We start from the raw sequence: 144179 nt of genomic DNA, 5'->3' as shown, positions 1-144179 counted from the left end.
CAAGCCTTGCTGGACATTAACAACACGACGAGGGAAATACACTGCCTAAATTACGTAAACGAACCGGGTAGGTAACCGGAATCTTAACCGACTTGAAAACACACACGTTGTTGCTCGCGGAAATGTCCCAAAAGCGACAAGCAGGATCAAACGAAGAAATGTAAACAGCTGAGGCTCGATATTAGATTAAGTGAGGACTCAACTCTCATGACCATGATCAATGGGCGACGAACTTCATCGCAAGCACCTCACACTCCAACCGCACACGCAAGCCGTGAGCGGCTCCAGCCACACTGCGCGCGACGGGGACTTCCTTGCTGCTCTACACCAACCGACCAACTGCCCAGGCCGGAAACGGTGAAAGGACCAAGTATGCGTCCGCCGATGACGCGAAGAACTGAACTGCCAACCAACGGTCGTCCCGCTCCAATCTAGGACAGTTCATGTGTGACGCAGCGGTCGGCGAACACTATCTGTCGGCGCCTCACCGGCGCCCCGTCCCCTACATCACTGCTGCTGCGTCCCGACTGCACTGCTGGTCCGTCTCCAACTGACTGGAAATACTATCGGTAGCTCCAGAGATGGTACGACAATGCACTTATCGATACGTGCTGATGATGCCGCTCACAGGCAAGTAAGGCTGGAAGTTAGTGACGCCAGCAAAATGGAATAAGGAAACGAGGCGGCAGTATCGTAATAGAAGGTGACCAACAATAAATGCCATGAACACGAACTGTGCACGGCTCATTGGTGTGTTCGCCGATGTTCAGGTACTTATCCATCGTTACTCCTATATATTTTGCTTGGTCGGTCAATTTGAGTTGGCTTCCCCATAATGTGCAAGTGATTTCGTTAAGATGTTGTCTGTCTTCCTTTGGGACGTCCCTGTGTCTGAAAATTACGGGTTGGGTCTCTGTGAGGTTCGGTTTAGTGCGCCATTTGCGCATCCAGTCCTGTAGTCTGGTCAAGTAGTCGTCGTTTGTCTACTGATGGTAATTGTGGTTGGTCTGTAGTTCCCATATGCAGTGTCGCCAGCGTATAATTCGAGTTCTTCCGTCAGCCTGGTTGTCGATCGGATATCAGCAGTGTAGATGGAGCATAGCAGAGGGAAAACGATTTCTCCCAGCGCTAATTCGGTTGTGGGGAGAAGGGGATAGAGATTTCGTCATTGAAATGTACTTTTCACTGTCTGTCTTTCAGTTACTGTCTTTATTAGTACGACTGTTTTAGGGGGGAATCTTGTCTTGAGTAGCTCAGTGACTTGGAAGATCCTGACCGTGCACTGTCTTAAGTACAGGTGTCTAGTAAGGTCAGAGGTGTGTCTTAGATGGGATCGTTAGTCGAATTGTTCTTGCGGAAGTCTGATTGAAACTAGGTGGTTATATATAGTTTGTTTGTGTAGTGTGTTAGTCTGTCGGTAATTATTCGTTCGAATGTATTTCTCAGTACGTTTACTAGGGAGATAGTACGGAAGGATTGTGTGTATGTTTTGGGCTTTCCTTGTTTTGGGATCATTATGATTTTGGCTGTGATTCACACTGTGAAGTCAGTGTTGTTCCTTAAGCAGTGGTCGAATTGCGTGGAAAAAATGGGTGTTTGTGGAGGGGGGGGGGGGGGCATTTCCTGGTGTGGAATCTTTGAATACCTTTCTCGTCAGCGTCAGAGTTTTTGCCACCCTTAATAGCACATTCTACGTTGTCATAGGCGATCCGCTTTGTTAAGTCGTGGTCGTCTGCGGTTGGAGCTGTGGGAATGTCCTGGAGCAGGGAGAGCTCGTCTGTGACTGTCTGTCGGAAGCGATCGTTGAACAAGTTTTTCTTGAGGGAATCTGTGGCTGCTGATTAGAAAGTCTCTGAAGGCTTCAGCAATTTCTGTCTGATATATGGTAGGTGTTGTGTCTAGACAAGACAGCCTAGACACAATGATAGGAAGCCGAAAGGCACGCACTTAAACTCACGCAGGCTAGCGTGAGGTCTGAAACAAGATACGTAATGAATGCTACAAAGAAAAGTTCGTAGTTTCTGGAATACTTAACTTTAATCCACATTTGTAGAACATCGCTCTTGATGATACATTAATAGAATATCAATATCAATTGAATACGGCGCCTTGCTAGGTCGTAGCAAATGTAGCTGAAGGCTATGCTAACTATCGTCTCGGCAAATGAGAGCGTAGTTGTCAGTGAACAGTTCCTTGCAAAGTCGGCTATACAACTGGGGCGAGTGCTAGTACGTCTCTCTAGACCTGCCGTGTGGCGGCGCTCGGTCTGCCATCACTGACAGTGGCGACACGCGGGTCAATCGTATACTAGCGGACCGCGGCCGATTTAAAAGCTACCACCTAGCAAGTGTGGTGTCTGGTGGTGACACCACAGGTAGGTATGTTTTCTATTGTTAGTTTGTAAGTCCTCTCCTTGGTTTGTCCCGTTAATGTTTTGAATTTTGTCCAGAACATGCGTACTTGAATGTGGTAGAGTTGGGCACAAGTTTAGTCCCATTGTCTTTAGTGGTATTCTGAGACGAGTTGGTTTATTCTGTTAGTCTGTCCCAGAGGCGTTTAGTTCGGGGTTGTTTACCCTATTTATCTCGGTATGTAGTCGTGGTCTTTCTCTGATGAGACGTAATACGTCTGCGGTCTCCAGTTTTGTACTGTTTTGGCCGGTATGGTCGTGTCGATAGCTATTTTGATGGAGTCGATTATTCTGCAGCTTATCGTATTAAGTTCGTTGTCGGCGGTTATCGTCAGTGCAGGTGGTTATCATCTCCTCATACACTTCTGGAAATTGAAATAAGAACACCGTGAATTCATTGTCCCAGGAAGGGGAAACTTTATTGACACATTCCTGGGGTCAGATACATCACAAGATCACACTGACAGAACCACAGGCACATAGACACAGGCAACAGAGCATGCACAATGTCGGCACTAGTACAGTGCATATCCACCTTTCGCAGCAATGCAGGCTGCTATTCTCCCATGGAGACGATCGTAGAGATGCTGGATGTAGTCCTGTGGAACGGCTTGCCATGCCATTTCCACCTGGCGCCTCAGTTGGACCAGTGTTCGTGCTGGACATGCTGACTGCGTGAGACGACGCTTCATCCAGTCCCAAACATGCTCAATGGGGGACAGATCCGGAGATCTTGCTGGCCAGGGTAGTTGACTTACACCTTCTAGAGCACGTTGGGTGGCACGGGGTACATGCGGACGTGCATTGTCCTGTTGGAACAGCAAGTTCCCTTGCCGGTCTAGGAATGGTAGAACGATGGGTTCGATGACGGTTTGGATGTACCGTGCACTATTCAGTGTCCCCTCGACGATCACCAGTGGTGTACGGCCAGTGTAGGAGATCGCTCCCCACACCATGATGCCGGGTGTTGGCCCTGTGTGCCTCGGTCGTATGCAGTCCTGATTGTGGCGCTCACCTGCACGGCGCCAAACACGCATACGACCATCATTGGCACCAAGGCAGAAGCGACTCTCATCGCTGAAGACGACACCTCTCCATTCGTCCCTCCATTCACGCCTGTCGCGACACCGCTGGAGGCGGGCTGCACGATGTTGGGGCGTGAGCGGAAGACGGCCTAACGGTGTGCGGGACCGTAGCCCAGCTTCATGGAGACGGTTGCGATTGGTCCTCGCCGATACCCCAGGAGCAACAGTGTCCCTAATTTGCTGGGAAGTAGCGTTGCGGTCCCCTACGGCACTGCGTAGGATCCTACGGTCTTGGCGTGCATCCGTGCGTCGCTGCGGTCCGGTCCCAGGTCGACGGGCACGTGCACCTTCCGCCGACCACTGGCGACAACATCAATGTACTGTGGAGACCTCACGCCCCACGTGTTGAGCAATTCGGCGGTACGTCCACCCGGCCTCCCGCATGCCCACTATACGCCCTCGCTCAAAGTCCGTCAACTGCACATACGCTTCACGTCCACGCTGTCGCGGCATACTACCAGTGTTAAAGACTGCGATGGAGCTCCGTACGCCACGGCAAACTGGCTGACACTGACGGCGGCGGTGCACAAATGCTGCGCAGCTAGCGCCATTCGACGGCCAACACCGCGGTTCCTGGTGTGTCCGCTGTGCCGTGCGTGTGATCATTGCTTGTACAGCCCTCTCGCAGTGTCCGGAGCAAGTATGGTGGGTCTGACACATCGGTGTCAATGTGTTCTTTTTTCCATATCCAGGAGTGTATTTGGTCTAGTCAGCATGGAGTAAGGTCTTCCTGGTAGGGGAGGGGTGGGTTGTTACTGCAGTGGTGCCAAAGAGACTGAGGAGGTGTGCACTGGTGACGATATCGCCTACCGTCGCCGGTGTCATGGGGACTGTCAGGCTAGGACTGTGGAGGATGCGGTGGAGAAGAGAACTGCTCGTGCGTCCCAAGAAGGTGTAGGTGTTCGTGGGGACTCTAGTCATGTTTTAGGGCGTCAGGATGTCTAATAGGGCCGTTCCGTCGCGGTTGTGATAGGTGTCACCTAGTGGTTCATGCAGAACGTTTAGATCTCCCATGACGATGCATTCCCGGAACGTTGTGATGTATCGGAAAAACGGCAGTGGAATTTCAGAATCGGTTGTGGTGTATGGATAGAATATGGTTCTTTCAGTTGTTTCTCAAATTGTTTCAGGCGAAGATGTTGCCAGATAATAAAAAAGACAAAACAAGAAGACATCGCTCCAAAACTGATGCTTACAGCAGTGAGAAATGTAAAAAAGAAGGTCATATCAAATTCCATTTATGTTGAAATGCTCTTGCCTTCCTTCGGTCCTTAAACGAATTTCCAGAGTTCTAGGAGGAAGTACAGGTTAACGTGTTGTACCTTGACATTTTTCATGTTAACAGACTATTAACCGAATTTAACTAAGCTGTATCATGTTTGGCTTTTACACTCGGAGCCACCAATGCACACAACTAACATCAGTACTGAAAACAACAGTAGAGAAATATCTAAGTAAACTATGATTATAGCCCGAAAACATTGCACTCCACAGTAAACACAGTTAGTGGCCTTCTGTGTGCCGTCGCTCTCTCCGTCTGAAAGTAAGCAGATAAATGGAATTATAGTACAATGTGTTTTCAAATGAACAAATAACTATAAAGCATTGTGTTTCTTACTATGCTTCTTCTTGCTGTTATTATTATGATTTCAATTATTATCTTTTTTATTTATCAGCTATAAGCTTTATTTAACATACAATAAGGTGTCCGCTTGAGACAACCAGGTTAATTCGACTGAAATATGTACTAAAAGAAGACGTTACTCGTGAATCCCATACGCCAGAAGTGTTTTTGAAATTACTTTTGCACTGATTTTATACTTTCACATCCGGAAATCAATTCCAGTTTTCATGTAAAAATCGTGTTCGAGCGCATGTTCCCAGATTAACCTATAGAATTTTAGCAGATGCACAATAATAAAGAGAAAAAGCTCTAAAATTGATTTAATGTTAGTAGTGTAAACTGAAAATTTGCAGGCCCATTTCCGTAGTTCCGATGTAAAAAAATCGTTGTGTTTCAGCACCGTATAACTGACGAGACATGTCAGACAATACACTCTAACTACAAATACATGAAACCAATCCTTATGCAATTTCATTTACGTGGTCTATCATCAAATAATTCAAGTGGTACTAAATGTGCACTATGCATGAACATGGAGATCGCTGTGAGTTATAGTGCTTCGCTGTGATCCGCAAGTGCACCAAAGTACGAAAATACAGTTATTTCCACAAATACGAACATATTGCAAACAAATGAACTCAAGGGCAAAACACACGCACGACAGCTACTGAAACTACATATACATTCTACTACTGCAGTCACCTGGCAGTATTGCGACAACCATCATTGTGGCGCAAGGTAACGTTATCCAACATGGCGGCGATGACGTCACCCAACCCCAAGTCGGTTTCTGGCGCAAAGTACCGTTATCCAAGATGGCGGCGATGACGCCATCCAAGATGGTGGCGACGACGTTATCCAAGATGGTGGATTTTGGAGGGCAGAGACGACATTTGGGCTACCTCCAATAGCCTAAGCCCCCTCCCCCCAGAAAATGGTGTTAAGTTTAAATTACCATATAATAATGCGTCACACGTAAGAAAAATGGCAGGAAAAAGGGACTTGTCTTTATTATTTAACCAATTTCAGGAAGATATGTTTGCACTGAGTCTGGACTGCGAGTGGCTTAGTTCACATCGGTCCCGCCAGAGGATGTCACCGCGATGTCGGGTGATTTCGCAAATACCGGTATTCTAGACGTCAGCACCCACTGTGTTCACTGCGAGCTCAACTGACTTAGTTCATATCGGGCCCAACAGAGGGCGCTACCGTGAAGTCGGGTGATGACACAAGTTCGTCTGCTCTCTCTCTCGGGAGAGCGTTATAACCTCACATGTGCCATGCCACCGGCCAACGGTCATCCGATCGCTTACGTCACACACCATCGGCCGCCGCATCCATACACGCGCTAGACATAGTCTTTCGTAAAATAGACATAGACATAGTCTTTCGTAAAATTTCAAATATCTGAAGTGTTGATGCTAAGTTATTAAGCTGTTTCCTTTCTTCACACGTGGATTCATCGTCAAAACGAAAACAGCTTTGAATAAAATGAAAATATTTCTGTGTCCTTCTCAGCCGAAATATTTCAACGTGTGTTCCATCTGAAGTCCGAAGTTCAACGGTGTACGGAAACTTCTTAGCAGATTAAAATTGTTAGCAGGACCGAGACTCGAACACGGGACGTTTGCCTTCAGCAGGCAAGTGTTCTACCAACTGAGCTACCAAGCACGACTCACGACCGGTTCTCCCAAGTTCAGTTCTGGCAGTACCTCGTCTCCTACCTTCCAAACTTCACAGAAGCTCTTCTGCTAACCTTGCAGAACTAGCACTCCAGGATGAAAGGATATATCGGAGACATTGTTTAGTCACAGCCTGGGGGATGTTTCCAGTATGAAGTTCCCAGTCTGCCTGGAAGTTTCATATCAGCGCACACTCCGCTGCAAAGTGAAAATTTTATTCTGGCGACGGTGTTCACCCTCGCAAATCGGTAAAATCCAGTAATGTGCAACAAGCCTATATAAGCCTTCAGCTCGCTCACTGTCATTTCCTTCATAAAAAAAGTGGTTTGCAACTACTTCACAAGCTGCTTTCCTTTCTGCAGTTTGCAAGTTTGTGTACTTCAAGATAATACTCTGATTATTTTCATTGCAAAACATACTGCAGCATTCCAGCTCTGTCTTTGCTAATCTCGTCACTAAACTCACGACAGGTACCTGCCTGATGATATTTTCAGAACGGGTCCAAACTTGTTTTTGAGCTGGATTTTTGCACCACTGCTCGACGAATTCTGGTTACACAGCGTTGTGGACAGTATTTTGTAACTCATTTAGTGGTATATTATCAAATGGCTCTGAGCACTATGGGACTTAACATCTGAGGTCATCAGTCCCCTAGAACGTAGAACTACTTAAACCTAACTTACCTAAGGACATCACGCACATCCATGCCCGAGGCAGGATTCTAACCTGCGACCGTAGCGGTCGCGCGGTTCCAGACTGCAGCGCCTAGAACGGCTCGGCCATACCGGTATATTATCTTCGTTGTCACTGCTTTCACTTGCATACTGATCAGTACCACTACTGTCACTGCGCTTACTTACACAATCTTCACTTTCACTGCCATCTGTCGTAAGATCGTTTTCACTGTCTGATAATTCCACCAACGAAGGACGTATACGCTCAGCCTCCCTTTCTTCGTTGTCCATTTTGACTAAAAACGCCAAAAAACACGACACATTCACGAAAAAAGATAAATTGAAAAACAACCTCACAGTTGTAGAAGGGTCAAAAATACCCTCTCACCGTTTGCACTCATTTATCTCCTTTCACGGTCGGCAGCCGACTGAGTGAGAGCAGGCATTAGGGAGGGGAGTTCAATACTTACAGCCACTGACAACTTCGACAATGTGCAACTGCACAAAAAAAAAAATGCCATCAAAACAAAATCAGCAGGGTCAAATTGACCCTACCACATCCTTTCCAGGTTAATTCATTGTCTCAAAAATAATCTTTTAACTTGAGTAAAATAAAGATTACTGTTGACTGTCTTGTGTGAGCTACTTCTTGAAGTGAAAATAATGTATTTCTTTTACAGAGAGATTCTTTCATCTGGTTCACAACATACGTACATTGGAGGTAAGAATAAAGCTTGTTATAATCATGAATTAATAATTCTTATTCTTGTTAAATAAGCTCAAAAATGAGAAATTCTGATGCTGATTATCTGATTTTCTTATGTAAATGTTTTTAACTGAGAAAGTCCAAACATGATTCTATGTTCCTTCGTCAGCTCAGGTGGAGTCTATGTTTGCTATTTTTAATCAGTCAACTAAAAAACGTAAGAAACATAATATTTTAGTCCGCTGGAGTGCTGCAAGATAAAATGTTTAAATTACGTCGCTCCAAGCTCTGTGTCTTTCGCGCAGTTGAAATAACTTCAAATGGACTGCGTAATGGCGACGACTGCAGCTATCCAGCGATGTACTTTGTGTTGCAGCTAACGGAGGTAAATTTTGAAAACGGCTAGATTATTTGAATCTGAACGTTACCAATACGTGTTAAATAGTTTTAACGTGTATTTTTAATTCGTTAATTAAAATATCAAACCCTTTTAGAGATATTTTGTTCTACAACAGTCTTTACTAATTATACATTCGAGCGATCGCAGAAGCAGCTACTAACAAAGAAATGGAATATTTTTAATGGCGCTCTTAATAATAATGACTAGCATGAAGATCTCAGATAACAATAACTAATTACTCTTTTTTGTGATTAACATAACAGCGGTACATGTTTTATTCTCTGGTGCCTCATAAAGTAAAGATTATTATTACTTTCGTACGAGAGGATCTCTAATATTATGAACGTGAAATAATTTGCGATCACACATCATAACTATTCTTGTTGATGGGTTTTTATACAGTTTAACATGTCCTTTCGCGTGGAAGTGCTACAGATAGAATTCAGTGCGAACAGATCATGTAATAATGGATGCTGTAGTGATACCAGGTAAACATGATAGACATACGACACACAGTAAAAGGAGAAACAAGGATGAGATGACTGAGATAAGATATTTGCCAATAAGAGGCTACACATGATGATCATGCTAATAACGAAGATGACAAAGCTCTCAAAAAGAGACTGCGATAATCTCCTTAAGTAGTATTGATAATGTCATACTATGTAAATACAAAGACATACTAAGCGATATCTCGCTGGCAACTAGGTGCAGTTTATGAAATTTGATGAGTCCAATAAATGAAAAAATAGTGACAAATGAGAACAAGCGATCTGGTTCCCAAGCCTGCTTCCAAACATGAAGGTCATGGACCATACGTTTAGCATCGCCACACTGATAAATCACATACACCGCCTGTTCAAATCATAGAAACCATGACTCTGACTTCTACGTTCCCTTACGGTGTACTGAACCTTATGGAAGGCAAATGTGCTAAGATGCTGCGGCAACAGATGAAACGCAAAACGTAAACAATATTTTCGGTAGCTTACGATTCGTTGCTTCTTTTTTTGTCATATGTAACATATACGGAGTTTGCAGTTTGTCTCATGTGCACAGCTACGATCCTTTAAAATTCTGTAACATTCTTGTGGATAAGAGCATGTGAAGTAAAGCTCTTTGGAGGCGTTAGCGTAGTCAACAACTAGGAATGACTGTTAACACTAAGACGAGTGGGAGGTACTGTGAAAGAACAAAGAGCAATATATTAGCGGTATGGAGAGCCTTTAAACCAAACTTAAATGTACTCCAGTAGTGAAAGAATACTGCATATGTTGTAGCAACTAAGCCCTTGAAAGAAACAAGGGTAAATAATAAAGAAAATAAAGTCTATCAGTAGTAAAATGAATAACAACATTAAATATTCTCTCAGAGAATTTTGCATGATATATCAAAAAGAGATGTTATGTCAGCTGTGTCGTGTCACTAGCCTAATTTGTACTGTCTGAAAGACACCAATACACTGATCATTTGTACTTTCTGAAATACACAAATAATTGCTGTTTATGAGACAGAGTGAGGGACATAAATGTTGCGAGTAGTTCATAACAATAGTTCACTAGTATTGGGGAAAGTGGGACATCAGCACACTCTGCAATGTTGGCAGACTAATCCAAGATGGCGGCGATGACGTTATCCTAGATGGAGGCGTGGAGACTTAGCAAGAGCGCGTGACGTCATTCAAGATAGTGAATTTTGGCTGGAAACTACAAACCCCCCCCCCGCAGATAAAATGGCGGTGAAGTTCCAATTCTAACAGCATAATGCATCATATCCCAGTTATCTCTACTAACCAAAGAAAATCACTGGAAAATAGATCACTTGGCCTACACCCACTAACCTAAGCAACCCGACCGCCACTTCCTTCTATCAACTGGCACCAGGTTTCAATTTTGATGGTAAGCGAAGGCCACTTGGGTATTCGCTAATGACCTAAGAAAATGGTTCGATAGAAAGGACACTTGTACAAAACTCAGTTGCGTGACCGCCACCTCGTCCTAAGAATTAGTAGGGAAAGGACTTGGAGATAAGTCTATATTTAAACAATTTTAAGCAGGATGGCCATCCGGTGTGTTCACCATGAGGTCCAGAGCCCAACATACTTATTACACATCGACACAGCCACAAGGTGCTTCCGTGACACCAGGTGATGATGCAAGTAAAGTTTAAAGTTGTCCATGATGGCGGCAAACAGTGTGTTCACCACGAGGTCTAGTACTCAGTACCACCATCAGAGGGCGCTGTCGTCCGTTTCGTGACTTAATCCAAGATGGTAGGAGGAAATGGCGTTTAAATGACTCTGCAAACAAGTTTTCCTTTGTAGGCGTTTTCTCCACCATGAGATCAAGACTCCATCTGACCTAGTGCACAATACTGCCTCAAGAGGGTGCAGTCTTCTCTCCTGTGACATAAACCAAGATGTCGAAGGGTGGGGGAATGGCGGGAAAACGACAATGGACTTCAGTCTTTGTATTACAGGTAGTCTCTCCAACATGAGATTTAGAGTACAAGTGAACTAGTACACACTCATGCCACCAGATGGTGCTGTCATCCCGTATGTGATAAAAACCAGAATGGTGGTCTGTAGGAGGAAAATGACCCGAAAATGACTCAGCCAGCTCTGGGCTGCTGAGGAGAGTAAGAAAGGAGTGCACTCTATATACTTGGAATAATTTATTTAGGGATTGAGCATATTTATGACACTCATATAAGACACACACTCTCACGTGCTTGGGGCCATCTCACACAGGCCACAGACCTGTAAACAACTTCCAAGTAATGCTCCCCAGACACCCAAACAATTCCTAAATTAACGAAATATTTTCAGTACACACTTGCAAAATCTTAATCAATGCAGCACAGTGATGTGCAGACACACATAGTACTCGTAAACTGTACAAATAACACATAGCACAGCCTACCAACCTGCTCACTAAATATCCCAATCAATTAGCAGAAGCACCCCCCGCCACCACCGGTCCCTCCGCGAAGTGATGCGGCCGTCAGCTGTCAAACTACACACAGGTGTCCTCAGGCATAAGGCGGCGACAGCCTTTCGTGCTTGCCACCAGAGAAATTCCTATCGAAATAAGTGTTCACCTAGATGCTGATGATGACATGATTGCGCGGAAGGGAAGACTTATTGACAGAGCACAGATGCTCCAAGTTGCGCCGCGCGAGCATGTTGAAACGTCCCCTTAGAACAATTATACACGACTGTGCTTAAACTGACACACAATTTTTTTTTCTTTTTAGCGCAACGCAATCTGACTTTCAAAAATCTCTACAAAAGAATGGCCTTGACTAACATTAACCTATACCTTTCAGAAATCACTTACCTCACGAGAAATCTTCGTTACTCGAACTACTGCAATACAGCGAGCGCCACTACTGCCAGCTAAATAAAAGATTCAAACTACTGAAGGCACTAACTACTGATAGGCATAGTTAGCAAGTGAAAGATTTTGATAGAGAACAATGTATTTACCTTAATAATCATAATGTATATAGCAATTCATGCCATCCAGTCTTACAAATTTCAAATCTCCGCCATTTCTCTCCCCACATCCACCACTGCTGGCGGCTCACCTCCAACTGCGCAACGCTACGCGCTTTTAACATCCAGCTGCCCAGCACTACAATGGCAGACAACAATGCAAACTAGCCACAGACTGCACACAGCACAGCCAGTGATTTTCATACAGAGCGCTATGTAACGTTGCCATTAAGAAAACATAAACAGCCAACTTACAATGTGGTCGACAAGGCCGACGTGTACGGGCGGGAGCGCAGATGCTCGAGGGGCCGTCCACAGCCGTGAGCCACACCGGATGCAGGGGAAAGTTGTCTCTATTTCCGAGTATACATTTACGGTTATACAGACGCCACAGAACTCCAAGGCACATTCACGTCTCTCTCATACCCGAGACACCTCAAGGCAGCACTTGCCTTTACCGCTGATGCCAGGGAGGCTGCACCCCCCCTAGCGTTCGTAACGGACCGTTCGTGATGTGTTCAGATGTGCCACCTGTCCCACTTTGGCTCACACCTGGGCTCGCTGCGTAACGTTCGCGCGGCAACAAACCATCGAAAATGTTCTCAATGTCGTTCTTATGTCACGTGGCTTTGTAAAAAATAAGAGCAAATCGACCTCTTGGGAGTTGTATAGTATCCCAGAAATAGTTAATGCTCGCTTTCTTGATGTCTCAGCATGTATGCACGAAAATTATTGCACCAACAGAACCTATTTACGAAAATAACGGCAAATGCAGTTTTCTTCACGGTCCTAATGTGATAGCCTATCTGATCTCTACATACGCAAATGTACTCATCAACATGTAGACATTCCTATATCCCAGCACAAAGGATGTGAATGAATCGATCATTATGATTGGCTCTTACCAAATTTAACCGCAGAATTACAAATACCGACAGTAATGAAGCACCATCCACCTTTCCTTTCTGGGACTTTCAGAGGTAAAATTCTTTTGCACAGAACGCTAAATTGCATGGACAGTTAAACCTGCAAAGTTGTCTACAGATCATCAAATACATATGAGACTCACGAGGATGTTGGAAGCCAAGAAGACATTTACCAGAGTAACAGCAATTAAATATTACAATTGCTGCTATAGTCTGATACTGATCAATGTACAGGTAATGTCTCCTCTTGACGACTGTGCTTCAGGAACGAATCTCAGTATCTATAGTGCATATAACCTACCACGTAAAAAATTTCTGTCAAGCCCTCACGTTTATCATTGTGCTAAATCTATACTTCCCTCACGACAGGACACACAGTAATCCTCTCTAGTCAAACCATATCATAAACCATAGTAACTTCACAATGCAATATATACACTTTTCACACAACGTAAGCCACAGTAGCCTTACAATACAATAAACATACATATACATTTTACACAAACAGTGCTGTTATCATTTATATTTGTACAGCACCCAAAATAATCGTCATATACCTACACTCATACAAGCTATATGTCACCAGGCTCCCTAGTCCTAGGGAAGCCCTGTCAGCCTTTTCTTTCTTTTCCAGTGGCAATAAACTATTTTACACTGATCACGATATTGCACCGACAACTAAACCTTGCAAATCACCATACATATTGTCAAATACGGGAAGCCTCTTACTCATTTACACTGCTCTTCTACCAAGGACAGTAGCTTGAATATTATTCCGCAAAACCGATCTCCAATCTGGCAATATATCAGCGCCTACCATGTCGAATTAGTAAACATTCAAGTCATATCCTCTGCCATACAAAAGCATCCCTTTTACTTAATTCATACATGTACTGCTAAGACCGACAGTACAGCATATATGCTCCTCTCAGCACTAGGTCATCTATGCCTGAGGGGTGCCCACAGCACCTCAAAACTGTTCTACATATTCTGGAGCGTTTCCGTTCCGCACAAACGCGTTACGGTTTCTGCTTCCTTGCTTGCTAGGTTTTCTACGCACATCTCGAGTCTTGGGGATTACAGGAACACACGTATTTTCGCATGGTTCGCCATAATATTAATTCATTTTCGACGCACTTCTCCTACTGATCGCTAGTGCAACATAATTAGCAAGATATAGACTGGAAATTATTTCTCTACAAACCCTAAACCTTAGCAAGATGCGGTGTGCTGTGAACCACTGCGTAACTAGAAAGAAATGGAGGAAACATTTCGATCCTCGAGTACTAATGGTCAGTGATGTAACAGATCCATATAATCCACATAGTTTACAACCTAACTAAGGTCTTTCCCATTCCTACAGAACAATCAGTCGTGTGCTCGTCAGTAAAAAGGAAGAAAAGGCTGATGGTGGTTCCCTAGGACTGGGGAGCATGGTGACATATGGCTTGTGTGAGTGTAGGCATACGACAGCTTTTTAGGTAGCTGTATGGATATAAAAGATATCTGCACTGTTTGTGTAAGATGTATATATATTGTATTAAGAGCTAGTGCGGTTTAAATTGTGTAAAATGTGTATATATTGCATTGTGAAGTTACTATGGTTTATGTTATGGCATGACTAGAGAGGATTACTTCGTGTCCTATCGTGAGGGATGTATAGATTCAGCACATTGGTAACCGTGAGGGTATGAGAGCGATTTTTTATGTGGAAAATTATGTGTGCCAGAGGTACTGAAATTCTTTCCAGAAACACAGTCGTCAAGAGGAGACATTACCTGCATATTGATCAGTATCAGACTGCAGCAGAAATTGAAATATTTAATTGCTGTTACACTAGAAATTGTCTTCTTGGCTTCCAATATCCCTGTCTGTCTCATATGTATTTGATGATCTGTAGAGAGCTTTTCAGGTTTAAGTGTCCATGCAATTTAGCGTTCTGTGCAAAAGAATTTTACTTCTGAAAGTCCCAGAAAGGAAAGTTGTGATGGTGCTTCGATACTGGCGGCATCAGTAATTCTGCGGTTAAATTCGATAATAGCCAGTCATAAGATCGATTCACACACATCCTTTATGCTGGGATACAGGAGCCTCTACATAGAGGTGAGAACATTTGCGCATGTAGAAGGCAAAAAGCCTATCACATTTGATCCATGAAGAAGACTGAATTTGGCGTTATTTTCGTAAACAGGTTCTGTTAATGTTAGAATTTTCGTGCATACAAGCTGAGACATCAAGAAAGCGAGATTAACCACATCTATACAATTACAAAGAGGTCGACTTAGCTCTTATTTTTTACAAATCCTCGTGACGTAAGAATGACACTGAGAACATTTTAGATGGTGTGTCGCCACGCGGACGTTTCACGGCGAAGCGAGGTGTTAGCCACGCTGGGGCGGGTACGCACCGCTGACCACGTCATACATGGTCCGTTACAAACGCTAGGGGGAGAGCGCCTGCGCTATACGGTCATTAGCGCTTAAGACAAGTGTTGCCTTGAGGAGTCTCGAGTATGAGATAGACGTGAACGCGCCTTGGAGTTCTGTGACATCGGTATAGACGTGGCTGTATAGTTGGAAATATAGACTACTTTCTGCTACATCTGGCAGCTGCTCATGGTTGTGCGCGGCTTCTGCAGCGTCTGCGCTCCCGCCTGTTCTCGTCGGCCTCATTCTCCATATGCGCCCGGCCCATCTTGGAGCTTCTACGCTCTGTAAATAAGTCTTCCCTCCCGTGTGATCACGTCATCATCAGCGTCTAGGTGAACACGTATTGTGATAGGAATTTCTCTGGTGGCAAGCATGAAAGGGCTGTCGCCACCTCATGCCTGAGGCCACCTGTGTGTAATTTGACAGCTAACGGAAGCATCACTTCGCAGAGGGACCGGGGGTGGTGGAGGGTGCTTAAGTGTGTTTATTGCATTATTTTGTGAGCTGATCTCTAGGCTCTGTTATGCGTTATTTGGACAGTTTACGAGTACTGAGCATGTCTACACATCACTGTGCTGCATTTTTTGGGGGGAGTCAGCAAGTGTGTACTGAAATTATTTCGTTAATTTAGGAGTTTTTTGCGTGTCTGGAGAGCATTATTTAGAAACAGTTTACCGGTTCTGGGCTGTGTGAGATGGTTCCAAGCATGTCAGACCGTGTGTTTCGTAGAAGTTTGATAAATGTGCTCCATCCCTAAATAAATTGTTCCAAAATGAGTAGAGTGCACTCCTTCCTTACTCTCCCCAGCAGCCCAGAGCAAGCCGAATCATTTTCTCGTCATTTGCCTCCTACAGACCACCATCTAGCATTATGTCACATCAGGGATGTCAGCACCATCTGGTGGCAGTACTGTGTACTAGATCAGTTGGAGTCTACATCTCATGGAGCAGGAAATGCCTGCAGAGTTGTGTACAGAGTCGTTTTCTGGCCATTTCCCCAACCATTTTGGATTCTGTCAGGAAATGGACGACAGCGCCCTCTGCTGGTGGTATTGAGTACCAGACCTCATGATGAACACACTGTTTGCCACCATTATGGATAACAGTACTTCTACATCTACATACATACTCCGCAATCCACCATACGGTGCGTGGCGGAGGGTACGTCGTACCACAACTACCATCTTCTCTCCCTGTTCCATTCCCATACAGAACGAGGGAAAAATGACTGCCTTTATGCCTCTTTACGATCCCTAATCTCTCTTATCTTATCTTTGTGGTCTTTCCGCGAAATGTAAGAAGGCGGCAGTAAAATTGTACTGTAGTCAGCCTAAAATGCTGGTTCTCTACATTTCCTCAGTAGCGATTCACGGAAAGAGCGCCTCCTTTCCTCTAGAGACTCCCACCTGTCATTACCTGACGTCACAGTAGCTGCTGCTGGTGCCTGTACTATGTGATAGGTTAGTTGGAGTGTGGAATTCGTGGCGAGAAGCCTGGTGGCCGCCATCATGCGTAATGGTATTTGTGTCATCACCTGATGTCAGTGTAGCGCCCTCTGGCGATGGTGATATGTACTATGTCAGTTGGGCTCTGGACCTCGTGGTGAACACACCAGATGGCCATTCTGCTTGAAATTGTTTAAATAAAGAATTATCTCCGAGTCCTTTTCCCACGAATGCTTAGGAGGAGGTGGCAGTCGGGCGACTGAGGTTAGTACAAGTATCCTTTCTTTCGAGCCATTTTCTTAGGTCTGTAGCGAAAAATCAAGTGGTTTTTGTTTACCACCAAAATTGAAACTTGGTGCCAGTTGATAGGAGAAAGTGGCGATTGGGTGACTTAGGTTAGTGGAGGTACGCCACGTGACCTATCTTCCTGCGATTTTCTTTGCTTAGTGGAGATAACTGGGGTGTGATCCATTATCCTGTTGGAATTTGAACCTCCCGCCATTCTTTCTCAGGTGGGGAGCATCCAACATTCCCGTCAAAATTCAAACTTCTCACCAAAATCCGACATCTTGAATGACGTCATTGCCGCCATCTTCAATGACATCATCGCCTCTATCTTGGAAACATCTGGCAACAATGCAGAGTGCACTGATGTCCCCTTTGCCCCAATATTTTCAGTGATGACCAGGAACATCCAGTGTAGACTGACACAGATGCGAATATGGTTCAAATGGCTCTGAGCACAATGGCACTTAAACCTAACTAACCTAAGGACAGCACACAACACCCAGTCATCACGAGGCAGAGAAAATCCCTGACCCTGCCGGGAATCGAACCCGAGAACCCGGGCGTGGGAAGCGAGAACGCTACCGCACGACCACGAGCTGCGGACAGATGCGAATATGTTATCAACCTTGTATTGAGAGAAATTCTGTATAATATTGTGTGCAATGATGCAATCTGCATGAAAAAATAGATTTACTTTCAGTCTCTTTCAATGAAGGTATTTTTTATTTCCTTTCGATGTTACATATTGAGCTTCTTAATAATAACTGTTAGATAAGAGTCAGGAACCTAATTCTAAAGAGAGAAATATGGTTTTTCATTGTGTTAGAGTGCAACAATCAAGCTGCAGTTTTTCTGGAACTGATCATTTGTAACAGAGATGAAGAACAAGATTATCAACAAAATGCCATTCCTCATTCCAGGTCAGTTGTAAAGGAGCCAAATATTAATTCACTGAAACTGATGTGGGAAACAAATTATTTTATTATACTTTTATGTATTTATTTTCACTGAGTTGCTAGCCAGTGCGAACGACAACTAAGAAATACAGTAATTATGTAGGATAAAGTAAAGAATTATAATCTCTACCAAAGTTGTGATTTGAAGCCATGTCTGCTGGTGACCAGACATGTGTAAATCACTGCACCACACTGACACTACGCCTACTCCAACTACACATACCCTAGTAGTTCTCCCTCGCCATTACAAATTCCAACTGACACCTCAACCCATTGATATTCCTTTTCTAATCTCCGATCAGTACTGCTGAGCTAATCCAATTTCGAACGTGCAGTGAGTGAAATGTTGTTAATCCGGCCTGTACCTCAAGTGCACATGGTATATATCCTGATAGATATTCGATCTCACCTTTATCGTCTTTTAGAATACTGCAGTGCTGTGTGGGATCCTTACCAGGTAGGATTGACAGAGTACATCGGAAAAGTTCAAAGAAGGGCAACACGTTGTGTATTGTCAGGAAATACGGGAGAGAACATCACGAACATGGTACAGGATTTGTGATGGACATACTTAAAACAGAGGCGTTTTTCGTTGCAGAGGAACCTTCTCACGAAATTTCGATCACCCAACTTACTCCCCCGAATTCGAAAATATTTTGTTGACTCAGACCTACATAGGGAGAACCGATCACCATGTTAAAATATGGGAAATCAAAGTTTGTACGGAAAGTGTTCGTTCTTTCTGCATGCTATACAAGATTGGAATAACAGAGAATTGTGAAGATGGATCGATGAACCATCTGTCAGGCACTTAAATGTTATTTGCAGATTATCTGGCATGTGGGGTAGCCATTCCATCTAAGGTGCCTTGTCACGTTCAGTTTGGCTCCCCCTGGCAGAGGTTCGAGTCCTCGATTGGGCATGAGTGTGTGTGTTGTCCATAGCGTAAGTTAGCTTAAGTTAGATTAAATAGTGTGTACGCTTAGGGACTGATGACCTCAGCACTTTGGACCAATAAGACCTTACCACAAATATCCAAATCTTGCAAAGCATCCATGTAGCTATAGATGTAGATATCTACGATAATGATGTAGGCTAAAGCAATTCAATTAAATTTGTTCAAGTGCAGTGAATCGATCCTGTGTCTTGTGCTTAGTAGATAGTTATGCTATCCACTGCACTATGGCTACCAGAACTGCATGGAATAGCATTTTTTTCTTTTGTTTAGTTTCTACGTGAAAATGATGTTTGGTGACCAATTTTAAGTTCTGTACAATGCTTAATCTTTGTTAATAGGCGAAATATTTAAGAATAGTAAATCATCACTGGAGTTTGCAAAATGGTTCAAATGGCTCTGAGCACAATGGGACTTAAAGGCTGTGGTCATCAGTCCCCTAGAACTTAGAACTACTAAAACCTAACTAACCTAAGAACATCACACACATCCATACCTGAGGCAGGATTCGAACCTGCGACGGTAGCGGTCGCCCGTTTCCAGACTGTAGTACCTAGAACCACTCAGCCACTCCGGCCGTCAAGGGAGTTTGCAAATTACTCTGAGGATGGAGTCCTGGGGTACACCAGCAGTGGGATAAAACATACGGGAGTTGGTGTTGTGGAGGGTGACATAGGAAGGACGGCGCGAGAGTAAGGAAGTAACCAGACGGTCAAAGTTGATAGGCAGGCGTAGATTTGGGTTTAAAGAGGAGATCGGGATGCCATACATGGTCATAGGCATTTTGGTGATCGAGAGAAACAAAAATGGAGGAGAGACAGGAGTTAAGCTGGAGGCAGAGAAGGTGAACGGGGTTAACGAGTTGGTGTTTGGTGGAGAAGGAGGGTTGGAAGCCACACTGGGTAAGGGTGAGGAGGTGGTGTTGATTAATGTGCTGATGGATACGACCGGAGAGGATGCATTCAAAGACCTTACTGAAGATGGAGGTGAGGCAGACGGGACCATAGGAAGAGGCAATGGAAAGCGTTTTTTGGGTTTGAGGAATAAGAGGACATGGGAAGTCTTCCACAGGTCAGCATAGAAGCCGGTAGAGAGTATGACGTTATAGAGATGGGCAAGGACAGTTAGGAAGGAGAAGGGTCTCTCTCTAAGGTGGCTGTAGGTGATGATGATGTTTGGTTTGTGGGGCGCTCAACAGCGCGGTTATCAGCGCCCGTACAATTTCCCAACCTTTGCTCAGTCCAATTTCGCCACTTTCCTGGATGATGATGAAATGATGAGGACAACACAAACACCCAGTCATCTCGAGGCAGGTGAAAATCCCTGACCCCGCCGGGAATCGAACCCGGGACCCCGTGCTCGGGAAGCGAGAACGCTACCGCGAGACCACGAGCGGCGGACTGGCTGTAGGTGACACAGTCATAACCAGCGGCCATGTTGCGTTTGACCCACAGGATAACTCTAATGTCATGTGCTGTGATTGGAGTGTTGATGTCGGAGGGGTCAACTGCCCCAAATACTGGAGATTAGGAGCAACCAAGGTATCGGTGGGTTCCATGGAGTTGGGGAAAAGAGAATAATCAAACTGAGGATCATCAAGAATGGAGAAGACCTCAGAAATGAGGGAAGCGAAGTGGTTGGCCTTACTAAGGTTGTCAAGAAGAGGGTAGTCGTTATGGAGAAGGGGTAATAGGGTGCAGAATGGGAACCAGTAAGGCGATAGAAGGCGGATCAGTACTTGGAGGAGATGATAAGAAGGGTGGTATTCAGTTGTGTGCTGGTCTGGCGCCAGTACCTGCGTTTCTTTGGTATAATAAATTTCTGTACGTGTCACTGTAATTGCACGTGGCATTGGAGTGTATCCCTGTCATGAGTGTGCAGGAAGGAGCGATAGAGGCGGCGGGATTCACGGAGGAGAGGACAGACCATAGAGGGAGGGTGGTACAGTGTGGTTGGATGGTTTTAGTAGGAACACGGACCTCCACGGCATAAATAATACCCTTCTGATGGAAGGATGAGGCATGGTTGATGTCATCAGAATGGTGATAGGTTAGAGGGTGGATTCCGACCTGGGTAGCGATGGATTCCCGGAAGGCATCCCAGTTGGCACGATGGTAGTCATGTACGACATTGGGAGGGGGTGCAGGTTGTGTAGCCAGAGGAGGTTGGTGAGCAGACATGATTGGTGAGAAGCATGGGGAAGTGGTCGCTATCTGTGGGGTCAAGGATGTCGATGGCGATACTCCCAATGAGGTTGACAGAGGCAATGATAGGGGGTGGAGTCGCTTTCAGAACGGGTGTGCTGAGGAAGGGGAACAAGGTCACCTAGGATTGTGGAGAGGAACTGATAACGCCACCGAAGGGCAGCAGGGTACTGGCTACAGATGTTGATGTCAGTGGCAATCACGTAGGTGGAGAAGGTGTGGTCAGTGTTGGGGAAGTCATAAGGAAGAGGAGCAATGGAGCAAACGTAGATGGTGGCACAGGTAATGGTGAGGGAGGGGAAGAAGACGCTGTGGATAAGGTGTTCAGCGGGGTCTTTGAGGAGGGGTTGTCACCGCACAGGGATATGCCTAATGTGGCCAATCACGATTCCACCCTCGGCTCAAGGACCAGGAGCGTCAGTGTGGTAGAAGATATAGGGAGAGATGAGGATAGAATGGTGGGGCTGGAGAAAGATTTTGTTCCACAGGTTGGTGTCGACCTGTTGGGAGGAGAGGGTGTTCATGAGTAGGTATTTGTTGGTGCAGAAGGAAGGATCGGATATTGTGGAAGACGATGTGACACTCATGCTGTGCCATGACTGGAAGAGAGGGGGGAGGAAGAGAGGGAAGAGGCTTAAACTAGGGTGGTGACGTGGGTAAAGGTGAAGTGGGCTTGGTTGAGGGAGTAAGTGGCAAAGGTGTTGAGGTAGAAAACAGAGCAGGCAGCAAGGGAGAACTGTTGGAAGGTGTATGGGTGCTGAAAAGGGTGAGTGTTTTGGAAGACAATGGTAAGAAACCAAATGGTGTCCTCAGCTGTGGGACTGGATGGAGGGAATTGTTGGGGTGGGTGGGGGCATCAACAGGATTGACAGGGACTGTAAGCATGTGGGTAGCGGAACAGGGTTAGGCTCAAAGCTTGTGGGAGTAGGTGGGATGGGGGCCATTGCAGGTGTTACAGAAAGGAGGAGCAGCGAGGTTATTTTAAGAAAGTGGGAGGCCCTGCAATTGGGACAGGTGGGGGTGTTTTTGCAGTTTTGGGCAGGTGATCGTTGTATGAGGCATTGCTACGAGCAGTAGGATTGAGGAGTGGATTTGTAGGATTCAACAGGGTGGTGATGGAGGTAAATCAGGGCACCCTGGGTGAGGAGATGGTCAATGGAGGGGACAGACTCCGAAAAGACCTGCATGATGTAGGTGGTACCAGAGGCATTGTGGATACGGTTGGCAGAACACTGGCCTGAGCTTGGTGATCACTGTGGTGTAGGTGGGGGGGGGGGGGAGGGGAATGGGGAGGCTGGGGCTGACAAGGAGAGGAAGAGGAGAGGAAGGGTGTCAGGGAAGCATGGGGGCCAAACATAACATGTGGAAATTTACGTAGGAGATCTATGTGAAAGGAGGGGGATGGGGACTTGATAAGGAATGAGTCCCTGCCAGTAGTCAACTGGGAGATAGGAGTACCAGGTAGATACTTTCGTATCTCCATGGTGAGGGTATGGGCATCAAGGAAGTTAGGATCTGGCGTTGACAGGACAAAGGTGTGGGGGGTGGGTCCTGGAGGAGGCGTGGAGTCCATGGAGATGATGGGAGGAGGGGGAGAAGATGGTGATATTTTGTGGGAAGTAGTGGGAGCAGACTAGGCAATGGCGCGACTTTAAGGTTTTTTAGAGACTGTAGGATGGGAGGAGTGGAGAAGGACAGGGAGGATAGGGAGGTGGCGGGTGGCAGATCCTGGTGGCGTGGTAGAGGTGCCAGGAGAAGCAGCTGGTTCAGAGGTGGCGATGGTGGCCAAGAGTGATGCAATGCGTGTGGACGCAGATGATGAAGTGTGATGGGGAGGGGTGAGAGAGGGGAAGCCGAGGACCTGAAGGGTGGCAGCAGAGGTGGCAGTGAAGGCATATGTGAGAAATGGGGCAGGAATGGGAGCTGTTGAGGGTGTGGATGCTGGAGGAAGGGTGTAGAAGTGGGTGTACACAGCAGGGGAGGAGATGGGTGAATGCGTTAGTGGGGGAAGGGGAGACGAGATATAAGGAGGGAGGCCAGGGGCGGCACTCCAGGAAGTCAGTGGAAGAGGGGAAGGGGCAGGTGTCGATGACAGTGGAGCTGGGAGTGCTCATGGCGGATGGACGGCGACGGACGGACAGGAGGCGGCGGCTAGCCCCGAACGGCGGCCAGCAGGCAGGCAGGCATGCAGGCCGATGGACAGACGGCAACAGCAGCAGCAGGCGGCGGCGATGGCAGACGGCCGACAGCGGCCGGCAACAAAATACGCAGGAAGGACAGACAGACAGCAAACGCAACAGCAACAGCAACTAGGGCTTCGAAGATGTAGGTTACACCCTGAGGGTAGCCCAGTCTCTGGAATCTTGTGCCTTCGGAGGGAATCAAACCCTCTACAACGCTGACTGACAAAATTTTCCCTCCTGTAAATAAAACATAACACAAAATTTTATTTCAAATATAATGTATTCGCACTTCACCTGTGCTTTTCCGTGAGTTTCATTTATCGCCCTGGTCAGAGTTTTTCAAAGTGCAAAAGTTTTCAGGACTAATATCTTAAGTTCAAGATCAAAAGGTTAGTCGCGATGGGGTGTATTGGGGAAGAATGAGGGAATTTGACGAAGAGGGTAGAACGACGTATGTCAGTATGTCTATGACACCTAGTCGTATCGGATCTGTGCTGCCATGTGGTGCTCAGTTATGGGAAGAAGCGTACATAACGCTTTAACCGATACTTGCCAGTTTTCTGCGCAAGAAGCAAGAGAATATTTGTTCCTTATAATATTTGGCTCCAGTTACTAACAGATACGTCTCACGTTATGTTAATATATAAAATTTTATTATGCCTCTCTCTAGACATTAACAATCACGGTTAGATAAGTAAGAAAAGCGCGAGTGTGGAACGGTAGTTTTATACAAGCCATGCTTGTTGGGGTAATTTTACGCACAGAGGACGGGTGTGTCAATTTACCCCACCTCAGTTTCAATCTAATGAAAGTAGGTAGCTAAATGAGATACGTCAACGCATACTTGATAAAAGTCAAAGTAAACTTGTGTGTCATTTTCATAAGAATGGGTTCATATGCCAAGGACATACACCTGTAAAACAGAGAGAGCTTATTGGGCAGCGAGTACATCAAGAACTGCCGTCAGTACTGTTCATAATGAGATTAAAAAATGGTTCAAATGGCTCTGAGCACTATGGGACTTAACATCTGTGGTCATCAGTCCCCTAGAACTTAGAACTACCTAAACCTAACTAACCTAAGGACATCTCACACATCCATGCCCGAGGCAGGATTCGAACCTGCGACCGTAGCGGTCATGCGGTTCCACACTGAAGCTTCTAGAACCGCACGGCCACACCGGCCGACTAATGAGATTCCAATTGCACAGAGATCCACCTGGCGCAATATACCGGTGGCAAAGACCTGTGATTAGTACGTAGTGAATTGGATAGAGATGACGAGGAATGGTAACCGTGTATTTCTTGTTCCTTTTGGTGTCATTCTGAACGCAGTGGGCGAGACAGTCCTGAAAACTGTAACTGTGAGTCCTGCCTGGAGAAGCGTCAGTTGTTTTAGAGGTACATAAGGGATTAGTTACTGAATACGCGTGTACTCGAGACTTCTTCATTTTTACGTCTATTTTCTAAGAAAAATATTGTTATAGTTTTGGATCTATTGTATAGTTAATTAAGTTGATATTTTCACTATTTTCTCTTTGTAAACTATGTTGCTCTGTGTTTTGTTTAATGAATATAATATTAAATACATGTGTTTTGTACGGTAAGATGTGTAGATTAAATAGCTTATACCGTTCCTTGGTCTATTTACCCCACTTACTGCGACATTTTATCCGGCACGTAGGCTAAAATGACGTAGTGCAGTGCTGTATTAATTATTAGTGTTTTTCTACATCGTGTTGCTGTATATTTATGGTTTTAGGATATGTTACATTATACATATGCTGCTAATTCTATGCGGAAATAGGAGACCTTAAGTTTTATATAAAAAAAGTTATTGTCAAAATGCCTTAGATGAGAGAAATTGCCCCACATTCCCCTAATTGTGAACAAACCAGAAGGCCAAACTAGAACCTGACGAACGCGGCAGCAGCAGTAGACATTCCAAAATTAACTATAAGTGGAAAATAGTGATGGTAAAGATGGTGGTTAATTCAAATTGTAGTAAACAAATTACTTAGTGTAATACTTATACATCAATTTAGTTATGAACTGCGTGCGTTGTTGGTGAACCGGTAGCTCGGTTATCTTCAGTCGGGCTGTATTGATGTTATCAGCTGGCACGCAGTGCTGGCGTGAGCCCAGCATTAGTGCTGCGATCAGAGAGCACGTCGGCCAGATTTTGCAAAGCGAACTCTCACGCCGTGGCGCACAGGACCCGTTCAACGAACGGCAGCTGGACTGACGAGATACCACAGTGTGTGTGAGGGGACTTGTGACGGCGGAATGGTACTCAGGTGAACTCACAACATAGCAGGTAGTGTCACTACACACTTCATGGCTGTGACGAACACAAGGATTCTATTGTTCTATTTTTAAACATTTTCCTAGCCGCATTCCTGCCATTCTACCTTTTCGATGTGTAACCTTCAGCACGTGGCCAGAACATGACGTGAAGTGTAGAGTTATACGCGTAAGGCGAATCACAATCTTTATAGATAACATCTGTGTTCGCTACTGGACAGTAAAATATCAAGTGACGATATTGTTGACGCGTATCGTGAAATCGTGATAAGCGTGGGGAGGGGGTGGGGGAGATTGGACGGAGAATGCACCTTAAGCGACACCAGTTAATGTCCTTCACCCTGAATTTTCTAATATAATTACGATTATCCGACCAAAAACTTTTCCCCAACATCACAACCCTCAGAGCCAGGTCATTCCGTCTCCGGCACTGCTGCAGTGCCACATGATCAAGCTAATAAATCAGTAATACTATTTCTTAAAAAAGTCTGCTGAATTATCCGAACATCGAAATAAAAATGTGACTGTCTCTTGAAAGGAGTCTACTGGAGTACACACGTGTGTGGCACCCGAGTATGATAATATTTATATCTCTGATAGGTTTTATGAAGCGGATCACTGACTGTGCGCGACCGCAGAGCCACAGATACTGTTGCTGGTCTGAGATTGTAGTGTTGGAGTAATAGAGCGCTTGGCGCACAGGTGTGGGTAGCTGTCTGTGAGTGAAAGAGGATGGAGTAGGCAGTTGTTTTGGTGTGTTCTGTGAAGCCGCCGACTGTTAGATTATAATGCAGGAATTACCAATACATTATTATTGGAAATACAAACGTGGAAGCAGAAGTCTTCACGCAAGCAAAGTAAAGATGTTGAACATTCATGATCCTCGTTTTGCCAGCCCGCTGGTGCAGATGAGTTGGCTGATAATTTTTAACTGTTGAGTAACTCCAGAATGTACGTAAATTGATTTGATGTAAAGGCTAGTTAGATATTTCCCTTTTGTAATGTTTCTAAGATTTGTTAACACAGCCATATGAACTTTGATAATATGTAATTATTCTTTTTTAGTGAGGTTAGATAATACTTGCTGTATGAATGTCATTGTTTGCGAATCAGTTAGTAAAAAGGATGTAATTTTTTTGAATAATGTAATTTGAATTGTCAGATATTCTGAAAAGCCAAATTTAACGTGGAATATAATTTCACTAAAAAAGTCAGTGTTAGTAATTTACCACAATCAATACCGCCTCACTGTCCTGGTCATATATTTTTCAGAGACGTTGGATTTTTCATTTACCAGCAAAAAGAATGCTTTGTACATTTCAAAGTATTACGGCAGCATCGCACATAGCTGAGCCTGTAGCTAGTGGACGGGGTCTAATTGGTACTGTCATGATGGATGACAGTGAACCCAAGACGTCGGAGTGTTACAGATTTTGGAGTGCTGGTGTGTGGTTTGGCATTTTCATGCTGAAACAGAGGATGCTGCATGTGTGGATGAACTCTTCGGATACGAAACTCGATAAGAGCACGCTGATTCTCAAGCATCATCATAGTTAAGTTACACACCACCATGTTACACGCTAAAATTCGGAATTATCTTGCGGCGTAGGTCTTTTGCAAATATGTAGACACTACGAACAAAGATGTGGCATGTTAACAGCATTTATTTTAATGAAAGGTCTTGAGGTGTTTTCGATCGAAACATTTGCAGGAACTACATTTCAGCACATCCTCACAATTGAAGCTCGACACCGACGACAAATATTAATGAAATACAAAACTAAGCAGTTTCCTCATGTAAACTGTAAGCATACTCTTCAAAACATTATCAACCCATTGAGAGTCTGCTGCTTAGTTTGTAGCACTGTGAATGCTGTTCAGCTATTACCAAGCATCCTGTGGCCCCGCTCCCCCCACTGATAACTTAGGTAATGACAGTGTATTGAAGTGTATGTTCCAGTTGGTTGCACGAAATCACCGCAGGAAGGTGGGTGGATGTGGAGACATTACAGAATAGCAATCCTGAACTACACTGGTGCTTGGGCATGTAGATGAGCACACAGCGAATGACGTTACCAAACACTTTGTTCTATGAACCGGATTCATGTAAACGTATTTAGAATAAGGATGCCTCAGTCGTAGCCAGTCCTGACAAAACTCTACCATCTGGTGAGCAAGATGTATGAAACAGGCGAAATACCCTCAGACTTCAAGAAGAATATAATAATTCCATTCCCAAAGAAAGCAGGTGTTGACAGATGTGAAAATTACCGAACAATCAGTTTAATAAGCCACAGCTGCAAAATACTAACACGAATTCTTTGCAGACGAATGGAAAAACTAGTAGAAGCCGACCTCGGGGAAGATCAGTTTGGATTCTGTAGAAATACTGGAACACGTGAGGCAATACTGACCTTACGACTTATCTTAGAAGAAAGATTAAGGAAAGGCAAACCTACGTTTCTAGCATTTGTAGACTCAGAGAAAGCTTTTGACAATGTTGACTGGAATACTTTCTTTCAAATTTTAAAGGAGGCAGGGGTAAAATACAGGGAGCGAAAGGCTATTTACAATTTGTACAGAAACCAGATGGCAGTTATAAGAGTCGAGGAACATGAAAGGGAAGCAGTTGTTGGGAAGGGAGGAAGACAGGGTTGTAGCCTCTCCCCGATGTTATTCAATCTGTATATTGAGCAAGCAGTAAAGGAAACAAAAGAAAAATTCGGAGTAGGTATTAAAATCCATGGGGAAGAAATAAAAACTTTGAGGTTCGCCGATGACATTGTAATTCTGTCACAGACAGCAAAGGACTTGGAAGAGCAGTTGAACGGAATGGACAGTGTCTTGAAGGGAGGATATAAGATGAACATCAACAAAAGCAAAACGAGGATAATGGAATGTAGTCGAATTAAGTCGGGTGATGTTGAGGGTATTAGATTAGGAAATGAGACACTTAAAGTAGTAAAGGAGTTTTGCTATTTGGGGAGCAAAATAACTGATGATGGTCGAAGTAGAGGGGATATAAAATGTAGACTGGCAATGGCAAGGAAAGCGTTTCTGAAGAAGGGAAATTTGTTAACATCTAGTATAGATTAAAGCGTCAGGAAGTCATTTCTGAAAGTATTTGTATGGAGTGTAGCCATGTATGGAAGTGAAACATGGACGGTAAATAGTTTGGACAAGAAGAGAATAGAAGCTTTCGAAATGTGGTGCTACAGAAGAATGCTGAAGATTAGATGGGTAGATCACATAACTAATGAGGACGTACTGAATAGGATTGGGGAGAAGAGGAGTTTGTGGCACAACTTGACCAGAAGAAGGGATCGGTTGGTAGGACATGTTCTGAGGCATCAAGGGATCACCAATTTAGTATTGGAGGGCAGCGGGGAGGGTAAAAATCGTAGGGGGAGACCAAAAGATGAATACACTAAGCAAATTCAGAAGGATGTAGGTTGCAGTAGGTACTGGGAGATGAAGAAGCTTGCACAAGATAGAGTAGTATGGAGAGCTGCATCAAAACTGTCTCAAGACTGAAGACCACAACAACAACATGCCTCAGTCGTAGCCATGTGACACAAGTAAGCACAGAAGTCGTCAAAATAACCTAAACTACAGTTATCTGATATAAGAGTCGAATCTTGACGACAACAGTCGGTTTCAGATCCGACAGAACTGCCGCTATCAGAGAACGCCGGTCCATCTCATTTTGTGTCAGTCAGTTCGCTAGACATTGCTGCTCTGAATGGCACAAAGTAATGCTCATAATCAATTCTCTAGACAACACAGAAAAGTGACAACAGCTGGACAAAGACGTGTTGTGTGCTTCGACGGGTCACGGTTTTTGCTTCTTTTCAAATAATGCAATAGTGCTCCGACAGGCCAGTTGAAACTTGATCAACAATCTGCGGAGTGTGTAATTCAGGCCGAAGATCGTACTGTGATGTTTCGGGTGTATTTTTCACATCATAATGAAAGGTATCTTGTTTGGACTATTTAACTGATTGAGAATATTGACAAAATTTAATGTACTAACAAAATATATTTTTTCAAACAGATATAAATTATGCTAAATAAGTTATAGATTGAATTTCCTAAACAATTAACAGATGCTTTAATACTTCACGGGGTGGATCTTGGTTGGCAAAGACAGTTTAACTAGGTAATCAGTGAGTCAAGTACTCTGGCAATAAAAATGTGGATAACGCAAGCCGAATTGATCTGACGCTGAGCAAACTTTGATTGGTCAAATCTACTGAAGTTTCTCCACATAGTTGCAGCTGAGAGAAAATGGCGATTGAGATCTGTACGCGCAGACAATGCCGCATCGACAGTACGCACCAATGCTTACTTTGTGCGGTCACGTGACTTGCAACTGGCGAAATGTTTGCGGCGGAGGAAGTAAGACGTGGAGGCGGCACCTGTGAATCGATCACGGCCATGAAAGAAATGCAAGAATCTGACGGTCTAGCGATCAAGCAGACGGATCACAATTTGCTCTCTACCAGAGCCCTGAAATCACCGGAGATTTCAGTGTGTGACACATCCGTTCGCAGGTCGTACCAAGGACAATTAGGCTCACTCATACGACGGAGTGCAAAAGGATACCAAACGTCAACACTGGTAAACCAAAAACGAATAAGTGTGTCCTCGGCAAACGAGTAGTCTGAACTGTCAGTACAATATGAACACCACAGGCTTCCCAGTCTAAACTATTTGCAAGTGAAGTCAGTCTCAGGACAGATGCCAAGTACGAACCACACATGCCAGAGCTTTGAGCTTTGACTAGAAGTGCCTACCAGACCAAAGTCTCGCATTAGAGTGTTTTGCACCTCTGCAGAATATAAATCCGTTACCCCCCAAAGTGCACGAGCGACACCACCTCCACCCTGTCTTGAGTCAATCACAAGGCTCTAGAGGCGCTAAATCTCCCCTCCTATACGACAGCACAAACTCCTATCGAATATCGAACCAAGGTGAGAGTTAAGAAACCTGCTTCTCCGGAAAAAAACAAACCTCTAATTACTGGCTTCTTTAAGTTTTCGCAGAGGGGGAAGAAATGATATTTTCCGAAGTCATGCCTCTTGCCACGGCAACAAGCGAACAGAAACAATCTCAAAGATCTTTATCTAAATCGCCTGCGCCTCGTAGTTTGTTATTCCTCACTATGAGGTATAATAAAGATTCTGTCTCTAGACGTTTCTCAGATGCCGGAGTTTTATTATACAACAGAGGCGGCTGAGGGCAGTGCTTCACTGGCCTACTTGAACTATCGGCGAACAAGAAAATATATGAATTTTTATTTCGTGTGGCTCTGCACACAACGCCCAGTTTACGACTCCACTGTGTAGATGCGTTCCTTTATACCATCACCCCAGCCCAGGCTTCTGCTGGTGCCGCAGCAGGTACCACGGCATTCTTCTGCTGGAGCCCTGTCAGCCCGAGGGGCTGCCCTGTCCGCCCTGCACGGCTGTGGGCCTGTCCGGCAAGATTTACTAAGGGTTGGGATCGCCGCCAATTGCTTTCAGTTCCCAACAAGACGTTTCTACGAGCTAAGAATCATAAAAATACCCCATGCTTTGAGCGACCTACCAGACTCCATCAACGTGTGCTCAGGCTGTTAACTTCCTAGAGTCTCGCTCAAGGTGCGACAGGTTGTAGTAAAATCTTTAATAATTTTCCGTATGCGAAAAATAGGTGAGAGAGAAACTTGTCGTCTCTGAATGATTGAGACCAACTCATTCAGGTGACCATGAATATGGATGATTATTTCAGCATATTCGGCGACCAATTACTGCATTTTTTTCATAATGACGCAAACACTTCCGTCTTCCAAGATGACGGAGGTCTTGTTGACACAGTTGGACGCATATGTTCCCATTATTTACACAACCATTCTACCACACCTCAGCAATCACTCAACTGAAGCTACCTGGGGCTCTTTGGAAAAGCAGTCGAAATGTACTGATTAGCTCCAGAGCAGTTTAGTAGGCCTGAATGTGGGTGTGAAATTTTTTTCCGGTGGTCTTACGTATCTACAAGGCTTCCCATACAGATCTTACACTCTACAGCTCCCTCTGGTTCCATGGAAGTTATTTCCTGCCCTGCCATCCTGTCCCTTCTTCTTGTCAGTGGTTTCCCACACATTTTATCCCACATCGATCATCTGGCGAACCTTCTCGTTCCTTACCTTGCCACTCAACCTAGTTTTCAACATTCCTGGTAGGACCACATCTCAGATATTTGTATTCTCTCCCGTTTTTCTCACAGTCCTTGTCTCACTGCCATTCAGTGCCGTCCTCCAAACGTATGTTCTCAGAAATTTCTTCCTCACATTAAGACTTACCTTTCATACTACTGGACTTCTCTTGGCTAGAAATATTGTTTCACCTAGTGCATGTCTGCTTTTTGCGCCCACTTTGCTCGGTGCATCATGGGTTATTTTGCTAGATAAGTAGGACAACTCGTCAATTTCATCTGTTTCAAGATCAATTATGAAGATAGAGTTCTCGTTGTTCTCATTTCTACTACATCTCTTCGATTTACTCTTAGTCCATATTCTGTGTTCATTAGACTGTTCATTCTGTTCAGCGCTTTCTGTAATTCTTCCTTACTTTCACTGGTTAAGCAATATTATCAGCTGACCTTAACATTGGCATCCTTTCTCTTTGAATCTTAATCCCACTCTAGAAACCTTCATTTGTTTCCATCAGAGCTCCTTCGACTTATAGATTGAACTGCAGGGGTGAAGACTACAGCTCTATCTTACACCCTGCCGGCCGCGCTGGCCGAGCGGTTGTAGGCACTATATTCTGGAACCGCGCGACCGCTACGGTCCCATGTTCGGATCCTGCTTCGGGCATGGGTGTGTGTGATGTCCTTACGTTAGTTAGATTTAAGTAGTTCTAAGTTCTAGGAGACTGATGACCTTAGAATGTAAGTCCCATAGTGCTCAGAGCCATTTAAACAATTTTCTTACACCCTTTTTATTCCCTGCACTCGTGTTGGTTTCCTCTTGGAGATATTACACATTACCCGACTTTACCCACAGCTTACCACTATTTTCCTCAGAATTCCGGACATATTTCACCAGTTTACACTGTCGAACTATTTTCCAAGTCGACAAATCCTATGGATGTGTCCTGGTGTTTCCAAAGTGTTCCCACACTGATCGTCATCTAACAGATCCTCAGTTTCCTTTGCCATTCTTACCTGTGTTATTCTTGTTAGCAGCTTGGAAGCTTGAGCTGTTGACCTGAATGTGAGATAATTCTCGCACTTGTTGGCTCTTGATATCTTCAGAATTGCATAAAAGGTATTTTTCCGAAAGTCTGGTGGCGTATCGGCAGTCTCCTACATTCTACACAGCAACGAGAATAACCGTTTTGTTGCCAATTCCGGAAATGGTTTTAGAAATTCCAATGGCATGTTATCTGTCCTTTCTGCCTTTAGTTAATTTTACAACTGCAAAAGCTATTTGAATCTACACTCCTGGAAATTGAAATAAGAACACCGTGAATTCATTGTCCCAGGAAGGGGAAACTTTATTGACACATTCCTGGGGTCAGATACATCACATGATCACACTGACAGAACCACAGGCACATAGACACAGGCAACAGAGCATGCACAATGTCGGCACTAGTACAGTGTATATCCACCTTTCGCAGCAATGCAGGCTGCTATTCTCCCATGGAGACGATCGTAGAGATGCTGGATGTAGTCCTGTGGAACGGCTTGCCATGCCATTTCCACCTGGCGCCTCAGTTGGACCAGCGTTCGTGCTGGACGTGCAGACCACGTGAGACGACGCTTCATCCAGTCCCAAACATGCTCAATGGGGGACAGATCCGGAGATCTTGCTGGCCAGGGTAGTTGACTTGCACCTTGTAGAGCACGTTGGGTGGCACGGGATACATGCGGACGTGCATTGTCCTGTTGGAACAGCAAGTTCCCTTGCCGGTCTAGGAATGGTAGAACGATGGGTTCGATGACGGTTTGGATGTACCGTGCACTATTCAGTGTCCCCTCGACGATCACCAGTGGTGTACGGCCAGTGTAGGAGATCGCTCCCCACACCATGATGCCGGGTGTTGGCCCTGTGTGCCTCGGTCGTATGCAGTCCTGATTGTGGCGCTCACCTGCACGGCGCCAAACACGCATACGACCATCATTGGCACCAAGGCAGAAGCGACTCTCATCGCTGAAGACGACACGTCTCCATTCGTCCCTCCATTCACGCCTGTCGCGACACCACTGGAGGCGGGCTGCACGATGTTGGGGCGTGAGCGGAAGACGGCCTAACGGTGTGCGGGACCGTAGCCCAGCTTCATGGAGACGGTTGCGAATGGTCCTCGCCGATACCCCAGGAGCAACAGTGTCCCTAATTTGCTGGGAAGTGGCGGTGCGGTCCCCTACGGCACTGCGTAGGATCCTACGGTCTTGGCGTGCATCCGTGCGTCGCTGCGGTCCGGTCCCAGGTCGACGGGCACGTGCACCTTCCGCCGACCACTGGCGACAACATCGATGTACTGTGGAGACCTCACGCCCAACGTGTTGAGCAATTCGGCGGTACGTCCACCCGGCCTCCCGCATGCCCACTATACGCCCTCGCTCAAAGTCCGTCAACTGCACATACGGTTCACGTCCACGCTGTCGCGGCATGCTACCAGTGTTAAAGACTGCGATGGAGCTCCGTATGCCACGGCAAACTGGCTGACACTGACGGCGGCGGTGCACAAATGCTGCGCAGCTAGCGCCATTCGACGGCCAACACCGCGGTTCCTGGTGTGTCCGCTGTGCCGTGCGTGTGATCATTGCTTGTACAGCCCTCTCGCAGTGTCCGGAGCAAGTATGGTGGGTCTGACTCACCGGTGTCAATGTGTTCTTTTTTCCATTTCCAGGAGTGTATAATCGTGGAACCCCTCTCTCTCTTCCCTATTGACACTTGACACATGTTTCTCATTCTACTACGTCATCAGTGAGTCCTCTCCCTATAAAGACCCTCAGTATACTCTTTCCACCTATCTGCAGTCTTCTCTGCATTTAACAGCAGAATTGCTATTGCGCTATACATTATTCTAAAAAAATTCCGAATTTTCATATCTACAAATCATTCATAATTCTCTTCATTTCTATTGGTAAGACCTAAGTATCAGATAATTTTCGTGAGTCAATAAATAATAAAGCTGTGTAATTTTAGATTTCAATATGAACACCCAGCTTTCATCGCAGTCAGAATGAAACATTTTTCTGAGTATAGCAAATCGGCTAAAAATCACTGGTATGTTTTTACCGTTTGTGGATGTGCCACGTATGACGACGGAAGACTGCCTGTGTTATTTCCGTACTGCGAATGCGTACACGAATTTGAAGCACTCTGTTATAGTCAGCTGTATCTTGAACACGCAGCACGTTACAAAATAGTAGGTTCCTACGTGGGATTACAATTGGGCCACAACGTAGGAGAGAGCAAAACACGAGATTTCATAAGAATTTGAATTTACAAATGTCCAGCCTCAATCTTAAATGTCACAAAGTCGACACACGACGACCACAAGAGTTGGAATAACGGATCTCACGCGACCTCCGCAGAGCGGTACTGGCCACTCTGAGTTTCGCTGTGATTCAGATCGCCACCGACATAAACGTGGCACGTCAGGAATCTGTTTCCAGCAGGTCTGTACTCGAAGATATGCCAGGCTTAGCCTTTAGTTACCAGTTATCTTTCCATGACACAGTGGCCTTCCATGACTTTTCTCTACCGAGTATATAAATAAACATAACGGATGACACAAGAAATTTCTGAATTTTCCTGCAACGTACCACTCAAATAACTCAACGGCAACCCATGAAAACACATTTCAGACCGGGATTCGACCCGGATTTCCCCTTTAACCGCTTTGGCTAACTGAGCATTTTCCCGTCCGACCTGAATTTCCATATTGCGCACGCTAAACAGTGGAGGAAATCCCTTCTCATGATTTCCTTCCCGCTCGCTGGCCTACTGTATTCCCACGAGGGTCGGACACTCACGTGCGTGTGCGCATGTACAGGGTGGTCCATTGATCGTGACCGGGCCAAATATCTCACGAAATAAGCGTCAAACGAAAAAACTACAAAGAACGAAACTTGTCTAGCTTGAAGAGGGAAACTAGATGGCGCTATGGTTGGCCCGCTAGATGGCGCTGCCATAGATCAAACGGATATAACTGCGTTTTTTTTAAAAAATAGGGACCCCAATTTTTATTATATATTTGTGTAGCACGTAAAGAAATATGAATATTTTAATTGAACTACTTTTTTCGCTTTGTGATAGATGGCGCTGTGATAGCCACAGACATATGGCTCACAATTTTAGACGAACAGTTGGTAGGTTTTTTAAATTAAAATACAGAACGTAGGTACGTATGAAGATTTTATTTCGGTAGTTTCAATGTGATACATGTGCCTTTGTGAACTTATCATTAATGAGAACGCATGAAGTTACAGCGTGATTACCTGCACCACACTGGTACAATAAATGCTGAAAATGATGTCCGTCAACCTCAATGCATATGGCAACACGTGTAACGACATTTCTATCAACAGTGAGTAGTTCGCCTTCCTTAATGTTCGCACATGCATTGACAATGCGCTGACGCATGTTGTTAGCCGTTGTCGGTGGATCATGATAGCAGATATCCTTCAACGTTCCCCAGAGAAGGAAACCCGGGGACGTCAGATCCGGTGAACGTGCGGGCCATGGTATGATGCTTCGACGACCAATCCACCTGTCATGAAATATGCTATTCAATACCTCTTCGACCACACCCGAGCTGTGTGCCGATCATCCATCATGTTGGAAGTACATCGCCATTCTGTCATGCAGTGAAACATCTTGTAGTAACATCGGTAGAACATTATGTAGGAAATCAGCATACATTGCACCATTTAGATTGCCATCGATAGAATGGGGGCCAATTATCGTTCCTCCCATAACGCCGCACCATGCATTAACCCGCCAAGGTCGCTCGTGTGCCACTTGTCGCAGCCATCGTGGATTTTTCGTTGCCCAATTGTGCATATCATACCGGATAACGTTACCGTTGTTGGAGAATGGCGCTTCGTCGGTAAATACAACGTGTGCAAATCTGTCATCGTCCCGTAATTTCTTTTGCGCCCAGTGGCAGAACTGTACACTACGTTCAAAGTCGTTGCCATGCAATTCCTGGGGCATAGAAATATGGCACGGGTGCAATAGATGTTGGTGTAGCATTCTCACCACCGACGTTTTTGAGGTTCCCGATTGTCGCGCAATTTGTCTAGTACGGATGGGCGGATTAGCCGCGACAGCAGCTGAAACACGTACTTGGGCATCATCATTTGTTGCAGGTCGTGGTTGACGTTTCACATGTGGCTGAACACTTCCTGTTTACTTATATAACGTAACTATCCGGCGAACGGTCCGGACACTTGGATGATGTCGTCCAGGATACCGAGCACAATACATGGCACACCCACGGTGCGCATTTTGATCACAATAGGCATTCATCAACACGATATCGACCTTTTCCGCAATTGGTAAACGGTCCATTTTAACACGGGTAATGTATCACGAAGCAAATACCGCCCACAATGGCGGGATGTACGTGATACCACGTACTTACACGTTTGTGACTGTTACAGCGCCAACTATCACAAAGCGAAAAAAGTGGCCCAACTAAAACATTCATATTTCTTTACGTACTACACGAATATGTAATAAATATGGCGGTTCCTATTGAAAAAACGCAGTTCATACCCGTTTGATCTATGGTAGCTCTATCTAGCGAGCCAACCATAGCGCCATCTGGTTTCCCCCTTCAAGCTAGACGAGTTTCGTTCTGTGTAGTTTTTTTTTCGTTTGATGCTTACTTCGATAGATATTTGGCCCGATCACCATCAATGGACCACCCTGTACACGGCTGTGTTTCAAGACAATGATGTCTATTCTCTCGGGCTTGCATCTCCGAAGAAACAGGAACCATACCTGGCGGTATTTCGTTCTTTGATGCAGATGCGCTCTAGAGTCGCACCTCTGGCGGGAATATGGTATCTCTGCGAGCGAAGAGGAATAATAGACAGGGAAACCTATTCTATAGCGTGCGGTATACGGATCTTTGGGTTTGACAGAAGACGTGCTTGGATAGACGATCGGTTAAGGCAACCACTCGTGACTCGAGTGAAGCGGGAAATGCGTGCGCGAATCCGCGTCCGGCACGACTTTCAAAAATGGTTCAAATGGCTCTGAGCACCATGGGACTTAACATCTGAGGTCATCAGTCCCCTAGAACGTAGAACTACTTAAACCTAACTAACCTAAGGACATCACACACATCCGTTGCAGAGGCAGGATTTGAACTTGCGACCGTAGCAGCAGTGCGGTTCCAGACTGAAGCGCACAGAACCGCTCGGCCACACCGTCCGGCCACGAATTTCATCTGCCCGTACTGCCCCACTGCAGAAAAATTCGGCAGTTTCATTTACAGGGTGAATCACCTATAACTTGCACCGCAAATATTCCAAAAATGGAAAATATTTTTATGTGCGGTTTTCACAGAATGGATTGTTAGTTAGGGGCTCTTATTGTTAGCCAATCAACAGACTGTAATAATATTTACAAATCGTTTTTATGTTCAAATATATATTTTTAAATGGAACAATGCCTAATGACATTAAAAAACTAAAGGTATGACAAATTTGAATGTCAGTGTTGCTTTCATGACTCTTGTGCAAGTCGTTTATGAGATGCTGTGCTCCGAATAATTCGTTTACCTACACTTGACCAATACCTGTGGTAGCCCACACTTAAGAACAACACATTAGTTATGTGGATTCTGATCAGGTTGTGTTCAAAGTGACCACCGACAGCGGTAATGCACGCTTCCAGTCTCGTAAGGGGTGCCTCCTGAAGAAGTGCCAACATTTCAGCGGAGATATACGAGCAGGCTGCAGTAATACGTCGTGGCTTGTGACCGGATGTAGTTGTTATGTCCTTGTAGACAGCGTCTTCAGCTCTCCCCACAGGAAAAAAGTCAACAGACGTCAAATACTGGGAACAGGTCGCCCCAGGGACAGGTCACCAGCGTCCAACTCGACAACCTGGAAACAATTCGTAAAAACTTCGTGCACTATGGCCTGTAGAGCCGTCATGTTGGTACTACAGGTTCCTTCTAGTCTACAGGTGGACGTCTTCTATCACCCGTGGAAGACGGTCTGTTAGGAGCCTGCAATAATTGTGCGCTTATAGTGTACCGTTTATGAATCACGGGCCTATGAGCTGATGGTTCACTAGCCCACACCAGACGTTTACTCTCCATGGGCGCTGACGTTCCACATCACGAAGCCAACGGAGATTTTCAAAGGAGCAATAGTGTATGTTTCTCCATCTACATCTACATCCATACTCCGCAAGCCACCTGACGGTGTGTGACGGAGGGCACTTTGAGTACCTCTAACGGTTCTCCCTTCTATTCCAGTCTTGTACTGTTCGTGGAAAGAAAGTTTGTCGATATGCCTCTGTGTGGGCACTAATATCTCTGATTTTATCCTCATGGTCTCTTCGCGAGATATACGTAGGAGGAAAGAATATACTGCTTGACTTCTCGGTGTAGGTATGTTCTCGAAACTTCAACAAAAGCCCGTGCCGAGCTACTGAGCGTCTCTCCTGCAGAGCCTTCCACTGGAGTTTATCTATCATCTCCGCAACGCTTTCGCGATTACTAAATGATCCCGTAACGAAGAGCGTGCTCTCCGTTGGATCTTCTCTATCTCTTCTATCAACCCTATCTGGTACGGATCCCACACTGCCGAGCAGTATTCAAGCAGTGGGCGAACAAGCGTATTGTAATCTACTTCCTTTGTTTTCGGATTGCATTTCCTTAGGATCCTTCCAGTGAATCTCAGTCTGGCATCTGCTTTACCAACGATCAACTTTATAAGATCATTCCATTTTAAATCACTCCTAATGCGTAATCCCAGATAATTTATGGAATTAAGTGCTTCCAGTTGCTGACCTGTTTTGTAGCTAAATGATAAAGGATCTTTCTTTCTATGTATTCGCAGCACATTACACTTGTCTACATTGAGATTCAATTGCCATTCCCTGCACCATGCGGCAATTCGCTGCAGAGCCTCCTGCATTTCAGCACAATTTTCCATTGTTACAACCTCTCGATATACCACAGCATCATCCGCAAAAAGCCTCAGTGAACTTTCGATGTCATCCACAAGGTCATTTATGTATATTGTGAACAGAAACGGTCCTCCGACACTCCTCTGTGGAACACCTGATATCACACTTACTTCAGAAGACTCCTCTCCTTTGAGAATGACATGGTGCGTTCTGTTATCTATGAACACTTCAATCCAATTACACAATTGGTCTGATAGTCCATATGCTCTTACTTTGTTCATTAAATGACTGTGGGGAACTGTACCGAACGCCTTGCGGAAGTCAAGAAACACGGCATCTACCTGGGAACCCGTGTCTATTGCCCTCTGAGTCTCGTGGACGAATAGCGCGAGGTGGGTTTCACACGACCGGCTTTTTCGGAACCCATGCTGATTCCTACAGAGTAGATTTCTAGTCTCCAGAAAAGTTATTATACTCGAACATAATACGTGTTCCAAAATTCTACAACTGATCGACGTTAGAGATATGGGTCTATAGTTCTGCACAACTGTTCGGCGTCCCTTCTTGAAAACGGGGATGACCTATGCCCTTATCCAATCCTTTGGAACGCTACGCTCTTCTAGAGACCTACGGTACACCGCTGCAAGAAGGGGGGCAAGTTACTCTGTGTAAAATTGAACTGGTATTCTATCAGGTCCAGCGGCCTATCTTCTTTTGAGAGATTTCAGTTGTTTCTCTATCTCTCTGTCGTCTATTTCGATAACTACCATTTTGTCATCTGTGCGACAGTCTACAAAGGGAACTACAGTGCAGTCTTCCTCTGTGAAACAGCTTTGGAAAATGGCATTTAGTATTTCGGCCTTTAGTCTGTCATCTTCTGTTTCTGTACCATTTTGGTCATAGTGTGTCTGGACATTTTGTTTTGATCCACCTACCGATTTGACATAAGACCTAAATTTCTTAGGATTTTCTGCCAAGTCAGTATATAGAACTTTACTTTCGAACTCATTGACCGCCTGTCGCATAGCCCTCCTCACTCTACATTGCACTTACTGTAATTTTTGTTTGTCTGCAAGGCTTTGGATATGTTTATGTTTGCTGTGAAGTTCCCTTTGCCTCCGCAGCAGTTTTCTAACTCGGTTGTTGTACCACGGTGGCTCTTTTCCATCTCTTACGATCTTGCTTGGCACATACTCATCTAATGCATATTGTTTCGGTGGTTTACCTGACCATGATTGGTAAATTTGGCTTCGCTACTAAGCAAGATGCATCATACATATGGAGGGATGGAACCTATGCTGATGGGGAATGCGTAGAGCAATTGGCTGATTTATGCCATTTACTCGTGCGACCTCGGAAGAGCTAACGTGTGAATCAGCTGCAACAGCAGCAAGAACATTAATTTCCCCCTCTTCTTTCGTCACTTGATTCCTTCTGTTACGTTATCTACGTGTTACACCATCACTTTAATTTAACTGGTTAAAGAGGTTAATAAATAATTGACTAGATGTTTCACTTATTGGGTTTTGGGGTATACAGTGTAGAAGAGTGAATTGCATTCTTCCTACACTCTCCATACGCTATTAGCATGCGGCTTTTTATGCGTTGAAAAATCCCATCGTCCACTCGCGAACTACTGCTTGGACTGTCACACTCTAACTGACTAGCAAGTCTCAGTACACTCAACAGACACACAAGTACACTGTGAGCTAACATAATAGCGAACCTAGCAGCTATGCAGGATAAATGGCACAAAAAAGGGTCGGTGTGGAAACTTTTGAAATATAATATCTACTAAAATACTTACATTAGAATCCTAGAACGAACACCACTGACATACTAATTTACCCTATGTCTAGTTTGTTGATGTGTTCCAATGAAAACGTCTATGACTCACGAAAAATATACTTTCTATTAATGCAGTGTGTTAATTGGGTAAAAGTGCGACTACCAATCCATCCTGTGAAAGATGCACATCAATAGCATTTTCCATATTAGCAATATTAGCGTTGCTAGTTTTATGTGATTCATTCTGTATACATACAGTTTCAGATGAACACACTGGTTTTTCGGACATGCAAGTCGGACGGAACAGGGAACCATACCATATACAGTGATGAGCCAAAACATTATGCCCACCTGCTTGATAAATTCTTTGTCAGGCTGTGGAAGGAAATACATAACTGATTCTGCTTACCAGGTATCCGACAATATCTTAGTAGGTTTCCGAAGGTATGTGACTTCTACGCTCAGGTCATGGAATTGGTGTGAATAATGGGGCGCTCATTTGCGTAAGCTTTGACGGCGCCTGACAGCGACCAAATGGGTTCCATAGAATTTACGTCATTCGGATTTGGTGCCGAGGCATCAACATGAGTTCGCTACAGTGCTCCTGAAATCACTGTAGCACGGTTCCCAGTTCCTACACACGGGGAGTTAAACGCTGATAGACGACATCGCCATCGGGGAAGAAATCGAGCATGAAGTTTCAAAAAAATGGTTGAAATGGCTCTGAGCACTATGGGACTTATCATCTGAGATCAGCAGTCTCCTAGAACTTAGAACTACTTAAACCTAACTAAGCTAAGGACATCACACACATCCATGCCCGACGCAGGATTCGAGCCTGCGACCGTAGCGGTCGCGCGTTTCCAGACTGAAGCGCCTAGAACAGCTCGGCCACAGAGGCCAGCGAGCATGAAGGGACGAAGGTGATTCGCAGCTGTCAGGGTGTCTTCGATTACTACTACAGGTCCCATGCAAGCTCAGTAGAATGTCTCCCATAGCAAAATGCTATATCACGGAATTCGCGGCCCCTCCTTCCGGACGTTCGAGTCCTCAAATGGTTCAAATGGCTCTCAGCACTATGAGACTTAACATCTGAGGTCATCAGTCCCCTAGAACTTAGAACTACTTAAACCTAACTAACCTAAGGACATCACACACATCCATGCCCGACGCAGGATTCGAACCTGCGACCGTTCCGGTCGCGTGGTTCCAGACTGAAACGCCTAGAAGCGCTCTGCCACACCGTCCGGCTTCGAGTCCTCCCTCGGGCATGGGTGTGTGTCTAGTTCTTAGCATAAGGTAGTTTAAGTAGTGTGTCAGTCTTGGGACCGATGACCTCAGCAGTTTGGCCCCTTAGGAATTCAGACTCATTTGAAAATTTTTTAACCAACCGGCATCCGTGGCGCGCAGCCCGTTTTGAGCCGCCGAACATCACGATGACGGTGTTTTTTGAGATGACCATCGACCTATTGTAACACAAATGTGGTTCACCCGAAAAGCTTACACGTTTACACTGATCATCGGTTGTATCTCATGAAACCGTGCCTACGACAATCGTAATTGATGATGTAGGGTCAACATGTGAACGCGTGTGGCTGGTCTGCTGCGGAGCTCTGTGTTCAAAAATTTACGGTGCTCCGAAACAATTGTGTGTGCACTGGGAATGTTCTCCTTCGGCAGATATGCTACAGATCACTATCTATCCTACTTTACAGAGCAGACAAGCCTCTTAGTCTCACCTTCTGTAAAGAGTCGTGGAAGTCCAACTATTTAGCGCCTAGTGGTGGTTTCATTATCGTGCTGCCTTTATCCATGGATGCTCACGACTGTAGCACGTGAACATTTGAGCAGCTTCGCGACATTGTAGTTCGCACACTCTCTGCAGTAATGATATGCCCTTTGTCGAAGTTGCTTATCTCAATGGATGTCCCCATTTGTGACCCATATCTTCGCTAGGGTGGAGCACCGTCCGTGTCTCCTCCGCTTACATTCTTCTGTTATCGCGACATGTGCCCGCAACAGACCAGGCGCGCCTTCCATCGTCGTGATGGGCATTCGTCATAATATTTTGGCTTATAAGTGTAATATATTACGCCTGACGGCAGTTATCCCATTCAGTGCACGAAAGTGTTGGTGCTCTCAGTGAAATACCGTATGGATGCGGGCGAAGAGGGATAATGGAGATAGAGGACTACTCTGTAGTGTGCGGAATATGCAGATTTGGGTTGGACGGGAGAAGTGCACTGATAGCCGAAGCGTTTAAGGCGAACATTCGCGTACAGCGGGAAATCTTGGTTCGAATCACAGTACGACACAAATTGTTGTCTATCGTCACTGAGCCATTGCTGCAAATGCTGGAAATTTCTCATGCTTGCAAGAACAGACCCAATAACTATGCGATGTATGCTCTTGACGACATATCGGTCTAAAAACCACAGTTGTGTCTCACTTCTCACAAAAATACAGTAGGGCAGCGAGTGAAGGGTAATAGTGGACAGGGGACACTAATCTCTAGTGTGTTGTACATGGAGATCTAGCACGGACGGCAGATATACTCAGATGGCGAACGTGTCCAAAAGAACATACCTGTATTAAATATAAGGGTGTTTCATAAGGGCTGGTGTAAATAGTGGTTGTTACACCCGGTACTCCTTGCATTAATTAGTACACCAATGACCAATAAGTACTTCCTCCACCTTTCATCCTGCAAAGCGTACTGTGAAAGGGAGGAATCGTCAATGCACTCTGCATGGAACACTTTCACATACTCGAAAATTATTTCTTAGGTAGAAATGTGCTGTACAATGTATTGTACTCCTAATATCTCTGAGTTAATGTTCTACTAAGTATCTAAACTTTCTTTAACGTTTGAAGCGGCGACCAAGCTGGCAATACGTGTTCCCACACTGGCGTCGATCATGAGGGAAGCTGTAGGCGTTAGCAGTACCCACATTTTCATTTGTTCACTGAATGCTCTTCACACCATCGTTGTACTGAATTAACCAGCTACACGCCTCCGTAGGCCACCGGCTGCTAGCAGTGCTTTGGCGATTCGGACCAGTAGAGTCTCGCTCTTGTGATCCAGCTTTCACACTCACCGGATAGCTTCTAGGTTCCCCAATGTTCCATCTTCCTTATTTTCGGCTGCAGTCTGTCCATACCTTCATAATTACTGTTCCACCCATTCTGCACTTCTGTCACTGACTTACCGTCTGATGGCAGCGCTTGTCAGACTGAAGGTGGTTCATCTCGACTTGCAGTAACTGTGCATGTGGCCGATAATTGCACAACTCATCTTTCCCTATCCTTTGCTAAACAAGCCCTGCACCACCGCATTGCAGTAAAACATCAGATCGTTCTACTCCAATCAATTCTAGTCACTGCTATAAAACGATATTTGTAAAGGTTGCCAGATTCGTTATGGCCGGCGAGTGAGGATAAAGCAGTTACTACTCTGAGAGCATACGTCTCCCTCTACAAATACCTAACGACGTTTGAAGTGAGAGGTATTCAGGCTTAAACATGTGGATAGCAACAATCGTTCCTTCAGTGCACCATCCACAGTGGTACATGCAGTTTTCGTCCAGCACACATTGTAAAGTGGCTTATGCCGTGCCGATTAGCTGATGTAGATACCTCTGATTTACGTTACTCCAGCTGTGTGGAGGTTGAGTGGGGAAGTTGTGAAATTATTCGTACGGTGCGCAGTTCCCTCTTGGATGCGGTGAGCCCAGAGCGCTCATCAGACATGTTGCATGAGAACGGCAGTTACAAACTCTGTTTTTCATCAGGGAGGGGGGATAGGCGAGCTGGCTGAGGACTCGAAGCCTCTTCACTGGTTGGGTGTTTCCCTCATTCTTGTGATTTCATTTTTGACTTGTAGGTCACTTCATCTGTAATTTTATAAGTGTGTTATTTCCGTGCCATGGATTCCTTATTATTTCTCAAGGCTACAGCTGTTTCATCCCCCACACAGCAAACGTGATGTGTTACACTTGCTTTGATACTTTGGACTATTTATGAAATAAAGTGTTTTTGTGTTACATTGGATGCATTGTGTTATATCACTCCAGTAAACCAAAATACAATATCACAAAGTGTGAGTTGCAACTAGATATAAAATTGATTATTAATTAGACGGAATGTAACCATGATACAAGAAAAATGATAAGAGCAGTAACAAAAATAAAAGTGTTATTTTTGACATTTACAAAGAACTAGCCTAGCACCCATTGATTTGCTCACGTAGACTGTGTGGTCTCCATAGATTGGTTTGTTTTGTTTTACTTAACCGAATATTTGTTTCGTTCACAAAGAGCAATACCAGCTAAGCTCTTAACGCTAATGAAGGCCACAGAAGGATAGTCTATTCGGAACGTACTTCTAACTACGAGTAAAAGCGATTCTGGTGACTGGAGACCCAGGTTTTGTAAAATGCCCTTTTGCGTTCTTGTTACGCTATTTCAATAGAAGTATTCCATTATATCTTGATGAAAAGTAAAATAAAAATGTTCGTAGATTTGGCTTTAAAAATCTTTTAATGTAACAATATATTTTCTTAAAAATTTTCATCCCCTACTTGACTCCTTTCAGGGGGAGTTTCCAGATCGAGTGAAGTTCCGTTTTTTTTTTTTTATTATTTCCACCGTAGAAGCCAAGTACATATTTTCATAAAGTTAGTTTAGAGAATGCTTTCATAATAGAATAATTTCATAAGACGTGTCATCCCCTACGTTACATTTTTAGGGGATTGTATTGCAAAAACACAGAAACATATACTTCTTTTATTTGTAACCGAGAAGTCATATACCAATTTTCATAGATGTAGCTTTAAAAATCCTTCAGTAGTTCTATAATAATGATTTGTTGTCAAAAAACTTTCACCCTCTATATTACGCCATTAGTGGCTGAATTTACAAAAATGCTCAGACATGTATTATTTTCTTCCTTTTTGAGAAATCAAATAATAGCTTTCGAAGTTGTAACTTCGAAGTTTTCTGAACAGCGACATAGTTTCAAAACGTCTTTCATCTCCTGTTTCACCCCTTAGCAGCTGTATTTCGACCAATCCTTTCTTAAGCGATGCCTGTAGCGTAAGATCCTCTTGCTGTCCAGTTCTCAGGTTTCTATCGTTAACGGTTAGAATCTACAACCATGTGTCAGTGAATAAGCCTGACCCTATTTCACCCATTTAGGGGTTGATTTCGAAATATAGTGAAACAAATATTTTTTCGATTACAACCGAGAAGCTAAACACCATTTTTTATAGATTTTGCAATGAAATATTTTAGTAAAACGTTTGAAATCCTATTTGATCCCCTTATGGGTGGAACTTTCATAAACAGTGAAATGCTTATTTTTCTATTTACAACAGAGAAATCTAATAGAAACTTTGGTAGAGTTAGCTTCAAAATCGTTTTCATAATGTAACATTTCATAAAACATTTCATCACCTATTTCACTCGCTCAGGGGTGAAACATGTATTTTTCTTTTATTTGTAGCCGAGGAGTGAAATACCAATTATCACTGATGTAGCTTTAAAAATCTTTCAGTAGTTCTTTAACAATGAAACATTTTTAAAAATTCACATAGTATTTTACGCCGTAGGGGTTAAATTTCCAGATATGCTGAAACACGTATTTATTTCTGAACCAGAAATTGAATACCAGTTTTAATTGGACCAGTTTCAAAACTGCCTTTATATCAGCGTATTTTCGAAAAGCCTCTCATTCCATATTTCACCCACTTAAGGGGGCAATTTCGAAAAATCCGTTCTTAAATGATGGGTATAGCATATCAATATGCTCTGCAAATTTCAAATTCTATCCTTAGGGGTTTGGTCAGTGAACGAGTCACTTAGTCGAGACATCTTTTTGTGTATAGGGAGGAACGACAACGGAGAAGCAAAACAGCCATCGAGTATCTCTGTGTTAAGAATTTAACTAGGTGGATTCGCAAAGTAAAGTAGATTTATAACAACACACCAGTTAAGGAGAAGAAGCAATAGAAGGGAACATATTTAGAAGGAAAATGTTGAAATTCTAGGATTTCCAAAATAAAATAATAAGAAAAATTTGTGTTCAGTGGTATTGAGGAAGAAAGGTGGTACATAGCAGAAAATAAGAGAATATTGGAAGAAAGGCAGCAGCAAATGAGAAGGAACTAAATGTAGCACGTAATTCGTAGCTCATAACAATGAAAACAATGCATTGAGTAAAATTAGAATATGGGTAAAAAAACTACAGTATTCGAATAATTGCGTGAGTGCTGTGTCAAAGAGTCAAGAGAGGAGTTTGAGCAATGTTTTTAGTGGAAGGGCCTCATTGCTTAACACATTATCTGCTATAAAGATACTGAAACGAAGAGAAAAGTAAGAAGAAGTACAAAGAACAACAATGGGTAATAGCAAGGTATGTACATAGAAAAGTGAAAGAATTTTGCCCCTTAGGAAACGAGATCTTGCGGAATAATTTAAACATGAATTGATCTAAAACGTAGTGAACCGTTTATGACGTTGCTGAGGAACAGTCATACAATAGTTTTAAAATGAACACAACGCCATTCAACTGTTTTTCTGTTTATTTAGGTAGAACACATGTTTCGGTCTCTGATTCTTGAAAACGTGTTAAGCGTCTTGTAATACATGATAGAGGCATAAAATCAAGTTCAGTCAGATTGCCGTATGTTCCATTACAAAAATAAAACGTAGTGGTCGATGGAAGTTGACACTGAGTGAGCATGAAATGGATTGGAATGGAACGGAACATACGACTCAGAACACGTGTTAATGTCGACTGAGGCGCCCGCGCACTGGGCGGGCTCCGTCGCCCCCGGCGCAGCTGCCTCGCCCCCGTTTGGCTCGGTGCTCCGTCGCCCGCTTGGCCGCTCAGCTGCGCAGTGTGTTGCCGGTAACGGGAGATGCCGTTCGCTGTTCCGAGTCGCTGGTTGCCGCCTGGCGCTTCCGCAGCCATCCGTCGCCAATCGTCGCGCCGCCCGGCGCTCGTATCCCGCTTCAGACGCAGTGACCCTGCCAACCCTATGACTGAGTGCCCTGTCACGGTCGCCAATTTTTGCGTCCCGCCCAATAGCCTCCGCATCGCCATCAGCTGAAATTGTAATCGCTACTACTTTCCCGCTCAAACGGTAAGAAACACAGACGAAACACTGACATTTATGAAATTTCATACATAGATCCGGTAGCAGCTCACTTCTTGCATGAATGTTTGGACCGAGAAACTGACTAAATTTTTAAACATTCAGTCATCGATTGTCGTTGTATGTAAGCTCAAGCTGGAGGGGGGAGAAGGGTTCAAATGGTTCAAATGGCTCTGAGCACTATGGGACTTAACAGCTGAGGTCATCAGTTCCCTAGAACTTAGAACTACTTAAGGGGCTCCGGAACGCCCTATACTTGCAATGTTAAAATAACGGTTATAAATTACATCCTTCCTCACAAAGTATTTGAGGTAGGAAGTTGAACTTTTTACAGATTATTTATTGGAATATGGGCTACAACTTAACACAGGAATTTTACAAAATTTTAGTTCAGTTATTAAAGATGATTTTTTTCAATTGTAATGAAAATTCACAACATTTTTTTGCAATTTTTTATTTATATATTCAAAAATATACAGTTTTTTGGAAAAAGGCTGTGTTAAATTATGCAGAAGGTACTGTGTAACATTTACTGAAAATTTGAAACAAATATGTTTGGAAGATCCTTAGAAAACATGTAATTAGTATGAGAAAATAAAAGTTTTGGGAATCGAGCGACAAAGATTGGATTAACTATTTAGTGCATTCCAGGTCCATAGGATGGATTATCTTCATCCTCTGCAAACTCCTCCTCCAGCTTCCTCTTGTTCCTCCTCCTGTTTACTCTTGCTTGTATTTTTAGAATCTTTACAGCCCTGTCTGCAGCCCGAAGGCGTTCCTGGTCTAAAGCAAGCATCGCTCGTACCACGTTAGAATCTATCTTCATTCCAATATTTCTAAATACCTTGCACCTTACAATGTTGCCATCATTGAAAGTCGCAACAGCATCATACACACCAAAGTGAAGTGTTTCTATTCCAACAAATACAGTCTTGGGGTTCTCGACCATATAACACTATTTACACTTTCATTGGGGTTTTGAGTTTTTCCGTGAATACACTTTTTCAACAGTTCAGTTATTATTATTATTATTATTATCAATAATAATTATTATTAATAATTATTAATAATTGGTTAATAATAACACCATTTGACAGCAGTTTAACAGCGCCACAGTGGGTCTCGCCCATGTAGAACACATTTCAAAAAAAAATTAATAATAGTTGTAGTCTTCGGAATTGAATAAATTATATATCTATTAAAAGGTAATAGTCTGCAGATTCAGAAAACGCAAAAAAATAAAAATTGAACTTTTCATGATTTTGAGCCTTTCCGGAGCCCCTTAAACCGAACTAACCTAAGGACATCACACACATCCATGCCCGAGGCAGGATTCGAACCTGCGACCGTAGCGGTCTCGCGGTTCCAGACTGACGCGCCTAGAACCGTACGGCCACAGCGGCCGGCGGGGAGAAAGGAAAGAAACGGAAGGAACTGGTGATGTCAGCTGCATCGGGACTTTATGTGGTTGGTGATGAGTGACCACGTGCGCCAGACACTAGATCTCCGGCTTACCATGCTGTTAACCACTGCATCACCTGTACACAGCGTTCACAGGAAATGCACTGACTATCTCTGCACTTAGCCCGACCGACTCACATTTCCACCTAGCGCCACCAATCAGCCGTCCCCCTCCATGTCTGCCATGCTCCCTAGTTTTAGAGTCCCACTGGAGGAGGAACGGTATTGTGCATCCACAGTGAAGGTCTTGGGTTCATTGCCATCGCGGCGTTTAAATGATATGAATGCGTGATGTCTGTTCTCTAGGACATGTTTGAAAGAACAGACACATACGTATAATACGGCTCTCATGATCTTACACACAACCATGCAATCGTTAGCACCAAAGCGGGTGATCCTAAACAGAAAAATTTGACATAAATTACCAATGGTGGAAAATTTCACTTTTAGATGGAACGAATTCTTGAACGAGTGATGTGTGCGATACACGTGATTGTAAACTGCTTATCTTTTGAAATAAACAACTGTAAGCAGCACTGAACTGGAAGGTGATATCTGACAAAACTGTTGAATGTATCCTTCAAAAATAACACTGATGTTCACCGTGTTTTGATGAACTTATTCTTCTTCTCTGAATAACTGTAGTAATTTATCATACACTTCACTAACTGAATATCGTACACATTATGTGGGGTAAATAGTTTTTACTAGACATTTTTATCGAAATAGTACTTCTCACTCTTATCTTCTGGGAAAGGTAATGCTGTACATCATATTGATGGCAAGGATGAATACTCTTATCTGACTAATTGATAAGCAAATTGAACTACCATTAAGTGTATGGGGAGAAAAAGAGAGAGAGAGAGAGAGAGAGAGGGAATTTATTGAGATACCTGCTCGTACATTTCTACCAAGAAGCATCAAAGGCTACGCCAAACATTCCACGCCTCTCAGACGAAATGACATCTATTTTGAAACATATAATCTCATAAAATGTGGAAATGATGAATGTTTCATTCCAGTCGTTGTTGCGCAGTTTACTGATATTGTAAGCCCCTTACCTCTGCACATACGGTGTGTATGTGCAAAGAGATGAACTCATTTTGTGGGCGACGAGTAAATAATCAATGATCGTTACTAAGTTGTGTCGTTATGAAAAGACGCTGACTATAATTTCCAGTCTGCAAGTCCACATTACTCGTTGAGCTCACTGAAAGAAAATGTTCACACTTGCTGGTTACTCAGTGTGATCAGGAACTAGACTATAAATAAAAGTTTTGAGTTGTAACTGATTGACGTATTCATTAAAACTGCACATGCACAATACATAACAATATCCTTAATGATAACAGCAATATTCCTATCATAAACAGTGCTATTAACACTTCAGTGGCGCCATGTACGGGAAGTTCCAAGTGAAATGATCTGTCACCCTGACTTCTAATCACCAAAGTAAATTGCTAACCTTAAAAGTGGTAAATAATCTAGCCACCTGCCATTCGATTTTGTCAGCAATACAGTCGGCACACAAACAGGTACTCCCGTGAAAGCTAAGCGATCCAGAATGCCGTACAGTCTTCGTGAGGTCACTTCCTATTTTCACCGAAAATTGCTTTGCTAGCTAACCACATCTGACGTCGTCCCAGACACAGCATACGCAGGCGTTGGACTGACGCGCTCCAATGGGCTGACTAATAAGTCGGTGCGAAGTGTCTCTCCATCTGCCTCTCTGGCCGTATTCATATAAAGGAGCAGTGGACCTCCAAACGTGACATGTGCCATCAACCGCCCCGAGCACAGATTGCAGTATCAAAATGGCCGCTTTCTCTGACATATATTAATTAATATCTCTGTCGTTTAACAGTTTACAATCTTTTCAGTTTTTATATAAACAGTGTTAAGCTAGCTTTAGTTACAAGAAAGCTTTAATTCTACTGCATTTAAACCTTGCCGGCTAGAGTGTTTAGAATAGAACAAACAGCCTCTTTAAGATTCATGGTGATCATCTTTATTTACAGTACATTTGTGGAACTTGGTGCAGCTGTATTATTGCATTATTGTAATCGAGTGCTGTTACTAGAAATTTTTATTACAATTGCAAGTGATAATTAATGTCAGAAACAAGGACGCTTATGTTCCAAATTTCGTTTTTAGTAATAACACGAAAACTAATAGAAGAAGCTTATTTGTGTCGCATAATCACTGTTTTTATATCGAACTCAGGCTACATACGAATTTTCAAATTTCTGAGTCTAATATGTAACGCCTTCAGTTTTTCGTAAAAACATCGATTTCGCCGGAAATGCTGCTCTGATCAAGCTGAGACTTATAAGCTGTAATTGTAATTGCTTTTGCATATGCTGACCAGCTATTAACATTCTAGTTTTATAATTTATAGCCACTTAGTTTTTCTTACGTTCGCATATTTTGCGTAACATATTCATTTGACCTTTTCTGAGACTTTACAATGTTAACATTGATATGCTGGAGCATGCACTGACCAAGATTGGAAAAAATTAATATATTTTCCAATTTCACTCTTAAATTATGGTGCAATCCTTTGCATGTTGAGCACAGGTGCATTATGGAGATGTGGTGCTGGCTGTAGTGAACTCAGGTAAGACCCAGCACAGTCGCTCACCTCTGTACAAAATACAGAGCTTGTTTCGCCTTTGTTTCATGCCCAGAAATTTACACAAAAGGAAGTGTGACACAATGCTAACGAGACCTGACTTCTTTACTCACGATAGAATATGGCAACGGCACTCAAATTACAACAAAAACTGGTAAAGTGACACAGGTGTATACTATGTTTGCACATGGAACTGTTAAACAAACACTACAGATTTTCTTCATAGCAGGTACCATAGTAACGAATTTATTAAAATAAGGTGGCATTTCCAACTCTTGTTGCATTAATATTATTGGTTGCAAGTATTTTTTGCATCCCAGGCCATTCCGAAGTAATTTCGTGGTTCGGTTCAAAATAGAATATGTTATATATTACGACAACGAATAGAAATGTAATGATGTGAGAGTAAACTTTTTTAAATACATTTACACGCAATAGATAAACATATAGAAATTTCAGCGTCCTTAAATTTATGTTTTCAATTCGTTTTGGTTCACAAATGATGTCTTGTTGGTTTGACAGCTTGACATTTAGAAAGGAATCATATTGATCAAAGAGTAGAGCTAAGAATGGAATAAATAGAATTTTAGTTTTAAATAGATGACTGTATGTTTATGTGCATAATTCAGAAAGGTTCAAAAATACTAAGAAACAAAACAGTAAGAAAAAGGAAGAAAATAAAAATAAATAGTGAGATATATTATGAATTGTGAAATTAGATTTTTTGTATAGATGATTTCTGTTTGGCCATTAGCACAACGTGACAAAAGTTATCGAACAATTTTTTGTTCTATAGATCTGTTTCCTTCATAACAAGTTCATGAGGCTGACATTTTAAGTGACTGAAAATTTCTGTATCTTGTAAGATATTCATTTGATTCCCCTTCTTTGTATAATTTAAAATCTGGAGTTTATCTTTAATGTTTTCGGATATATGTCTGTTGTTCGGGAGGTATAGTGCAATGGCGCTTGTATTGTTATCATTACACTTTGTGAGCTCCTTAGAACGTACCCGAGAAGTTTTACCCATTTGTGTGATGTATACTTTGTGTTTATCGTCACAACTAATTTTGTAGATCCCTGAATCATTAAATGGGTCTGTTGTGCTGTTGGTGAGTCTTATACAGTTTTCAGTACGAAACATAATTTCTATACTCGTATTGTTAAAAGTTTTGGCTCTCTTACTAAACATGTTTTTTTAATAGGCCGGTACTACAAACTATGTTTGTGTTTTGTTTCTTATCTTTTTAGAGTACTTTCATTTATGTCTAAATTTTGTTATCTTTCATTTCCTGTCTGTAGCATCCTTTAACTGTTTATATTTGGCCTGATTCGTGATTGATTAGTATTCCTGTCCTGTTCGGTTTCCGAAAAATTCTAAATTTGCGCTCTGAATTTTCCTACTTTATTGTGATAACTAAGAACGTAATAGAAATGTTTATCTCATGTTCGTGGGTGAATTTAAATTTATCATGCATATTATTTAATTATGAATGCCTGGCGGCTATGCCTTCTTCTTTATCACCTCACAGGATTAATCTGCCAACAATATAATGTTTGTAATAAACGACTTATTAGACGAAGCATGTCTAATAAGATAGCCAGAACTTTCAAAAGCGCGGATATCAAAATTGGGTTTCGTACTGAAAACAACAACACTATAACATACACCACCAGAACACCAGACTGTTTTAATAAGCCAAGGACCTTCAAAACTGGATGTGACGATGGTGAAAATGTTGACGTCAGGATTCAGGTACATTTTAAGGACCTCATAAAGTTTAAAGATAATAATAAAAGTGCCTTTAAACTAGCTTTCCCCAAAAACATACATACGTCCAAAAACATCAACAATCATCTCCAAATTCGCATTACACAAGGAGAAGAATTCAACTGGATACCTTAGAACAAATAGAAATTTTCAGTCATTTAAAATGTCGGCACTTGTTAAGGATCATATCGATTTACAGAACAAAAAATTGCTCGATAACTACAGTCAAATTGTGCTAGTGACCAATCGGAAATCAAAATGAAATAGCAAACCGAATGTCACCTTATCATATGTCGTACAATTTTTTTTATTTTCCTTCATTTTCCTTACAATTTTTTTCTCACTGTTTCTGATCTCAACGACGCACGCAAATATACAGTCATAGTATTTGAAATTAAGATTCTACTTATTCTACGCTTAGCTTTACTCTTTCATCAAGATGATTTCTTTGTAACTGGAGAAATGCTCGTTACACAACAATATCGACGAATGCATGATCGGCCATCGACTTTGCGACAAGGAAGGATATGAATATAATTGCTCCTCGATTCACTCGCAGCAATTTAAGCTGTCCTGTTAGGTTCCTGCCTAGCCACACACTCTGAAGTCGCTACATATTCAGAGTTAAAGAGACAAGTATTTCTGAGAAGAAAAATTCAGATTTCATTGCAGCTGGTTTTAGTTTCAGCATTTAAAACTGTAATCTTTCGTTTCAGTCTAGCCGCTCCCTCGGAAAACTCCACAAATTCGTAAATATACACCGAAATATTTATGACGAGGAAGAATATGAATGTTAATACTCCTCGTTTCACTCGCAGCAGTTTAAGCTGTCCTCTTACGTTCCCGCCCAACTGCTCACTCGAAAGGCCTCACACATTCGAAAATAAAGACCGAAATATTTATGGGAAAAGAGAATATAAGTTTCATTTTTGCTCGTGTCATTCGCGGCAATTTAATCTGTCCTCTTAGGTTCCTGTCTAAGCACACGTTCACAAATCGCCAATTATTCACTTCATCCTTCGTTCTCATATCAGGCTGAATATAAATAGCTTTCAGCATTGCACAACACACTTGTACTACATTCATAAGAAGCTATCAGAAAGCGTTAACAACGCTGACATGAAAAAAAAGAGTGTAACGTGATGCGAAACGAGAACTTTCGACTCCACGAAACACGACATAATTAATTGATCTAGCACTTAACTATGCGATGCTCAACTCTGGTCTTGGTTATCATATTCTATCTTGAAGGCTTGTATTGCTGATGCATTATTGATACTTAATGATAATAGTGGTCCGTTTGTAATAAGTTTCCTGTTCTCCGTTACATTGAAACGGCAAAATGCAAATGATAAAACAAAGATGAATTCGTAAGGTGTTGAGGATAACAGCTCACTCCTAAGAGAGCACTCTTACGTGGTGGCAATAACCGTCGAAAAAATTTTGTTGCAGCAATAATTATGATAAATCATTCCAAGGATGACGTGTTTTTGTTAATCTCCGCTACGTGTGTATTTAATCTTGTGAGAGGCGCCTTATCGAATGCTAACGGAAGTCGACAGCCGATCATGCGGTCTCCCGTGTTACGCGTGGCGTCTATATGACGTCACGTTTCTGGGAATTGTTTTGAAACAAGTAGTACCCTTGTAAATGTCAAGCTGTCAAACCAGTAGGACATCATTTGTGAACGGACAGAAAACACAAAATTCAAAACTTTGAGATTTCAGTATGTAAGGAATAGTTTTCTATTGCAGGTAAATGTATTTACATTCACATCAGTAAATTTTTATTAATGGGTGTCGTATATAATATGTTCTAATTTGTACAGAGTTACATAATCACTTGAGAAATGCCTAGAAAACTGAAACTAGTAGTGCATAAGTAAAATTGATACATTAAAAATTGAAAATAACACCGACTTTTAACAATTACAATCCTACCTTCATTTATTATTGGATCACACCTTATGTGTCCACGATCAAACATCTGTTGTCTGTTACTTACTTTGCCTAATTACCTATAAACCTGCAGTGGTCCGCAATTACATAATTTCAGAAGGTGTAATGTAACCTTCACTTCACATCCTAAAGAAATCAAGAAGTGCACCACAACTTGAAAGCACGGGACAACAGAAGCAAGGACCAAGTACATTTGGCTGAAATGGGTAATACCTGGAAAATGTCTGAGTTAACCAGTCCACGAAATCGAAATGCAATGGATAAACACTATAATTTACCAATGGGTTAGTCACACAACGCCACGATGTTGGCGTTTGGTAAACATTAAATGGGAATAACTAAGGGTCATTCCGAACAACATTTTAGCTTCATAAAAGCAGGAATATTACAGATCCATTGAAAACCTGTGAATAACTGTAAGATAGGGTATTTCTAAGTCACCCGACTCAGTAGGTGCATAATACAGAGTAGGATTCAGATCATCACACTGAAGTGTTCTCACAAAAGCGAGCGAAAATGGTACAACTTTAATCAACCTTACTTCTATCACAGTTTCCGATTACCTGTTAGTGGCTGTTTACTATCTTATCATGATATTGCTGTTTGTTGGCGGTTGGCGACATACTACCCCAGACGACAAACAAGAAATTGGTTAGTCTCACTGTGGTGTCACCGCCAGACACCACACTTGCTAGGTGGTAGCTTAAATCGGCCGCGGTCCATTAGTACATGTCGGACCCGTGTGTCGCCGCCATCAGTACTTGCAGACCTAGCGCCACCACATGGCAGGTCTAGAGAGGCGGACTAGCACTCGCCCCAGTTGTACGGACGACATTGCTAGCGACTAGACGTACGAGGCCTTCCTCTCATATGCCGAGAGACAGTTAGAATAGCCTTCAGCTAAGTCCATAGCTACGACCTAGCAAGGCGCAGTTAACCATATCTGGAGAGAGTCTTACTTGTATTCACCATGGAGATGTACCACACAGGAGAATAAAGTTGAGTATACGAGAAGCTCCGTTCTTTTCTTTATAGCATTTATGAAGTATCCTGTTTCAGACTTAACGCAGGACGGCGTGAGTTGACGCGTGCCCTATTCGGCCCCTTCATAATAACACTGTGTCGGCACTTCTGTCGACACACATAACATTGGCGACGAGTTAAAAAAGGGTTTTGTTCTTTCTAATTGCTTACATTGGCTTGTGTCATGGCTTCGCCACAATCTCCAGATGTACTGGCCGAATTTTATCGCTTGCAGAATCAGCAGACGCAGGCGTTATTGGATGCCCTGGGACAGCTCGTCTAGGGTCAACGTGCGCTGCAAAACGATGCGGCCGCCGCCGCTTCGCCGCTCCCGCAGCCACAACATGCAGTTGCACCGCCGTTTCGCAACTTTGACGCGGCGCAGGAAACATGGCCGGAGTGGTCACGCCAGTTTGGATTCCATCTCGCCGCCTACAGAATTCAAGGTAACGAGCGGCAGCCTCACTTATTGTCTTGTGTCGGCGTGCAAACGTACCGTGTGATAGTGAAATTGTTTCCCCGACGCGACGTAGCAACTCTGTCCTACGAAGAAATTGTGTCGGCTTTAGATGCCTATTTCAAAGAAACAGTAAATGTCGTTGCAAAAAGGTATACGTTCTTTCGTACAAAACGTACGGCCGGTCAAACTAATAGGGAGTGGGTTGCAACTTTGCAAGGCCTTACTAGGGATTGTGAATTTCAGTGTGACTGTGGCCTTCCTTATTCAGATACAATGGTGCGTGATGCAATAGCACAGAACGTTTCTGATGTTCGCATAAGGGAACAGATTTTGAAACTAGTTAATCCCTCCCTTCAACAAGTGATAGACATATTGGATAGGCAAGACACACTTGACTGTGCTCAGGAATCTTTTGAAGCTTCGCCAGCAGTGTGTAACATTAACCGGCCCGCTGGACGCGCTGCGCGGCCCGGTAACCGGCCCTCGCGCACTTCGACGCAGCTGACGCCGCGCTCTAAACCAGGTGTGCCTCGCCAGCCCGCAAATGCAGTGAAATCTTGCCCGCGGTGTGCTACTAGACATTCGCGTGAAAATTGCCCGTCACGCCAAGCTATTTGCTTTTACTGTCACAAGAAAGGACATGTTCAAAGTGTTTGCCAGAAAAAGCTCAGATCAGACAATCACAACGGTTCCAGGCCCTTTGCTTCGCGCCGGAATCGAACCACGGACACTCAGGCTCGGGAACCTTCGCCCATGGACATTCACGTAGTTAATGCCACTCCGCCCAGTGTTACTCTTTCTAACAGTGACTGTGTTCGTCCCACAAAAAGTGTGCGTCGATGTCGACGGCAATCCCGTCACGTCGCACGTGATTCTGTCCCAGTGTCTGTTAAAGTTGCACAAAACAGTCGCTCTTGTCGTCAGCAGGACAATAAACTCTTTGTAGATTTGGACTTTGCCGGACAAGTGATACCATTCCAGCTCGATACCGGAGCTGCAGTCTCATTGCTCAATCACGCCACGTACAAACAACTGGGCGCACCGCCGTTGCGTGCCGCAAAAGTTCAGCTCACTAGTTATTCAGGACAGCATATCCCTGTGTTAGGACAGTGCAGCCTTTTTGCCACATACAAGGGACAAACAAAACTTGTGTCATTTTACGTTCTTCGTTCTTCTGCTGCAGTGAACTTGTTTGGTTTAGATTTATTTCAGTTGTTTAACTTGTCTATCGTCAATCAGGTCCTATCAGTGAACCAGACTGTGCCTTCAGCCAGTGTTTCTCGTCTATGTGAGGAATTTGCAGACATTTTTGCACCGGGCCTTGGTTGCGCTAAGAACTATGAAGCACATTTGGAACTAAAAGTCAACGCGCAACCGAAATTTTTCAGAGCGCGCAATGTTCCCCACGCATTGCGTGATGAGGTCGCCAGAACATTAAAAGATTTAGAATCGCAAGGTGTCATTGAACGTGTGCAGGCTTCTCTCTGGGCCTCACCCTTAGGATTTTGCAAAAACCTTCCGGCAAATTGAGACTTTGCGTGGACTTCAAAGCAACAGTGAATCCACAACTAGTGACTGCTACTTTTCCTTTGCCCCGCCCGGAAGATCTTTTTGACAAACTGTGCCCGGGAAAATATTTTTCAAAGTTGGACCTAGCAGATGCGTACTTGCAAATACCGGTGGACGAAGAATCCCAGCGCGTATTGGTGGTTAACACGCATCTTGGACTATACAGATTCAAAAGACTGCCATTCGGGTGTGCATCCGCCCCTGCATTGTTTCAGCAATATTTACAAACTATTTGTGCGTCGGTCCCTACTGCAGCTAACTATCTGGACGATATAGTGATCTCAGGAAAGACAGAAGCGGAACATTTACAAAATCTCCGAACATTATTTCAGGTCTTGCGACAAAATGGTCTTCGCTTGAGGAAGGACAAATGTGTGTTTTTTGCTCGTGACTTGCCGTATCTGGGACATGTCATAAATGCCCAAGGCATCCCTCCGAGTCCAGAGCACCTCCGTGCCATACAGGACTTGCCTTCGCCGCAAAATGTGAAGCAGCTACAGAGTGTGTTGGGAAAAATTAACTATTATCATAAATTTCTTCCTCATGCCTCTTCCATTTCAGCTCCGCTTCATCGCTTACGCCGTAAAGGTGTTCCGTTCGTCTGGTCGACGGAATGCGAACGCGCCTTTCGCCAATTGAAATCGGCGTTGCTTTCAAATACTTGCCTTACGCCATTCGATCCCCAGAAACCCCTTTTGTTGATGGTAGATGCATCGGATTTCGGGATCGGTGCTGTGCTTGCGCACCAAGATGGTTCGCATGATCGCCCTATTGCCTTTGCGTCCAAATTGCTCTCGTCAGCGCAAAGAAATTATTCCCAGATAGAGAAAGAAGCTTTGGCTCTCGTGTTTGGTGTTACGAAGTTTCGCGATTTCTTGTATGGTCGTCACTTTACCATCATTACAGACCACAAACCTTTGACATCGCTTTTTCATCCGAACAAGCCTGTACCTCCACGTACAGCGCAGAAATTCATTCGCTGGTCTCTTTTCCTCTCGCAGTACCGCTACGATATCTTGTACCGGTCCACTGCTAAGCACGGAAACGCAGATGCGTTGTCCCGTTTGCCTGTTGCCGAGGATAAAGCATTCGATTCTTCCGAACTTGCTTGCATGTTCATTGATGCGGACACTGATGCCGTGGTCGAATCGTTTCCGATTGATTTTCGTCGTGTAGCTAAAGCCACAGCTGCAGACCCTGTCCTTGCTACCGTTTTGCGTTTTGTTACTACGCAATGGCCCTTGTCAAAGTCGCGGATCGAGGATCCGTTGGTTCGCAGATTTTTTGCTCACAAGGAGAGACTTTTTGTACGACGTGGTGTTTTGTTGTTGCGTTCTGATAATGATCAGTCTCGGGTCGTGGTCCCACGTTCGTTACAGTCCTCTGTCTTAAAGCTTCTCCACCAAGGCCATTGGGGTATAGTGCGTACGAAACAACTTGCTCGTCAGCACTGTACTTGGTTCGGAATCGATGCTGCGATTACGAATATGTGTTCTTCTTGCATGGCGTGTGCCGAACAACAATCCGCGCCACCGCGGCAATTCTTTGCATGGCCGAAAGCCACTTCCCCTTGGCAACGCTTACACATAGATTTTGCTGGTCCATTCTGGAATGCTCGATGGTTGGTTGTTGTCGATTCCTTCAGTAATTTTCCTTTTGTTGTCCGGATGTCTTCCACGACGTCCTCTGCCACCATCCAAGCGTTGTCTGCTATCTTTTGCATTGAAGGTCTTCCGCAGACTATTGTTTCTGACAATGGTCCACAATTCATGTCCGCAGAATTTCAGTCATTCTGCAAGGCCAATGGTATTCAACATCTGACGTCCGCGCCGTTTTCGCCTCAGTCAAACGGTGCCGCTGAACGTTTGGTCCGGACTTTCAAGTCACAGATGTTGAAGTTGAAAGAGTCGCATTCTCGGGAGGACGCGTTGTTGCTCTTTTTGTCTTCGTATCGCTCTCAGCCCCGCGATGGTCGCTCGCCGGCTGAGTTGCTTCACGGTCGTCCTCATCGAACCTTGATGTCTTTGCTGCATCCGCCGCATCAGGTTCCTGTGCAGCGGCAGACTCCTGCTTTTGCTCCTGGCGACGCTGTATTATATCGCAACTATCGCGGTTCAAGGCGTTGGCTCGCAGGGCGCATTCTTCGCTGCCTCGGCCGCGCGATGTATTTGGTTTTGGGGGCCTCTGGTGAGGTGCGTCGGCATCTCAATCAGCTGCGCCTCTGTCGTCGCCTGGGTTCTGCCGCTCCCCGTCTGCTTTCAGCGACGGAGCCGTCCGGTCAGCGCCCTGGGGACCCATCTACTGGCTCGCCTCATCCCCAGGTGTTACCGACGATGCCTTCCATTCTGCCCCATGGCGTCGCGCCGCCGCAGCCGCCGCTGCAGCCGCCGCCGCTGCCGCCCGCAGAGGACGCTTCGCTGCAGCCGCCAACCGCCTCCCTGGGTCACGCGCCGCCGATCGCTTCCCGTGACCAGCTGTCGTCCGCCCTGGACCTCTTGCCCGCTCCGGACCACATGGCGTCATCGCGCGTCGGATACCCCGACGCAATGGAGGTCGACCCTTCGGGCCCTCCTGTTTCATTACGGGCGCATGCGCCGCATGTTGACGTGCACCCTGGAGTAGGTTTCCAGGCGTTTCCTAGCTCCCCTCGGACCGAATGGCCGGGTGCAGGTGGCACAGCCTCGCCTGTTGTTAGGCTCCCCACCTCATCGCATACGTCAACATGGGGCCCTCCCCACGGCGGGCGGAAGCCTTATAACACGACCGTTCGCCGATTTGCGGGGGAGGAATGTGGTGTCACCGCCAGACACCACACTTGCTAGGTGGTAGCTTAAATCGGCCGCGGTCCATTAGTACATGTCGGACCCGCGTGTCGCCGCCATCAGTACTTGCAGACCTAGCGCCACCACATGGCAGGTCTAGAGAGGCGGACTAGCACTCGCCCCAGTTGTACGGACGACATTGCTAGCGACTAGACGTACGAGGCCTTCCTCTCATTTGCCGAGAGACAGTTAGAATAGCCTTCAGCTAAGTCCATAGCTACGACCTAGCAAGGCGCAGTTAACCATATCTGGAGAGAGTCTTACTTGTATTCACCATGGAGATGTACCACACATGAGAATAAAGTTGAGTATACGAGAAGCTCCGTTCTTTTCTTTATAGCATTTATGAAGTATCCTGTTTCAGACTTAACGCAGGACGGCGTGAGTTGACGCGTGCCCTATTCGGCCCCTTCATAATAACACTGTGTCGGCACTTCTGTCGACACACATAACACTCACGAAATGTGGCGGACCCGATTACAGTTTTGCAGCGTAGGGTTTTCACTGGCCAAAGCTGGACGAAGCCCTCAGCTTGCGTTAAAATAGACCAACACTTATACGATGCTGGTATGTACATATATCATTGGTGATCATGCAGCTCTTGAAAAATGAAGTCATAATGAAATCTAGACTCACACTTTCCAACTTTCTGTCCACACACTAAATCTGCAGTGCCCCTGCCCACTGTACTCATTACTTGCGGAAGTTATAGTGTATAGACAGAAAGTTGGAAAGTGTGGATGTCACGGGGAGCGTGTCACAGATAAGTCCCTGCAGTCGCACTGTCCCCTGTGTCCTCGGTGGCTCAGTCGGAAAGAGCGTCTGCCATGTTAGCAAGAGGTCCCGGTCGGGGCGCACATTTTTCAACGCCTGTAAGCAGCGAAAGATCTAGATTTCATTATAACTTCAGACCACCACTTGCACTGCCTGGTAACAGTAGCTCGTTCTAGCAGGAAGAGGCGGCGCATGTTAGCAGCTTAACCGACCTTGGAGCAATTCTGCTATACATTAAAGGTATCCTTTTACAACCCGGCCGTATTTCAGTATGAATCACTATGTCATTCCTTCTCTCGCAATCCGCATTCTTTTCACGATTTTAGCTGCATCATAATTCAGCTTAGGGATTTGTAGAACGAGCATATCCAGAGTAGCTTGCCTTACTGAGCTCGGTCACTAATAATGCTCACCGGGGGTGAGCGGAAAACACGACGTTGGGGGGTCGTACAAAGGCAAGAACTTGCATATTTCTAATTTTCAAACCCGAAATGAAACTGTATAAGTCAACTACTGTTTTTTAATCGTTTCAGTCGACAGTAAATGTGGAACTGTGAGTTTAAACTCTGTACTTACTTGATGATTGAACTATAATCATGCATCTGTACCGTGCTAGCATCTCAAGTGCCTCGCTCGATTGTAGACTAAATTTCACATCTACAGGAAAGAGCAAAGGCGAAAAAGTGAAGAAGTAAATCTAGATAGCAGTAATGGTGATAAGGAACTGAAGATAATACCTTAAAATGCACGATGGTCTTTCGTTCAAGCTTTACCGAATATATGAGGAGTCCTTCCCAGCAAAAGTTTCCTACCGCTGATTCCATGAGGAACTAAAAGCGATGTATTATTCATTGCAGAAGATAATTAAATAAACGGCTCTTGGAAACTACTAAGGGTCACGAATAGTGGCAATGGTTGTTGATAATAGCTTACATGGCATACTCTGTCACCAGATAGACGGGGCAAGCGGTCAGCATTTGGCGAACAGAGAATCATCGGCCAGCTATGAGCGGCTCGTCACGGGTGGCGTGGCGCAGGCTGAGCCAGTCGCATGGAAGGGCCGGTCGATGTCCGTGTCTACCGCGCTACCTTCACGGGTCGCTCACCAGCGCGCGCTGCGTTAACGCTGCCGTGGAGTACAGGCGCAGTAGCACAGGTCACGATGTGTACGCCCACAGAGCTCTCTCTACCAGTCGCCCGCAGAGAGGCGTGTCTGTTGGACGTCGGCTACAGTCATTACCGTAGATTCCCTACTACCAAACGGCATATGTAATGATGCTATCCCCTTGAGTCGGGTTCTCAATCGTGTAAAATTTTATGAGACACATTTTGAACTCTAGTGCCTGGTTAATTTGCTGCCTCTGCGACTGCTGGTGGAAACTTCCGTGCATATGTACGTGCTAGAAACCAAAAAATATTTGGTTTGTTGACTGCCTTTACGTCTTTTATTCCTACACATAGCTTCCCATCTGGTCGAACTGTATATAATCGAAGACTTTACAGCAAACTCAAGGTCAAACCTGAGGTTGCATGGATGACATTTCAGTAACAATTATTTTGTCCCTTTTGCAGGGTACACTGGCCATATCTTCCATACATACAGTTTCCTTCAGCTTAACGCCTCGTTTCGAGAAGAAGCTAGTCTTTTAGTGCCAATTCACTCTCCTATATCTTTATCGAGCAGCTTTATGGAGCAGGTCCTATAGCACCGGAGCTTTACCGTCGAACTTTCGGAAGAATATCATCGAAACAGTTACAAAGGTAACAAGGAAAAATGAACGCTGAGCTCTTATACAATCGCCTTGACAATCTAGATTTCGTAGCTGACAGCGAAATTTATGTCCAATCACAGGGTAACGAAACTTAGGGCCGAATAGAACTCAATCACTTTCGACATCGGAAACATATATCCACTGGAGAAGCAATTCAAACTTACGAAAGATGAAGTCACTTTCATAGGATTCACAGACCTACAAAAAGCGTTCGACAATGTAAATCTGTACAAGATGTTCAGAATCTTTAGAAAAATATGTATGTTCTCCAGATAAATGTGGGTAATATACAGTGTGTACAACAAAGAAATGGAGTAATCAGAAATGAAAGACTAAGGGAAATAAGCTCAGATTGGAAAGGACGGAAGGCAGGGTACAGTTTTAATCGTCATCTTTCATAACTGTATATCGAAGACACCATGATGAAAGTAATGTTCACATGTAGGAGGGTGTGAGAGGATATCAAGGACATGAATCTTTGATGTTATAGGGAACATGTCTGGAAGTTAGAAACAGTTACAGAACAGTTAAATAAACAGTCTATTGTGCATCTACTTACTTGATATCAAAACTGAGAAACACAATATAGACGAAGTTAAATTATTGTCTACGGGAAAGCAGTACTCCTTCACACCGTCTACTTTTTATCCCAAATTCTGATTTTGAGTTTGTCGTTATCGCATTTACACTATTCCACATCCTTCATATTTTCCTAGGTTTACCGTCAGTAAAGATTCTGTTCTCATTACACTGTTCATTATTATCAGTATTTCCTGTAATTATTCCTCACTGCCAATGGCAATAACAATGATATTTGCGAATATTATCTTTGATAACCGCTCATCCCGAATTTGAATCGCCACCTGAAACTTCATCACCACTGGAGCAGTATAGTGGAAAGAACCACTGTCTTTCGCCCTTTTAAACCGACATCTTCTCTCTCGCTTTGTCATTGTTATTGTTCCCACCTGATTCTTTACCTACCATATCTTAAACGTCATTCTTTCCAGCTCAGTCTATTTTTCCGACAGTTTAAAACTTCTTCTATCAGTTTATTTTTCCTAACGCACTTTCTGGGTCGACGAATTCTATGTAAGTATCTTTATTTTTTTGACCATAAAACCAAGTCTCAAGGAATCCACAAACTAACTTGAATAACTGATTGCCAATCCTCCGTATGATTTTAGAAGTTTCGCAGATACGTTATTTGCGCCTTAGGGTTGTTTGAATACTCTCCTTGAGAAGCTTTATCAAACTGTAAATCTAGTATTGAATATCCTAGGTCTTCAAATCTGACACCCATTTATTTTGCTATCACTTCAGCGCACAGTTCCTACACCTCTTAGACTCCCTCAGTGTATACTTTCCATCAACCCATCGCCGACTCTTAGATATGCATGGAATAACTCTTGTTCTTGTAATGTTTTCTTTGCATTTAATTTCTCCAAAGCTTATTTTGACTCCCTTTTACGCCGAATCTGTCTTTCTGAGTTTCAAATCTTTTTCGATTCCTTCACGTTCATGCTGGAATTTCGCTATAGTTTGCACTCACTTCCTATTCGTTGCATTTCTAAGAGCCTCCCGGGGTAGCCGTGTGGTCCTAGGCGCCTTGCCATGGTTCGTACGGCTCCTCCCGTCGGAGGTTCGAGTCCTCCCTTGGGCATGGATGTGTGTGTGTTGTCCTTAGCGTAAGTTAGTTTAAGTTAGATTAAGTAACGTGTAAGCCTAGGGACCGATAACCTCAGCAGTATGGTCCCATTGGTACTTACCATAAATTTCCTAAAAAATTCAATTTCAATATGACTTATATTACAATATTAATTTCTTCTCTTAAACATTTTAGTTTCGCTTCGCACATTAACGGAATTTTTTCATCTTTCACCTGTAATCCTTTGCCAACTTTTGTGACTGACACTTTAAGGACGTTCTTTCAAATGGTTCAAATGGCTATAAGCACTATGGGACTTCACATCTGAGGTCATCAGCCCCGTAAACCTAGAACTACTTAAACCTAACCATCCTAAGGACATTACACACATCCAGGATTCTAACCTGCGACCGTTTCAGCAGCACGGTTCCGGACAGAAGCGCATAGAACCGCTCGGCCAGGACCTTCTTTCATCCTCAACTGAACTGCCCTCTGTAGTATATACTAATGCAATATTTCCAACATAGGAGAACTTCAAATTCATGTCTACGTCCCTCACTATCTCATACACTACTGGCCATTAAAACTGGTACACCAAGAAGAAATGCAGGTGATAAAAGGGGATTCATTGGACAAATATATTATATTAGAACTGACATGAGATTTAATTTTCACGCAATTTGGGTGCATAGATCCTGAGAAATCAGTACCCAGAACAACCATCTCTGGCCTTGATACGCCTGGGCATTGAGTCAAAACAGACCTTGGATGGCGTGCACAGGTACAGCTGCCCATGCAGCTTCAACACGATAACACAATTCATCAAGAGCAGTTACTGCCGTATTGTGACGAGCCAGTTGCTCGGCCACCATTGACCAGACGTTTTCAATTTGTGAGAGATCTGCAGAATGTGCTGGCCAGGGCAGCAGTCGAAAATTTTCTGTATCCACAAAGGCCCGTGCAGGACCTGCAACATGCAGACGTGCATAATCCTGCCGAAATGTAGGGTTTCGCAGGGATCGAATGAAGGGTAGAGCCACGGCTCGTAACACATCTAAAATGTAACGTCCACTGTTCAAAGTGCCGTCAATGTGAACAAGAGGAGACCGCGGCGTGTAACCCATGGCACCACATACCATCACGCCGGGTGATACGCCAGTATGGCGATGACGAATTCACGCTTCCAATGTGCGTTCACCGCGATGTCGCCAAACACGGATGCGACCATCATGATGTTGTAAACAGAACCTGGATTTGTCCGAAAAAAGTACGTTCTGCCCTTCGTGCACCCAGGTTCGTCGTTGAGTACACCATCGCAGGCACTCCTGTCTGTGACGCAGCGTCAAGGGTAACCGCAGCCACGGTCTCCGAGTTGATAGTCCATGCTGGTGCTAACGTCGTGGAACTGTTCGTGCAGATGGTTGTGGTCTTGCAAACGTCCCCATCTGTTGACTCAGGGATCGAGACGTGGCTGCAATATCCGTTACAGCCATGCGTATAAAATACCTGTCATCTTGACTGCTGGTGACACGAGGCCGGCGTTCCGTATTACCTTCGTGAACCCACCGATTCCATATTCTGCTAACAGTCATTGGATCTCGACTAACGCGAGCAGCAGTGTCGCGAGACGATAAACCGCAATCGCGATTGGCTACAATCGGACCTTTATCAAAGTCGGAATCGTCATGGTACGCATTTCTCATCCTTACACGAGGCATCACAACAACGTTTGACCAGGCAACGCCAGTCAACTGCTGTTTGTTTATGAGAAACCGGTTGGAAACTTTCCTCATGTCAGGACGCTCTATGTGTCGCCACCGGCGCCAACCTTGTGTGAATGCTCTGAAAAACAAATCATTAGCATATCACAGCATCTTCTTCCTGTTGGTTAAATTTCGCGTCTGTAGCACGTACCTTCGTGGTGTAGCAGTTTTGATGACCAGTACTGTAATTCAGCTTCATTCCACAAAGACTCCTCCTGTTCCACTTAAACTTCAGTGTATTCTAGACATTTCCTAAATTGTAATATGAATGTAAATCTGGTTATTGACACATTTTAAAATTCAATATGCGGTTGTAATTCCATGGATTTCTCACGAGGCCTTTTCAATTGTACCTTGTCTTTTTGTGATTATTTAACAGTATATTAATTGTAACTTGCTGCACTTAGCGAAATTCTCCTCTCCTCTCTCATTTTCTACTACTTAGCTCCTAACAACTTGTAACTATGTCTTCTTCTCCTATAGTACGCTAAGCCATCTCAATTCTCATATTTTCGTCTCCCTCTACATAGTTCATTAGCTGCTATGTACCTTCTTACACACTCTTATCTTTTCATTCTCTGCTTCCCAAATTCAAATGTTATGATATACATTTCTGGTTGATTGGTCTTGATATGAACCATTGTACTTTCCTTGCGCATTGATGTTTAAGGCAGGAGTTCTTTAATATATAGATGTACCTTCCGGCCTGGATACTCGTTTAGCCCTATTTAGGGGATACGTACAACTTAGGTTTGCTGCGGAAGCGAGTATCGTCTTCCACAGCCAAGACTTCAAGAAATATCTAACCCTCGACAGAACGTTTTCCTACATGAAACACAGAGGGCAGTTCAGTTGGAAAGGAAAGAACGTCCTTAAAGCGTCATTCACAAAAGTTGGCAAAGTATGACAGGCACAGCTCAATGAAACCTTTGTTAAAAGAAGAGAAAATTAAGTTAATGTACGAAACAAAACATAAATGTTTAAGAGAAGAAATGAATACTGTAATATATGCCACTTAGGAACGAAACGAATAGGAAGTGAGGTCAAGCTAAAGCGAAGTTCCATCAGAAACGTGAAGAAATTGAAATGCCGAGATCGTCCAATAGCACTGTACTAAAGTAGCGTGAAACCTCTTTGGGTGCAAGAATTTAAATTACTATGATACCCTTCCTCAGAAATTCTGAACTCTGCTGCCAAATACAGTGCTCCAATGTGGCATAATAGTTCACATGTGGAAAAAATCGATGTTAAGTTAGATGCATCAATGAGGACAATAACCGTTTGCATCAGATCTACTCTTCTTCAGCCGTTACCACTTCTAAGCCACATGCACCACCATATCTTCGAGAACAGGTAGTCCTTCTCATGGAATATGAAAAACTATTTAAAATTCCTCGGCTCCCAATACACCCTGATGTACCTGTACTTACAATGAGCAAATTATAATCCAGGGAGTCATCTATCATACTGACAGAAGTGTTGAAATCTGTGGATTTCAAATTGAACAATAAGTGGTCAGAAATTTGAAATAATATTGCCCACAAGGAATATCATACCCTCATAAGACCTGGTTCAAATGGCTCTAAACACTATGGGACTTATTATACGAGGTCATCAGTCCCCTAGAACTTAGAACTACTTAAACCTAACTAACCTAAGGACATCACAAACAGCCATGCTTGAGGCAGGATTCGAACCTGCGATTGTAGCTGTCGCGCTGTTCCAGACTGAAGCGCCTAGAACCGCTCGGCCACACCGGCCGGCATAAGACCTGGCACAAGACCAGAATAATATAGCTCATGAACAATGTCCGACCCTCGTAAAACCTGGCGCAAGACCAACCAGCTTGGGATAACCACGACAAGCTTGGAAAACAATGAAGGGGATTCGTGCAGGCCACAGAATCTGTGCAGAAAGCCTCCACCGATGGGGAAAGGCTTTTCCTCTCAATGTGAACATCTGACCATGGAACACATTGTAACAAGCTGTAGCAGACGAGCTTAGCCTGGAAGTGCAGAAGATTTCAGTACAGTGATCGAGGCCGCCTTTTAATTTATTGATAGTTTAGATATTAATTTGCAGATTCGGTCGTTTAGTTTTATTTATCTTGTAAAATTACGCGACACATGCATGTTACTTGTAGTTCACTTTGTACTGCCGTATACGAAATAAATTAATACATCTGCTTGTGATTCGACATCCATCTTTATGGATGTTTATTTCCTGTCGATTCTGTCACTGGACAGTACCCCACTCTTTGACCAACTTTACTACCGATGACGAATGGTACTCTCCTTACACCATTTCCCTACGTTTGACCAGAAAACTTTATATGCTCTGCATTTCACTTCATTTACCCCTTTCCCACCCTCAGACCCATCCTCCCCTATATCGACACAGCATTTCCCTTTTCAAAATACTGGCTTCCCTGACACTCTCAGACATGTGACGTTCCACGCCCAGTAGTGAACAATGATAATGTTTGGTTACTTTCACAACCACTTTCTTATAGTTACCTCCCCTTTGGTACTCTTGGAGATTCGAATGGGGGACGAACCTGAAACCTTTTGTCACTGGAGAGACCATCATCACTCAGTTTTAGTTATAGGCCACATTTCCTACAGGTACCCACTATGCGTCATTAACCCTTTCAGACCAACTGACCGCAGTAGTGTACATTAAATCTTACTGTCTGTTAGCTAGAACACCAATATTTTTCACCAGCAGAAACCTCAATGTGAATGTTCAATCTTTTTGTCACGTGCAAGTGATGCCAACTGTTCAGTTTCAAAATTAAAATTAAGGAAATCAACAAGTCAAATGAACAGTATAAATATTTTAATATTGCATGGTAATTGTTAAATCATCAGTTCATATACTAGAACAGTGAATATATCAAAATTAGTTATTTTAATCAACAAAATGGTGCCAAGTGCACATAGTGTATTTTGAAAATGGGTACATACGAGTATTTTAATAAAAATCTAGCATCTAAAATCATTAGAGAATGACACAGAGACATTACATCATGACGAGAAGTTTTCATTCCTTCAGAAACATATTCATGTCAGAAGAGGTTATTGCAATGGTTACCACAGCCTTCTGCATCCTCATGCCGTTGACTACTGTCGATTTTTCCGCGTCTAATAAAAGTTTCCCCTCCCACGGAGAAAGGGGTCCCACCATCTCCATCCGATCAACTAAAGCTGGCGTTATTTGAAATCCGGAGAAAAATAGGTCTAAACTAGAGGGAAAGACGGGTAATATATGGTCAAGCACCAAAAAGGAACAATAAGAGTGGAAGACCAACAACGAAGTGCACGAATTAAAAAGTCAGGGATGTAGACTGTCACCCTGACATTCAATCAATACGTCGCAGAAGCAGTGACGGATTTAAAAGGAAGATTTAAGAGTGAGTTTAAAATTCAAGGCCAAAGGATATCAATGTTAAGATCTCCTGATGACATTGCTATTCTCAGTGAAAGTGAAGAACTGCCGGATGTGTTGAATGGAATGAATAAGCAAATGAGTAGAGGATATGGGTTGAGAGAAAACAGATGAAAGTTAAAATTAACGAAAAGTAACAGATATGAGAACAACGTTAAACTTAACATCAAATCAGGTGATCACGAGGTAATGAAGCTAACGAAATCTGCAACCGGGGCAGCAAAGGTAACTAATGACGTGCGGGGTAAAGAAGAAATAAAAGGCAGACTAGTGGTGGCAAAAAATAGCATTCCTGGCCAAGATTAATCTACTGATATCAAACATAGGTCTAAATTAGAGGCACAAATTTCTGAGATTGTACGTTAGGAGCACAGCATTGCATGGCAGCGAGGATTGGAGTGTAGGACGACCGAACAGAAGAGAACAGAAGCATCTGAGATTCGGTGCTACAGAAGAATATTGAAAATTAAGTGGACTGATATGGTAAGGAATGAGGAGCTTCTCCATAGAATCAGCGAGGAAATGATTCTGTGGAAAATACTGACAACAGAAAGGAAGAAGATTATAGGACATCTGTTAGGAAACCTAAAGGAAGAATTAGAGGCTAAAAACTGTAGAGGAAGGCAGGCAAGATTGCGTTATATCCAGCAAATAACTGAGGACGCAGGGTGCAAGCGCTACTCTGAGTTGAAAAGTTGGGCTCATGAGATGACTTCGTCGTGTGACGCTTCAAACCAGTCACAAGCTTTATGACCTAAATAAAAGCGTTTCGGCTGCATTTGTTGAGTAAAATTATTCAGCAGACTCCACCGAATCGTTTTTGTTTTTCTTTTCGAGTCATCAGTCTTCGGTCCGGTTTGATGTGGCTCGTCATGAATTCATCTTCTTTTTCAACTTTCCAACCATTTTAACTCTGAGTAGCATTTACAGCCTGCATTCTCGATTATTTGCTGACTATAATACAAATGCTGTTTTCCTCTACAATTTTTAGCCTCTAACACTTTCTTTAGTACCATGGATGTTATTCTCTGCTTTCTTAACAGATGTCCTATAATCCTGTCCCTTTCTCTTATCAGTGTTTTCCACACATTCCTTTTCAGGTCGATTCTACGTAGAAGCTGATTATTTTTACTCGGAGTCTAAGCAATGGACAGGATTGAACCAGGAATCAAGGTCGTTTTAATCACTACTTTAGACACTTCCCCTAGACAAAGGTGACCACCTTACTTACTCCTTATCATCCTACATAACATGACAGCTAGAAGTATACTGTATCATTTCTTTCTGTGTGTGGTCCAAGTTTCACTGTGCTATGTTACTTGGCAGTGACACATCTTATGAAAGTTACTTTCATGATTAAGTTTCGCACACCAGAGTTTTAGCAACCAGGAAGACATTAAGAGCAGACAATCAATCAAAAGTATATAATGGCGTTACTTTAAAAGGTGGCGAAAGGCAAGTAGCATCAAATAATTTATAGCGAAATGAATAAATACACTCCTGGAAATTGAAATAAGAACACCGTGAATTCATTGTCCCAGGAAGGGGAAACTTTATTGACACATTCCTGGGGTCAGATACATCACATGATCACACTGACAGAACCACAGGCACATAGACACAGGCAACAGAGCATGCACAATGTCGGCACTAGTACAGTGTATATCCACCTTTCGCACCAATGCAGGCTGCTATTCTCCCATGGAGACGATCGTAGAGATGCTGGATGTAGTCCTGTGGAACGGCTTGCCATGCCATTTCCACCTGGCGCATCAGTTGGACCAGCGTTCGTGCTGGACGTGCAGACCGCGTGAGACGACGCTTCATCCAGTCCCAAACATGCTCAATGGGGGACAGATCCGGAGATCTTGCTGGCCAGGGTAGTTGACTTACACCTTCTAGAGCACGTTGGGTGGCACGAGATACATGCGGACGTGCATTGTCCTGTTGGAATAGCAAGTTCTCTTGCCGGTCTAGGAATGGTAGAACGATGGGTTCGATGACGGTTTGGATGTACCGTGCACTATTCAGTGTCCCCTCGACGATCACCAGTGGTGTACGGCCAGTGTAGGAGATCGCTCCCCACACCATGATGCCGGGTGTTGGCCCTGTGTGCCTCGGTCGTATGCAGTCCTGATTGTGGCGCTCACCTGCACGGCGCCAAACACGCATACGACCATCATTGGCACCAAGGCAGAAGCGACTCTCATCGCTGAAGACGACACGTCTCCATTCGTCCCTCCATTCACGCCTGTCGCGACACCACTGGAGGCGGGCTGCACGATGTTGGGGCGTGAGCGGAAGACGGCCTAACGGTGTGCGGGACCGTAGCCCAGCTTCATGGAGACGGTTGCGAATGGTCCTCGCCGATACCCCAGGAGCAACAGTGTCCCTAATTTGCTGGGAAGTGGCGGTGCGGTCCCCTACGGCACTGCGTAGGATCCTACGGTCTTGGCGTGCATCCGTGCGTCGCTGTGGTCCGGTCCCAGGTCGACGGGCACGTGCACCTTCCGCCGACCACTGGCGACAACATCGATGTACTGTGGAGACCTCACGCCCCACGTGTTGAGCAATTCGGCGGTACGTCCACCCGGCCTCCCGCATGCCCACTATACGCCCTCGCTCAAAGTCCGTCAACTGCACATACGGTTCACGTCCACGCTGTCGCGGCATGCTACCATTGTTAAAGACTGCGATGGAGCTCCGTATGCCACGGCAAACTGGCTGACACTGACGGCGGCGGTGCACAAATGCTGCGCAGCTAGCGCCATTCGACGGCCAACACCGCGGTTCCTGGTGTGTCCGCTGTGCCGTGCGTGTGATCATTGCTTGTACAGCCCTCTCGCAGTGTCCGGAGCAAGTATGGTGGGTCTGACACACCGGTGTCAATGTGTTCTTTTTTCCATTTCCAGGAGTGTAGTACTTCTCATATCTATTGAGTCAGTTGATTCATTCATATATTCTGGATATATCGGGCATGGCAGTTTCCTACACAATGTAAACTACAGAAATTCAGGCAAAATGTGCGAACAACAATTTGGTATGTAAACTGTTGATGGCCTATGTAGATCACGTTCCTGAAATAAACTTACGTGTAACACAAGATTAGTCTGCTACGCGGTTGTCAGATTGAGTAGCATAGGCAATCAGGAGCTCATAATTTGTTTTTTCTAATGTTCTTGAGCTACCCCATGAACCATGGACCTTGCCATTGGTGGGGATGCTTGCCTGCCTCGGAGATACAGGTAGCTGTACCGTAGATGTAACAACAAGTGATAGGTATCTATTGAGATTCCAGACAAATGTGCGGTTTCTGAAGAGAGTAGCAGCCTTTTCAGTAGTTCTAGCGGCCACACTCTGGATGATTGACTGATCTGACCTTGTAACATCGGCCAAGACGGCCTTGCTGTGCTGGTACTGCGAATGGCTGAGAGCATGAGGAAATTAGAGCCGTAATTTTTCCGGAGGGCATGAAGTTTTACTGTATGGTTAAATGATGATGGCATCCCTTTGTTAAAATATGCCGGAAGTAAAATAGTCCCTCAATCGGATCTCCGAGCTGGGACTACTCAAGAGGCCGTCATCATCAGGAGAAACAAAACTGGCGTTCTGCCGATCGGACCATGGAATGTCATGTCAGATCCCTTAATCGGGGAGGTAGCTTAGAAAACTTAAGGGGGGCAAAATGAAATAGTGGGAACAAGTGAAGTGCGGTGGTAGGAGAAACAATACTTTTGGTGAGGTGAATAGAAGGTTATGAATACAAAAATAAATATGGGTAATGCACGAGTAGGTTTAATAACAAATAAAAAATTAGAACGCAGATAAGCTACTACGAACAGCATAGTGAACGCATTATTGTGGCTAAGATAGAGACGAAACCCACACCTATCAAAGTATTACAAGTTTATATGCCAACTAGATCCGCAGATGATGAAGAGATCAAGAGGTTGAAGAAATGTTCGATGCGATGAAAGAAATTAGTCAGATAGGGAGACGAACATTTAATAGTCATGGGGCTCTGGAATTCGATGGTGGGAAAAAGAAGAGAGGGAAAAGCATTAGGTGAATGCGGACTGGGGGTAACAAATGAAAGAACACGTATCTTGATAGAATTTTACACAAAGTATAACTAAATCATATCTGACACCTGGTTTAAAAACCATGAAAGGAGATTGTATACGCGGAAGAGGCTTCGAGACAATGTAAGGAAGAAATGGCTCTGAGCACTATGGACTTAACTTCTGAGGTCATCAGCCCCCTAGAACTTAGAACTAATTAAACCTAACTAACCTAAGGACATCACATACATCAATGCCCGATGCAGGATTCGAACCTGCGAATGTAGCGGTCGCTCGGTTCCAGAATGTAGCGCCTCGAACCGCTCGGCCACCCCGGCCGGCCCACAATGGAAGGTTTCAGACAGATTATATAATGGTAAGACAGAGAATTAGGAACTAGATTCTAAATTTTAAGACATTTCCAAGGACATATGTGGGCTCTTGACCACTATTTATAGGTTGTGAACTGTAAAACTGAAGGAAATGCTAGAAGGTAATAAATTAAGGAGATGACCTTGATACACTGTAAGAACAAGAGATTGTAGAGAGTTTCAGAGAGAGCATTATGGAAATATTGACGATTACAGGGGAAAGAAACGAAGTAGAAGAAGAATGGTTAGTTTTGAGGGATGAAATTGCGAAGGCAGCAGAGGATCAAGCAGATAAAAACACTAGGGCTTGCTGAAATCCTTGTGTGACAGAAGAGATATTGAATTTAATTGATGAAAGGAGAATAAATTAAAATACAGTAAATGAAGCAGGAGAAAAGGAGTACAAATGTCTCAAAACTGAGATCGCCAGGAAGTGTAAAATGGCTAAGCAGGGATCACTAGAGGCCAAATGCAGGGATGTAGCAGCATATAAACACTACTGGACATTAAAATTGCTACACCAAGAAGAAATGCAGATGATAAAATGGTATTCATTGCACAAATATGTTATACTAGAACTGGCATGTGGTTACATTTTCACGCAATTTAGGTGCATAGATACTGAGAAATCAATAACCAAAACTACCACCTCTGGCCGTAATAACGGCCTTCATACGTCTGGGCATTGAGTCAATCAGAGCTTGGATGGCGTGTACAGTTACAGCTGCCCAAGCAGCTTCAACACGATACCACAATGCATCAAGAGTAGTGACTGGCGTATTGTAAAGAGCCAGTTGCTCGGCCACCATTGATCAGACGTTTTCAATTTGTGAGAGAGCTGGAGAATATGCTGGCCAGGCAGCGGTCGAACATTTCCTGTATCCAGAAAGACCCGTACTTGACCTGCAACATGCGCTCGTGCATTATCCTGCTGAAATGTAAGGTTTCGCACGTATCGAATGAAGCGTAGATACACGGGTCGTAACACATCTGAAATGTAACGTCCACTGTTCAAAGTGCCGTCAATGCGAACAAGAGGTGACCGAGACGAGTAACCAATGGCACCCCATACCATCACGCCGGGTGATACGCCAGTATGTCGATGACGAATACACGCTTCCAATGTGAGTTCACCGCGATGTCGCCAAACACGGATGCGACCATCATGCTGGTGTAAACAAACCCTGTATTCATCCGAACAAATTACGTTTTGCCATTCGTACACCCACGTTCGTCGTTGAGTACACCATCGCAGGCTCTCCTGTCTGTGATGCAGCGTCAAGGGTAACTGCAGCCATGGTCACCGAGCTGATAGTCCATGCTGTTGCAAACGTCGTCGAACTGTAGTTGCAGATTGTTGTTGTGTTGCAAACGTCCCCATATGTTGTCTCAGGGATCGAGACGTGGCTGCACGATCCGTTACAGCCATGTAGATAAGGTGTCTGTCATCTCAACTGCTAGTGATACGAGGCCGTTGGGATCCAGCACAACGTTCCGTATTACCCTTCTGAACCCACCGATTCCATATGCTGTAACAGTCATTGGATCTCAACCAACGTGAGCAGCAATGTTGCGATACAATAAACCGCAATCGCGATAGGCTACAACCCAACCTTTATCAAAGTCGGAAACGTGATGGTACGCATTTCTCCTCCTTACACGAGGCATGACAACATCGTTTCACCAGGCAACGCCGGTCAACTGCTGTTTGTGTATGAGAAATCGATTGGAAATTTTCCTCATGTCAGCACGCTTTAGGTGTCGCCAACGGCGCCAACCTTGTGTGAATGCTCTGAAAAGCTAATCATTTGAATATCACAGCATGTTCTTCCTGTCGGTTAAATTTTGCGCTTGTAGCACGTCATCTTCGTGGTGTAACAATTTTAATGGCCAGTAGTGTAGTAGGGGAGGATAGATTCTGCATACAGGAAAATCACTGAGGCCTTTGGAGAAAAGAGAACCATCTGTATGAATATCAACACCTCACATGGACAACCAGTCAAAAGCAAGGAAGGGAAAGCAGAAAGGTGGAAGGAGTATATAGAGGGTCTATACAAGGGCAATGTACTTGAGGGCAATATTATATCTTATGTTGAACATGACTTACATGAAGATGAAAAGGGGGTTATGATACTGCGTGAGGAAATTGACAGAGCACTGAAAAACGTTAGTCAAAACAAGGGATTAGACAACATTCTGTTAGATCTACCGATGTTATTGTTGTTGTGGTCTTCAGTCCTGAGACTGTTTTGATGCAGCTCTCCATGCTACTCTAACCTGGGCAAGCTTTTACATCTCCCAATACCTACTGCAAAAAGGTGGGAATTTAAGCAGATGGGACCTGGATAAACTGAAAGAACCAGAGGTTGTACAGAGTTTCAGGGAGAGCATAAGGGAACAACTGACAGGCATGGGGGAAAGAAATACAGTAGAAGAAGAATGGGTAGCTTTGAGGGATGAAGTAGTGAAGGCAGCAGAGGATCAAGTAGGTAAAAAGACGAGGGCTAGTAGAAATCCTTGGGTAACAGAAGAAATATTGAATTTAATTGATGAAAAGAGAAAATATAAAAATGCAGTAAATGAAGCAGGCAAAAAGGAATACAAACGTCTCAAAAATGAGATCGACAGGAAATGCAAAATTGCTAAGCAGGGATGGCTAGAGGACAAATGCAAGGATGTAAGGGCTTATCTCACTAGAGGTAAGATAGATACTGCCTACAGGAAAATTAAAGAGACCTTTGGAGATAAGAGAACCACTTGCATGAACATCAAGAGCTCAGATGGAAACCCAGTTCTTAGCAAATAAGGGAAAGCAGAAAGGTGGGAGGAGTATATAGAGGGTCTATACAAGGGTGATGAACTTGAGGACAATATTATGGAAATGGAAGAGGATGTAGATGAAGTTGAAGTGGGAGATACGATACTGCCTGAAGAGTTTGACACAGCACTGAAAGACCTGAGTCGAAACAAGGCCCCGGGAGTAGACAACATTCCATTAGAACTACTGACGGCCTTGGGAGAGCCAGTACTGACAAACCTCTACCATCTGGTGAGCAAGATGTATGAAACAGGCGAGGTACCCTCAGACTTCAGGAAGAATATAATAATTCCAATCCCAAAGAAAGCGGGTGTTGACAGATGTGAAAATTACTGAACAATCAGTTTAATAAGCCACAGCTGCAAAATACTAACACGAATTCTTTACAGACGAATGGAAAAACTAGTAGAAGCCGACCTCGGGGAAGATTCCGTAGAAAAATGGGAACACTTGAAGCAATACTGACCTTACGACTTATCTTAGAAGAAAGATTAAGGAAAGGCAAACCTACGTTTCTAGCATTTGTAGACTTGGAGAAGGCTTTTGACAATGTTGACTGGAATACTCTCTTTCAAATTCTAAAGGTGGCAGGGGTAAAATACAGGGAGCGAAAGGCTATTTACAATTTGTACAGAAACCAGATGGCAGTTATAAGAGTCGAGAGACGTGAAAGAGAAGCAGTGGTTGGGAAGGGAGTAAGACAGGGTTGTAGGCTCTCCCCGATGTTATTCAATCTGTATATTGAGGAAGCAGTAAAGGAAACAAAAGAAAAATTTGGAGTAGGTATTAAAATCCATGGAGAAGAAATAAAAACTTTGAGGTTCGCCGATGACATTGTAATTCTGTCAGAGACAGCAAAGGACTTGGAAGGGCAGTTGAACGGAATGGATGGTGTCTTGAAAGGAGGATATGAGATGAACATCAACAAAAGCAAAACGAGGATAATGGAATGTAGTCGAATTAAGTCGGGTGATGTTGAGGGTTTTAGATTAGGAAATGAGACACTTAAAGTAGTAAAGGAGTTTTGCTATTAGGGGAGCAAAATAACTGATGATGGTCGAAGTAGAGAGGATATAAAATGTAGGCTGGCAATGGCAAGGAAAGCATTTCTGAAGAAGAGAAATTTGTTAACATCGAGTATAGATTTAGGTGTCAGGAAGTCATTTCTGAAAGTATTTGTATGGAGTTTAGCCATGTATGGAAGTGAAACATGGACGGTAAATAGTTTGGACAAGAAAAGAATAGAAGCTTTCTAAATGTGGTGCTACAGAAGAATGCTGAAGATTAGATGGGTAGATCACATAACTAATGAGGAAGTATTGAATAGGATTGGGGAGAAGAGAAGTTTGTGGCACAACTTGACCAGAAGAAGGGATTGGTTGGTAGGACATGTTCTGAGGCATCAAGGGATCACCAATTTAGTATTGGAGGGCAGCGTGGAGGGTAAAAATCGTAGGGGGAGACCAAGAGATGAATACACTAAGCAGATTGAGAAGGATGTAGGTTGCAGTAGGTACTGGGAGATGAAGAAACTTGCACAGGATAGAGTAGCATGGAGAGCTGCATGAAACCAGTCTCAGGACTGAAGACCACAACAACAACAATACCTACTGCAACTTACATCCTTCTGAATCTGCTTAGTGATTCATCTCTTGGTCTCCCTATACGATTTTTACCCTCCATGCTGCCCTCCAATATTAAATTGGTGATCCCTTGATGCCTCAGAACATGTCCTACCAACCGATCCCTTCTTCTAGTCAAGTAGTGCCACAAAATCTTCTTCTCCTTAATTCTATTCAATACATCCTCATTAGTTATGTGATCTAGCCATCTAATCTTCAGCATTCTTCTGTAGCACCACATTGCGAAAGCATCTACTTTCTTCTTCTCCAAAATATGCTCTCCATACAAATATTTTTATTTCCTCTCTACTTCGACCATCAACAGTCATTTTACTCCCCAAATAGCAAAACTCGATTACTGCTTTAAGTGTCTCATTTCCTAATCTAATTCCCTCAGATCACCCGACTTAATTCGACTACATTCGATTTTCTTCGTTTTGCTTTTGTTGATGTTCGTCTAATATCCTCTTTTCACGACACCATTTGTTCCCTTCAACTGCTTTCTCTGAGAGAATTACAATGTCATCGGCGAACCTCAAAGTTTTTTGTTTCTTCTCCACGGATTCTAATACCTACTCCGAATTTTTCTTTTGATTCCTTCACTGCTTGCTCAATATACAGATTGAACAACAATCGAGGAGAGGCTACAACCCTGTCTCACTCTCTTCCCAACTACTGCTACCCTTTCATGTCCCTCGACTCTTATAACTGCCATCTGGTTTCTGTACAAATTGTAAATAGCCTTTCGCTTCCTGTATTTTACCCCTGCCACCTTCAGAATTTGAAAGAGATTATACCAGTCAACATTGTCAAAATCTTTCTCCAAGTCTGCAAATGCTAGAAAAGTAGCTTTGCCTTACATTAATCTATCGTCTAAGATAAGTCGTAGGGTCAGTATTGCCTCACGTGTTCAATATTTCTACGAAATCCCAACTGATCTTCCCCGAGGTCGGCTTCTATCAGTTTTTCCATTCGTCTGTAAAGAATTCGCGTTAGTATTTTGCATCTGTCACTTAATAAACTGCAGACTCCTAACTAAGGTACGAGTATATGGGATTGGTTCCCAAGTATGTAAGTGGCTCGAAGACTTCTTAAGTAATAGAACCCAGTACGTTGTCCTCGATGGTGTGTGTTCATCGGAGGTGAGGGGGTCATCTGGAGTGCCCCAGGGAAGTGTGCTAGGTCCGGTGTTGTTTTCTATCTACTTAAATGATCTTTTGGATAGGGTGGATAGCAATGTGCGGCTGTTTGCTGAAGATGCTGTGGTGTACGGGAAGGTATCGTCGTTGAGTGACTGTAGGAGGATACATGATGTGTTGGACAGGATTTGTGATTAGTGTAAAGAATGGTAGCTAACCCTATATATAGATAAATGTAAATAATGCAGATGAATAGGAAACAGAATCTTGTTATGTTTGAATACTCTATTAGTAGTGTAGCGCTTGACACAGTCAGGTCGATTAAATATTTGGTCGTAACATTGCAGAGCGATATGAAGTGGGACAAGCATGTAATGGCAGTTATGGGGAAGGCGGATAGTCGTGTTCGGTTCATTGGTAGAATTTTGGGAAGATGTGGTTCATCTGTGAAGGAGATCGGTTATGAAACACTAATACGTCCTATTCTTGAGTACTGCTCTAGCGTTGGGGATCCCTATCAGGTTGGATTGAGGGAGGACATAGAAGCAATACAGAGGCGGGCTGCTAGATTTGATACTGGTAGGTTTGATCATCACGCGAGTGATACGGAAACGCTTCAGGAACTCGGGTGGGAGTCTCTAGAGGAAAGGAGGCGTTCTTTTCGTGAATCGCTACTGAAGAAATTTAGAGAACCAGCATTTGAGGCTGACTGCAGTACAATATTACTGCCGCCAACTCACATATCGCGGAAAGACCATAAAGATATGATAAGAGAGATTAGGGCTCGTACAGAGGCATATAGGTAGTCATTTTTCCCTCGTTCTGTTTGGGAGTGGAACAGGGAGAGTAGATGCTAGTTGTGGTACGAGGTACCCTCCGCCACGCATCGTATGGTGGATTGCGGAATATGTATGTAGATGTAGATGTAGATGTAGTTCGGTAATTTACACATATGTCAACAGCTGCTTTCTTTGGGGTAGGAATTATTATATTCTTCTTGAAGTCTGAGGGTATTTCACCTGTCTCAAACATCATGCTCACCTGATGGTAGAGCTTTGTCAGGACTGGCTCTCCCAAGGCTGTGAGTAGTTCTACTGGAATGGTGTCTACTCCCGGGCCTTGTTTCGACTCAGATCTTTCAGTGCTCTGTCGAACTCTTCACGCAGTATCATATCTCCCATTTCATCTTCATCTACATCCTCTTCCATTTCCATAATATTGTCCTCAAGTACTTCGCCCTTGTATAGACCCTTTACCTTCTCCATCCACCTTTCTGCTTTCCCTTCTTTGCTTAGAACTGTGTTTCCATCTGAGATCTTGATATTCATATAAGTAATTCTCTTTTCTGCAAAGGTCTCTTTAATTCACCTGTAGGCAGTATCTATCTTACTTCTAGTGAGATAAACCTCTACATCCTTACATTTGTCCTCTAGCCATCGCTGCTTAGCCATTTTGCACTTCCTGTCGATCTCATTTATGAGACGTTTGCATTCCTTTTTGCCTGCTTTATTTACTGAATTTTTGTATTGTGTGCTTTCACCAACTAAATTCAATATTTCTTCTGTTACCCAAGGATTTCTACTAGCCATCGTGTTTTTACCTCTTTCATCCTTTGGTGCCTTCACTACTTCATCCCTCAAAGCTACCCATTTTTCTGCTGCTGTATTTCTTTCTCCCATTCCTGTCAATTGTTCCGTTATGCTCTCCATGAAACACTTGGCTTAGTCAGTTTATCCAGCTCTCATCTCCTTAAATTCCCATATTTTTGCAGTTTCTTCTGTTTTAATGTACAGTTCATAACCAACAGATTGTGGTCAGAGTCCACATCTGCCCCTGGAAATGTCTTACAATTTGAAACCTAGTTCCCAAATTTCTGTCTTACCATTTTATAATCTGTCTGAAACCTGTCAGTATCTCCAGGCTCCTTCAACGTATACTACCTTCTTTTATGATTCTTGAACCAAGTGTTAGCTATGATTAAGTTGTGCTCTGTGCAAAACTCAACCAGGCGGCTTCCTGTTTCATTACTTACACCCAGTCCATATTCACCAACTAGGTTTCCTTCTCTCCCTTTTCCTACTACCGAATTCGAGTCACCCAAGGCAATTAAATTTTCGTCTCCCTTCACCGTCTGAATAATTTCTTTTATTTCATCATACATTTCTCAATTTCTTCGTCATCTGCAGAGCTAGTTGGATATAAACTTGTACTACTGTAGTAAGCGTGGGCCCCAGGTCTATCTTGGCCACAATAATGCGTTCACTATGCTGTTTGTAGTAGCTTAACCGTACTCCTATTTTTTTATTCATTATTAAACCCACTCCTGCATTACCCCTATTTGATTTTGTATTTGCAACTCTGTATTCACCTGACAAATGTCTTGTTCCTCCTGCCACCGAACTTCACTAATTCCCACTATATTTAACTATAACCTATCCATTTCCCTTTTTAAATTTTCCAACCTACCTGCCCGATTAAGGTATCTGACATTCCATGCTCCGATCAGTAGAACGCCAGTTTTCTTTCTCCTGATAATGCTGTCCTCTTTAGTAGTCTCCCCAAGGAGATCCGAATGGGGGACAATTTTACCTCCGGAATATTTTACCCAACAGGATGCTATCATCATTTAACCATACAGTAGAGCTGCATGCCCTCGGGAAAAATTACGGCTGTAGTTTACCCTTGCTTTCAGCCGTTCGCAGTACCAGCACAGCAAGGCCGTTTTGGTTAGTGTTACAAGGCCAGATTAGTCAATCACCCACACTGTTGCCCCTGCAACTACTGAAAAGGCTGCTGCCCCTCCTCAGGAACTACACGTTTGTCTGGCCTCTCAACAGATACCCCTCCGTTGTGGTTGCATCTACACGAAGGTTATCTGTATCACTGAGGCACGCAAGCCTTCCCACCAACGGCAAGGTCCGTTGTTCATGGATAGCCACGACAAAACTCTTCCATCTGGTGCACAAGATGTATGAGGTAGGCGGAACACTCAGACTTCAAGAAAAATACAATAATTCCACTCCAAAGAAAGCAGGTGTTGAGAAGTGTGAAAATTACAGATCTATTAATTTAATAAGCCACTGTTGCAAAATACTAACACTAACTCTTTACAGATGAAAGGAAAAGCTGGTAGAAAGCCGACCTCGGGGAAGTTCACTTTGGATGCCGTAGAAATGTTGAAATATGCGACGAAATACTAACATTATGACTCATCTTAGAAGATAGGATAAGGCAAGGCAAAACTACGTTTCTAGCATTCATAGGCACAGAGTAATGTTTTGACAATGTTGACTGGTGTACTCTCTTTCAAACTCAAAAGGAGGCAGGGTAAAATACAGGGAATGAAAGGCTGTTTTTAGAATTTGCATAGAAACCAGATGGCAGTCGTAAGACTAGAGGGAGACGAAAGGGAAGCAGTGGTTGAGAAGGGAGTGAGAAACGGTTTTAGCCTATCCCCGATGTTGTTCAATGTGTATATTGATCAAGCAGTAAAGGAAACGAAAGAAAAATATTGAATAGGAAATAAAATCCATGTAGAAGAAATAAAAAGAATGTGATGTTTGCCGACGACATTGCAATTGTCTCGGAGACAGCAAAGGATGTGGAAGAGCAGTTGAACGGAATATACAGTGTTTTAAGAGGAGGATATAAGATGAACATCAACAAAAGCTAAACGAGGATAATGGAATGCAGTCGAATTAAATCAAATGATGCTGAGAGAATTCCATCTACTACTTAAAGTAGTAGATGAGTCCTGCTATTTCGGAGGCAAAATAGCTGATGTGATGGAAGCAGAGAAGACATAAAATGTAGACTGGCTACGGCAAGGAATCGTTCCTGAAGAACAGAATTTTATTAACATCGGGTATAGATTGAAGTGTCACGAAGTCTTTTCGGAAAGAATTTGCGTGGAGTGTGTCATATATGGATGTGAAACATGGACGATAAATAGTTTAGACAAGAATAGAACAGAAGCATTTGAAATGTGGTGCTAAAGGCGAATGCTGAAGTACTAGGTGGTTGTGGCACAACTTGAATAGAAGAAGGAATCGTTTGGTAGGACACGTTCTGAGGCATCTAGGGATCATCAGTTCAGTATATGGGAGGGAAGCGTGGAGGGTAAAACCTTAGAGAGAGACCAAGAGATAAAAGCTAAGTGGATTTAGAAGGATGTAGGTTGCAGTAGTTACTCGGAAATGCAGAAGCTTGCACAGGATAGAGTAGCATGGAGAACTGCATCAAACCAGTCTCTGGGCTGAAGACCACAACGACAACAATGTCCGTGAGATCAGGACGGCGTCAAAGAAAGTGGCATTCAGCGAAAACATCGTGAAATTGGCCTCTAAGTGTGTCACTAAAAATTTGGCAATTACTGAGGTACTAAAATAAAAGTCGGGCGATAATCAGGCGCTTAAATAGTTTCACATTTTGTACAAAGCGAAGGATGAACTATTTGTGGTAGGTACTTAGAAACGTTCTCCCTTGGGAGTCGGAGGGTCCATAGGTCAGTAAGTGATTTTTTCAGTTGCTGGCAAGTCCTGAGAACTGCACAAACAGACTTTTCTTTGCAAGGTATCCTTCCCTGAAAAATAGAGGAGAATATCTCTTAGATTGAAAGACAGTTGGAATGGCAGAAAACCAAATTAATTAAAAGGCAAATTAATAAATGCGGGTTTCTCTCTTTCTCAAAATCGATACATCGATACTATTGCTGAAAGACGTCCTTTCTTGAAATTATTACTTATAATGAGTAAATACGCTTTATTTTGTTCAGAAGATCTCTTTTTAGTTTCTTTCATAGCATTTAGCCATGTCTGGTAGAAGGATTGGGTAGGAAACCAACATTACTGATTTTATTTGTTGTTTATTTCATAGCAACATATCACGAAACACTTTGTCCATAATCCCAATAATTGATAACTTTCTGAAGTATGAATGTGTGGATGACTGCAGTTTCATGTGCGCTCGTAGAATCAGAATAGCTTCCTGTTCTCGTTGTAGAGGCTGTACGTCGAATTTCGTATTCAAACCTGGCTTGTGGCATGGCCGAGTGAGATTCAAAAATCTGTTGTGCCTTTGTTTAAAAATAAAGTTTTGCGATTCGGCAAGCAGACCAACGAGCTAGCCGAGGAAATTACCTCCGAACTCCTGTCCAAATGTCGTACAGTGAACTCGTGGGAGGCTTGGATGACAGGCGCTGGCTTTTTTAGCGTCCATCCTTACGGTAAAAAGGGCCCGGCCCGCGGTGCCGTCTCTTGAAGAATACCTGAACTCCTCCCCCACTCACGGATGTTGATCCAGACCACAGAATCGGGGAAGTTTTGGAAGTTTCTGGACTTATTTATTCGGAATCTGGCGGTGAGGTGAGGAAGTCGTGCTGCTTTCGAGTGCACTAACAATAAATCACTTCGACTGTGATTTTAGCGAGTAATTTTGTTCCATAATGTAATTAATCCGTCGGGTATTGAAATTCAGCTATCAAGGGAGCTACGCAGCTAAACATTGGGTGTGTCATTTTTATCTATTTCAGCTTAGTTTTTGGAAGAAAGACTTGATTTCATTACTGACGCGCGCGCTAGGATTTTTCCATTGGTCACAAGCCAGTTTGGGCGGTAACGGCTTCCAAATCGTAGGAATTATTAAGTTTCTCTTCGATACAGTGAACTTATCCTCTAATGCGTGTTTTTGCCACTGGTGACGGCTCTTTGAGTTTCAGTACTTTCATAATGGCACCCACGTCTCATTCTTCTATTGACGTGATCCTTCAGAGAGAATTACGTCAGGAGAATTTGTCTGGAAACCACTCCCTCACTCCCCCTCCCTCCCCCCCGGGTAGAAACCGTATTACTGAGATGACTTTGTTTTATTAAAAGTTTTTGAAAACTGGAAGAAAACACCTTACTGATAATAAATGATCTCTTTTTAGGATTAAAATTGGTTAATCTTTTCTCCCCACATGCCTTTCAGCACTCTCTTCCATCTCCTATGATTGCTAATAACAACTGTCCTGCTTAAGTCTTCTTAGATTTTTAATGAAATGAATTCCATGATCAGTCATGCTGAAGCCACTTACTTAGATTCCGTCGCATATTGTAGATGAATCATCGGGCCAAATTCAACTAAATTCTCTTATTGACTGCACTCAGTGACACTTGCAAATGGGCATTGCCTGCTCAAGATATGAATCACAGTGGGTTTATAAATTTCTTGGCATAAGGCGAAACATGTATGCTATATTTTAATAAAATGAAAATTCAGAATCAGACGAAAGATAGCCTCAATGTGTAAAGTAAGCGTTATAGAAAAGAGAAATGACATCTTGTACAGTACATAGGGATCGTGTGGGTAGCAGCCCTAGCTGTCTTATTATGTTGTATGATATACATAAATAGGAATTGAGAAGTAAATAATCAGTTAATGGAAAATCTAAATAATTTTTAAAAATTGAACTAAGTATTCCTTTTATGTGAATCACTGTGTGTTGAAATGTGCTTCTCTTATATGGAATACAATAAAATGCTATGCAATATTTGCCATAACCTTACGAAATTGTAAGAAAGTAGCTGGTAATGGAAATAAATAATTCCCGCGAATAGTAGCTGTGTTGGTTATCTACGAGTTTATTTTGAAGATAGGTATTTTGCAGACCTTCAGGCTGCGCTTCATGGATAGAATCATTGTCACATTTCAATCAATAAGAGCGGTTATGCCGCAACGTGCATGTTTACCTACGAAACGTGGTCTTTCACAGGTAGCGGGAATCAATTTGTTTAATGTCGGACGACATTTAACATGTGTTCATATTTACATTGACATTAAGTTGAAACAGTTCAACATTAGTCCATTGTACGTTTAACGCAAAAATGTTCTATTTTCTATTTATTTCAGCTTTCAATTCTAATTGCACAACAACGTACTGCAGCTCCTGAAACACTTGGATGTCATGTGTGTGTGAAACATCTACCTCGGCAACAGTTTTAAAACATTTGTGAAAAGTGGATGGCATCTTGTTTTCTCACTTTTTGCCTCACCTGAAAAGTTGCCATCAACAGCAGAAATCTGCTGTTTAAAAAGAAATCAGGAATATTTCGCTAACATTTTAATAATATTTTAATGATATCTTCAGTTGTAAGGTTCCGGAGTTGTTTTATTTCTGATAGTACTATTGCAGGTCTTCTCTTCTTCACAGTGTAATGCTAATTCTGACTGTTTCTCTGCATGAAATAAAATGTATGGTAGTATAAAATCGTCTTAGTGATTTTTTTAACATTATAGAATTGTGCCTGCTTCATAGTGATTGTGAGAATAATTATTTCTGAGTCGACATAATTCGACGATTTCTTTTCAAATAATTAAGAAATAATTTTCCTCAAGGCCATCTTTCGTTGCATTGTCATGCACTGTACGCTAATATTAAAACTGAGTAGACGAGGTATACCAACAGGATGATGCCATGTTGATGTTACATGTTTTGAGGAATGATGCAGAAGGAAAAAGTATCAATTTGTGGTAACAGACCCTGGCCCGCGGGCGACCGAGTCGAAATTTATAAGCAAAAATCGTTCTGACATCGCTGAAACTGGGCCTTTTCTACTCCTAGCTCTTTTCTTTAAATATTTTGGGAGGAGGTAGTATGGACCAACCCAAGACAAATATGCCCAACAAACATGGGCTCTAAAGTGCATACCTTAAGAGGTATGAGTCCTTGATCACCTTTGTTACTGTGAAAGACATCTCTTCTACTGAAAAAGTGCTCCTAGCTGTAAAAGTACGCATTTTAAACTCCATGTTTACTTGGCTATTTTTTCTTGTTTCGGTCCACACTACATTCTCCCAAAATATGAATAGCAAGAAGCTGGCAGTACAAGGTATCGACTGCACACAGGTATCAGTAGGATTTTCGCTCATAACGATCGACTGTGTCGTTTCCACACGAGGGTCCCGGACCCCGGACTGACACATTTTCCCTTCTCCAAATTCCCTGAAAGTTTATAACATCACCAGGGAACCACTCTGTATCTCGAACTAGGGCTATCAATGAAGGGCCGTTTTCATTGGACTGTCCAAACTAGGAGAAGTCTGTACATTGTTCCCAGCCTTGTTCGAACGATACCCATCAGGTACCCAACCTAGGACTCAGGAAGACAACAAACAAAATGAAAAGATGGAAAGATTATAGAGACAGATGCTTATTGGTTAAGGCATAAAAGACACTTTCTTGTGTATATGGGGAGTGGGGGTTAGTTTAAAACCCAGTCCTGGCATTTAAGTTATAGGTTCTCTGTCATTTAACTAATTATTTTCTGGAAAATACCCAAATGACACATTCAAGATCGAGGCAAGTGACTTTCTCCTCCATTCCTCCATTCTCATCCATTCAGAGATTGTGACACATCTCTGACGAAGCTAAATACGAAAACACACAAACATATTTTTTCACACCACATTACGTTTAGCAGAACTATACTCTAATTCATAAATACTATCCGACACAGTTACAAAACTTCCTCGAAAGGTGATTGTTACCACTTATACTAATCATCTTCACACCTAAAAAAAATTCTGAATGCCTACACAGCATATTGGTATACCGTTACGATGTGATAATCTCCCGTGAATGGCTTTCATGGGACCAATAAGCAAGAAAACATACGTACGTCGTATGCTGTTAAGAGATACAGGGTGACACCCATTGAACTATATGAAGAAAAACGTAAATTACTTACAAACTACGGCTTGCACACACTTTATGCAACATGTAAACGTCAAAACTGATATTCGTATTTTGGTTATGACGTTTTGATATGCTTGTCATCATTGGCGATGATGTGGCGCAGACGAATAGCGAAATTCTGCATGACCCGCTGAAGTATCGGAACATCGATGCTGTCGATGACCCCTGAATGGCTGTTTTCAGCTCATCAATGCTGATCTTCAGTGTAGCCCTACAAAAGGGAATCGCGTGTGTTCAGATCTGGAGAATATGGCGGCCAATCGAGGCCAATGCTAGAGCCCTCTGGGTACCCCAGAGCCGGAATGTGGTTCCCGAAGTGCTCCTCCAGGAATCTCCTGCTTCCAGGGTGTCGAGCTCCGTCTTGCATGAACCACATATGGTCGAAATCTTCCAAACCCTTCACGTACTGTTCGGTAGTCAACGTGACATCAAGGAATATCGCAGCGATTTGAAACTTCCTGGCAGATTAAAACTGTGTGCTGGACCGAGACTCGAACTCGGGACCTTTGGGTTGTTTGGGTAGGTCAGATGGTAGAGCACTTGCCCGCGAAAGGCAAAGATCCCGAGTTCGAGTCTCGGTCCGGCACACAGTTTTAATCTGCCAGGAAGTTTCATATTAGCGCACACTCCGCTGCAGAGTGACAATCTCATTCTGGACCGCAGCGATTATTCCGTGACTAGTGATTGCTTATACACAGCCACCCGTTGAAGGTGAAGAGACTTCTCGATCGCTAAATGCGAATTCTCAGTCCCCCAGATGTGCCTATTTTTCTTATCGTCAGAGCTTCGACTACTACGTATATACAGGAGTATCAAAAACACACCGACAACCTTAGGGGCAGGTTCCTTGTAAAGTATGAACACTTGTTCATCTTAGATGCTATGAAACAGATCTCTTCTACTGCAATGTCTTTACTTTCCATATTTTGGGGGAGGAGGTATTGATCAAAACGAGAAAAAAAATTTAGTAAGCAAAAGCCCTAAAATGTGAACTTTCAGAGCTTTGAGTACTCGTTCATCTTCGCTAGTGTGGAACACATCTCTTACACGAAACAAGCGCTCATAGCTCTTTATGGTAAACTTTATGGAGCTCATGTTCACTACTTTTTTCTCTTTTTGGACCGTACTACCTCCTCCCAAAATACGAAAATCAAAGAGCATGCGGTAGAAGAGTCGTGTTTCTTAGAATCTAAGAGTATGAAGATGATTGAACCTAATGGCCATCGATGTAGGTTTGGGTATTAATCACTTCCAAAAACAAAGAGTGTTGCGTTTTGATACATGTATGAATAATATAGGAACAACAGAGCAACAAAATGTTCATTCGCAGACGGACAACGAGGCCTTCGTAGAAAACAGTGGGTCACTGGTAGAGATCATTGCGATGAGTACAAAACGTAGACCACTGTAGCAACAATTAAGAGTGGCACCGTTGGTCTGTTCGTGTGTTTACGAAACTCGTGTACACGCTTGTTACTGTTTGTGGGAGCGTCCTAGAGACGACTCGATGTAACACATGAGCATTTCATTTACATTCCGCCATTCTCGGTGTAGGTCACGAATGCCAGCAGAAGGAGAAGGCGTCACGTTCAAATAGATAACGCAGACAACGTTGCAATGTTAAAACGAAGAGTGATGGAAGTGGACGTAACAATGAACAGGCGTTAGATAAAATTGAGAAACGTGTGCTTTAACAGAGATAAAGATGCTAGCCAAGCCTGTACGTTGTATTTTAACATGAACAGCATCTTTGCAGTGCTGTCAACAGGTCGCATATGTATGTGAGTCGTGGTCAGAACCCTGTTCTGTGTAGTTGTGAGAGCATAATGTCGGAGCTAAGGGAATTCGAACGTAGGAAAACTGGTGTTCGTAGGGCGTGTGCTTTCGTAACCATTGAAGCCAAAGTATTTGGCGTTTCAAGAGGCATCCTGTCGAATAGTCATATCGCATACAGGAAAGAGCGAGGAAACACCGTCCACTAAATCGCAACGCGGACGAAAATATATGTTGAGTGCTCGTCAAGGACGGTCATTGAAGAGGGATGTGACGAAAAGTAAGAGGAAGATGGTGCAGAATGTCGTACTCAAAGGGAGATCCATAAGCAGGGAAGCTGGAATCCTAAAACCGCTCGTCACTGATGCAAATGTCCGCAACAGGAAAACATGGTGCCTAACCCATAAAACCTAGCCTATGAAGCTACTGAAGAAAGCTATTCAGTGGGATGTGTCTTTTTTCACATTGTTTCCAAGGCCTGGCAGAGTTTACATTCCTAAAATGAAGCACGAGGAGTTCGTTGAATATTTGAGTAGTCATGTCGTGGTGTTCCATGAACCCCATGGCTACTCCTCAACGTCGCATTACTGCCAAGGTTTATGTGACGTGTTTCGCTGATCAGATCATTCTGAGGGTAAATAGTCCATTCCACAGTGGTGAGTCTGTGTTCAAACACAACAGAGCCCCTGTTCTCACAGCTCTGATCATCCAGGACTGGTATCGTGAGGACGAGGATAAAGTGTCGTTTTTCTTCTGGCAACGACAGTCACCAAATCTCAACGTTATTTAGCTTTTGTAGTCTACTTTGGAGACAACCGTGAGTAATAGCTTTACACCTTCATCACCGTTACCTGAACTATTCACTGTTGTGCCAGAAGAGTGGAACGAAATTTCCTTGAAACTCATTTCGAGATGACTGGAAACGCCAACGGGTTCCGTACATCGTATTAGGCATACTAATATTTCTGGTGTTACCATACATTTGTCCAACAAAGATGGTGGACACAGTGCTGAACCAAACTATGAGGATTATTGCAGGTACAATAAAATCAACCCACATTCACTGGCTACCTGTACTGAGCCACATACCGCCACCTCACTTACGAAGAGAACATGCGCTTCTCAGAGAATTTAAAGAAATACAAGACAACCCGCAACTTCCGATTCACGCTTTGAGCAATGCCATTGACTGAGACAGATTGCGCTCTAGACATCCACCTCTTATAACGGCCAAAGATCTGGAGGAAAATGGTTTCTGTCTTGAAGAACGGCCCGCGTCTCGTGGTCGTGCGGTAGCGTTCTCGCTTCCCACGCCCGGGTTCCCGGGTTCGATTCCTGGCGGGGTCAGGGATTTTCTCTGCCTCGTGATGGCTGGGTGTTGTGTGCTGCCCTTAGGTTAGTTAGGTTTAAGTAGTTCTAAGTTCTAGGGGACTGATGACCATAGATGTTAAGTCCCATAGTGCTCAGAGCCATTTGAACCATTTTCTTGAAGAACGCTGGAAAATGGAATGTGAAGAATCAGCACCACCACTGGTTAACACCTCACTGAAACCGTCGAACAGACCTCCAGGCTTTGGCTTACCACGTAAAACCTGGACCATCCTCAACAGGAACACGACGGGCCACGGTCGATGTGCGGACTCTCTACACAAATGGGGATGAGCAGCATCCCCAAAGTACGACTGCGGCGCTGAGAAGCAGACGATCCGGCACATCATTGCAGAGTGCCCTCTGAGAGCCTACTCAGGTCAAACAACGGACTTCCTGGATGCGACAGTTCAATATATTAAAAACCTAAATGTTATATGTTGTTCATGACATAACTGTATTTAATTATTTATGTCTTGTTATTTAGTGCCAAAGTTATAAAGTTATTGTAGCAGCTTATTTCTCTATAAACGTGATTAGTACTTGCCATACGCTAAATAAATAAATAAATGTCCAACCTCTGTATTTACCGTGCTCAGTCAGTGGGATTCGCCCTTGCAGTCAATGCCAAGACGTTTTCTGCTTGCTCGGCTACTGGTAATCTATAGCGAATTTATTGATTGGCGACTCCATAGAGTACTGTGTGAACAGTGACCATATGAGGAATAAAATTTGAAGGAAGGTCAGCATTGGCCGTAATTTTGATGATTTATTAATAGCAAAATCGATTTTCGATCACATAATGATCATCTTCAGTGCTTTAGCGTACAAGTTAAAACTCATAGGTATTTGTGTCTAGTTATTAGCAGTAACAGAAGCTAAGACCTTCGTACTAATTTTAAAGCGAATTTGTTGGTCTCTCAAACTCGGTGACGCGGACTTGTACATAAACACCCTGTTCGCGATTACAGAGGTGTGCAAGCACTGTCAATTCGCCTAAGCACCAAGGAATCACAATGGTCGCTATCAAGATAATCGATCTGCACCTCTAGTTCTGAACATATGGTATGATACAAATAGAGCCACTGGTGGTGATGGTGTACGAATTTTCTCGCCCTTAAGTGTGGAATAGGTTGGGGATGATACGTGCAGTGCAGTAGCGGCTATTGAGTAGTGGAAACTGGATTACCATTACAATGATCAATTACTCTGTGCTTGATTTTTTATCATGGGTGGGCGACACATCACAAGTTATGCAGTGGGTATGTGTTCATGGAAAAGTCTATCAAGTTAACTGAATACACCAGCATTCCGTGAACATCAAGTTGGAAACGTATCACTTTGTGCCTGTTGCATTACATATCGTATCGCCTGATGCTAGATGCATATTCGAAGGGTCTACCCCATTATTTGCGAAATATAGAGGAGTTCACTATAAAACCTACCGCACAATCCTAACAGCCAGGTCGCTCACGAATATTTTATGTGATGGCAGAATCAATAGTTAAATAGGGTTCTAATCCGTTGTGGGTTCTCGGCCCTTTGAGAACGCATGTATGCTTTGGAGTAGCCTTATTGTCTGAGATATCATGTCACACGAGATGTTCGGTAGTACTGTGGGTTACTGAACTCTTAAGTAACTTCACGCAAAATGTCATTTCTGTGTTAATAACAAAACTACCACAAATGTAAGATTTCTTATTCCTTAGCATCCTGCATTCTGAAAAGACATGATTTGCTTGTCGTCCAGAGTTGTAATGTTCATAAACAAGGAGCAGGCTCCCAGACGTCGTATTTAGTGCTAGAATTTCTTGTGACATACGCCTCTATGCAATTTTTGTAGTTCTATCGGCAGCACTGTTCTATGTATCGCTTAGTATCTTATTCACGTTCACCGCACGAAATGATCACATAAACAGGTGAAAGAGCTGACGGGTTCACTGGTGGCATACTGGGAAAATGCAATTCATCTACAAAGTAGACTGCTTACAGAGCACTACTGCGACCAAGCAACAGGAGATACTGAACATATGGTTTGATCACTGGGAGAGTGCCGTGATAACACTGGCAGACACCTGCACGTAGACATCAACTACCATTCTAAAGCCTCCTTGCGAAGTTTCAAGCACCAGTACTTCATGAGTAACCCAGTAATGCGTGATTCATACGAATCATCACCAAAGGGAACATTAATAAAATAGACGAGTTAAGCAGCTCCAGCACAATACACACCAACAGGAGGGATCAGCTGTTTCTGATTTCTACAGAGGTGTTTTAATGGCTCTGCCGGAACCCCACTGCATAGTTCGGTCTGTGTAGATAAGCTAACCAGTTTCCTCCGTTTTAGCCACTACCGTTACCTACAGGAGTTCTGCTAAGCCGGCCACAGACCGGCTATAGCCAGAACGTTGCTCTGTTGCCCTGTTCTTTATCACAGATAGGAAGTAGGGCTTGTAGATATGTCCAGTAACGATTCCGCCAGCACTCCATAGCGTCCGAAGTCGTAGAGTTTGTCACGAACTGTGAACAGTCTATGTTTGCATTGTCACAGGAGAGTGACATATTCCTTCAGGAAAGAGTGATCTCATGGAAACAAAGCAAGGGGTCATAGTATTTAATCCAAGACTTAATTAAAAACAGCCCCAGACCACTGGGTTCTTACCACTGCTTTCTGTTATTTGCCTTGGTGAGAGGTAAGTGTTTTTAATAGCTTCCCAAGTATTCTCAGTTAAGAAACTCTACCAGAAAATCTGTAATTTGGGTGAAAATAACTAAGCATTACAACGTCTCAGAACGTTCATGGAATGATAAATAAAGATATTGATGTCCTCCAAAAAGACTTACGGAATGCAGTAATTAGCACTGAGCGTGACGGTTCGCAGTTTAGTACCACAGTCACATGCGAGAGACTCTAACCAGACCGTGATGCAGAGCTGAAGCTCCTGTCGTGCCACCTTAGTTTATCCCGCTTTACTCAGCTGGAGCGAGATATGTAGTAGCCACTTAGTTTTACACGAGTATCGGGGATATTAAGAAGACGGTGCGGATGTGTTTTGAAACATCCTTGTATCCTCACTTCACCTACTGTCAAAAAGTTCCTAGGTACTGTCAGGCGGCGGCCGGGGTGGCCGAGCGGTTCTAGGCGATACAGTTTGGAACCGCGCGACCACTACGGTCGCAGGTTCGAATCCTGCCTCGGGCATGGATGTGCCTGATGTCCTTAGGTTAGTTAGTTTAAGTAGTTCTAAGTTATAGGGACTGATGACCTCAGTTGTTGAGTTCCATATTTCTCAGAGCCATTTGAATCATGTTTACACTGACACCCTTGAATGGGGCTGCAGCAGTTTCTGAAGACTCGTGATGTGTGGTATGAGAGTAGTTCATCAATAGTTAGGAGAGTAATGTGGAGAGAATGTTTTGCGGTCTTGTTTGAGGAACTGGATGTTGCTGGACATGGGTCAGAGCTTATGAGGTGTGGATTTGTGTGGTGAAGTTCCACAAGAAATCATTCTACTGCAAAAATCATTTAACCCTACAACAGGTCAATACTCAGTTGTTTAATATACTAACGCGAACGCACTTGTTCGTTGTGTACTCGAATCATCCCTCCCATGGACAGTCAGTATAGTGGGCTGTTGCGGTTTTTAAACTTAGCTAATTTCTGAGGGTGTGGTTGATAGTTTAAGACCTGTACAAGGTCACAGACAAGTATTTGAAGAGGAATGTTGGGAGAGTGGGAGGGGGGGGGGAGAGACCTGAGAGGGGCAATTTTACCATAAAGTGCAACTCCTGAATCAGAGTTTCGTGGACTATGTTGAAGGCAGTATTTTATGAATGAGTACCCTTTCGGCGGGACCAGCAGGCCAAATTACCGTGTACATCAGTGGAGCGCGGAAGAAGCGACACTAAATGTTGTACGGCTGGCAAATCGCCGGCCGCGCGCCTCATGTGATATGTATGCATTGTTTGGCGCGGCGCGCTGCCTGTCCGACTGGACGGCCTCGTTTGCCTCACAGCTGTCCGCCGACATCGCTCCTCCGGTGCCAAACAGAGCAACAGCTGTCGCCCCGCTTTTCGAAAATGCAGCTATCGCCTCCAAATGCACAGCATCGGTTAATAAATACGAGATCGACTGTGATTATTGGAAAAGTGAATTACCCCTCCGAGATTCGATGTATATCTCTCGACAGTCACCGATTCTTCAAATATCTTATGCATCATAAGTGAGCTTTACACGTTCATTACGAGTCTGAGAGGTCTACAGATAAATCAGTGGGAAACGTTACGATTCTGAGGAATTATACAGCTTTCCTGATCACCATAAGTCAACTGGTCAGAGAGAGAGGGAAAGGAGAAGTTATATGGATGAATAATATTGCTTACGGCATTTAACTGTATGAAAATGAACACTTATGTGTTGCTGCAGCATGTTGATGTCGTTCTTTGTTTTATTATTGTGAGTAGGTAATTATTAAAGTAATATTCGAGATATACAGCCTGGCAAAAAAAAAAAAGAACCCAGGAGGAAAAGAGGAAACGAAATTTCATGGCTTGAGAGGATGTGTGATGTTATTCCATTGATCACACTATGGAGTCTATCGAGTAAAATTTATAAGAACTTGGGAGTATGAGCCCACTTACTACTATAACGTCGCATCCACTCCAGTCTGGGTATGTGCACTGTTCCGGTTGGGGAAGGATGTCATAAAATAGTTGTATACTCTCCTGATCCAAGTTGGCCCCCTACTGTTTAACTGGTTCTTGGTATTCTCGAGACTGGCAACTGAACACGTGTTCTGTCGGGGATAGATCTGGGGTACTTGCTATTTAGCCTCGGGAGTATCTTAACATCACGTAGGCGGTTCATAGACGCAAGTCTCATCTTTGGACGAGCTTTGACCTGTTGAGAAATACCACCGTCATACTACTGCACGAGAGGTTACATCTGACGACACAGAGTTCCGTGGCATACTTTTGTCTGGTCATAAATCCGTTAATCACTACCAGCTGTGATCTGAAGTAAAACCTGATGACTCCCTAAACCATAACGTCAGGAGCGGTGTTACTAACTCTGTCACAGGTACTTCATCTAACCAACTTTCAAAATAGCCTAGAAATCGTTCAATGTAGGCTTTCACGGCCGGTACTGTCTTCACTTAAAACTTCCGGGCTGATAGGCCGTGACCGAAGTATAAAACTGTCTCCTGACGTTTCGTCTCCGACTGCGGGAGACATCCTCGGAGGTAAAGCGGCGCTTTACCTCCGAGGATGTCTCCCGCAGTCGGAGACGAAACGTCAGGAGACAGTTTTATACTTCGACCACGGCCTATCAGCCCGGAAGTTTTAAGTGAAGAGCCTAGAAATCGGCTAGAAAAAATATTTGTCTGAGGAACGTTACACAGTATAAATATGGTATATTAATGGTACTTTGTTCTTTGATTTTCATAATCTTAATTTCTTCAGACTACTGAACTTATGGTGTCCGTATCACGATACTAATATTCCTAAGTATAACAAGTGAATCTGGAATGGATCAATTCACCCCGTTTAAGAAGCAGGTATTTCAGGATCATAAACTTCTTCTTCCACTAAATATATTTATGTTGAGGATCCTGAGATGCCATTTCTAACGCCACAACTCTTACCCTAGGCAAGGATGTTACCTATGAAACAAACAATATTTATTTCACTAAGCACGGTGGTACCAAAAATTCGCAACATTTGTAAAGTTATGCGGGAATTAGATTGCTTTGAACCTTACATATTTTATTCAGTACCACATCTTCCAATTGAAAGTTGTGACAACACATGCCGAAGCACCTAAGGCAAGCACGAATCGTCAGAACAGAACTCAGCAAGGCGCTCCACATCTTCTTCCTATCAGAATTATTGACAATATTCATTTCAGTAGATCACCTCTCCACTTCTGCATTTGACAAACGCCGCAGCAAGAGTATCTTAGCCAAGTTTCAGAGTTGTCTAAAAGGCTTCTGTTTACTTTCATCATTGATACATCAGATAAAGATTTAACCGTGTCCGTCACATTCTCCATTTCACAAAGATGTATTTCCTGCCGCTGGAGTCAAACATCAGACAGGATGGCCGGTCAGATAATTATTTACAAAGTCAATGATGTAATGTTGTCCCTTATTCTTTTTAAACTGTTCCCTGATAACATATAGAGATTTTGCAGCTGCCTCGTGGGGTCGGCAGATCTAGACTTCAGGTGCTTTAACTACGTTGCACTCTCGCAGAACTGGGCGTAGGAATGTGAAAAAGTCTGTTGTTACTGTCTTTATACGTTTTTATATAGTGTCTGAGATGCATAGCACTTTTCAATCACTGACACTTCTCTGAAGTAGTCCGTTGTTACTTCCGCGTGATTAAATACGATTTCACAGACGGTCTCAATTGAGATCCATGGTGTTCCGGCGATTTATTGTACCTTCAACGTATCCTCATCGTCAAGTGAATTATACAGATTAATGTGTTTCTGAAAAACAAACAAGAAAGAAATCGCCAGCTGGATAGAGTGACAAGAACATATTGTCAAGTGTAGGGGTGGAATTTCTCGCTTAAGGAGAGCAAAAACTCCGTTACCTTTGCTGACCGTAACACATGATTTATTTCTGCTTAAAAGACACGCTTTCTTCCTGTTCATAATATAGCTTTCACTGCTCCAACAACTGTTCTTGCATCACCTAATTGGTTGGTTTGTGGGGGTAAAGGGACCATATCACCTAATTCAATCTTCAACATTTTCAGAAATGATGAAACAACGCGCCCTGTGTTTTCTGAGAAGAGAAAATAGCAAACACCTTGCTATTTCGTAATACAAATGCCTGTGCTCTAGCCTACAACTATGCTGTACAGAAGGTCACCAACGTTATTTTTCAACAAAATTTTAATTGGGAATATATTTAATTTTTTTTCTCTTCACTGCATTTCGAGAGATTTATGTTCACATCACTTTGTAGGGAACACCATTTACTCAGCTTTCTAAGATGATTATTAGGCTGTTAGAGCGGGCCGTACCTTCGGTGCTCCGTGCATCGCTCATGGAGTTTGCATGTCGTGTGTCCGACATATCAACGGCCACGTTCACAGAGGATCTTGTAAACCCACAAAGACGTCACAACGGTGCAGTTCGCATTGATACATCGAAATCACCGTGTGGACCGTACAGCCTCAGATCTGATTTCGTGCATCCCTGACGTCGATCAACGTCTCTGGAACCTTGTGTGTCTGTGGCCGAATGCGCAGTGGTGCGGTCCGCGAGCTTAAAAGGCCGGATCAAGCGGTGGAGCGTCAGTCAACTAGATTCACTCTGAAGATGTCCCGACGGTATAAAGCTGAAATATCAGAAGAAGAAGTGAAATTTATGCGGTTGCAGGCCCGAAATGCTATGGAACAAAGTAATAAGTTGCATATTCTAAAAGTTATTACAAAATATTAATTCCACTATTAAATCAATGGAATGTCTTTCTCTGGCGTTAATATTGTAATAAAATGTGAATTAAGTAAATTAAATTTTTTGATTGTGTATTTATTTACATACAACAATATGAGAAATCTGATAGATTCTTAGCTATCTCCTGAGAAGAATTTTTGACGGATTTAAGGAGTACAAATCTGCTGGAATCAGCGGAAAATTGGCTGAGCTGTTAAAACTGCTGTGAAACTCTAAAACATTTTAAGAATGAGACCACCCACCAGATCGCCGCCATACTAGACGACACTGGTTATTCGGAGCAGTGCTGAGCCGTGATACATCGCTGAGCAAAATGTGGCACCACGCATCAACAATCTATGTCGGTCATGGCACCACTCCAAACACCACGATTAGTGTACCAGTGCTAACGACCACCTAAGTATGGGACGGTAGTTCCCCAGTTTCCTTCATTTCTGGCAGTGTTCACAATGATTGTACCCATCCCAGATTTTAGAGGGCTCTCCTGCATCACGAACATAAATAATACGTCGAAAGAACAACTAAATGAATAAAGAAATATATCTAAGTCTGTCCATAACTGAATTTTAGAATATAAAACTTTGTGTATCGGACTTTTACCATTTCCTTTGCTTTGTTTAAAATGTCATTTTTTTTTAATGTTTTGATCGTTTGTTTCATGGAACGCGCTCGGGGTTCGCATCACGTGTAGTCTGGGTTTTTCCAAGATCAGCCGAAGGAAAAATGATTTACATTATTTTTAAGCTTTGAAGAAGTGGTGAAATGTTTGTTTCTATATGCAGAATGCAGCCAACATGTTGTGCGTATATGAAGGTCACCAAGCCTAGCATCAAATTCAATCATTTACTGGCTGTGACAGTTGAATCGTACAGAAGGAGAGTGCGTTCACATATATGTCCTGTCTCATCCGTTTATCTCTTTAGGGAAATACCGGTACGATTCTTCAAAAAGATCGGACCCATAACGAATTTTCAGTCCACAGAGGATGTGCGCTGATTTGAAACTTGGTGGCCGATGAAAAATGTGTACAATACCGAGACACGAATATTTGAACTTTGCCTCTAGCTTGAAAATGCCCTTCATGCTGAGCTATCCGTGCGCGACTCACAACCTGTCCTCACAGCAAAGGTGCTGGATTCAAGTTATGGTCAGACAGATAATTTTAATTTGCTACGAAGTTTGAGATCACACCCACTCCGTCACTGATATTTGTGTCATTTCAAAATTCGGTTTATTTTGAAGTGATAACGGAACAGAACTTTGCTCTTTATTGATATTGTTAGTTTTAAAAACATATTATTGCATATTGTAGGTAAAAAAATGTCGAAACGTAGTATGTTAAGTGGATAACCAGCCACAGTAACAACGTATAACGTACACACTGATGGTAAAATAGTAGCAACATCAAGGAGGAGTTATGCGGCATAGACGACAGCTGAAGCGTGTTTTTACATCTGAAACAAAATGTTTATTCAGATCCAGATTTGGCGCTAGTTGCAAAAGAGTGCCGCTGGTAGCGCCACTGTAAGCATATATATCAGGTGTGTTTTAAGTACACACTGTAATGGTGTTTCGAATTAGCTATCCTTGAGATTGGACGTGGTGAGTTGATGTTAGTCAAGAGTGCCTTTAAGGTGACAAAGAGGCGTTTATCAACATCTCCCTGGTCTTGACCGACGTAGTGCCACAGGGCTACCAGAAGATTGATGTTCCTTCTGCGATATAAAATGACAATTTTAGTTGAAAGGATATCAATGATAAGATTCACTGATGACATTACTATCTTGAGTGAAAGTGAAGAGGAATTATATGATCTGCTTAATGGACAGTCTAATGAGCATGGATATGGATTAAGAGTAAATCTAAGAAAGATGAAGGTGAAGAGAAATAGCAGAAATGAGAACAGCGAGCAACGTCGCATCAGGATTGATGGTCGTGAAATAGATGAAGTTCAGCAATTCTACTACTTAGGCAGCAAAATAACAAACGACGGACGGAGCAAGAAGGACATCAAAAACTGAGTAGCACTGGCTAAAGAGGCTTTCCTGGCCAAGAGAAGTCTGCTAGTATCAAACAAAGGCGTTAATTTGAGGAAGAAAATTCTGAGAATACACGTTTTCAGCACAGGATTCTATGGTAGTGAAACGCTGACTGTGGGAAAATCGTAACAGAAGAGAACCGAAGCATTTGATGTGCTATGCTACAGGTCAATGTTTAAGATTAGATGGTCTGATAATGTAAAGAATGAGGAGGTTCTGCGGAGAATCGGAGAGGAAAGGCAAACGTGCAAGCATTTTGTTGTACAGGTGGCGTTAGTCAGTTTGCGGGATAAAATTCCATGACAGTTTTATTTGATCGATCAGTAAAGTGACGGTTAATGCTGATTGTGGATGACGCAAGAATTGTCATCCAGTGATGCCATGTGGAGACAGATCTGGTGATCGTGCACGCCAATGCAACATGTCGACAAGTTGAGTAATAACTGGGGTATGGTCGAGCGTGATTGTATTGGAAAAGAAACCCTGGAATGCTGCTCATGAATCGCAGTGCAACAGGTTGTATCACCAAACTGACATACAATATTGCAGTCAGAGTGGGAGGAATAAACACGATAGTGCACCTGATGTTGCACCCGAGAACATAACTCCAGGTAATGTTATAGATCTACTGCCCTCAACTGGCCTCCTAACCAAGACACAGTCTCAACTGTTTCTGGCCCCGAGGCAGAACCAGTTATCATCATAAAACACAATTAGACTTTACCCTGCCCTCAAATGAGCTCTCACATGAACCCACTGAATTCGCTAATGACGGTGATTTGGAGTCAGCGGAATACACATTGCAGGACGTTTGACTCTGAGCTGTCCTTGAAGTAACCGATTTGTAGCAGTTCTTTGTGTCACTGCGGTGCCAACTGCTGTTGAAACTGCTGATGCAGATGCAGTGCTATGCGCGACAGCCATAGGTCGGATACTCTCTCCCTTCTAAATGGATTCCAGTTTCTTCTTCTATCACATCAGACAAATCTCCCCCTTAAAGTGCCTTAGAGGTACTTACGTACTATTTCCACCTATACGCTCTCTCCCCTGCATTTAACAGTGGAATTCCCGTTGCACTCTTAATGTTACCACCCTTTCTTTTAATTTCACTGGACGTTGTTATGACTTTCCTATACGCTCAGTCAGTCCTTCCGACAATCATTTCGTTTTCGATTTCTTCACATATTTCATGGAGCCATTGCGTCTTAACTTCCCTGCACTTCCTATTTATTTCATTCCTCAGTGACTTGTATTTTTGTAGTCCTTAATGTCCCTGAACAATTTTACGCTACCTTTTTTCCTCGAGAAACTGAAGTACTTCTTCTATTATCCACGGTTTCTTCGCTGTTACTTTCTTTGTACCTCTATTTTTCTTTCCAAATTATGTGATTGCCGTTTTTAGAGACGTCCATTCCTCTTCAACTGTACTGCCTACTGAGCTATTCCTTATATCTGTATCTGTAGCCTTAGGGAACTTCTAGCTAACCTCGTCACTCCTTAGTACTTCTATATCCCCATTCTTTGCAATATATTACCTAGATAAGTACGTTCCCAAAATTTTATTACTCTAAATTAACTATTTTTGGTAATGCGATTTTTTTCCGCAATTGTTTACACAAAACAAGTAACACATTCACCATCCCCCACAGGTACAAAGTCCGGTAGTCCGAAGGGCTGTCGAAAAAGTGGGGAACTTAAAAGATTATTCCGAAACAAACATCCAGTTCGAGACGGTGAAGTGAAACTCGCGTATAGAATGTAAATAAAAGAGAAGCTAGACTCTTTCAAATATGAAATACTGAAACCAGCAGGGGCTCATATACGTAGAAAACCAAAATCTGGTAGAAAATCGTAGATAATACTGGAGATTTTGAGTTAACTGGTGATAGGAGAAGCTAAAAAAGCTGAAAAGGAACACGAAGTCAGATAGGATAAAGTGGCTGTTGGACAAATGAGGTGCTTGCGAAAGGTCGTTGGCGTCTGTGTGAAAATTAAAGAGATCTTTGGAGAGAAAAACATATCGTGACCGAAAGCGTTGCTTGCAGGCACTAGCTGGCGAGCCTTAGCTTCTAGAACTCTCTGCAGTCTCTCGCCTTGTCTGGCGGACCACGCGCTGTTGTGTCGTGAGGACAACGATACCTAGCAGCGAGCGTGCAAGAGCAGTAGTGCATCAGACTCGGTCGAGTGAACGAGTATCGAAAACGCTGTGAACCAGAAATAAGCGAAATGTTATTTAAAACTAGCGCCGAAAACAGACTGCTGTCGTAAAAGAAAATGAAATGAAATCCATGGTCGAGAAGAGCGAGAGACAGTGTTGTAGCCTATCCCCAGCGTTATCAATTCTGCGTGTTGAGATATCCGTCAAGGAAACCTAGAAGAAATTAGATAAAGAAAGTTCAGGAAAAGAACAAAAAAAAAGTCTTTGTGGTTTGCTCATGACATTTTAATTCTGTCAGAGGCGGAAATGGCCTTCCAAGAGACGTTCAACATAATGGACGTGTTTCGAAAAAGGTTAGAAGACGTACAAAAACAAATGGAAAACAGGGCTGTTGGAATGTAGTCGATTTGATCAGGCAGTGCTGATGGAATTAGATAAGGAAATGAGTCATGAGATGGAGTAGATGAGTGTTACTAGTTGGAGAGTTATATAATTGATGATGGTGGAAGTGGAGGGGGTGCCAACACAGACTGGCAATTGCAAGAAAAAAAATTCTCGAAAAAGATAAGTATTAGTATAGGATGTAAATTTAAGGGTTAGGAAATCATTTTCTGAAGGTATTTGTCTGGAATGTAGCCTTGTATGGTACTGAAACGTGGACGATGTGCAGTTCAGATAAGAAGAGGTCAGAAGCTTTACAAATGTGGAGCTACAGATGAGTTCTGTGGAAGAGATGGGTGGATCGGACAACCAATGAGGAGGTACTAAATCGATCTAGACAGAAAAGAAATTTGTATCACAACGTGACTAAATATGGATTTATTGACAGATCATCTCTCCAGAAAACAAGGAATAGCAGTTTGGTAGTGAAGGGAAGTGTCAGGAGAAAGAAATTGTGGAAAGAGGTCTGAGCTGTAATGCAGTAATCAGGTTCAAATGGACGTAGTCTACAGTATGCAGTAGTCTTGTGGAGATGTAAAGGCCCGAACAGGACACGCGGACGTGGACAGCTCCGTCAAACCGGTCTTCAGACTGAAGACCACAACAACAACAATTCAAACTTGATGAACAATACTCGCATATACACAAAATTATGAAAAATAGTTTCGCATGGTGTCATAGCCAATGACCCTCGAAGCCAGAACAGTTTAAAAAAATGTGTATTGAAAGACGCAATTAGTATAGAAAGCTGATCCCAGTTCACATGTTACATGGTCTTCGTCTTCTGCAATTTATTTAACAACATATGCAAAAAAAAGTATTTCTAAGAAATTTATCTATGAAGTTTCAGGAGTTCATCAATAAACCCACCAGGTTCCACTTCAACGGTCCTTCACTAGTAGCTAGACACTTTATGATTGTTAGCAAGTGATTAAAAATGTGTGTTGCTGATTTCCGGACATATCTGCGGTTCAGAGTGAATGAGTTTGTTGACGAGGATCAATGATATTGTGAACGGAGTTGTTGTTTTGAGAAAGATGTGTTTTACTAAGGAAAGTTTCAGCTAAAGACTAAGTACAGTGGGAATTCAGTAATTAATGATTCAAATTCTTTGATCATGGCTCGTCTAGGCGTAATTAAAATTATTCCAATATACTGTAATACAAGCTTATACATCAGGAAACCATAGGAGGTCGACATGTGTTAACAAAATTATGATACTGAAATACATTAAAGCATAAAATTAACCAAGTATGCTAGTTATATCTTCTTGTTTAGCACATAATCTGTGTTAAGTTCATGGGCTTCATAGTTGAGTTGAGAGAAGCGTATAACAGAAATAACAGTACACCTACGAGTAAGGCATCTTCGTCTGCAATATGAATGATGGTGTAAAAATACATGTAAAAGTGCTCATTTACTTTGCTTTCTGATAGGAGAGTTTCGAGAACCAATTATGTCTCTGAATATCTCAGGAAATTCCTCGTCGCAATCCAGATTAGTACAACACATATCAATCGTTGTTTTAGCGTCAAACACATATTAATCTTTTTAAATTCTTTTATAGTATGAAGCTCGAGTTTCAGAACTTCCTGATTCCATTTGTGGAGGCTATAATATAACGGCTGTCACCAGACTGAACTTTACTTGTTCTGCAGTTCTTTAGTTATCCTTTTCAGGAAAAGGTCCATCTAATAAGAATTACGACATACTTCTGGGAACTAATGAAACATTCCCAGAACGAGGGGTGCATCTTTGGGCATTGTGGTACTGCGCCTTCGTCAAATACGTTTCTCTGAAGAAAAGTATATAGTGAAATGTAAACATAACAATGAAACTGGAAATAGGAGTATGTCCTCTGTTTTAAAGGGCATGTAGCACAAAATGGCCTATTATTGCAAGAAGAGCTTACAAACGGCTAACAAAATATAGCATGTAACTTATCTGTTTTAGTAGATTTTGGATCGGAATTTTTAGTCAGGAAGTAATTTTAGTTTACACGAGAACCTTCACAAGCTTTCGTATATGGATAAATTTGCAGTCTCATCAGCCCTACATCCCCCGAAACCGGACACAGATTTGTGTATAATCTATTCACGTGTGAAGTCCCGTTCCCTTAATCGGCTTTATTCTTATGACACTTCCTTGTATGTGGTCTGCTGCATCAAATAAAATAGTTTTCCATACTTGAAGTAATATTTTGTCTCGTAAAATGACTGTTGTAGAGGAATTTGGGAAATTAGTAAATTTTCTCCAGAATGCTGCCTATTTTATTCCTTGACAGGTACGTGTGAAAAGCATAATGAAATGCTCTGTGTTACAGGTATGAGTCTGAATATCGGAAAAGATTCTTGGCTTGCTGTGTACAAACATATTTTCGTTTTGTGTGTTCAGCAAGTAAGCAGGTTCTGTGTGATGTACCGGCAGTGGCGTAAAACAGAGACAATAGCACTCTGACTGTGTCGTTAATACAATAAACAAGCGATGAATGGCGTATATTGTACGACGTTTGTGAATGATGACGGTTGTTAGCACAAAGGCTAAAGAGAACACAAAACAACTAATAACTGCCACGAAAAGACCCGCATTATTCTCTCACTTCAAGGGAAATTGTGAGTGGAGCCTACAAAAACAGCAATAAAGACAGCAAGAAAATAAATTGCGTACAGTCCTAAGTATGAGTGCGTGCTTGTGGTTGTAAGATAAAGAGAGAGAGAGAGAGAGAGAGAGAGAGAGAGAAAAGGAAATTCTAGCGCTGAGAACGAAGTGAAACAATGATGAGAAACGACATGCACAGAGAGAAAGGAAGGTATTATATTTCGTGTTCATCTACAGGACAGGTCTGTGAGACTCATTTACATCAAGAAAAGAAAATAAATACCGCTAAAAGAAACACTTCCTCCATCTTTACCCTTCCGCACATTTAAACAAACATCTGTCACAACGACCAACAGTACGTAAATGACATGGTGGAATCATGATGCTGAATCAGCTGAATAGTTTCTGTGAGGTGTTTTAGGGAATGCATCTCGATAAAGAAGTGCAGCAGAAACGTGAACATTTTTCATGTGTTTCTTATCAGAGAACTCAGGAATAGTCGAATAAATTCAGCATGAAATAGTTTCAATAACAGCTGAATAAAAACAGAGTCATCTGCCACTAAGCCTAGCTACGTAGATAATTAATTCTTAAAGGAAATCTCTGCTGAAGATTTTTTAATGAAGTAAAAGAATATAATAAACATTGTTGCAATGCGCCAACGAACTACTCCAGTGGTATAAGGTACATTTTCTGTGATAATGAAAATCAAGTAAAACATTGATTTTTCTCCCTTCATAATACTGAATATGACACAAGACGAGCTTACAAAAATAAATATGTTATCTAGAATTATATGGAATTATCAACGAAAGCATGAAGTGCAAAACATTCAGGATCCGACAGGAATACCGCAATATAAATAAAGTAGCATTTAAATAAACTGGAAGTGCAGGAAAGCCTATTCGAAGCCTCTACAGAAAAAAATTTGAAGAAACCGAAAAAGAAATGGTCGTAGGAAGGACTGATTTAGCTTGAGAAGTGAAACCAACCTTCTGTGAATCAAGGGCTTCAGCATTTCCAATGCAATGCAATGATGTGCAATGCAATGCAATGAGAATTCCGCTCTTAAGCGCAGAGGAGAGTGCAGATGGAGGGAAAGAGTACGTTAGAGGCCTCTGCGATGTGAAGGGCTTGTCTCGTGACTTGACTGAGAATGAAATGGGAGTCTATAGGGAAGACATAAGTGATTCAAGTATTAGAGTCAGAGTGTAACTGACCTTTGAAAGACCTGTTGTAAGATAAATCAGATGAAATACCTAAAATCTTTGGGGATAGCGGCAACCAAACAATTATCCAAGTTCATGTGTAGATTCTGTGAGACAAAACACACGCCACATGACTTTCGGGTAAATATAATTCACAAAGTCCCAAAGATAGCTATGCCAGATAAGTGCGACAGTTATCAAATAGCCAGCTTGACATTGAAGTTGCTCACAAAATTAATACACAGAAGGATGTACAAAGAAAATTAGCTCATGTTAGATGGCGATAAATTTCTGTTTCGGAAACGTAAAGCCATCAGAGAGTCAGTTTTGAAGATGCGCTTGATAATGGAAGAGACACTTAAGGAAAATCAAGACACTTTCATTGGGTTAGTTGATCTAGAAAAATTTCTGACAATGTAAAATTATGCAAGACGTTCTGCATTCTCAGGAAAATATATGTAACTAAAGGGAAATGCTAGTAAACATCCGACAAGGAACAATGAGAATGAAAGGCTAACAACGAGATACTCGAATTAAAAAGGGTGTAAGTTAGGCGAGCAGTATTTCGTTACTGTTCACTCTGTAAATCGAAGAAACAATGACGAAACTAAAAGGAAGGTTCATGGGTTCGGGTGATATTTAGGTGAAAGACTGAAGCGAAAAGGTAAACTGATAACACTGTATCGCCGAAATGCAGAAGTATTACTGGACGCGACGGATGGAATGAACATTCTAATGAGTACACACTACTGACTGACGGTAAACCGAAGAAATACGAAAGTGATGAGGAGAAGAAGAAGTGAGTTTGCAGGTAAATTTAATATCACGGTTTGTGACTACGAAGTAGACGACCTTAAGGTGTTCTGTTACCTTGGCATAAAAATAATACATGCAGAAAAAGCAAGGATGACATAAAGAACAGACCAGGACACGCAGAGACGGCATTCGTGGCCATAAATGTCCACCATTATGAAACACAGATCTTAATTCGAGGAAGGAGTACTGAATATATGTACCTTTGGAGCATAAAATTGTACGGTAATGAAACATGGACATTAAGATCACCCAAAAAGAATGAAACCGAAAGGTTTTAAGTATGGTGCTATAGAATGATGTTGAATACTAGGTGGACTGATAAAGAATGAAGAGCTTTTACGGAGAGTCGACCGTACAGGAACACACAGAAAACACTGACAATAAGAACGAACAGGATGGTAGGGCATGTTTCAAAACGTCAGGAAATATCCTCGGTGATTTTTGGAGGGAACTGTGCAAAATTAAAAATGTAGAGGCAGTCACAGATTAAAATATTTCCGGTGAATAATTGAGGTCGTGTGGTGGAAGAGGCTGGCACAAGAGACTGGTGACTCGAATAAACTGCGCAGGAAGGACTTTCTAGGCAAAATTTCTTGCGTGTACATAATGATCCTTATTAAATCTGAAGAAAGGGAACAATATTTTTATAATTCTATGTTTAACATTGTTTTAAAAAACGTAGCTTCCACCATACTATCAAGGTGCTGACACATTATTTATTAGTGAACTGTGCTCATTTTCAGGTGCATATCCATAACATGTAAATGATTCAAGGTGCTGCAAGGCAACTCAAACATAATGGACTTCCTTAAGAAACTCGTTCTTCTTTATAATGAAGGATTTTCAGCATCGAAAGACCTTTCCGCTGAATTTCAACCTTAACAGCTTTTTATATTATCCTAATAGACATATTTTATTGCCCTATATGTTCCTGCTATAAAACCTGTAACAGTGAGAACAATTTTAATCCTGAAGGTGCGAGTCGGGAGAGTACGTATTTCTTCGCACGACTGAGCGAAAGTGAGGTGCACGTATACCATGGAACAGTTGTCTCTGTAATGCAATATACGTACATTACGAAACAACATAGCTCTAGAAGAAATTTTAATTCCAACAGAAATTATGTTCCATTGTAATGCTTCACGGAATTTTATCAAGTATAGACATGGTTGGAGACAGTGGCTCTCATATGAAAAACGTTTTTGTTGGTGTACAGCACCTAGCCACAATTAGGTTTTAGGTTACTTTATGACATGGTTGGAGACAGTGGCTCTCATATGAAAAAAGATTTTGGTGGTGTACAGCAACTACCCACAAATTGGTTTTAGGTTACTTTACTCAAGAAGTACCGATACCGGTTTAGATATTTTCAATAATTCGTAATCAGGCGCTTTTCATGCTTTTATCAAAGCGATTGATACACTGGTTTCCTGTGAAATGCCCCAGCATAAACAGTAATTCGCAATTACAGACGTGTACACAATGAATTGTGAAACATTCGAAACTGGTAACGGCACTTCTTGAATAAAGTAACGCAAGACCAGTTTGTGATTGTTTGCTGTTCACCATCAATAATTTATTATGTCATAATGACTTCTGAATATTAAGACTCCATCTTTTTGAAGGTGAAGAACGGTCACTTACTCATACAACTTTGCTACGACGATCGGCTCCGATTTTCTGGCCTTAGAAAGCTCATATCTATAGTAGCATCGTGCATGCGTGTGCTAATTTGTTACCAAAATCCATTTCGGTACATTTGCCTTTCCATTACACTGGGCCGACTCAGGGACCATTCTCTTCATCGTCACACATAGTGAATAGAAACAGCATGCGGCGGTAGACCATCCGCATATTATAGCGTACTTGACAACTGACCGTCCGGTATCCGGCAAGGCAACACGGAAGGATAAGTTACTTGCTGCAATATCGCACTCGCAGCCTTAAGAATGATGATTCTATGATGGTAGCCGTAGTGACCACAATTCGACGAGACTTAACAACTGTAGCCTACATTCGTCTTTAAAAATTATGTAACGGGCTAACCGCCTATTCTGGGTCGCTTGATTATAGCAAAATTCATGATGTACGATCACAGTAGATAAATACAAAATTCCTTTTATAACATCCTGCAACACTTGATTGCTCCTGGACAACCTTCGGCTTCTTAGGAAATTATTAGTTGATAAAAGCCTAGTATTGATAGAGATAATACATAATGTAAGATCAAGAACACTTGCAAATTGCATTAAATGGCTGTTTAGTCTGTTCTTGGTACAATATCTTCTAAATCATGAATGAAAACGCACGATGTTGGTGTAATATCCTGCAGAATATAGTATTCTACAAACCGGCTTTCGAATGTTACGCCGCCATGCGGAACAAAGATAAACATGTATGCTTGCGCAACTTTTGTCTGATGAATGATTTAAAATAATAGAACTACATAGTACTCAGTTTCCAGACACTACTATTGTTGAGGTTTGATTTAGGACTGAATGGATAGGGATTGTTTCTGTAAAAAATGTTTTATCTCACAAGAATTTGAGCGTCATTGATATTTATCTTTGTACATGACGACGCCGGTTATAACTGAAAACCGTTTTGTAAAATAATAAATATTGGAGAGTATTACACCAGTGTCGAATGGTGTTTCAATCATAATGACACTGTTGTTGTTGTGGTGTTCAGTTCAGAGACTGGCTTGATGCAGCTCTCCATGCTACCCTATCCTGTGCAAGCTTCTTCATCTCCCAGTACTTACTGCAACCCACATCCTTCTGAATCTGCTTAGTATAGTCGTCTTTAGGTGTCCCTCTACGATATTTACCCTCCACGCTGCCCTCCAATGCTAAATTTGTGATCCCTTGATGCCTCAGAACATGTCCTACTAACCGGTCGCTTCTTTCTGCCAAGTTGTGCCACGTACTCCTCTTCTCCCCAATTCTATTCAATACTTCATCATTAGTTACGTGATCTACCTATCTAATCTTCAGTATTCTTCTGTAGCACCACATTTCGAAAGCTTCTATTCTCTTCTTGTCCAAAATATTTATCGTCCACGTTTCACTTCCATATATGCCTACACTCCATACAAATACTTTCAGAAACGACTTCCTGACACTTAAATCTATACTCGATATTAACAAATTTCTCTTCTTCAGAAACGCTGTCCTTGCCATTGCCAGTCTGCATTTTATATCCTCCTACTTCGACCATCATCACTTATTTTGCTCCCCAAATAGCAAAACTCCTTTACTACTTTAAGTGTCTCATTACCTAATCTAATTCCCTCAGCATCACCCGACTTAATTCGACTACATTCGATTATCCTCGTTTTGCTTTTGTTGATGTTCATCTCATATCCTCCTTTCAAGACACTGTCCATTCCGTTGAACTGCTCTTCGGATTCCTTTGTTGTCTCTGATAGAATTACAATGTCATCGGCGAACCTCAACGTTTTCATTTCTTCTCCATGGATTTTAATACCTACTCCGAACTTTTCTTTTGTTTCCTTTATTGGTTGCTCAATATACAGATTGAATAACATCGGGGAGAGGCTACAAACCTGTCTCACTCCCTTCCCAACCACTGCTTCCCTTTCATGCCCCTCGACTCTTATAACTGCCATCTGGTTTCTGTACAAATTAAAAATCATTTCGCTCCCTGTATTTTACCCTGCCACCCTTAGAATTTGAAAGAGACTTATCCAGTCAAGATTGTCAAAAGCTTTCTCTAAGTGTACAAATGCTAGAAACGTAGGTTTGCCTTTCCTTAATCTTTCTTCTAAGATGAGTCGTAAGCTCAGTATCGCCTCACGTGTTCCAATATTTCTACGGAATCCAAACTGTTCTCTCCCGAGGTCGGCTTCTACCAGTTTTTCCATTCGTCTGTAAAGATTTCGCGTTAGTATTTTGCAGCTGTGACTTATTAAACTGATAGTTCTGTAATTTTCACATCTGTCAACACCTGCTTTCTTTGGGATTGGAATTATTATATTCTTCTTGAAGTCTTAGGGTATTTCGCCTGTTTCATACATCTTGCTCACCAGATGGTAGAGTTTTGTCAGGACTGGCTCTCCCAAGGTCATCAGTTAGTTCTAATGGAATGTTGTCTACTACTACTATAGAATGTAAATTTGTTACGAAAATATAGAGGCAAGAATGTACCCTTTCTTTTGTAACAGTTACTAGGAATCCAAAATTGCGGTAATTAAATTAAGTTCGATACTACACGCACATTTGACGTAAACAAAAAAAAAAGTTAAAACTCGATGTGGTAGTGCAGAGGTAAGTTACTGGACTCATATTTGGTCGGATGGGGGTTCAGATCCACCTACAAGCACATCTATATAGTTTTTCAGTTGTTTTGTTTTGCCTATCTTAGTTATCTATTCAGGTTACTACGTCCTATGGTAGCCTATTCATATAATTCAGATGTTGTATAATGGCCCTAAATGTTTTAAATAACACATCAAGGAAAAACTGAAAGTGTGCTTCAGGGAAGTCGGCATAACAGCCTCCCGCCTAAAAGGCGAGATAGTAATTTGCTTTACCATGATACTATGTTGGTATCTATAAAGATTTTGAAATTTTCTGTGGCATTTTAAGTATCACAGACGCGAAGAGATCTGTCTGGTTAATGGACCACCGTGATGGGGGCTGCCAGATTTGTCGTAATTCGACACGGAACTCCCCGGCACACGATGCGATCGTTCATGTACACTTTCTGATAGGATAAGATAACAGGCGACCACGTGCGAACCGTAAACAGGCGTGATTTGTGTTCAAATCTTTTTGCATATCCAGTGTAGTTAGCTGAAACAGAAAGGGGACATCGTTACGGATGTTGCTGACGTCTTTGAAGGAAGTGGCTTCTGATTTCACACGAGCAGATAATGGTGAAACTGAATGGCTCAAAAGAGTCGACACCAGTTAAGTTTGGGACATGCTTGTGAATTGCTATTACAAACCGAAGACGGTAGTTAATGTACGTAGCCACCTGTAAAACTGGAACCACTGCTCGTCCATAACCAAGATGAGAAGTGGTGTAGGGCAGAGAGAGAGAGAGGCAGAGCTTTTATTGTCGGTATGTCTCTGGTGGTGGGGGGGGGTGGGGAGGAGGGAACAACGTGCCTCAGAATTTTTATTTATGATTTTCTACACTTTTTAAGTAAAACAATCAATATTAACATTGTAGATCTTCATTCTTCATACCTACTTATTTCTACATCAGAAATGTAGCATGCAACATGGCGGTGTGTAACTTATCTATATCAGTGTGTGAGAAACAGCATGTTATAACGAGTTTCGAATTGTAAGAGATCGCCCACACACGGAGCATCCACTGCTTCATCATGGCAATCAAAGACCAGACACGAGTGCTGCAACAATCCGAAGCGTTGTGTTCTATGTCACCAATCAATGTTCCACAAAATGCCGACTTTGCCCCATCCAATTTTCATTGTTTCTCAGAGCTTCAAGAAAGCGTTCGAGGACTTCACTGTGATAGTGATGAAGCGATGCAAGCATAGGTGAGGCTATGGTTCCGTCAATGGAGTTGAACGTTCTACAGTGATGGTATCAATAAAGTGGTATCTCTTTGAGAGAAATATGTTTGTCGCCAGAGTGAGTATATTGAGAAATAAGTATGTAGACATGAAGAATAAAGGTCAGCAGGTTGGTCCCGGTGGAGGTTCGAGCCTACATATGGGACGGTAATCTTTAGTTCCTGTTGCTGTTAGGCTCCGAGTGTCCGACACAATTTTGTCGAATGGCAGAGCAGATGTGGAGGTTCAGCATGTGCATGGCACATGGCTTTCCTCCCGTGTGGTGGTCAGACGTAGTAGGCTGGAAATATACCGTATGTGTACTCCTACCCTCGCGTTCCGATGCAGTCGAACGTCACACAAGTGTCACATGCAAATGCCCATAATTATGATTGTTGCCAGATTTTATCAGCCGGCCAATGAGGCCCTTTCCAAATTGTTATAACCTAGTCTCACACGGTTACACGAGATCGCCGCGTCTGTCACATTAACGATCAATATCTGATGAACAACTAAAATGCTCTCAGTCTACGTGTCATAGAGAATTGCTACTGGGATTATTCACACATCTGTCAATGGAGTGTTATGCGTATCTTCATATTCACATCAGACCGTGTGCTCAGTATGTTCAACATTTTTTTTTTTTTGGTCACACAGTGTCTTTGCAGTGGTGCACCGAACTCTTTGGCATTATTTAAAGAGCAAGGTAGAGCAGTTCAAACCACGTCCGTCCTTCCTGATATAGGTTTGCCGTCGTGAGTTCTCCAGTCGTTTAAGGCAAATACCCGGTTGGTCCCTTTTAAATGCCACGTCCGAGGCCTTACCCCCGGGCCGGCCAAATGCTGCACAGTGTGCAGACGTGCGGAAGTGCTGCACATATGCGCACGTGTGCGACAGCGAGCGACAGCGACATCTGTTATTAGACATGTGTCCTAAATGAACGGCGGCGGCTCCACGTCCTAGTTCATGTGGTACAAGCAAGCGCGCGTCATACTCAGTCTCGTTTACCCCTAGTGACAACAACCTTAACAGAGAAGTACTGAGAAATAGCAGGTACTGGGAAAAAGCAAAGGACGGGAGATCTATGTTTTCAGTCGTTTAAAAATGACTGGGAACTGCAATTCTTTTTTGTAGCCGCTGGTGAAAACTCACAGTGTTTGCTGTGCCACGGAATAATAGGCGGCCAGCGTAAGTTTTCAATTGAAAGACACTACAATACATATCAAAAAGACGAGCGTAGTGTACTCAACAGTGAAGAACGGCAAGCAAAATTGACTGTCCTTAAGAAAATGCATGAGACACATCAACTTGATTTTACTCTACGTCAAAGTAACTGAGACTTCTTGAACTCTTAGTTTCTTGTGTTACATTTATGTCTATTTCACTGTACGCTGTACAATGTACTGTTTTCAATTTTCCAGAATGACAACCACACTAAATCTTGACTGCGAGCAAGTTTTAAAATCGCATTAAGAATTGCACAGTCTGGCCGAAGGGGAGTTTGTGTAAGGGTATCTGATTGGTGCTGCAGAACTTGTGTGTTCCACGAACGTTATCAGGTTTCAAGAAATCAGTCTATCCAAACAAACAGTGACAAGGCGTATCAGTGCTATGACCGGCGATGTGCACAGGCAGCTAATAAATAAGGCTAAAGACTTTGTTGCTTTCTCTGTTGCGCTCGATGAAGCAACAAAATGGCTCTGAGCACTATGGGACTTAACTTCTGAGGTCATCAGTCCCGTAGAACCTAGAACTACTTAAAACTAACTAACCTAAGGACATCACACACGTCCACGCCTGAGGCAGGATTCGAACCTGCGACCGTAGACTGTAGCGCCTAGAACCGCTCGGCCACTCCGGCCGGCGATGAAGCAACAGATCTTACAGATACAGCCCACGCTGTGATATACATACGAGGTGTCGATAACGCACTTTGTGTTACAGAGGACGTTTAGGACTTAGTACCTTTGAAAGGGACTACTACAGGTGCGCCGGCCGGCGTGGCAGAGCGCTTCTAGGCGCTACAGTCTGGAACCGCGCGACCGCTACGCTCGCAAGTTCGAATCCCGCCTCGGGCATGGATGTGTGTGATGTCCTTAGGTTAGTTAGGTTTAAGTAGTTCTAAGTTCTAGGGGACTGATGACCTCAGAAGTTAAGTCCCATAGTGCTCAGAACCATTTGAACCATTTTTGAACTACAGGTGCGGACTTACCCCAAGCTGTCGAGCAAGCGATTTATGGTGTCGGTATGGACTTTAATCGATTAGTCTCAGTGAACACAGATGGAGCACCATCAATGCAAGGCCATCAGAGGGGACTCATAGCACGGATGCGCAAAGAGCAAGGACGCACAGAAGAGACGTTGTATAGAATTCACTGCATTCTGCATCGAGAGGCGCTTTGTGCAAAATCAGTAACGTTAGCAAACTTCATGCAAATTGTGGGTACTGTAAACTATCTGAAGACACATGGGTTACGCATCGCCTGTTTCGGCGGTTCTTGAAGGAATTAGGAGCGGAGTGCGGCGACATATCTTACTATACCGAAGTACGCTGGGTCAGTCGAGGTAAAATGCTGAAAATATTTTTTGATTTACGTTTGGTCGTAGTAACATTCTTACATGAGAAGGGAGAAAGTGAACCTATGTTGGACGACCCTTGTTGGATATCAGACCTTGGACATTACGTCTCACATGGACAGCCTGAACGTCAGTTTGCAAGGTGAAAATAATTTAATTTTTGATATATTGGAAAAAGTAAATGCCTTTGAAAGAAAGCTTGCGCTTTGGGAGAGCCAGCTATTGACAGAAAACATTGCACATTTCCCGACTCTTGGACTGGTCCGTGAAAGTGCTAGATTTCAAGAATACGTGTCAATTATTGTAAAAACTAAGTAACAGTTGCAAGCACGATTTGCAGATGTTACGAGTTTGTCTCCTGTCATTCGCCTCTTTGCTCGATCGTTCTTGTCGTCAGTTGAAGATGCTCCGAATTATCTACAGATGGAACTGATCGACCTACAGTGCAATACAAGACTGAAGGACAAGTTCTTTGCAGTGCGAAGTTCAAAAGAATTTTACGAAAATTTTTCACAACTAGAATTTCCACGCCTGCAGCGAGAAGGCGCGAGAGTTATGTCCATGTTCGGGTCGACATATGTTTGTGAAAGATTTTTCTCGGTGATGAAAATGAATCAATCAAAGTTTCGATCAAGCATAAGTGATGAAAATCTTCGCAACTGCTGGCATTTGTCAATGTGCCGTGCTTTTGTACCCGATAGTAACTACATCATTTCTCATAACCAGTGATAAACGTGTTTTGATATATTCCTTTCATAATTAAAAATTATTGTTTACTAACTCTGCATTATTGCCTCATTCTGCTTCATGTTACATTATTATCAGGAAACTCGGTCATTAAACCGATTGTTCCACCGAATACTTACATTTAGGGTTTTTTCTCATGTGTGAAGGGCTACGCTTAGCTGAAGTCTATAAAACATAACATTCATCTAACTGTCGGTTATTATTCAGATTTCAGACGGAACTGATGAAAGTTATAGCAGTAATGGTATTGAAATAGCAGGTGATCATCGAGAGGTCGGCGGTTATCATTCTGTTGAGATGTCAGTGAGACAGAAATTATGTTTGTGTAACTGAGGGCACCGAGAATTAGTTATAGGAAACCTTGCATTAGTTTAATGTTGTTTGAAATCATGAATACGGTTCGTTGGAGGTCGCTAAGTGCTCTCTTTCTTAAATACTACATCAAAAACAATATGCACCATAGATGTTAAGTCCCATAGTGCTCAGAGCCAAAAACAATATGCGTATTTACGTGCAGTCAGTCAAGCTGCCTTAATAAAAACCCACGGTTGTTCACTGTATTACTTGTCTTACTGGGTTAAACTGTTAACATAAAAAAAGACGTCTCAATGAGTAGACTGTGACAGTATTGTAAATGTTCAATACGCGAAATACCTTCCCACGGTTGGCTTGGAAGCTGTGGAAAGAGCACTAGAATGCGCCGGTACAGAGTATCCCAGCAAGTGGATAAAGCGACATCTGTGCTTAGAAACATGCACTAGATGAACGCTGACGGCTGCGGCATGCACGCTGTGACCCGGAAGTTGCACATGTGCAGGAGCACCGCACGCGTGCAGAATTTCTGGCCCGCCCTGCCATACCCCATCCTTCCCTAATCCGAGCTTGTACTCCGTCTCTTATGACGTCGATGTCGACCGGAAGTTAAACACTATTGCCCCTTCCGTTCTTTCATAGCAATTAGTAAACTAACTTCCAAGGCAGAGGATTGTTCTAAATCTTACGTGCATACTCTCATCCGAGACAGGCTGCGTCAAGACGCAAGCGTCCACTCAGTCCGGATGACAGACCTCAAATCAGAACAAGTACCATCACTTTTGCTGTTGTCTGAAGTAGCAAAGACCGCCCAGTGTCCGGCCTCTCTCCTGACAGCCGTCTCCTTCACTGCTTCAACTAGAAGCCGCCGTCGCCGGCCGCTGGGGACTAGCTCAGCTCGCCAGCGTCGAAGGCGGCTTCCTCTCTGTGCAGAGTGATTCCCCCGTCACAGCCTCAACACCTGAACCCATCACAGAGCTGTTTGTACAGTTCGCGGACAGGCAGGCCACTTCACCGACTTGTGCCGTGACACCAGAAGGCCCATTGTAAGGCCCTCATCAATATTGGAGGTCTAGATCCTTCACTCGGTGCAGGGCGGACTGCATGACAGTCGCCGATGTGTTAAGCCGTCGGCACACGGACGGTGCTGTCGAACGTTAACTTGGAGCGTGCCGCTGAACGCTGAGGAACGATGCGACTTGTGCATACGGTACGTGGATCCCAACGTGGTATACGCGATCGTAACGCACTCCAGCGGCCGTCTGAGGGATGTTTCTAGTTCGTAAATGACACAGTTTACTCAACTGGCGCGCGTAAAATTCCCACGTTAGCTCTATTAAAATGCACATTTCCTCCATCGTCCACGAAAAGGAAAGTACCATGTCCAGTCAATAAGGACACAGGCTTATAAAAGTTCCATTACAAACAGTGCGGTACAAATTAGGAGTACTTCTCCGCATAAGATAAACATTGGTTCATCATTCCCACATTTTAGTAAAATTTCAAGGTCAGTCTTACTTGATCACGGTTCCTACCCGGTAGCAGAATCTTTGCAACATCTGAATTACGAAGCGTAAAAGAAAAAGGAGCAAAATATCTGTATAGACGTAGCGCAAGCTGTCACTCCTAAAAAAAGGTGAATTTATATTTACATAACATCAAATCTTATAGAATATACTTATATTAAAATAATAATGAAGCATCTGTACCTAAGCAAAACGCGAATGTTACGAAAACAATTTGGAAGTGTTAAGACGCGAAGCACCGCCTCAACAAAACTCATTGTAGATCAGAAACGGTACTCATTACGCTAAACTAACAAGCTCCTAGTACTAACTGATAATGTGTTACCCATTCCTAAAAACGTTAATCGTATATAATTGTGTTACTAATTGAAATTTAATTATAACAAATAATACCAAGAACAATGCGTTTTGGGAGGATCTTCAGTGTGTCGCCGCCTTCAAATAGCCTAATTCCACAATACGCAAGTTATAATAATTCTTTTGCCACGAATATGAAGTTTCTCATTATTTTATTGGAACGAATCACACAACTAACAACGGGTTTTCCAGTGATTCTCAATTTGCTGGTGCTCAGAAACGGCATGTATACACTACTGGCCATTAAAATTGCTACACCAAGTAGAACTGAAGATTATAACAGGTATTCATTAGACAAATATATTATACTAGAACTGACATGCGATTACATTCTCTGGCAATTTAGGTTCGTAGAACAAGAGATATCAGTACCCTGAACAACCACCTCTGGCCGTATTAACGGCCTTGATAAGCCTGGGCATTGAGTCAAACAGAGCTTCTTGGATGGCGTGTACAGGTACAACTGCCCATGCGGCTTCACCACGATACCACAGTTCATCAAGAGTAGTGGCTGGAGTATTTTGACGAGCCACTTGCTCGGCCACCATTCACCAGACGTTTTCAATTGGTGAGAGATCTCGAGAATGTGCTGCCCAGGGCTGCGGTCGAACAGTTTTTGTATCCAGAAAGGCCCGTACAGAACCTGCAACATGCGGTCGTGCATTATCCTGCTAAAATGTAGGGTTTCGCTGGGATCGAATGAAGGGTAGAGCCACGGGTCGTAACACTTTTCAAATGTAACGTCCACTATTCAAAGTGCCGTCAATGCGAACTAAAGGTGACCGAGACGCGTAACCAATGGCACCCCATACCATGACGCCGTGTGATACGCCAGTGTGGCGATGATGACTACACGCTTCCAATGTGCGTTCACCGCGATGTCGCCAAACACGGATGCGACCACGATGATGCTGTAAACAGAACCTCGATTCACCCGAACAAATGACGTTTTGTCATTCGTGCACCCACGTTCGTCGTTGAGTACACCATCGCAGGCGCTCCTGTCTGTGATGCAGCGTCAAGGATAACCGCAGCCATGGGCTCTGAGCTGATAGTCCATGATGCTGCAAGAGTCGACGAACTGTTCGTGCAGATTGTTGTCTTGTAAACGTCCCCATCTGTTGACTCGGGGATCCAGACATGGCTGCACGATCCGTTATAGCTATGCGGATAAGATGCCTGTCATCTCGACTGCTGGTGATACGATACCGTTGGGATCCAGCATGGCGTTCCGTATTACCCTCCTTATCCCACCGATTCCATATTATGCTAACAGTCATTGGATCTCGACCAAGGCGAGCAGCAATGTCGCGATACGATATACCGCAATCGCGATATACTATAATCCGTCCTTTACCAAAGTCGGGAACGTGATGGTACGCATTTCTCCTCCTAACACGAGGCATCACAACAATGTTTCACCAGGCAACGCCGGTCAACTGCTGATTGTGTATGAGAAATCGCTTGGAAACTTTCTTCATGTCAGCACGTTGTAGGTGATGCCACCTTGTGTGAATGATTTGAAAAGCTAATCATTTGCACATTACAGCATCTTCTTCCTGTTGGTTAAACTTCGCGTCTGTAGCACGTCATCTTCGTGATGTAGTAAGTTTAATGGCCAGTAGTGTATTTTCCAATGATCACAACCGAACATTTCAACAGTACTGTCAATTTCTATTGAATAATTTAGAAATTTATAAAGGACATAAGTTTTTTTCATGTGCTTAGCACGAGATATTTAAATTTGAAAGTAATCGTGTTCACATTAAGCCTTTCCAGGCTGCTGCGTAAACTGAATCGTTTACTTTCACCATTTAAAAAACCGTTTATTTTGTTTTTCCTTCAAGCATTTTTCTTCTGAAACAGACTCGCTTGAGAATTTATATTTACGCTACCATTTTGGCAGAATTTTCATCAAACAATGAAGAAGAAAATATGAAGACAACGTGAAACTTCGTAGAGGTCTGTGTGTGATGAGAAGTGAAATTGATAACAGGTAACACGCCGTTGTAAGATACTGTGTAACATTTATGAATTTCGAATATGGTAAACCATTAGCTGTGTAATGGAACGACGACAATGAAAATTCGCAAGCGTGCATGAATGTTCAAAGGAACTGTGCATCGCACTTCTGAACAACACACGTACTGCAGTACCCTGTTTCTCAGTTAACTGCGAGGAAGTAAATAAATCGGCGACTTAACAAAATATTTACCCACTCATTGAGATTATTTTACGGCATAACTCAACAATTTACTCCAGTTTACTAGAACCTGATCAGCAATGCAATAACGCGGATTTAGTTGCTTAAAGCAACTATGAAAGCCATTAGTAAGTGTAAAAGTCACTGCAGTTAACAAGTACCAGACAGACCAAAGATGTATAAATTGGTACGATTTAAATTGCAGTACTGAATCTAATGCCGATATACTGTTCTTAAAAATAAATAATACTTTCTCTCGACGGGCCTAAATTATAGACACAGTATCGAACGAAAAATTACTAATGAGTAGTATTGCAAGAGAAGAATCGAAGGAAAAGTATAGATATCTTGAATTATCCGTGCTGAACTGTGATAGAAAGAATGGAGTGGATATTCCCTATCGGCTTCAGTCACTCCATCTCTGTTTTTGAAAATTGCGTTTAAAAGGTTAAATCAGTCAATGTTTCGTTCTTTTTCTACAGAATACAATTTAAAAAAAGTAGATTTACAAAACAGATTATCAGGAAGACAACTGAAAAGCAGACAATAGCAATTAAATTAAATTTTATCTATACTTGCCATCCTTCCTCTACTAAGAGTCACTGAGAAACAATATTTTATTCATTCGTATTTCAGTTATCTGTAACATGACTGCCATCGAGCTACATGCCTTTAGAAAGGAACTCTCGGAGGGTACTGACGATGCTGGAATTTTCAGGCTCATTCCATTCTTTTTGTTAGCCAGAGATTAAAAAGAAGAAGTGCTCCAACTTTTTGTTCTGTTTCCTGTGTGGTAATACGTTAAGACTACAGCAGTATTCACATAACGTTTCAAAAGGCGAATCAGAAACTCTTTCACTGCCTGTAGCACCAATGCTAGTACCAACATTAGTTCGTGGTGAATAACTTACAGTAGATGCTGCCCTGGAACAACGTCTGAAAAATGATGTTTCTGAACCTAGTTTCCCTGTTTGATTTTGAGTTAAAACACTGCTTGATTGAATTTCATCCATCCGTTGTTTTATTTTGTCTGTATCACATTAAGAACTTCTACTTTGCCACATCGATAACATGACAACTGTTCATCGTGACACCTTCAGTTTTTAACTGCGCAAATCGGACTTCACAGAGCTGGAACAGACAAATGATTTTAGACTATCATGACCTCGTGCCAAATCGTATCAAGTCAAGAAGGCCAAAAATACAAGTGCTAGCAGCCCCGCAATCTTAAAAAATAGATTTTTGCATCCCGAGACATATATATAAAAGTGACTTACTATTTCTTTACAAATTATTGTTGTTGTTGTGGTCTTCAGTCCTGAGACTGGTTTGATGCAGCTCTCCATGGAACCATCTCCCAGTACCTACTGCTACCTACATCCTTGTGAATCTGCTTAATGTATTCATGTCTTGGTCTCCCTCTACGATTTTTACCCTCCACGCTGCCCTCCAACACTGAATTGGTGATCCCTTGATGCCTCAGAACGTGTCCTACCAACCGATCCCTTCTTCTTGTCAAGTTGCGCCACAAACATCTCTTCTCCCCCAATCCTATTCACTACGTCCTCATTAGTTATGTGATCTACCAATCTAATTTTCAGCATTCTTCTGTAGTATCACATTTCGAAAGCTTCTACTTTCTTCTTGTCCAGACTATTTATCGTCCATGTTTCACTTCCATACATGGCTACTCTCCATACGAATACTTTCAGAAACGACTACCTAACACTTAAATCAAAACTCGATGTTAACAAATTTCTCTTCTTCGGAAACGCTTTCCTTGCCATTGCCACTCTATATTTTATATCCTCTCTACCTCGACCATCATCAGCTATTTTGCTCCCCAAACAGCAAAACTCCTTTACTACTTTAAGTGTCTCATTTCCTAATCTAATTCCCTTAGCATCACCCGACTTAATTCGACTTAATTGTTTTTCATCTTATAGCCTCCTTTCAAGACACTATCCATTCCGTTCAACTGCTCTTCCAAGTCCTTTGCTGTGTCTGACAGAATTACCACGTCATCTGCGAACTTCAAAGTTTTTATTTCTTCTCCATGGATTTTAATACCTACACCGAATTTTCTTTTGTTTCCTTTACTGCTTGCTGAATATACAGATTGAATAACATCGGGGAGAGGTTACAACCCCGTCTCACTCCCTTCCCAACCACAGCTTCACTTTCATGTCCCTCGACTGTTATAACTGCCATCCGGTTTCTGTACAAATTGTAAATAGACTTTCGCTCCCTGTATTTTACCCCTGCCACCTTCAGAATTTGAAAGAGACTATACCAGTCAACATTGTCAAAAGCTTTCTCTAAGTCTACAAACGCTAGAAACGTATGTTAGCCTTTCCTTAATCTAGCTTCTAAGAAAAGTCGTAGGGTTAGTATTGCCTCACGTGTTCCAATATTTCTACGGAATCCAAACTGATCTTCCCCGAGGTCGGCTTCTACTAGTTTTTCCATTCGTCTGTAAGGAATTCTCGTCGGTATTTTGCAGTCGTGACTTGTTAAACTGACAGTTCGGTAATTTTCACATCTGTCAATTACTCAGAATAATAATAAAAGTAACGATACTTACAGTGATATTTAATAACTGTAAATGTTTTGCCGAAATTCTGAAAACAAATTTTTAGTATATTTGATAAAATATACTAAAAACTTCTTTTCAGAATTTCGGGAAAGTGAAGAATAATTCATTACCGTTTTTTTATAACTGAATAAAACTAACACACTACTTCACTGTTTGTTTACTTAAAATAGAAAATCAAATTCATCATCCACGAATAATATTTGTTTATCGTACGCTCCAGTTATTTGTGTAAGGTAGTCTAGTTCTTTGATCATATTAGTTACTCTAGTTCTCTGAACGTATCGAGTACTCCAGCTCGTAATAAAAGTGATGCACTTAGCAGTTTCCGCGTCATTCTCTCATGGGACAGACATGGACAGAGTAGCGAAAAATAACACCACTGTAAAAATTAGCTACGCTTCTTCACTGCGCTGTGTCATAAAGGGAGAGAGCGCCAAAAACGCGCAACGATCCTCGCCAGCGACACCGACCTCCATCGTGGGCACCTGCCGGCAGCAGCCTGCGGCGCTCAGGCGACGGCCCGACTGCGGCCGCACTCTGCAGAGCGGAACGATCGTAAAAAAACGGGTGGAGGTGGTCAGGAAGAGAAATAACCCCGTAAAAAATTTCGAGGGGACTGCTGAGGGCTCTCGCCCGAGGCTAAAAGCCATCGAGGGCCTCTGCGGGCGAAATAATTAAGGACAGGAGCGGACGCTCCACATCGGCGTCCAGTCCGGCGCGGTGCGTCATTGCCGGGCGAAATGTGACGCCAACAGCTGAGGATCGGCCGTGGGTCTGCCTGCTTCTCCAGGCAGAGAGGCAGGGGAAGGGCAGCGACGCTGGCGTTCAGCCATCCGCACCGGCAATCAGCCGCCACCGAATGCGCTCTTACCGAAACGAGTGTCCACTTCTGCACAATTGCCCTCATTCCCCTTCTGGCCGTTACAGCAGTAAAATATTTTCAGCATTGCGACACAAAGATCTTGAGACAAGACCGGACAAAAAATTCACTTTCACAGTCGCCAGTGGGAACAACAGGGCATGACACACAGCAGAGAAAAGAGTAATTGTTACTGCACATACACGACCCGATGACACCAACGTAAAGTCACTACTAAGTGATATTCAGCAGAGTAGCGACGTTCGATGTTGTGAGACATTGTTGTTTAATTAGTTTGATAGAAATATTTTTAGAAGTGTCGCAGTAACCTGGAGAACACAATCTGTAACTGTTCTGCAGCTAAGTGTGACGTTGATTTATGGAAACTGGCATGTTGGAATTGAGCCAGATCGCTGGTCGATCATCAGCGATCGGCTTGTGATCTTTGGCGCGTCGCCGGGCATGACTATCTTTGCGTTTTCGGCTGGGGCGCGCGGGACGGCGAGAGGCAGACGGTTTGGTGCGGCCGGTGAGACTGGCGGAGTTGTGGCTCGGGCGTAAGCACATGTGTGATGTCTGTTACGCTGGCGCTGTCAGCTAATCCGTCGTGAAACTCCTGCGGCGGTTACTGGTTGCCTGGAAGGCATTTCATATAAACTGTGCCAAGCCTCGCAGTGAGAGGGGAGTCCAGAGTTTGTGTTGGCCTAGATGTTTGTACAAATTGAAGCGCCTGTGTGAGAAGCACGCCGTGGACCTGTTAGTTGCTTCGTCCTTCCGGCAGCCACCGCAAGCGGATGTTCGGCCGGAATGTCTGTAGTTTGTGGTGAGCATAGTGTGTACAAGTTCTCGTAGGATGTGCTCCCAGCGTGACTCTTAGCCTGTGTTATCTGTGGGTGCCGACCCCTTGTCTGTTACTGCTTCTGGGTGTCCTGTAAGATTTCACATCAAATCTGTGTTTTGGTGGCATTCTGTGTTTCTGGCTGAGCCTCCGCCTAGAAAGGGGAAAGATTTGTTCCTTAACCGAAAAGGTGGGGGGGGGGGGGTCGATTGGACACCTTTTGGAATTCCTTAATGCTCTAATTTAAACATATATAAACAAAAATTGTTCTTTCAGAATAAGCGTCTGTTTCTTTGGGACACTACAGTTGAAACAGGAGTGGCGTAATGTTAATGAGTATTTGTTATTCGTCAAATGAAGTGTATTTAATGTCTTGCTGTTTTCTGGGGCACGCAGCTGTGTTATTGAACTCATTTTGAAGTGTTCTGTCGGGTGAGTGACTGCTCCCCACTTCAGTGTAATCTTTTGAGTAGTATTGTAAGGTTTTTTGGATAGATGTCGGTGGGTTGTACTGACTCAGTTTGGTTTCTCTCTTTCTTTTGAATTACGGCGAATTGTTTAGTTTATCTGGTTATTGGCTTAACTCTCGCTTCACGCACTAAATCAGCTGATACTGAAATTGGTTTTTTTTTATTCCTGTTTAATATCAGATTCAAATATAACTTCATTTATGTTATTTGAAATAAATGTGTTGGATTGACCTTAATGAATTATGTGCAATCGAAGTAAGGGACCCAGTCCTTCATTAGTGCTGAACAGTGGCGTGTGGTTCGGGTTGTGAGCCCCATGCTCGGACCAGGAATGACATTTGGCTAATGGAAGATGTGATACAAGAAGCATTGTTAGAAGAGCTAAATCGTTGAAGTGACGTAAGTGTCTTTCGTGTCGAAATTGTTGCTGAAGCTGATACTCCTGTAACAGTTATGGACAATGGCGAAAGTAGTCACTTTACCAAATCTTCAGACAGCGATGAAGAAATTACAGTCGTCCATGATAAACATTTTCAAAACTGGGACACAGCTGTCCCTAACAGAACAAGCCTGTCAGCTGCCGGTAACATTGTAGTCCATATTCCAAGAGTTAGTTCGTTGATTGGGGGGAGAGACCATACAGCGAGGTCATCGGTCCCATCGCATAAGGCAAGGATAATGAAGGAATTCGGCCATAGCCTTTCAAAGGAAGCATTGTGGCGTTTGCCTGAAGCAATTTAGGGAAATCACGGAAAACCTAAATCAGGATGGGTGGACACGGGTTTCAACCGCCGTCCTCCCAAATGTGAGTCTAGTGTGCAAACCACTGTGCCACCATAATCCAATAGTGGGAAAGTAACAGACAAGCAGACTTAGGAATAACTGAGATCATATCAAAATATTCGTGAAATATGTGCATTTCATTAAATGAATACCATCGTCGTCTAATTAAACAGCGAATTAAGTCTTCAGATACGGATCACTTTTAGGTTCCTTCACTGAAAAATTTCCGTCACAGTTGTTACTTAGTCTGTAATTCTGGATGCAGTAATACTAACACCGATTGAAAAAGTACGTTACGAATGTGAAATAAAATAAGCTTAGTGCATGAGAGTCCAATTTCATTTTAAAACATTCTATTGTCAGGCAGTTTCTCCAGCAAATAATTGAGCGTCACTGTGATCCTGGTGTGACAGTTTTAGAGGTGTATACTACTAGATAAGCATGGAATGAGAAACTCAACGTATGGATTCAGAAACTCAACACAAAAAGTGACAATATAAAAGGTATTTCAAAGTCTTCGCTTCAGACGTCTGGCCGTGATAGGTCATTTCATGGGAAGACCTGTTGTTAGCGACAAAACATTCGTTGACGTTCATCGGCAAAAGTAGGAATTCATTTCTTTATATTTGGTTATACCTTAGAGAGATAGGGCATTGGAACTCTGAAGCGTGCGCATGAAATGCCTGTTACCTGTAATTCAGTCATCTGTTCCATGGGAAAGGGTATAGGTCGTGGAGAATTAAAGCTTTTAATATGCTACTGAAATACCTTTCTCTGCTCAGAGCTTTTCATTCCTTAGGTTTTACTGGTATAGACAGCATGCGTACACCACAGAGGACTACACCACGCCACCTCTTAGCAACAAAACCGATAATAAAGAAGGATTAGAGTCACCGCGAAGGGTCAGCAAACATTTACTAAGAAAAGGTGTTTCCCGTAAAGCGATACATAATCCAAGATGTTTGATGCAAAAATGTGGAACGCGATGTAAATGGGGTGTTTAAGAAGATAAAGTAAAAATTTTAGGAATTTGTAGAACACAGATATTCGAATTAAAAATTCCATATAAGATGCGGCGAACATAGACTGGTTACAGATAGAGCTGGTTACAAAAGTAAGTTTTCTTTTCACGTTCCAGTTATTATGGATCTATTTACAGACAATGAGTTTTGTTTCGATCTGGTCGATGGTACTTGAGTTGACATGGTTGAATTTTTCAACTGTTATTCTAAGTTCCTGACCAACTCAATGTGTATCATTTACACATGCCGCAGGAACTTATTCTGAGTACATCGATAGGTATCTGTATAGAGTTTTGGAACGGCATCGCTGGTGCTCGTAGAGAATCTGCTACATGGTTTCATAGTCGCAGAGCACAATATTCAGAAGAGCTTTCTCTTGTTTTCAGTAAAGTGCATACGATTGGTACAGGACCCAGCAGTCACATGTTATCTGAAAACGGAAGTGAACAGAGTGTGGAGGAAGCAGAGCATATTATCAGCTTGTAGAATTTAATCATTCGATAAACCCACGCAGGAACTTAAGACATTTCGGATATCCCCATGCAGTGATATAGTGAATATTATACTACCACGTCCCCCCATGAACCATGGACCTTGCCGTTGGTGTGGAGGCTTGTGTGCCTCAGCGATACAGATAGCCGTACCGTAGGTACAACCACAACGGGGGGCTATCTGTTGGGAGGCCACACAAACGTGTAGTTCGTGAACAGAGGCATCAGCCTTTTCAGTAGTTGCCGGGGCAGCAGTCTGGATGATTGACTGATCTGGCCTTGTAACACTAACCAAAACATCCTTGATGTTTTGGTACGGCGAACGGCTGAAAGCAAAGGGAAACTACAGCCTTACTTTTTGCCGAGGGCATGCAGATTTACTGTACAGTTAAATTATGATGGCGTCCTCTTGGATAAGATATTCCGGAGGTAAAATAGTCCCCCAATTTTTTTTTTTTTTTTTTTTTGCGAAGTTGCTCTGAAGACTGGTATGCTAATATGCATGTGTTTTCATGCTGTACAGCACAGATTAGTGTCTCATTTGCATTATTTATTGTAAACTCATGTTTATATGTCTTATAAGTTGTGTGTATGTTACTCCGAGATTTTGTGTATAAATGCAGTCATTGATGTGTGATGTCGATAAGCTTCTGTAATGTATGGTGTTCAACAGAGAGGTCTATTTTGCCAGTCTGGGTTAACCGAATACATTGAAGGATTATTTCGTTATTAGATAATTAGTGAGTGTTTGGGTTACTAGGAGATTACTTTACTTTTCTTGTCAGTGCATAATGAATAATTGATAATGGATCCTGAACTGAAGGAAAAGGTTGTGGAGCAGGTAGTTAGAAAAATGGTGATAGGGCAGGAGGACAAGGATGAGTCAGGAATTGGTAGTAGTGGAATGTCAATGGACAGCCCATTGGGTCATTCAACTGGTTACCCTGAGACACCAGTAAAACCTATTGGAAAAGAATTGAGTCCAGATGATGGAGAATCGCAGTTAACAATATTTAAGATGCTCCAAGAAATCAGGAAAGGAAACGAAGAAATCAGGAAAGGACAGAAAGAAATCATAAAGTGTGTAAAAGAGATGTCCAAAGAAAATAAGGAAATCAACAAGCGTTCAGAAGTGATGTCTGAAGGAAATGAATAAATCAAGAAGTGTATAGCAGAGATGTGCAAAGTAAATGAAGAAATCAAGGAAGAAAACAAAGAAATGCTAGATAGTCATCAGATAAAACCAATTGCAATCTCAAGATATAGACTGGCCTCCAATCCGGCCAAACGGTCAATGAAGGATTTAAATCGTTTATATAGGACATACTGTCGCAGGAAGCATGGGTCATGGAAGGAGTATCTGCGAGAATTTGAAGGTATCAGGAGTCATCTCCCACATGACTCCCACATTTGCACCCTGTGGGATCTTACTTAACCAAGAATGTGATAGTGTGTTTCGTGAGCTATTGGATTATCTGCCTGGAAATGATGTAACATGGGAGAAAAAATTAGAATTAGTAGAACTGCATATGAAAGAGAAAGCAAAGAAGAGACAGGAGATACATGATAAATTGGTAAAGCCAATAACTTACCAAGTTGGTGATCTGGTGCTAGTAAAAGTGCATGCCACACAGAAGAAAATAAATTCTGAGATACATAAATTTAACCATGTTTATAAAGGACCATGAAGGATCACAAGGATTGATCACCTGAACACAGTTGAATTGGAATATGTGCAAACAAAAATAGCTCATGGTAAATAACACGTTGAGAATATAAATAGATGCTAACCATGTAAGGCTAAGGGCAACCCAGACAATGGAATATAAGCAGTTTAAGGTGTAGGGAGCCAGCAACTTTTTTGCTGGTATACCAAGTGGTGACTGGTACACTCCCAGCTGGGTGAGACTTTATTTCTTATTTCAAGTTTCACTCCTCTACCATCTTTCTCTATCCTTAGGTTAAGAAAGTTAGTGTGTAGTAGTTAGGATTGGTAGTGGTCATCCAAGTAATTCAGTCAGGAACAATATAACAAATTTGTAGTTGACTTATAATGAGGACAGGTAGTTATTGTTGGTGTAGAGTGTGAGATGTCAGAGAATCAATAAGTTAAAAATCAACTTAGTGTCAGTACATTGCAAAATTATTAGTGCCAGAAGCAATAAAATGAGAACCAGATCAGAAAGCTAATATTTATAAAATGTAGTGGGAAGCTAATTGGTCAAACAAGAGTTTGTGCAATCTTATAGAGTTGTTTAATGAGGCATGAAAAGGTCAGGCAATTTTAAGAGAATTGAAGTAATGTATCAGCTTGTAAATAGGAAGGCATATAGAGAAACAAATACATGATGAGATACTTGTTCAAATAAATGATGTGAAATATGATGAACGGAGAGGCCAAGGAGTCTGGAGTAGTATTTTTATGTAATTATTGCAGCGAATATGGAGGGTTGATGTAGTTTGAAGATATATATTTATTTGCAGTAGAAGTTGCTGTTAAGTTGAGTGAGTTATGTGTAATGAAATGTATGGATTATGAGATGTTTGAAGTATTGAAGTATGTCATTTAGCACATTAGCAACACCTGTTTGCAAGTTATTTGTAGGTAGACATGTTGATCTAATGTATGCTGATAAAACAGAAAGTGTAACTCATGAGAAATGAGTAATTCATGTATCCAATTAGCTATCAAAGTCAAGTATGGTTGTACTTACGTCAAGTTTTAGAAGCAGAATTCTGGCACTGTGTAATGAGTAATAAATGTCCATGTAGCAGATTTGGATTAATGTCAGTATAATAGGATATATCATATTTTTCATCTGAGCATTAGCGATGGCAGTAAATGTTTGGCAAAATGAAATGATCAGTAATTTAAAATTTTCATTGGGTGACCATATTAGTTATGGCAATGCAAATAGTTATGTAAGGCATACTTAGTGGTATAATTGAGCATTTAATATTATTGAATCTCTAGAGGTATGAGGGACTGTAAAATAATTGCATAAGTCAAGGTGTAAATTCTATATTTTGTTTTGATATTCAATTTTGCTTGTGTTCGAGACTCAAAGTGAATAAGCTGTGAATTTCTTCCTTAAAGTTTGATATGTGTTGGCCAAGTGAGTTATAAGTTACAGTGATAGTAGTATGGACGGCATGAACCCCACTGAAAGGATGGCATACCAAAGGGGTAGCTGGCATTCAACTTATTTGTTTTTTTGTCCTTGCTGTAGCAAGTTATAACAAATATGTAGTTAATGGCTTGTACAAACCTTTGAAAGTGAAGATTTTTGGTAATTGAATGTAAGACAAAGTTTTATAAAAATATTTACCATGCTATGGTATTTAAGATATATTGATGTTGTATAATGTTTCTGTAGGGGCAGTTTGCTACCGGAGTCAATATGGTATTATATGTGATATGATGAAATTTTCAGTATTTGAACCAGAACTTACGATCATCATTTTCATTTATATACTATGTGATAATTTTTTCCTATTATTCTTTTTGCCTGTGGCTACAAAGAAGGTTTTCAGGGCGGGGATGTAAGGGATCCGTGATCCCACAAACATAGATACTAGTATCCGACGCCCAGGTCGATAGTAGACAGGAGTCGATTGTCAAGCGCTGCAGAAGGCAGTGAGACTAGTGTTGCGTGAGCAGTAGTACTGGAGTGTGTTGAGTGAAAAGGAGTGCGGGAAAGACTGGCAAGAATGGTGGTCAAGTGAGTTGTAAATGGTAGAATTCACCGGAGTATGACGAGTGAGCACATCCCCATGATCGTTGTGCGGTTGATCCTCACTGATACCGATTCGCGAGTGATATGAAACAGAAAGTGAAAAGTGCCGAATTACGTGATTCGCGTCAACTGCGTCGGCCAGCAACAACCATGGATTGCTGTGAGGATTGTTGTAAATGTTAACCCACAGCATTGCGTGTGATGAAGTACTGAAAATCAACAACCAATAAAAAGTTATAACTGTGATTAGACATGTAAGACAAAGGTAGCAACTGCCTCAGCATTTGTGTGTTAGTAGGAAATATATATCAGTTTGTACATCGCTACTTTTGTGGTCCTTAATATTAGACAAACTTCCTATCATTTCCACTATTCAATCTCAGAACAGCTGCAATCGGTTGAAATACCCCCGAAACCAGCATAAAAACAAATAGCCTTTCTTCCATTAAGCACACGGTACTATAATCATAATAATTAACTGTTTGGCGGCATTGATAAATGAAACGCGGATGTTTCAGCACGGATGTGTGTAATTTCCTTAGGTTAGTTAGGTTTAAATAGTTCTAAGTCTAGTGGCCTGATGACCTCAGATGTTAAGTCCCAATATGGAATAGCGGTGAGGAATGAAAGTGGAAGCTGCATGGTAGCATTTTGCTCAGAGCATAACTTAATCATAACTAACACTTGGTTCAAGAAACATAAAAAAGGTTGTTTACATGGAAGAAGCCTGGAGATATTGACAGGTTTCAGACAGATTATATTATGGTCAGACAGAGATTTAAGAAGCAGGTTTTAAATTGTAAGACATTTCCATGGGCAGATGTGGACTCTGAACACAACATATTGCTTATGATCTGTAGATTAAAACTAAAGAAACTGCAAAAAGGTGGGAATTTAAGGAAATGGGACTTGGATAAACTGACAGAACCAGAGGTTGTAGAGAGTTTCAGGGAGAGCATTAGGGAACGATTGACAATGATGGGGGAAAGAAAAACAGTAGAAGATGAATGGGTAACATTGAGAGATGAAATAGTGAAGGCAGCAGAGGATCTAATAGGTAAAATGACGAGAGCTAATAGAAATCCTTGGGTAACACAAGAGATATTGAATTTCATTGATGAAAGGAGAAAATACAAAAACGCAGTAAATGAAGCAGGCAAAACAGAATACAAACAGTTAAAAAATGAGATCGACAGGAAGTGCAAAACTGCTAAGCAGGGATTGCTAGATGACAAATGTAAGGATGTAGAGGCGTATATCACTAGGGGTAAGATAGATGCTGCCTACAGGAAAATTAAAGAGACCTTTGGAGAAAAGAGAACCACTTGCTTGAATATCAAGAGTTCAGATGGAAACCCAATTCTAAGCAAAGAAGGAAAAGCAGAAAGGTGGAAGGAGTATATTGGGGGTCTATACAAGAGCGATGTTCTTGAGGACAATATTGTGGAAATGGAAAAGGATGTAGATAAAGAAGAAATGGAAGATGTGATAATGTGGGAAGATTTTGACAGAGCACTGAAAAGCCTTAGTCGAAACAAGGCCCTGGGCGTGGACAGTTTTCCATTAGAACTACTGATAGCCTTGGAAGAGCCAGCAATGATAAAACTCTATAATCTGGTGAGCAAGGTGTATGACACATGCGAAATGCCCTGAGACGTCAAGAAGAATATAATAATTCCAATCCCAAGGAATGCAGGGTTTGCCAAATGTGAAAATTACTGAACTATCAGTTTAAAAAGTCACAACTGCAAAATACTAACCCGAACTCTGTACAGACGAATAGAAAAACTGGTAGAAACCGACCTCGCGGAAGATCAGTTTGGATTCCGTAGAAATTTTGGAACACGTGAGGCAATACTGACCCTAAGACTTATCTTAGAAGCTAGATTAAGGAAAGGCAAACCTACATTTCCAGAATTTGTAGACTTAGAGCAAGGTTTTGACATTGTTGACTGGAATACACTCTTTCAAACTCAGAAGGTGGCAGTTATAATAGTCGAGGGACTTGAAAGGGAACCAGTGTTTGGGACAGGGTTGTAGGCTATCCCCAAGTTTATTCAATCTATTGAGCAAGCAGTAAAGGAAACAAAAGAAATATTCGAAGTAGGTATTAATGGCCATGGAGAAGAAATGAAAACTTTGAGGTCCGCTGATGGCATTGTAATTCTGTCAGAGACAGTAAAGGACCTGGAAGAGAAGCTGAACGGAATGGACACTGTCTTGAAAGGAGAATGTAAGATGAACAACAACAAAAGCAAAACGAGGGTAATGGAATGTAGTCGAATGAAGTCGGGTGATGCTGAGGGAATTAGATTAGGAAATGAGACACGTAATGTAGTAAAGGAGTTCCGCTATTTTGGGAGCAAAATAGCTGATGATGGTCGAAGTAGAGAGGATATAAAATGTAGACTAGCAATGTCAATGGAAGCGTTTCTGAAGAAGACAAATTTGTTAACGTCTAATATAGATTTAATTGCCAGGAACTCGTTTCTGAAGGTATTTGTATGGAGTGTGATATGTGGATGATAAATTGTGTAGACAAAAAGAGAATCGAAACTTCCGAAATGTGCTACAGAAGATTTATGAAGGTTAGATGGGTAGATCACATAACTAATGAGGAGGTATTGAATAGAACTGGGGAGAAGAGAAATTTGTGGCACAACTTGACGAGAAGAAGGGTTCGTTTGTTAGGACATATTCTGAGGTATCAAGGGATCACCAATTTAAAAAATCGTAGAGGGAGACCAAGAGATGAATACACTAAACAGATTCAGAAGGATGTAGGTTGCAGTAGGTCCTGGGAGATGAAGATGCTTGCACAGGATAGAGTAGCATGGAGGCATCACACCAGTCTCTGGACTGAAGTCCTGAACAACAACATATAATCACGACTCGTATACTTATCATTTTAAGCGGATTCTGTACCTTCAAGAATTACTTGAAGTTAGATGACTGAGGCCCTGTCGTTGTGTAAATGCAAATCGCCGAGTAATCCTATAACTATTGTTTACAGAGGAATCCACTTTCGTGTGTGACAGTACCAATAAGACTGGAAACTCACATGCCCTTTTGTAAACACGTTTTCAAGAACGCTTAATGTAAATTTGTGCCGTCGTATGACAGAAAATCAGTTGGTTATGCTTGGTGTTATATTGCTTCGTCTTGCAGGCCCCTATAGTAATATCTTATTTTATTAAAGAAGTAACTGTGTCAGATACTTTGCTATGTTTAGGAATCAAAGACGTTACTCCATCCACAAGCAAAGTGAAGATCATCATTGCATTATCTCTGTTGCTGAATGTAACTTTAATGACCCCAGTTTTGTTCTTGGTCTGATGAAGAGGAAGGCCACTTGTTGTTGTTGTGGTCTTCAGTCCTGAGACTCGTGTGATGCAGCTCTCCATGCTACTCTATACTGTGCAAGCTTCTTCATGTCCCAGAACCTACTGCAACCTACATCCTTCTGAATCTGCTTGGTGTATTCATCTCTTGGTCTCCCTCTACGACTTTTACCCTCCACGCTGCCCTCCAATACTAAATTGGTGATCCCTTGATGCCTCGGAACATGTCCTACCAACCAAGCCCTTCTTCTAGTCAAGTTGTGCCACAAACTTCTCTTCTCCCCAATCCTATTCAATACTTCCTCATTAGTTATGTGATCTACCCATCAAATTTTCAGCATTCTTCTGTAGCACCACATTTCGAAAGATTCTATTCTCTTCTTGTCTAAACTATTTATCGTCCTAGTTTCACTTCCATACATGGCTACACTCCATACAAATTCTTTCAGAAACGACTTCCTGACACTTAAACCTATACTCGACGCTAACAAAGTTCTCTTCTTCGGAAACGCTTTCCTGGCCATTGTCAGTCTACATATTATATCCTCTATACTTCGACCATCGGAATCCAAACTGATCTTCCCCGAGGTTGGCTTCTACTAGTTTTTCCATGCGTCTGTAAAGAATTCGCGTTAGTATTTTGCAGCCATGACTTATTAAACTGATATTGTGAATATTTCGTATTACAATGTGACAGTAAAAGTTGTATTCAAGGAAGAAATAAACGAGTACTCATCTCTGATAAATAATTAGGTGACACTCGAACGTGAATATTACTCTTTCTATTTAATCTATTTACTATAGAAAGTTTCAGCTACACTACGTCGTTGTGGAGATGGAGAGACGCTGGGGAGATTGGCGAACGAAACTGTAAGTAAACACGGTGTCTTTCAATGCAACAAGAAATCTGACACGTCTCTCTACCAACACTTTACCACACGACAAAACACACAAAAGAGGCCTTTTAGTGTCAATGGACATTGTAATAGCGCACTTGAAAACCAAGAATACTGCTAATCTTGTCAATAAAAACACTAAATACAATAAAAATAGCAATATACTACAACGAGACATCCTTGCAAACAAACTTCCAACATTATTAAAGAGGTACTTTTGGCTGCAGGGCTGGGTATGGTTTCACAGTACGACGGGCCTCCTGCATATTCTAATCATCTGGTGATCAAGAATCTAAATTTAAAATTTCCTGGAAAGTATATGGGCACAGATGGTCACTTTGCTTGTAAACCACCACCCCGGAGTTAACCCCATTAATTTTTTAAAACTGGGTATCGATGAAAGGTGAAGTCTACGAAACAAGAATAAACAAAAGCAACGAATCGATAGTTTTGATTACGAACAGTTGTGCCCTCATAAAAGAACGTCAGGGTTATCCCATATATATATATATATATATTCTCCCACACACAGTCACGCATGTATATACACATGAGCAAAAAATCTTACAATTACTCTCATTCTGAAATATAGCATGAAAAAGAGGAATGTAAAGTGATTCGACAACACTGTTGTTTCATACAAATGTGGCTGGTAGATGACAGGCAGTCACTTAAACTGGAGAGTGGGTCTTCTGTTTAAATTACAGCTGTCTCTTGACAGAATATATACTGCACTCAGCTAAACTGCGGCGCTCTAAAATTCATACCCCGCAAGGACTGCAGGCTTGCTGAGCTGCCTTTACTCGAGTAGTCATACGTCACAGGACAGTGGCTCTATACGGAAATTGTGTCAACATCAGTCACTCTCGATTACTACCCGGCAAGTACCATGGCCAGCTACTGAAATTCACAAGTCTCTCCATAGGCGCTTGAATGACACGACAGTGAGGTGATGCTACAGTAACTCCTTCAGTTGGCTGTAAAGTGTACGCAGTTTTGAAACTTCCAAGAGGATTTAAACTATGAACTTCAACCTGGAACCTTGCCTTTTACGAACAGTATACTCTCTCACAGAGATATCCAGGCACACGACTCGCCCTCGTAGGTTGAATTCTGCATCCACATCCGGTTAACAGCTTCATTCCTCCAGGAAACTTCGAAATAGTTCACACACTGCTGCGGAGTAAAAAACTCAGTCAGGCCCTAGGGTACGATTAATCCATTTCTCCGTAGTACCCCTTCTTCCAGACTGTTGGTCTAGCAAGGAATGTGGGAGAGCTCTTCTGAGGTTAGGAATGAAACTGAGGGAATGGAGGATGTACACAGGCAGGGTTGGGATCGTGGCTGGATACGTTCATCGTAGAGAGATTTTCTCGTGAGAGGCCGGTTTCTGAACTCGAACTCCATTCAGCACTCACATTCCATTCGTCAGGACATTTCAGTGAGGCGATGACTGATGGAATATCAACGCAATATAACTCACTGTGTCCCCATCCTTGGCGTCACAGTGACTTGAATTTCAGTGAATCCGACCATGCAGCACAATTGCAAAACAGTCAATGTTTCTGTACGAATGCGAGAAATACTCGTTTTCCAACTACTCCAGTCAGTATCAAAGACACTCGTTGTCACACTACTATGAACTATTCTGCTTACACAGTGGTTGTTTACCACGTTCGGAAATATTCAGTCTCAATGCTACATTGGTCATAAAGTATTGGTGCTGCTGTCGCTTTGTAGTCAGATATTGATGTCTGCCTTGAAGTGAAGCTGTATGAGCTCCCATCAGGAAGAAGGAGTAAAAAACGCTTATTGCTACTGTTGACAACACTGACATGCAACTAGCAACAAGACCAACTTCCAAGCCTTTATTTTTTAATAATGAACCTCCACCCCACAACTTGTCTTCAATGGGAGCTCACAGATACTATGTTAACTTCATTAACAGAGTACATCGACATCGCTCATTGTCATCATGCTCTATCAACTTCCAATCATTACGTTTGCTGTCTTCATTTAATTCTCTATACCCACTAAAAATATGGTAGTTAAATTTTAAAGGTGTTAATTTACTCTTTTCTAATTTGGCCATAGAAGTGAGAACTTCGAAAAAATACGAATCTTAAGGTTATTGTTGTTTAACTTGTTCAGGTCGCACGCGGAGACGTTGTATGCAACCAGGCCTTTTCGTACCAGTCATATACCATAAAAACGAGGAAATTCATTAAACAGAGTATGAAACGTCACCCGTCGATCAGATCGCCGATTTTATTTCATTACGTGCGTGTTACCACAGGCCTGAATATACCTCTGTTCACTACGTATTTTAGGGGCAGTTACAATGTCACATCAATTTAAAATCGTTTCACCATTATTTAACCTTTGTTCCACTAATTATTGTGGGTCCATACACTAGGTACAACCCTTGATGGATATATACAGCTGTAGATTCTTTTACACACTAAAATCAAATTACAGAACACAGTCGCAAGTGGTGGAAATAACTGTTTTTAAACCACTGCCTTGATCTGGAAATATCGAGACCATTTATAATGAACTGCAATTCACTTACTTGCAGAACACTGTTGTTTGACTTATTGTGATTGTATTCAGGTCAGTACTTCAGTACTTGTTGTGTGATATTCCTTGTCTCACATTACCTGGTAAACTAATGTACCTAAGATGTTAAATACTCGTAAATTGCGAACAGTGAACAGTGAAGCACGGTGTCGCTTCTATCCCCGAATAATGAGCCGTTAGTGGCGCTATTTCTTGTAGTGTCAGGAACGCTCTGAATGATTCTCTATACCCTATTGAGTTAGCAACTTCTGACACTGAATGTAACAGCAACACCAAATGTAACGGGAAGAGGTAGAAGGCAACGTATGAAAACTCGTCTGAGTTTCCAAAGTGATTTATTGTTTCCAACTACACTCCTGGAAATTGAAATAAGAACACCGTGAATTCATTGTCCCAGGAAGGGGAAACTTTATTGACACACTCCTGGGGTCAGATACATCACATGATCACACTGACAGAACCACAGGCACATGGACACAGGCAACAGAGCATGCACAATGTCTGCACTAGTGCAGTGTATATCCACCTTTCGCAGCAATGCAGGCTGCTATTCTCCCATGGACACGGTCGTAGAGATGCTGGATGTAGTCCTGTGGAACGGCTTGCCATGCCATTTCCACCTGGCGCCTCAGTTGGACCAGCGTTCGTGCTGGACGTGCAGACCGCGTGAGACGACGCTTCATCCAGTCCCAAACATGCTCAATGGGGGACAGATCCGGAGATCTTGCTGGCCAGGGTAGTTGACTTACACCTTCTAGAGCACGTTGGGTGGCACGGGATACATGCGGACGTGCATTGTCCTGTTGGAACAGCAAGTTCCCTTGCCGGTCTAGGAATGGTAGAACGATGGGTTCGATGACGGTTTGGATGTACCGTGCACTATTCAGTGTCCCCTCGACGATCACCAGTGGCGTACAGCCAGTGTAGGAGATCGCTCCCCACACCATGATGCCGGGTGTTGGCCCTGTGTGCCTCGGTCGTATGCAGTCCTGATTGTGGCGCTCACCTGCACGGCGCAAAACACGCATACGACCATCATTGGCACCAAGGCAGAAGCGACTCTCATCGCTGAAGACGACACGTCTCCATTCGTCCCTCCATTCACGCCTGTCGCGACACCACTGAAGGCGGGCTGCACGATGTTAGGGCGTGAGTGGAAGACGACCTAACGGTGTGCGGGACCGTAGCCCAGCTTCATGGAGACGTTTGCGAATGGTCCTCGCCGATACCCCAGGAGCAACAGTGTCCCTAATTTGCTGGGAAGTGGCGGTGCGGTCCCCTACGGCACTGCGTAGGATCCTACGGTCTTGGCGTGCATCCGTGCGTCGCTGCGGTCCGGTCCCAGGTCGACGGGCACGTGCACCTTCCGCCGACCACTGGCGACAACATTGATGTACTGTGGAGACCTCACGCCCCACGTGTTGAGCAATTCGGCGGTACGTCCACCCAGCCTCCCGCATGCCCACTATACGCCCTCGCTCAAAGTCCGTCAACTGCACATACGGTTCACGTCCACGCTGTCGCGGCATGCTACCAGTGTTAAAGACTGCGATGGAGCTCCGTATGCCACGGCGAACTGGCTGACACTGACGGCAGCGGTGCACAAATGCTGCGCAGCTAGCGCCATTCGACGGCCAACACCGCGGTTCCTGGTGTGTCCGCTGTGCCGTGCGTGTGATCATTGCTTGTACAGCCCTCTCGCAGTGTCCGGAGCAAGTATGGTGGGTCTGACACACCGGTGTCAATGTGTTTTTTTTTCCATTTCCAGGAGTGTACACCGCCCAAGTCCTCTCAGTCTGCATCACTGGGTCCCACAATACTGAGGACACCACTTCACTGTCTGCGAAACGGCTTGGCGCGGAAAGGCTGCCTCAGCGGCCCGTGCAACGACCTGCTCTGTGGTGGCTTTGTATGGCCACAGAGTCGTGTCGGTATCAGGATTTGCCGGCAGCCGACGAAGCAGACTTCGCCCCTGCCACCTCAGCGCCGCTCGCTGAGAGTCGAAAGCGGCCCATTGCACGCTTCTTGGCCATCATGGTTCAGATTGCGAGCGACAACAAGTACCTGCTATCCGATGTCCGAATCTGCGGCCGTCGCCTCGGGATGCCTCTGGCGTGTGTTGGGAGCCGACAAGTCTGTCCGCGGTAGCGATCCGTGGCGTGGCCCTCCGCTGGCTGGCTGTGGACCCCGCGTTGGCCCCAGAGGAACAAACCAACGACCTGCCGTGAATTGGAACCCTGGCGCCACATCTACTGCTGCATGTAGCCAGTGCTATGACACGCACCACCATCCAGGATAGCTGCCACACTTGAATGCTTTGTTACTGAACTGGCACCTAATTATAAGTGGCTGTGTGCCTCTGTTTTGGTAAATGCACTGCTCTGCGTCACATACTCATAACACTTAGGTTGGCCAGTGGGCATATTCTGCCTCTGACTTGTGTCAATCAAAATGCTGAGTGTACTTTTTCCGGCGGTTCTACTCCCCTGTGGCCTCTATTTTACTTCATAACTGCTGGTTAGCATAACGCACTGTAAACAGGCCTGTGGCTGGCTGTAGCTTGCGTGGTCAGAAATACTGCATCAAAACTGACTTTCTCTACCCCAAACGGTAGTGCCGCTACATTATTGCCCCCTTCGGGAAGACCTGGTCCCCGGGTCGACCTTTAACTGACTATTAACTTGTTTGGGGTCGGCACCTATGACATATTTCCTTACT

Source organism: Schistocerca cancellata, chromosome 8 (genome assembly GCF_023864275.1).
Source record: "Schistocerca cancellata isolate TAMUIC-IGC-003103 chromosome 8, iqSchCanc2.1, whole genome shotgun sequence".
NCBI lineage: Eukaryota > Metazoa > Arthropoda > Insecta > Orthoptera > Acrididae > Schistocerca > Schistocerca cancellata.
The sequence above is the reverse complement of the archived record's forward strand: the minus strand, read 5'-3'. Positions refer to the sequence as shown.